At 37.9% G+C, this 144,179-nt stretch overlaps 2 protein-coding genes across 9 annotated transcripts; one reads left to right on the top strand and one right to left on the bottom strand.

Moving 5' to 3' along the window:
• The first annotated feature begins 6,011 nt into the window (after nucleotides 1-6,011).
• GALNT3 (polypeptide N-acetylgalactosaminyltransferase 3) lies at nucleotides 6,012-17,013 on the top strand. Of its 2 annotated transcripts, none has more exons than XM_074910407.1 (10): nucleotides 6,012-6,572; nucleotides 7,935-8,107; nucleotides 9,309-9,458; nucleotides 9,717-9,951; nucleotides 10,730-10,847; nucleotides 11,226-11,426; nucleotides 12,521-12,652; nucleotides 13,583-13,684; nucleotides 16,249-16,401; nucleotides 16,891-17,013. In XM_074910407.1, exons 1-10 carry the CDS (start codon nucleotides 6,061-6,063, stop codon nucleotides 17,011-17,013), a joined length of 1,899 nt encoding a protein of 632 aa, XP_074766508.1. In that variant the 5' UTR covers nucleotides 6,012-6,060. The 2 variants fall into 2 exon arrangements, with proteins under 2 accessions (XP_074766508.1, XP_074766509.1); XM_074910408.1 differs by lacking the exon at nucleotides 16,891-17,013 and adding an exon at nucleotides 14,039-14,141 and having other exon boundaries at nucleotides 16,249-16,320.
• An 11,626-nt stretch (nucleotides 17,014-28,639) lies between these two features.
• On the bottom strand, nucleotides 28,640-140,523 carry CSRNP3 (cysteine and serine rich nuclear protein 3). 7 transcript variants are annotated; one of them, XR_012633949.1, is made up of 7 exons: nucleotides 139,932-140,149; nucleotides 106,597-106,767; nucleotides 61,906-62,076; nucleotides 48,060-48,319; nucleotides 40,867-41,163; nucleotides 32,678-39,367; nucleotides 28,640-29,864 (listed from the first exon to the last, which is right to left on the bottom strand). XR_012633949.1 is itself a non-coding variant. In XM_074910633.1 (6 exons), the coding sequence occupies exons 2-6, from the start codon at nucleotides 106,742-106,744 to the stop codon at nucleotides 38,324-38,326; spliced, it is 1,920 nt and encodes a 639-aa protein (XP_074766734.1). In that variant the 5' UTR covers nucleotides 106,745-106,767; nucleotides 140,424-140,523; the 3' UTR covers nucleotides 28,640-38,323. The 7 variants fall into 7 exon arrangements, 6 of the variants coding, with proteins under 6 accessions (XP_074766734.1, XP_074766733.1, XP_074766738.1 ...); XM_074910633.1 differs by lacking the exon at nucleotides 139,932-140,149 and adding an exon at nucleotides 140,424-140,523 and having other exon boundaries at nucleotides 28,640-39,367; XM_074910632.1 differs by having other exon boundaries at nucleotides 28,640-39,367.
• Between the last annotated feature and the right edge of the window lie 3,656 nt (nucleotides 140,524-144,179).

Here is a 144,179-nt window from a genome sequence, read left to right as displayed (position 1 = left end):
AAAGAATTTGTGATGTCTTGGGTTATCTTGACATTTTAATTTTTTTAAAAAAATGATTGTCTAACAGTGTTATTCAGACCAAGCTAACAAAAAGTCAGAGTTGTCTACATGTTGGCTACTGTAGTGAGGCTTTCTTGTAAGCCAGTGTTTTTGCACAGTCTGACATTGGAGTTAGTGGGTGGCATAATGTAACATAGACTGTGTATTGAATTCACATGCTACCCATGTGATGTGGTTTGAAGTAGTGTGGCAGCTGTTTTTTGGCACTTTTGAAAGACTTTTGCAGTACATATTAGTTTCTGGTTATGTTCTTAAAAAAAAAAAAAAAAATAAAAGAAAAATCCCTAAAATCCAATTTCTGATGTTTAAAGCTAATTATTTCAAAGTGCTGTAAGAATCAGACTACTATTAGTGAAAATAACACTAATGAATAGAAGATTAACTACTTTGCTAAACAGTCACCTCAGGGAGTTTAATCATGCTACATATTTCATCAGCATATCCTGGAGGATGGAACAGTAGCTTGGTCTGTGCTTACTGACATTGCTATGCCATGAAAATGTGTGAGGCATTTGCAGGGAATAAAGATTGTATTTCTGACTACAAAATTATCCTGGTAAAAACCCTAAGGAAGACACAGCTTTTAAGGCAGAAGTTCTTTGGACAATGTAGTCTGTGTTCTGGAAATTGCTACTATTTTGTGTGACAAAGAGCTCTTCTCTTTTTGTAAGCAATATCCCTATCAGATATTTTGTCAATAAAACTACACGCAGCATTTGTCTCTATCAAAGAGTCTGCTGTATGTTTGTGGCAAACAAGCCTGTGTTTGTCCACTTCACCTCTACTGCACATACTATCCCAAGGCTATCAGTTGATCCTTTCTTTAAAAAAGAAACATCACTTGTTTCTGTGTGCAGCATGCTGCCATGTATGCTACTGGACTGTACCAATCCACACAGTTAAGTTGTGTTGCTCTGTTGCACCACACACTTACCTGGGGTGTGTTGTCTTTTCTAGGGACAGACACATTTCACCTGTGTGTTAGGGCAGCCTGCTGTAGTTAGACTTGAGCAGCCAAGACAGATGTATCCAATACAAGGTAATATGTTGTCAAAGAGAAGTCAAAGTGTATGCAAATAGAAGTGAATAGTTATGTAGGAAAACAAACGCTGAAAAAATTGTTCTGTTTTCTTGGTTGCTCGTTACTTCTGCTCATTATAGTCTTTAATGACTTATTTGTCTGAAGACAGATGTATGCAAAACATGGGTAGTGCTAGAAATATTCTGGATGGATTTTAGATTTTGGTTATTTTGATTATTTTGATTTACAGATATCTTGGCTATTGTGTTGTGTTGATCATGAGTATTCTAAGGGCTTGTGTATACTCAATTTGTGCAGGAAACATTTCCAAATAAAAACAAGACTAATTTAGATTATTTTTTTGGTAAAATATACGTATTATTCATGTTTTGTGAAGAATATCTTAGTGTGTCAACATCAAAGCCAGCAGCAGCAGAAGTCCAAATTATGTGATAAAAATCTATGGAAGAAATCTATGGTATTTTCTAGTCTGTTTTTTCTTGCTGGAGCCAATGAAGCCAAAGTTCATGTAGTAAACTTGAAACCAGAAAAAAAATAATTAAGAGGTAGTGAGCATAGTGTAAGTAAATATTGCAGTGTTAATTGAAATGCTGAAGATGTACAATGGAAATCTGATAACTTCAACTTTAACTATGTAAAGTAATTGTTAAATTAGTTAAAAGTTTTCTCTGGTACTAAAGAGATAACAGATATGTAGCCATACCATGTGATTTTTCTATCCTTTGAACATCATTAGAACAAAAAGAGATGGATGTAAATATTTGACTCAAATACTGGTTAAGTTCTTGAATTTAAGCATAATTTCACTGCTAAATGGTTAATGTTGCTATATAAAATTAACTTTAACCTCTCTTTTCTTGACATATCTTATACTATCATGTTCACTAAAGCTTAACCTTTCTCTTGTCCTGAACAAATTTAAGGCTCTTTACCAAAAGGAAGAGGCCTAGAAGAAAGTGGAGAACATTGTTTCATGTTTAGTGATTTTAAAAGAGATTTGAGGGCAACAATGTCTGAAAACAAATCAAGCAGCCAACCAACACTAAAGCCCCCCTCCCCAGGTGTTTGTCGACTGACTGCCTTATGGCGGCTTGTGAGATGAAGAAGTTGCCAGACGTCTCTTGAAATATCAAGTACTTCAAATGTTAAAAAAACCCTGTTTTCTTTTTTCTGTTTGGGGAAGATACATCTGTATTGCTTATTGACTCCTAAGCTTTAAAATTTATTAGTATCATATGGACTTGTGTATGCTGTGCTGAGAAACAGTAATCTGATTTTCTTTTTTATGGTGTTACATAAACATTCCTGGTTAACAGGTTGCAGAGGCTGTAGATGAAGGCAGAGCCCTTGCAGATTTAACAACAGTAGTTTTACAAGTTACAGTCTTATTGCTGGGTGCTGATCTGTACATATGCTTAGTGTTTTACATTGGGTATTGCATTTACATGGCAAGGTTGGGTGGCTTCTGTGTGAAGAGACCAGGGGCTGTGCCTGTGCTGGCCAGAGCCAGTTCCATTCAGCTCTAAAATGGACCCACTGCTGGCCAAAGCTGAGCCACCCAGTGTAGCAGGTGGTGCCTCTGTGAGAAGGTATTTAAGAAAGGTTAAAAAATGCCACACAGCAACTGTGAGAGAGAGGAGTGAGAGAAATAACCCTGCAGACACCAAGGTCAGTGAAGAAGGAGGGGAGGAGGTGTTTCAGGCGTTGGAGCAGATATTTGTTGGCAGCACATGGAGAAGGCTATGGTGAAGAAAGTATTTCTCTGCAACCCATGGACTGCCACACTGGATCCCATGCAGAATGCCATGCTGGACTAGGTGCATATGTCCTGAAGGAAGCTGCAGCCCATGGATGTCCCATGCTGGAGCAGTTCTTGCTGAAGTACTGTACTCCACAGAGAGGACCCATGTTAGAGCAGGGGAAAGGTGTGAAGAGGAAGGAGCATCAAGAGATGAAGTATTATAAGCTGACCACAATCTTCATTCCCCATTCCCTCTAGACCACTTGGGAGAAAGGAGATAAGTTGGGAATGAAGGAGTGAAGTTGAACCTGGGGAGGTGGTTTTAATTCTGTCTTTGTTTCTCACCATCCTACTCTATTCTTAATTGGCAACAAATTAAATTCATCATAGTCTGATTTCCTGAGACAGTAGTTGGTACATGACCACAGTGTCCTTATCTTGACCCATGTGCTTTTCCATCTTATTTTCTCTCTGCTGTTATGTTGAGGAGGGGGAGTCAACACATCAGACATTGAGAAAACAAGGCAATTTTTATCCAGCAGTTTGGTAAAACTGATTGCAGTCCTTTCATCAGAAAAGAAAGGTTTTATTCTTAGCCTTGCAGTATATAGCTATTGGTGTTGTAGTACCAATTTTTCAGCACTAAAGAAAAATGGGGAAATAATGTGTGAGACAGAAGTGGACTTGGGTTTTTTTTTTTAAAGGTTTTATTTGCAATTTTGTTAGCCTTGTGAAGCACATTTTTGGTACCTTTTAGTATCTATATAGCAATGCTGCAATGAGCTTCCTCTCTGCATTCTTATAACAATAGCTCTATGGTAAAACTACTGTGGTTTGAATGTATATGTTTATTTGAAAAGTTGACATAAGCTTTGAAATAAAGTATAATGTGAACAAGTCCGGATGCTTAACTTATCCTGCAAATTCTTGAAGAAAACCAGGTGAGGTTCCTTCTGTTTTGTACAAGTTATATCTCTTCCTGAGTACATGTTATTTCAATTAAGAAATGCAGAATCTATTTATATTTCAAAGGATGAAATAGAAAAGGAGTTTTTTTGCAATTCTGTGGTCAGTAGTTAGCAAGTGGGAATTAACCGTGGCTTTTATCTAGATGCGGCTTAATTATTTTCTTAGTTCACATACATGCAACTTACACAAAAATAAAGCTGTGCTTTGAATTCAGGCTGGTTTGTATTTTTCCCCTTCCTGTAAACTGCCATTTTTGCAGAGAGAATTTAATTCAAATCACTTGGATTCTGGTAGTCCTCAAATGTTTTTCATAGTTTCCCATCTTTGAAAGCTGATGAATAATTACTTCTCTGTGAAAAAAAAAAACAACCAAAAACCAACAGTGGCAGAGTTTCTGAAAGAGGAGAGCTTTTTGACATTTTCCCTTGATGAGTTGCAGCAGCACGTGCCAGAAAATGCACTACAAGTGAATGAAAAAATATACAGAATGATTACTTGATCCTCAGGCTAAATTAACCTATTCCAAATTACCTGTATTAAGTCTGCCTTGAACATGTATACTAGGCAGAGTTACATTCAAAGTTTTGCAGTCAATGGCTTGATGTCCAAGTGGAGCACAGTAACGAGTGGTGTTCCACAAGGGTCAGTGTTGGGGCCAGCGCTGTTTAACATCTTTGCTGGTGACATGGGCAGTGGGACTGAGTGCACCCTCAGCAAGCTTCCCAGTGACACCAAGCTGTGTGGTGTGGCCAGCATGCTGGAGGGAAGGGATGCCGTCCAGAAGGACCTTGACAGGCTGGAGAGGTGGGCCTATGCAAACCTCATGAAGTTCAACAAGGCCAAGTGCAAGGTCCTACACATGGGTCAGGGCAATCCCAAACACAAATACAGGCTGGGCGATGAGTGGATTAGAGCAGCCCTGAGGAGAAGGACTTGGGGGTTATAGTGGATGGAAAACTGAATACGACCCAGCAATGTGCACTTACAGCACAGAAAACCTTTGTCCTGGGCTGCATCAAGAGAAGTGTAGCCAGCAGGTCAAGGGAGGTGATTCTCCCCCTCTACTCAGCTCTCATAAGACCCTACCTGGAGCACTGTGTCCAGTTCTGGGGCCCCCAACATAAGAAGGACATGGACCTGCTCAAGTGAGTCCAGAGGAGGCCACAAAGATGATCAGGGGGCTGGAGCACCTCCCCTGTGAGGGCAGGCTGAGAGAGTTGGGGGTGTTCAGCCTGGAAAAGGCTCCAGGGAGACCTTATAGCGACCTTCCAGTACTTAAAGGGGGCTACAGGAAAGATGGGGAGGGACTCTTCATCAGGTAGTGTAGGGATAGGATGAGGGGTAATGATTTTAAACTGACAGGGGGAAGATTTAGATGAGATACAAGGAAGAAATTCTTCACTGAGAGGGTGGTGAGACACTGGCAGAGGTTTCCCAGAGCAGCTGTGGCTGCCCCCTCCCTGGCAGTGTTCAAGGCCAGGTTGGACGGGGCTTTGAGCAACCTGGGCTAGTGGAAGGTGTCCCTGCCCAGGGCAGGGGGTTGGAACTAGGTGATCTTGAAGGTCCCTTCCAACCAACCTATTCTGTGATTTGGTGATAACTAAATTCATCTAAACATTTCCCACTTGAAATCTGATTACTTAAGTCTTATCTTAAAAGCGGATGTTTGGTTTTTTTTAAAATAAAGTTGATTGAGAAGTCCTTCCTGGTTTTATAGTTCACTTTTTATGTGGATCTTTCTTCCATGCAACTTGAATTTCTTGATTCCATCTGTTTTCTTTCTATCCTGTCATTCAACTAAAATTCCGTTTCTAGAAGACATAAAACAACAATTTCCTCTAATTTTTAAATTACTTCATTTTCCAAGATTTGGAAGAAAATTTTCCTGTAGTGGTACTGTATACAAATAGTATTCTGTTCTTAGTGGAGTGCCTGATTTCTGGTTCTTCAATTTCAAGTGTGTTTAAAAAAAAAAAAAAAACCACAACAGGAAAGTGCATTTTGGGTGTCTTGTAGGTAGGTTTGAGGTATGTTTAGGTGATGGACACGTAATGTTTGACAGTTGAGAGTTGTGAATTAATTCCTACCCACTAATTTTTTGTGGGTTTACGTTGTCAAATGTACTAGATGTCTAAATTAATACTTTTTGTTTTAATTTACAGGTGTTATAATTTCAAGAAATGCTGTGACCTACTTGAAGAACATTATTCACAGAAACTTCTGGCTCGTGATAATTCTTAAAGCTAGAATGGCTTTGAAAAAAACACCTAAACTGTTCAAGAAATTATTTTTTCACTGGAAACTTTGGAAATTTAGCATTATTGTGTTTGTCTTTCTGGTATTTTTATTTTTATTGCAAAGAGAAGTAGGTGTTCAAGATTTTAAAGATGAAGCAGGGATTGAGCCAGTTGTTGGAAAGAAAAGTCATGTATTAGGTCTAGTGTTAAATGCTATGAACAATATCAAAGGTGCAAAGCCAAAAATGCAGATAAAAGCACCTGTTAGGCAAACTAAAATTCCTGAAGAGAGACACTGTTTGCCAGGACACTATACTGCAGTAGAACTAAAACCCTTTCTAGATCGACCCCTTCAAGATCCTAATGCTCCTGGAGCTTCTGGTAAAGCATTTAAAACCATCAACTTAAATTCAGAAGAACAGAAAGAAAAACGACGAGGAGAAGAAAAACACTGTTTTAATGCATTTGCAAGTGATAGGATTTCTTTACACCGAGATCTTGGACCAGACACTCGACCTCCTGAGTATGTTTAAATATGTATGTCCTGATAGTTGAAAAACTTGTCAGAAATGCAGACTGCAAAGTGATTTGAGTTCAGCATTAGGTGATAGTTTAAGAAAGTCTCCTGGCTGTACATAATGACTGGCTGTACATTATGATCCACAGTGCCAAAACCAAGACTGTTTAGAAAGGCTCACTTCTTTCATGGTTTTGAATTCAAAGTAACCATATTTAAATGAGGTTTTCTGCTTTTGCCTTGAAGTTTCAATTTTTGAGTGACTTTCTGGAAGCCTGCTAAATTTTATTTAGAAGAAAACTAGAAATGTGTTTAAACTTTTTCTTAGTCTAAATACCATTTCTTCCCCCTCCCCCCCCCCCCCCTTTTTTTATTTAGTATTCGGTGTTAATAAAACCACCAGCATAATTTAAGTAAATTAGGAATTTTAAACTGTTAAACAAGGCAATGGAAGAGCTCAGCAATATTGGAGTATTGAAAAATTTTTTTAACGAAGAGTGTTGGACTTGGGTAGAGTTGGTTTTGGTTCTGAGCAGTCTGTCAGTGTCAGATTATATGTTCTCTTCTATCTGTGTCAGAAGTGACTAACCTTACTGAGCTGCTGCTGGTAGTATGAATATCACATTACATGTGCATCTCACAATAACCTTTGCTAGAGTATAACTGGTGAGTTTTTTGCCTCTGTATTTTGTGAGGCAGTGGCTGTGATAATTACCTTGGGGAGTCTCTAAAAGTTGACAGGCAATAAACAGTAAGTATGCAGATTATGAATACAGAAGTGTTGTCATCTTGACTTGCAACTGGATTTAAAGTTATGTTCAGAATACATCAATCTTGAAAGACTGTGGGTTTAAAATTTTCACTTGAGTGGGATATGCTGCCCTAAGGATTATATGGTATTTCTACGAAATTTTGGAATTCTGAATTAGATCTGTTCTGTTTCTCCTTGCAAACTCTGCATTCTTCTAATAAATATTCTTCTTTGTAGTTTTGGGTTCCAACAGTAATGGTGACTTAAACTGATTTTGCAGCTCAGTATCTGCTGCTGTCAGTAGAATAATGTGTATTTTCCTGTGGAAGACTTGTCTGCTACATGAAATGTACTCAAATGTTTGAGAGACATAAGCAGAAGTGTCTGTTGTTCAACTGGAATTCTTATTCATCATATTTTTAAACAATATTTTCTACAGCTTCTCCAGTTGGAGCACCTGCCTTTGTGTTTCAAAAGTGGGATAGAAAGTGAAGAATCTGAAATATTTGATGTCCATACTTATAAAGCTTTGTGCTAGAAAGAGAAAGGTTTCTTTTAAGAGTTTGAGTCAAGCCTTTTTATCCATTTTGTAACATTTGATGCTTTCTAATCTGTAGATGTATTGAACAAAAGTTTAAGCGTTGCCCACCATTGCCAACCACAAGTATTATAATAGTTTTTCATAATGAAGCATGGTCTACTCTGCTCAGAACTGTTCACAGCGTGATGTATACGTCTCCTGCCATACTGCTAAAGGAGATTATTTTGGTGGACGATGCCAGTATGGATGGTAAGAAGTCTCTATTTTCTCTTGTTTATTTGTTGTTTGTTTGTTTTTTTAAGACATGTTAGGATTGCAAATAAATTGGTTAAAAGAGGTTATCTCTTTATTGCCATTAACATGTCTAACAGTATTCAAAGTGGTTTTGTTCCTTTCTTTTTCTATAAGGTAGTTCTTCCCCATCTTTTTTTTTCAAGGTTGTCAGATATGAAGTTCTCATCCTTTAAAAGCTTTTTAAAACCCACTTCTGATTATTCCAGTTCTAGTGCTGCTTAAACTGCGTAACTATTCGCATGACAAGTAGCTCTGTAATTTGTGCTTCAAACCAATTACAATTTATAGAACAAAGTATCCAAGGATAAATTGGCCAGTGCTTGTAGCAATTTGCATTTTATCATAGTGATTGTCTTTATGCAAATTAATTTCATTAATATGAAGGGAAATGTCTTCTAGAAAGTAAAATTATTTAATGGAAAAATAACCTTCAGTACTCAAGTTGACTGCCAAAAATAATTGGATGTATAATGAGTGTGATCACAAATGCAAGTTAAAAAAAATTTACATGCTTACCTTTAGATGAACATGTCTATACATTCATGCTTATATTAATGTATTTACACTTTTTGCAAGTCTGTATTTAGCATACTGACACACTTGGATGTGAAGTATATTTAGCAGTACAGTTTAATACTAAGGATGGGCAGAGGAAGGAAGATGATGTGGGATGTTTATTGAGGGATGTGGGGTTGTTTCTCAAATTGCATGTTTAAAGAGTTTTGTATGTAGATTCTGTTGCTGTTTTAAATATTGCAGCCTTTGAAAACTAAAATGTGCTGTCATTAAGGAAAAAAATTGCATGTTCTGCAGATAACTTGAGTAAATAGGTACATGAGCTGTTGCTCTGAAGATGGATTTTGCATTGATACTCAAAGTGTGAATACTGCAGAAGTGATGTACTAGTACATGTCCTTTCTGTTTTAGAATATTTTTAATGTTCCATCTCCTGTTGTTTGCCAGTCACCTCTTCCTACACCTCCATGTTCAACAAAACTCAGCTCCTAAAAATAATGTTGAGCAGTCAGGAATTGTTTACTGCTTTGATGCTGAGGTCATTCGTGGGATTAGTGTGAATCTTTAGTTTAATAATGTAAAATTTTAGGCAGTGGCATGTATGTACACTGAATATCCTGAAACTGATTTATCTTTCTAGAATACTTGCATGACAAACTAGATGAGTATGTGAAACAATTTCAAATAGTTAAAGTAGTCCGTCAAAAGGAGAGAAAAGGTCTAATCACTGCGCGGTTGTTGGGAGCTTCCGTAGCAACAGGAGAGACCCTGACCTTTCTGGATGCTCATTGTAAGTACAACCTGTAACTATGCCAGGTCTGGTTTATAATGCTGTTGTCTTTGATTTAACGTTGCAAGTTTTTTAATGAATGATGAACATTAGCAGTGTATCATCTTTTCTATTGCTGTTTTATATTCTTGAAAGTATAATTAGCAATGCTGTTTAAAAGCAGTGGATATTGGCTTGTTGCAGGCATGTTAAAATATTCCCTGTGTACTACTTTATAGCCAAGTAAAAATAAAGTGCTTCTTCCCATTTTCTCCATAGGTGAATGCTTTTATGGCTGGTTAGAGCCATTATTGGCAAGGATAGCTGAGAACCCTGTTGCTGTTGTGAGCCCTGATATTGCTTCTATAGATCTCAATACTTTTGAATTCAGTAAACCATCTCCTTATGGGCATAGCCACAACAGAGGAAATTTTGATTGGAGTTTATCATTTGGATGGGAGTCTCTTCCTAAACATGAAAATAAAAGAAGAAAAGATGAAACCTATCCTATTAGGTAAACATAATTTCAATAATATTTTAAATCCTTCAGTTTACATTTTTTTAATGAAGACCAGTTTGTAAATAACTAACTCTTCAAATGAGTATGATCAGAAGACTTTGCATCTTACTTGGTTTTTGTAATACTTTCTCTAAGAACCACACTGTGAATTTTAAAGTTTTCATAAAAACGTAATCTCTTCAAGATTAAGATGCTCTTCATTACCTGTTTTCTACATATACTTGGAACATAATAAACCATTTTTATATATGGTTTTTTTTTTGTCAGGAGGAGGGGTGAGAGGAGGATTATAAACAGTTCTTTTCAGAGATAGTACCACAGATTCTTGCTCCTCATTCATCATCCTTGAAAGGATGACAACAAAGGTTCAGAGTATCAAAATACTAGGCTGTTGCAGTGGTGCATTTGATGATAATTGTATGTGCTCTGGCCGCAGACAGATTACTGGTCTGGAGGAGTAATGACTTTGCCTGATATCCTCCATAGAGGGGAAAAAAAAAATATTTTTTCTGATGCTGTCTTTTATACCAGCAGTCATTAGTCTAACCCAGTTGTTAATAAATGACAATAAAACTGTCAAATGAGACTTGATAGGACAGATTTAATTGCTTGAGGTATTATCTATGCCAGGAAAATGTATCAATGCAGTGAAACACTGGTCAATGCATGAAACTTCCTAGATCAGTTATACCATGTTTTTACATCTATATTTAAAAAAACACAACCCACCTGTTTGAATCCTGTCTTCCTCAGTAAATTTCTCCTTTTGCAGAACACCTACTTTTGCTGGAGGTCTCTTTTCAATATCAAAAGACTACTTTGAACACATTGGAAGCTATGATGAAGAAATGGAAATATGGGGAGGTGAAAATATAGAAATGTCTTTCAGAGTAAGTTTGGCTATTTAATTAGCAGTGATCTCCATACTGACAGTGTACAGGATTTCTGAGGACAAATTAGTACTAGATGTTGACTTCTCTGCTGAATCAGCCAACATAGAAAACAAATTACTAATGACCAATAAAATACAAATGTGCCTACTGAACTGATTTTTTTTTTTTTTTTTTTTAAATAAAGTATTTCGGGTTGATAGCTGAAATGTACATTTCCAGGGTCTACCTGATTAGGAAATTCACTCATGGTATGCCTGATATATGTCCTCTTGCTAGTGGTTTGTTTTTTTTTTGTCTGGTGAATAATAACATTGCTATTTTTTCCACCCCCTTAATTCTAATTGCAGTACACTTACGTAAAAATGTTATTATTAGGTATGGCAATGTGGTGGACAGTTGGAGATCATGCCTTGCTCTGTTGTTGGCCATGTCTTTCGCAGCAAGAGTCCCCATACTTTCCCAAAAGGTACTCAAGTGATCACACGTAATCAAGTACGCCTTGCAGAAGTGTGGATGGATGAATATAAAGAAATATTTTACCGAAGAAACACAGAGGCAGCAAAAATTGTGAAACAAGTAGGTGGTGGTGGTGGTATTAGAAATCACACTTGCTGCGTTGAAAGTTTTGGTGAGCAAAAGTTATTTATTGATGAAGTATGTAAGGATTCTAGATATTTTAATGAAAAGAGAGTTCAGTTTGCTTAATTCTGAAGCCCCAACACACATGAAAAGAGTGCTCGGGTGGTGGTAGTGTTGGTTTGTGTGGTGGGTTTTTTTGATTATTAAGGGTTTTTCATATATTCTCTAAAATCCTGGGTTGTTTGTATTGAATGGCCACTGGAACTACCAGAAGAGCATGAGAAAAGCTACTGAGCATAGAAAATGGAAACTAACATTTTTTGGAGTGAGAAACATAATGTCTCATTAGTCTCAATTTATTTAGTATTTTTACTTTAAAAGCAGATTTTGCTGTTCTTTAGCTGCAGAATAAATTGCTTATTCAATGACACGTATCCATCCTGTCTCTATTTGCTTAAAAACTTAAGTTAAATCCAGGGTGTTTGAGTGTTGGTTTAGTTATTTTTGTAAATTTTCTGGAACTTTTGTCTTTTACCAGCTGGAATGTAGAGTTTTCTTCAAGAAGGTATCTCCCTTCGAATGATAATTTTTTGTGACCATGACTAATAGCATTAGATTTCCTAAGAGTGTTTAGTAGCTAGACAACTGAATTTTGTCCATAAGGTTCTTCATTGTACTGACTCTTATGCTAATTATTTAATCAATCCAATTCATTATTTCAGCTCACTCTTTTTCATGAGATGTTAACTCTATAGCTGTCATCGGTATGGTGGTGTTTGTACTTTCCCACTTCATGGCACTGTTAAAACTCTTGGGACTAAGGATACTTCTGTTTTTTCCATGTTGCAATGTATTTTTCTTGCATGTGCTTTGAAATACTTCAGGCAGGATGTCAGTGGTGTTATGACACTGAAAAACAAACAATAGATACTGTAGTAGTATCGTATTTAAAAAAAAAAAATCAACAAATGAAGCTTAAAACTTGTTTAATGCTACAATACAGAATACCGTAGATTTATACGTACAAAATTTATATTAGAGACATTAATATATTTCTCTTCCATTCTTCCTTACATCCCTTCCTCTAACAGAAAACATTTGGAGACATCTCAAAAAGGCTTGAGTTAAGACAGCGTCTGCAGTGTAGAAATTTTACTTGGTATCTCAGTAATGTTTATCCAGAAGCATATGTGCCAGACCTGAATCCTTTGTTTTCTGGATATGTGAGTTTAATTATTTCCTATAGTCTTCCATAATCTTCTGTGCTACCTTAGCCATAGCATTTACATTTTAGCTATCATTAACTGCTCTAGGGTTTTCTTGTCACTGCTCTAGGGTTTTCTTGTCACTACTCTGGACAAAGAATCTATTCTGCATACCTCGCTATCTGAATATTTTATAGCTTTCTCAATGGTGATATGAAATTTAAGCAAAGCTTCTTAACTAACAGCCTTGCTTAACAGGATCTTACAACCTGCTAAGATAAGCAACATTCTACCTATCACTAACAGTTAAGATAATACAAAAATACTAAGCCAGTGGTGAGAGATTTCCTGAATTATCAAGGTAAATTTATCATTATATAGTAAGAAGTAAGAGAATTTTTAGTTCATGGTAATAAGGAAAACTGGTGAGCTGTTTGCTTCTCAGAATTAGGTTTATGATGAGGCAAATATGTATTTATAGTTATATATATGTTTTTTAAGACCATTGCATTTTCTATGCCAAATAACTTCTTAGACATTGCATTACTAAAACCAAAAAACTTTTAACTACTAATAATTCTTAGTTTGAGATGAATGTGAATGTCTAGTATGTATTTACAAATAAAACTTCCTCTTTCTCCAATTTTGAGTATTTTATGTGTTTCTGTTCAAACTGTAATTTGAATAACAGTAACCTTGTAGCCTAATAATAACCCAGTAGCCTAAGAATTTACAGTGTCTGGTTGCAGACAACCATCATGACTACATCAGCTTTTAGTTAGAAAAGATTAACTGAGAGACTAGATTTTTTATTTGACCATAGCAGAAATTAAAAATGAACTAAAAGCTGTAAATTTTGTTAAGCCAAAAGTTTGGTTTGTGTACAGGTTTAATTTTTTGCCATCCTCAGTGATCTTTCTTTTTTTTCTGATAATACCCTTTCTTTAGTTAAAAAATATTGGTAACCGCATGTGTCTGGATGTTGGTGAAAATAACCATGGTGGCAAACCATTGATTATGTATTCTTGTCATGGACTTGGAGGAAATCAGGTAAAATATTTGGTACCTGATTTTTATGATCTATTCAGCTGTAACTTTGCATATTGAAGCTTTTCATTTGTTTCAGAGAATGAACTAATTTTTAATATGCAATTTTGCTCTTTTTTTTAAAATTATTTTGAGTTAATTCCTATACATATAGTTCAAGGAAAATTTCATACTGCTCTTCATGTTGTGTCCTGCTTCTAACATCTCATGTTCAGCATACAGATTCAGATACAGATTCACTTGATCTTTCTGTGCAAAACCTTTTCATCCTACCCTTACTACTTTCTTGTAAATGTTTGTCTTCTTAATCCTCCTTTTCCTTATGCTTCCTCCTATTGCTTCTTTCTCTGCCACTAGGACTTGCACTGTCAAGGAAGATGGTGGGAATCCAGCCAGTGGAAGACCAAGTGGCCAGGCCTGAGCCACCTTCCCTATCATGCTTGCAGCCTCATAGTCTGAGGTCAAAGTGGTCTGTCCTGTACTGCCTAACGCAAGTGAATAATATGATTTAATTTGTCCAAGAAGTGCTCTTTTTGATGCATAGCTCTTGGAGGCAGCAATGGTGTTCTGTTTCTTCTACAGTATGACTTGCAATAGCTATCAGACACTGAATCCTTCAGGCACTACTGTAATACTAATAAAAGTAGCATCTCCTTCTCTGCCCCTCTGTTGCTTTAAAGAGTTATTCCATGAATAAAATTTATTAACTGTAGATCCTTAATAACTAAAGGTCAACAAAGGTTTAAATGTTTTTGTTAGAATACAGTTGTAATTTTTCATTTTTTTTATGAAAAGCTACATTGATGACACTGTGAAAACTCAGACATGTGATCGTAGTTATTTGATGCTTTCCTAATCAATTTTTGTGGGAGATGGAATACTGTCTAGATTAGCAACTACCCTGTTACATTAGCTTCTTACAGTATTGAACTTTTTTTATTCTGTTGTGGATTAATACTGTATGAGCCTTTCCACATTGTCACAGTCATTAAGGTAGGAACACACCAAGACATTGTATTAAGAGATCTGCTGTATGCTTCTGTTGTCTCTAAGTTATCTTGGGCTGTACTAATACTCTATGCTTTCCTTCTGCCATAAAATAACAGTCTAAATCCCTTTAAATGCCAACCTTCAGAGAATTTTAATATAGGTTTTGCTGGTTATGAGATGTGGATATTTGCTTACTTAACCATTCTCATTACAATACTCCTATTTTAAGTTGGTTTATGTTCTTCATCAGACTTTAGCAGTGCAGGCTGAAATTTTCCCTGTTACCTGTTGTGTTTGTCCATATATTTGAGATGGGAGGCAGAAGAGAGAACCTAGTTTTCAAATTTGTACATAAACTGTTTATCATTCTTCCTTTTTAGAATATCCTGGGGCTGGGAACATGTCCATCTCAATATCCAAAATTAATGAAGTTTTAAACCTAGCTTTCAAGTTGTATTGTCAGGGTTTGCAGAGATTTTGGAATTCAAAAAAATATATCAAAACAGATTAAGTCAGATTAATAGATTTAGAATAATTTATTATGTCTGAGAGCTAAGTGACTAAGCAGGTCAGTCCCGTCAATACCTGTTTCAGGGAGTTATGTTGAATGCAGAAACTTAACAGTGAAATGCCCATTTGTTCCTCAGCGCTATTCCCATTGATGCCAAGGCAGTGGGGAGACAGAAGCTGATCCGTTGGACAGATGGTTGAAAGCCACAGGGAGCTAACAGAGCCTGGTCTCCATAGTCAAAGGAAAAATATGGTGGAAAAGGCTGACATACAGAGCCAAGAAACAGTGGTAGTGGGATGTAATTATAGGAACTCTGCTGTTTAATGAGGTAGAAAAGGAAGAGACCAGGATGGTAGGGTAGGACTAGAGGTAAAAAAAGGACAGCTGTATCTGTAACTGTTAGAATTAAATACCTGTTAAGACTGGAATTAATAGCCTAAAATTCCTGAGCCTTAAGAGAACTTTGCTGTCAGGAAATAATGGTAAAATTATAATAAAATACATGTTTATATTACTTTGCTAATGGCTAGCTCACAAGAGAACATAACAGCATCCTATTGTTAGCATTTATTGTTTAGATCAAGCAGTAAAAGTTGACATACATCAATTAATATTGTTCTGTGTGACAATTTGTTTTTTGGTTGCTCCAAGAAAAAAAAAAAATCCAGCAAGAAAAATTGAATACAGATTTTTAAAGTTTAAAAATGCCAAAATTTAAGTTATCCATACAACTATCTCCACTCTTCAGTTTGTCTCCTTGAATTATATATGATTCCTGGGGGAGCAAGTGATGAGATCTGGCATCATAATGTATATGTACCAAGTGTCATTTGCAGTTTATACATTTAAGTACTTCTAAATATATTGCATTAGTATTAAAAAATGCTTTTAGTTTTGTAAATACTTTTAAAGCATGTATGCTGAAAATCAGAGAATTGATTCTGTAGTCTCAAATTGTTGAATGACAAAAGAAATATATTTGTGTATTGTAATTTCAAATTATTAATTTAGTTTAATGCTCTTGTTTGTGTTTATTTACTGACATTTAAAAAAATTATTTAAATAGTACTTTGAATATTCTGCACACCATGAAATTCGACATAACATTCAGAAGGAGCTTTGTCTGCATGCTTCTAAAGGACCTGTGCAGCTTCGCGAATGTAACTACAAAGGCCAGAAAACCTTTGCCGTTGGAGAAGAGCAGTGGCTGCATCAAAAGGTATTTAGACTGTGCAGTGAATCAGCATTTTTATTGGTTGTCTTTTATAAGTTTAATTTTTGATTTCTAATAAAAGAGAAAACCCCAAGGAAACAGAATTCTGAAGCCAAAAAGGAGTAAGTTTATTTCTGCGAGGAAAATGTAGATAATTTCAGCTTTTCAGTTACCAAATAAAAATGTGATGATTTCACTATTTCAAATGTAAAGTCACTTAAAGCAGTTGATATCCTTTAGTGTGTTTGTGTGTCTGGGCATCCACCTGGAATTCAATCCATATGTTTTGTATCTTCTAAAATATTTTTAAAAATTTTCCTAACAGAACAAGCTGCCACTTGCATATACTACTCATATTTGCTTGCTACCCACCCTCTTCACTATCTTTATGGCCTTACTCTTTAACAACAAAGAACTTGAGAAAAACAAAGAGTGGGGGAAACAGCACACTTGTTGTTTGTTCACTTTTTCTTCCTCCTTTTTTACTCATTTTAGGATCAGACTCTGTACAATGCAGCACTACATATGTGCCTTACAGGAAACGGAGAACATCCGAGTTTGGCATCCTGTAATCCATCAGACAGCTTCCAGAAGTGGATTTTTGGCCAGAACAATTAAGATTTTCTATTTATGGGCCAGGAGCATTTTATTAAAAGATCCATTCTAAACTGTGATCATGTATGTATACTGCATTTTTAAGTGATGCATACTTTAAATGCAAAATGTTTCAAGTTTCTTTTCCTTCTTATTTAAGTTGGATATTAAATGTGTCATCAGAGATTCCTTAGGAGTCTGTTATACCAAAGATGATTGAGATGCTAATTAAGAAAAATGTTTACAATATTTCTATGGTAAGACTTTATATGTTGACCACTGATTCATGGATCCTTTTCACCTTGGGAACCACATGTATATTGTTTTTCCACGTTTTAAGTACTTCTGAAGAAGACCCATTTTCTCTGTAGAGTTATGAGAAATTGTGTACCGTCTAAAAACCAAGACACTTTATATGTATAGTTTTATGCTCAATTGGTTGATTTATTTTTTTTTAATCATTGCTTTGTGAACCTTTCTCAGTAATTTTTAAGTTCCTTCAGCTGAAAAATTAAATGTTTGACCTTCAGGTTGAAGCCAGATAGGCTACCACACTGTGCTCATCTTCTAGTAAGTGGATTCTTCTTTTGTAGAAAAAAAAATTTTTTTACCGAAATATATATTATAATTATTTCAATGGAAAATCTGCATATTCTGATATTAACCTTTGTTTAGCCAAAACTTATTGTATAGGTTTTTTTGTATTTCGTGAACTGTAAAATTTATGACAAAGTTATATTGTAATAGATTTCTGAGCTGTTTAACATTAACACATTTTGTTCATTAATGCCTTTAAATTACATTATCTGCTAAACCCACTTTTTTCCTATTTTTTAGTGATTTATGCTGTGTTTACGTAACAGGTTTCTAATGTTATCTGTACATAATTTCTTGTGCAAAAACTTGCATGTTGATTTTTTTTTTTTTCCTGCTGTTGCTGTTTCCCCTTTTACAAAGGACTGACCTCACTTTTATCAGTTTAAGTGAGACCTTGGCCTTCCTAACTATTCTGCTAGCTCTATTCATGAAATATTGTGTTCTTGTAAGCATCTATAAGTTTAGGTCCATAGATCATATACAGCTATGACTTCATAAATAGCCTTCCTTTGATTAACTATTTAAATATGTATATATTTCTTTGGTTTTTTTACTGGATGCATTGTTGTTAAACACTCTCCAGTTAGTCTTCCATTGCAATCACCAGTCATGCCCATTTTCTGACTGATTATCTCAGGCCTTCTTTAATGAAGGTAACTCTTCTGCACAAGAAATATGCTCTTTAGGAACTGAGAAGTGCACTTACTTCAAAATGTCTACTTCAGGGTATGAATGTGAGATTAATGACCGTCCCACCCTTAAAGCGGCTAAGGTCATATTAAAAATGCACTTTAATAAGGTAAACTGTATTTCATAATAAAATTTTATATTCTGATTTAGAGAATTCTTAACAGGTTTATGCAAATTATGGAGGTTTAAAATTAACCTTAAATTTACATGTGTTATGATATGGACAAAAACTGGCTATAAAATTTAAATAATAAACTTCTAGGAAGAGAAGGAAGCAGCAGAATAAAAACAAGGAAAAGACTCACTGTTGTCTAGAAGTGCCAGTGTTATTAAGTAGGGATGGGAAAGATGGAAGATAAAAGGTAGTTAGACTTTGCAGCTTGTCGAAAGAATTGTGTTGAACACCTATAGTATCTATTCAAATGGAATAGGAGGTGTAATAGCAACCATCTTAATTAACTCTTTAATGACTGAATCTCAAGAAACTTGAAATCTCAGCAGTGAAAACTTGAGCAATAAGATCAGGCCTAGTTAGATGCAGCTAGTAAAAGTGTATTAGGAAATGCTTGGTATGTCTTTTAAATACTGTACTCATAAGAGGAGGGGAACTAAAGAAAAAGTCATGGCTGCCAAAAGGAAAAAAATTACAATTTTTAAAGTGAAGATAAAAAAAGTGTTTGGCTGCATGATCAAATATAAAGCTGCGAATAAATTTTAAGGGGGTGGGTATTAAATATTGACTAGGACAAAACACGCCAATATCAAATTTGTCCTTTTGTCTTGGTAAATAAATAATATCATTACAGATAAATGCTAATTTATCTATAGAGTCTGGTGGATGGATGATGTTGTGGGGTTTCTTTATTTCTAATGGGTGGAAGGAGCCCATCTTTTGGTTAATTTAACAGTATCTGATTAAGTTCAGCTTCTGAATAAAAGCAAGAAGTAATCCTTCCAGTAGTTCTAAGTCATCTAAAAAACAACAAGTGAATAAGCAAGGATCAGCAAGAATTTGTCAGAAGCATTAACTTAAGGTAATTTATTTTCTGGCTTGATAATCATGCCTTGGCTTCTGTAAGGTTTTTGGTGACATCTTTGAGAATATCCTGTGAAATTAAAGTTGTATGACTTAAAATAACTTGCTACAGTGTGGGCATAAATTGTCAAAAAGACTGTACTGGGAAGGGTTATTAATGCCAATGAGAAACTGGAAGGCTGTATCAAATGGCATTGCACCAAGATCTGTCTGTGCCCTCTGATAAATATTACCATAATTCAGTAATGAAATACAAAGTATTATTATTACTTTCACAGATCAAACCAATACTGGAAGGGCAACAAATGCTCTTGGCAGACTGGAGAGGTTGAGGAAAAACAGGATGCAGGTCAATGAGAAAATTTTTCAACAAATATAAATAGATATATATATAATAAATAAATATCTATGTGAGATTACATAGATAGCACCTGTTCCATGTTACACCCCCAGGTATGAAATGGAAACTGAGTGTTCGAGGAATCTGTTCTAGGAGACAAGGTATTTATCATATCTGTTTAAAAGGACTGGACTGCTTTTAGTTCCTAGATTTTGTTATACAGCAAATTACATTATTTTTAATACCACTAAAGGGTTATTTCCTCATGCAACCTCCTCTTAAAAACTTGTCAGATTGGAATTTGCAGATATGAAACATCATTTATCTACTCATTACCAGTTTTTATTTTTAGAGGTAACATTCTAAACCAGGATAGAATTTAAACTGCAAGGAAACAAGTGTTCTGTAGGTAGGAATCTCTTCATAAGCAGTGCTAGAGGAGCTCCAATTCTTTGTTTTCTAGTTGGTAATCTAAGACCATATTATAGCAGTATATGTACTTGTCACTGTAGCAGGTCACTAGTTATTATATTTCATGTTCAGTTCCAGCTGTGGAAGGGAAAAACTTATTCTGTGATTTAAAATTATTTTTAACATTTTCCTTTCATTTTTTGAGACTTGGTTTCTGGCCTAACATAGGTCAAAAGTCTAAAATTTGTAATAAACTTTAACATAGTTTTTTGTAAGCATTGTTACTATTGCAAACACTCTAACCTTTTTTTTCATATGTTTACTACCTGTTCTTTAAACTATGAGTGACATTTTAGGCTGTATTTTTGCAGTATTTAGTACAACAGCAATTCAGTCTCTCTTGGACTCCCTACTACCTGCCAGAAAAGAGGGAAGATCTGTAGAGGAAGACACTAAGTGACTTTTTTTGTTCTATTCTATTCAAAGATCTGAAATTAACTTCTGGGTCTACACTGAGTATTGCACTTCCAAATATACATATATATGTGTGTGTATATAGAGAGATATCATACAATTTTAGAAGAGCAGTAAGAGATATGTAAATATGATTGGAGGTTTAGAAAATATTTTAAGTTAATTACATTTTTTTAAAAAATACTTTTGAAAAAGCGATAACAAAGCAGCAGTAAGAAATATTGCAAGCAGTTCAAGTGTTAGTTATTGTGGATCTTCTCTGTGCTTTTCTAGCATCAGTCTTGAGTCTTGAATCTTTCCTGAAAAGTAAACTGTTTTGCGGGTGTTTTTTAGAGGGCAGAAGCAGATGTTCTCCTTGGCACAGCTTATTCCTCCAGCATGATTCTCTTGATTAATTATAGTACATTCTACAAAGCCGTACTAACTTTTCTGTACTTTATATTTTGCTGTATACATCTCTTTATGTTGAATTACTCTTAACTAAGAAATAAATGAAACTGAAAGAACTTGTTGACACTATTTCCTTTTAAAGAATAATCTCCCACAGTTTGGGAATTAGCCTTTCAGAATTTTATGCATCTGATCAAATTTATAATATTAGATTGAAATGTAAGGGGCTTGATTTCAGTGTCTAAGTTGTCAGAACTGCAGCCAGTCCTTTGAACTTTTGTGCATGGATCTCTTTGAGGCTTGTACTTTCTATCAAACATTCCAAGGAAGTGACAATCTTTCTGTGTTTCAATGAATCTCCTGAATTCAAGTAGGGATTTCACTGCTAAAACATTCTGTCCAAAACTGCACTTGTGTCAATAAGCACAATATTTCAAGTAGTAGTTTAATATTATGATGTTTAAAAAATAATCATGGATTTCCGTTAAGAAGCTTTGCTGTATTATAAACATTAATCCTTCACTTCAGGTTGCCCTCTTTAAAAGTTTTTAAAAAGTATATTTTACAAGTTAAATCTACAATATCTGATTTTGTTCTTTTATAATGTAAATGTTAGCTTTACTTTACATGTTAAAATAGGTAGCAATAATAAATATCGCATGTCTTGTTCAGTTTCTCCCCAGTCTGAGGGAGAAATTAATACAAGATTACTATTCTTTAAAGGGAGAAAAAACTTTCAGAAGTAAAGCCTTATCAAAGGATTGGAAACCACAAGAAGAAAAGAAATTCAGAATAGAAAGCAGCTAGATGTACGAGGAAAGAGCTGTATTGGAAATATCACTATCTAGACAGGGTGTCCTTTGTTTTTTGGGGAGAATGGATACAATGATTTAAAACTGTACAGCATTCCATACAGAGACTAGAATTACACATTGGTGTTCCCAGGCTCAGCAAACAAAAGTAAAATCCCCTAAAAATTGAGTGTCATATTTCTGCTCAACCCTCTTCCTCGTGAAATAGTTTTACATGATGGAGGTTCTGGCTGATTTGGTTTATGATGGGATATTGCATTTAAGTTGTTTACAATCACGTCAACATTATATTCATACTGAAAAGCTAGGAAATGACAATTCATCTCTTTGTGCAAAGTAAAAAATAGACATGCTTTATTTTCTGACAGTGCTGCATCTGTTACATAGCATAGAGGAGTTTCAGGAGTAAAAAAGCTTGTGGGTAAGGAATAAGAATTGTTTAAGAAATGATGTTTATGTTGCTGAAGTGTCATTTACTACTAAAACCAGCAACCCTACAAAAAATTAAGCTTAAAGATAGACACGTCAAATAGTTCCCTTGTTTAATTTTTTTTTTTTGTAGGCGTTTTTACTGTTCCTAATTTAGTTGCCTCTGTTCTCATTTTAATCTATGATTTGCATGGTAAATAATCCATTTTTCTTCTCTGGGTTAACAGTGCAATAACAAAAACAAATTCTGAAGGGCTGTAAACTGGAATTAAAACTTCAAAATGTTAAGATATTTCATATTAAAAAAATTATTCTAATTTTGTATTGTTTCTGTCTGCAACTGAACTTGAAGATGGCTGATGTGAAGCATCAACATTTGTCACTACTACTGAAACTATATATCCTGTCTTCCCTTTTTAGAAAAATATTTGAACTACTTTTCACATGCTTAATTATCACATAATACTTCATTATACTATGCTTAAATGATGCACATTAAAAGGGCTAATTGTTACGGTTTATTTCTTAAAAATTCCTGTATTTTCTCCCTGATGTGTTTCTTATGCTGCTTTGTGCTAAAGTGCACAAAACACAAGGAAAACATTTTGATGAGTGGAGAATTTCCTGAGGATAATGACCTCAGAAAATATGCTACCCTAAAATATTACGTTCCCAGATATTGTATGTGAAGTTTTTTTTTATTCTTAGTTCAATTGGACTGGCTTGTCCTAAGATAAGGCTGACTAATTGTGGAAGATACCAACTGATGGCTGAGGTACTGTGATGTGACCTACTTGATTGAGGCAGGTTAGGCATCATCTTGGGAATATGAAATCCATTGTGATTTGGTATGTTTCAAAAGGATCCTCTCAGTCTCTCAGGTAGAATTAGTTATCAGATCAAAGTAAGAGGCTGACTGGAGAACTGTCTCACTTCATTAGATCGCTGAATTCTAGACTCTAATAGTTGACTCAGCACAAGTCAAAAGCTGTGATAGAAACTGCTGCTAGTAGTATGTTGTTACTGCTAGATGGCTCCAAAGTGTGTAGAGAGGGATGACAAACAAGTACTTACTCTTTTGAATGTGATTATCCCACTAGCTATTTCTTCTTCCCTCCTGACAGTCCCTTTAACCCCCAAACTGTCATTGTCAAAAAGTGGACATCACTGTCTCTGCCTTCTCTTTACCATGAGCAATCTTAATCATTCACTTATTTCAGGGCAAAAGGAAACCACTGCTGTAACCAGTATCACTTTCATGCTTGCTTATGTCAATTTAAATGCAAAGATAACCTGATTTCTAGATTTTCAATATCTGTTTTCTCCTTAAATCTGTTTAGGAAGTCAGCCAGAATGTTGATGTCACTGGACATATGCGGTAGCATAATTTCAAAGGCCTAAGTGCATTTTTTTTTTTTTTTTGAAAAAAAAAAAAAAAGGAGCCTATGGAAGGTAAGACAGCCAGACAACATTTGGGGGACTCTGAAGCTATAAGTTATTACATATGTGACACTGAAGTTTTTTCACTCATTAGAATTTACTTTCTTATGATGCTGCTTTCTAAATGACTTTCAAAAAATTTCTGCTGGAAATTACCATTTTTATTTTTAATCAATTTTGTTGCTTAACTGGGATCAATCAGACATCTGCTTTGCTTCTGATTCCCCAGGATTCCTTGACCTGATTTTTGCATTTGTAGCGGGTCTGGATCCTTTAAGGCCATCCACTGAAGTGGTGAAATGTACCAAGACCTCTATCTTTAGTTAGCATAGTTAATGGGATTGCTCTGCAAATCTTAAAAAATCTCAACTTCTAATAAACATATATGGTGAATTAGCAAGAAACACTCATTCTTTCTACTGATGTTTCACTGAATGTTCTCTGAAGCCAGTAGAATTTCTGTAAAAATGCTTTGGTTTTAACAGTTCATTATTCTTTCTCGTTTGTCCTTCTTGACTAACTCTAGCTAATTATGTCAAGTGAAAGCTTAAACACTAATTAATCATGGTTACTGTATTTTTTACAAGCCTACAGAATAGAACACTTTATGTACTAAGTTATAATTTTGTACCTAATATTGCTAGACTAAAGACAGCTAAAATCCTGTCTTGCCAGTAATGTCTTAAATAGTGTGATAAAGTTAGTAGATGTTGAACTTCCAAGAAGGAATATCTCATGCTTGGGTTCTCGATGGAGAAATAAATATAGTAGTGTCTGGTATAAGAAGGGAATGCCTGCAGTAGTATGAAGAGATTGGGTGACTGAACAACAAAGAGAACAGGATTTGTCCAGGAAAGAGGCTTAGGAACAGGACAGAAGTTAAATGGAAGAAAACTCAGGTCCTAAAGTGTGAGCCTGGGAGGCAGTCCTCCCAAGTCTTCTGTTATTTGTTTTTCTTAGTGCTTTTTTTTTTCTCTCAAAAGAAGCAGAAAGGCAGAAGTCTCTAGCAGTCTGAAATAGAGTATGAGACATAAAGCCTAATGTGTATGCATAGTATGGTTGGTAATGTCTTGGCAATGCAGTTACAGAACAGAGGATCTGCTTAGGTGAATTTGTGGTTTGTGAAACCTAGCAGTGCTGCAGCTGTATATAGTCAAATTTCCATCCAGATTCAGTCGCTATGACTGAGGCCTTAAACCACTAGCAGTAAGTCCAGGGAATGTGTAGGAGATGAGAAACATTTCAGACTAGTAAATTACAAAAGTGAAAAATAGTAACTTGTATGATGGAACATAAACAGTCTATGCTTGTGGAAATGGCTGGTGAGGACAGCTGCAGAAGAAAGGTTAAGTTACACCTAACATGTTAACTTGTGTATAAGGAAGAGAAAATAAATTTCTGGCACATTCAGATCTCAAGAAAAAGGGGCTTTCTGCTTGTCTGATAGAAGGAAAAATTGATGGACCCTAAAGGACAAGAACATAACACTGGAAAGGAGTGACTAAGGCAGAAAGCTGAATGGTTAAGTCAAGGACTGAGTGGACTTGGAAAAGTGATGATGAGAAATTCTAGGGAGAAAGAAGAGATGTGGGAGCAAAAGCAAGGAAAGTAGGGGGACAGGTTCTTCTAGGAGTGAGTGTGGGACAACAGTGCAAGTGAAGGGCAGTGAGTGAGGAAAAGCTGGAAAAGTGAAGTAGCAAGGAATCTAGAATCTACAGTGGGAAGAATGTCAGAAATGGTGTTCACACAGGAAATACATGGGGGCACTTCAAGGAAGAGCTCCAAGGTTAGAATTGTAAAGTGCTGCTGAGATTTCTTAATGACTTTTACCAAAGCTCACTGATTTAGTGATTCTTCTGGAGTGCCTCAGTGCCTCCTAGATTATATAGGTCTGAGAAGTCTAGTTGCTTCTCCACTCGGCTAAACCTTCTGTATTTCAAACATGCAATTCTGTCAGGAAGAAGAGAGGTGCTTGACAATAGGTATGCTATCAGAGAAATCCTCCCATGTGTTGTGATTGGTAATTGGTCAGTTGACAGGCTGCTAGCTACCTGGTCTGTTGCCAAGGAAGGTAATTTTATGTTTGTCACTTGTGTGGTATAATTGCTTCTAAAGGCTGCTCAGTAAATAACATTTGCCCACATAGATTACCTTGCATCTAAACAAAAATCTTTGCATTAGGATTAATGTTTGCTTTGATATTAAATAGTTTCTATGAAATAATAAGATTTGTAATTTAACAGGGGACAGTAGTTCACAATGAGACAGCATACTTACCTAAAACTTTGCTGCTCTAGGACCAGGAAACACTCACCTAATATACTTGCCTGACTGTTGATCCAAGAGCTCCTGTGTATGTTTTCAAAAGGGATTGGAATGTGTAATGAGGAAAAAGGAATAAGGGAAACCAAGCTAGTGAGCTCAGGGCGAGTCATGGCTACTACCTCTCTGTCTAGATAACTGGAAATTAAGAGCTGAAGGCCACCTATTGACTTATTCAAGGCCTGTGGTTAAAGTGTAGACTTGCAATGTTTTTGCTGGCTGTGGAACAGAAATTGGTTTCTGTGGGTTGGCTGGGCCTGCCTAAAAGCTGGGCTTCTGCTTTAGCTCTGCCATGAGCAGAGCCTAATTGTTGGCAGCAATTTGGTGCAAGAAAGGTGGGGTTTGGGGAAAAATGGAGCCATGCGAGGGCCAAGGGAGATGAGGGGCAGCCTGGGCCTTTGATGTGAAAGTGAAGGAAGAGGCATAGGTGTGGCCAGAATGGTAATGTGTGGCGCCAGTGTGCATTTCAAATACTTGCTTGGGACTGGAGTCAAAAGTCCATGGGATATACTAGAATAAACAGAACTAAAAATGCTTTTTACATGGTGATTTCCAGTATAAGTGGAAGATCTCTTCTGCAAAGGCTAGTCTGCCATTATCCCCAGCTTGTAGCACTCAAACCTGCTAAATAAAAATGTGGAAATCAAAATGACTTCTGCAGTCTGCCTATGTAGGTGCATTTTGTGGTGTGCATATAAAAATAAGCCATGTAAACAAAAGCTCATGCAAGCTAAATCCTATTTTTGTATCAGAAACCAAGACATAGTTGTTGCATAATCCAAAACACACTTTACTAAAGACATAATAAAGTAATAGTTATTTTATAGTCAAAGTAATCTAGGGTCCTTATATTACCATACCTTAACCAGCTTAAAATCAGTTAAATGTTCCCTTGGGCTACACTCCATTTTGTATCATGTCACCATCCTTACAGAATTCCTGTCTTGTTAACAGGAAATTTCTGCTGAAATGTCTATTGAAAGTATTCAGCTTTGCTCCTTCAGCAGCTCTCTCCATTTGTCCTGCGAATATCATGATCATAGTACACACTGAAACATGTAAATCATAAACTTTTCTTCTCCTCTAAGCTAAGAAATCAAATTGAAGAACTTTTTTTTAAAATTCTGGATTACATGTCTAAAAAAATGTTTTCAATTGCTTCATATTATCTACAGCTCTTCTGGATGTCATTGATGTTCACATAACTGCATGCTGAAAATCAGTTTATTGCAGGGGCTTCTCTCTCTTATTGCCTTTTTTAAAATTTAAAGCACTTTCAGAAATAGTATTAGAATCTTCTCTTTCCCCATGGAGGGGAAAAAAAAAGAAATACTATTACATATACAGCATGTAAAAATTAATACCTCAATACTACTGAAGTTTACCAGAAAATCTAGAGTCAGTGTTAGCCTCCATCTTACTAGGCTCTGTTATACATCTAGGAAAGTAATCACAAACACTGAAGAAACCTTTATTTCAGGCAAGGACAGCATAGCCTTACTCCAGCAGGACAAAGCAGGTCCTACATGTCCTGGGACTTTAGGGCCTGTGGCTCTGGACAGCTCTGGCCCATGAACAAGAGACCCCACTGGTCATTTGTGGCTCTACCTGGTTATGACTCACCATGAGCCAGCAATGTGCACTTGCAGTGCAGAAAACCAGCTGTGTCCTGGGCTGCATCAAGAGAAGTGTGGACAGCAGGTCAAGGGAGGGGATTCCCCCCCTCTACTCTGCTGAGACCCCCACCTGGAGCACTGTATCCAGCTGTGGGACCCCCAACATCAGCAGGACATGGACCTGCTCGAGTGAGTCCAGAGGAGGCCACAAAGGTGATCAGAGGCTGGAGCACCTCCCCTGTGAGGACAGGCTGAGAGAGTTGGGGGTGTTCAGCCTGGAAAAGGCTCCAAGGAGACCTTATAGTGACCTTCCAGTACTTAAAGGGGGCTACAGGAAAGATGGGGAGGGACTCTTCATCAGGGAGTGTAGGGATAGGATGAGGGGTAATGGTTTTAAACTGACAGAGGGAAGATTTAGATGAGATATAAGGAAGAAATTCTTTACTGTGAGGGTGGTGAGGCCCTGGCACAGGTTGCCCAGAGCAGCTGTGGTTGCCCCCTCCCTGGCAGTGTTCAAGGCCAGGTTGGATGGGGCTTTGAGCAACCTGGGCTAGTGGAAGGTGTCCCTGCCCATGGCAGGGAGTTGGAACTAGGTGATCTTGAAGGTCCCTTCCAACCCAAACCAGTCTATGGTTCTATGACACTGTTAACTGCAGTGGGACTTCACCAGCTCACCATACCTGAGGCTTTTGTTTCATCACCCTCAGGAGTAATTGCTGATTTACGCTAGCGTGAGTACAGAATTACGTCAGTACTATTAATAGATCAACTTACAACTGAACCTCAGTGTTAAGTCTTCTTACTTCTGAACTGGCATCCTGATATCTTGCATTAGAACACTAGTGCTAAAAGTTTTACAAAATTTTTTCTGTCAGTATGGCTTAGCAAGCCCTGGAGCAGCACTGTTAACCATAGTTCATGGCAATGCAGAAAAGCAGTCTGATAGCAGATGTTTATCTATTCCATTCTGTTTAACTCCTAACAAATTAAAACCAAATGCTACCTTAAAACCTGATTTATTTTTTTTTTTTTACAATCTAGAGCACAACATCTGATCTTTATCAGTTTTTATAAATACAATAATTTAGCCATATGTAATTTGTCATTAATGCACACTTAAGAACAACTTACCTTTTACAAATGTACAGCTCAATTTTAATAAATATCAGAATAAAAAGAGGGCACAGACCTGTGAGAAGCAACGTTGATTGGCAGTTTTCAAAATAATTAAGCAACTGTCCTGAAACTTGACACTATGCTTTATATGCCATTGTAGCCATTCGAATGGTTTGTTATATAAAATTACTTCAAATTGTCCACCAGAGAGAGCTGTTGCAAAATTTTTTCCAACAGCTGTTGAAAATGATTCTTTCATTAACTTACACTCAAATTATTAAATTCACCATGATAGGTGCAGATGAATCATGTAGTTTATTCCACTGGCCAGAGAAAAGTGTAGACAGTAGTATCATTAAATGGCAAACAGATATACCTAACAAGGCATTTCTGTTCATTTCTTAAATATTTATCTGCTGATTAAAATAAAAAGCAAAACAAAACAAATAAATAAACAAAATACAAAAAAAAACCCCGACAAAAAACCCCGAACGGAAACTGTTTCTCCTTAAGCTATCAGACAATGAGGAATGGGGGAAATGCTTGAAATTTCACAGATCATCTTATAGAGGCTCTGCAGGTCTGAGGGAGGAGGTGCAGTCCTAATTCTGGCTTTGTTAGATGAGAGAGGAATGTCTAGTGCCTGCATAGTAGAAATGAGATGCACAGTGCACTGGCAGCCATGATGTAACGTAGAAACCTGGTTTACTTCATTGCAAACAAATGGACAATATATATTGTACAATATATAATAAAAATACAGCAGATACAAGTGCCACTAATTAACAAAAAACCCTAATGTTAAGACTTAAAAATGCTCATTTTTGTAATATATACACTGCAGTAATAAGCCACAATAAATACATCAAATTCCATATCATTCATAATAAATACCGAAAATATAAATACAGAAGAATACAGTTAATTTGAATAAATTATTACAACATAAGGTCTAGGTTAAGTTCTGCTGAATATTATTGTAGCTTATATTACCCTTTGGCATCTTTGATGTTACAACTTGTTTAAAAAAAGAAAGGAAATTAAGGAAATGTGTAGTTCATGAAGCTTAAAATTATTTCCATGTACAGATTTTAAGATGAACTTTCTTTCCCTTTGCTTCTTCAAACAATTTAAAAGCAGCAGTCCAATTAAATATGTTGCTTTACTGCTGAGATCTCCATAATTTTAGTATGCAAGATCATCTGTAATGGAAAATGTTCAGTACTTAATTATTTTTCTCAAAAATTAGTAAAGTTAGAAGTAATGTACAAATTTTAAACAAACAGCTGCAATTACATCACAATTTTACTAGTCCCATTTGAGTTGATTACATGTCTGAAAGACCATCAACTTAAGTGCTTTTGAATCCATGCTGTGGTATTATTAACCACTTGCCAACAAAAATTTCAAAAGCAATTTTATATTCTTATGGGAAATATATATATACAGAGAGAGATGAACCTCCTAAAAGACTGGGCTGGACTAGACAGTGTAAATATTATGTAGTTTGTATTTGTTAAAACAATGAAAACACTTTAAACTTAAAAAATGTAGTAACTGTTGTTGGTGGTTGTGTTTTTTAAAAATTGCAATCTCTTAGCTGTAGATGGAAACAAATGAAAATAGCCAATTGCCGTGTCTTTATCTTAAACAGGTATTAACCAGTACATTTGTGGTGTTCATTTTATTTGTAAAAGGCTGTTACACCAGAATGCAATTTAACTTAAAAGATCAACTTTACTAAGACAACATTACAGGCTGAGGCTCTTAGGAATGGATTTGTAATCTACAGATTTTGACTAGTTTTGCACTGTTAAATGTCTAGCGCTTATTTTACATCAAACACTTTTTTAACATGTTTCACGAACTACACTTCAGACGTATTTCCATAGAAGTGCCTACAATCAGTCAATTAAAAGAAGGGCCCAGTTCTTAAGCACTGTTTACATGGGCATTGTTATGTGACAACTGAAGTGGTGGTATTTGTGTGAAATGGTTTGAAAAAACAGTGTGCTTGCTTCTGGTTTTGTTTTAAAAGAACCAGCTGCCAGTCGTAGATGCAATCTTTTCAAGAAGCTGCATACTCAACCTATGTATCCGAGACTCACAAATGGATGGCTGCTTGTTTACAGTGATCCCCCAGTACCCCAGCAAGGTTGACCTTCACCCATAATCCAAGACAAATTTCACTCTTAAGAACATCTTTGAAAGAATTAGCTGCCATATACCAAGACTCAGTTGAAAATCCCAAGCTAAAATGCTAATAAAAAAGGACATCTATTTCTTCTTTGCTTTTGGTGTCCCTTGTTATCTGAGAAACCTCTTACATTTGAACATGTGTCTGGGAGCAGAGTTAACTAAAACTATATTGAACATGACTCGGCAGTTGACATACATAGGCAAAGAAATGGCTGTGTTTCTAGGGTGTAGCTTTGCTTCGTAGTTTTTACCCCATGCTTTTGGATAAGTCCTTTATTTAATGTCTGCCAGTATACAACTGGTATAGAAAAATGGCATTTCCTGTTTGCACTGATTTCTTGTTTGTTTTAAAATATATTAAATAACAGAACTAATATTATGATCTAACATGGCCAAGCTTGTAGTGAGCATGCATATACTTTTCCATCCGTGCTCTGGGGATATCTTAATTTCCTTTTTCCTTCCTTTTTGTTTTTTTTTCCATACATAATGTTTTGTTTTGCCCTTTAGAAGAAAAAAAAAAATTGTCCTCATCATTCTACCTCTTGCCTTCATCCTTCTTTTCCTCTAAATTGCCCTTTCTATTCTCCCCGCACTCACTCCAGGGTGTGTCCACCCATACCTCAAGACAAAAGACTATCTTTGTGTTAGAACAGTGGTGTACATTTCTATCTTCCACCACTTTTCCTGTCCATTGAGGAAAGCTAATCTAGTTGGAAAAGTGCACAGTTAAAGAACATACACTGAAGCAAACTTCTTTTGACTTGGTTCTATTTGACATTAACTCATAAACTATCTAAAATGAAAGTGTCCTTGGTAAGATCTAAATCAAGAAAATTGAGTGAGTAAATGAGGTTTGCTTTCTGACTTTTGTTTTTACACCCACCCCACCAGCATTGGGTAAAGGACTATAATCTTCTCAACTGAGAAGCAGCAGTAGAGCACCACGAATGTGGTTCTCCTGTCAGTGGGGCCTTCTGTGTGGAGGTATCCTCCTAACCATAAAGACTATACAGCAGTAGAGCAATACATATTTTAACTTCTCCTTTCTAAGATCTAATTCACTTCTATTTTATAAAAGGGTGTTTTTAATTTATCATTTATTCCTTATATTAGAAAAAAAAAAATCCTAACAGTAGCTTGAAGGAAACTTTTTTGTTCCCCTAAATGATGGTTTTCTCCCTTCCCCAATCTTGGATTTTCATCCTGTACTGGGCTGTGCTTTATCAAGGATGACAGTCTTTCCCTGGATCTACACACCTCAGGAGACAACGAGGATCCCCTACCACACCTCTGGAGCCTGTGGGGTAGGTTTCCTTCCTGTTTGTTTGTCTGCATGCAAAGGGAGAGTCTACAGACCCCCACCAGGACTGCTCCCTCATGACTCATATTCAGAGCCAATGGGGGACTAGTTTCCATCACAGTTCCAATCTACCTAAATGATAATGTTAAGTGAAAAAACCCCCAACGACCTCTTTTAGCAAAATAAAGGATAGATAGCACAGAGGACACAAAAGTTGTCCTCATGCTCGATTTTAATGAAAAGCCTTACTGTACAACAGACCCTTCCCAGACACTAAGATGAAGGGAGGAAGCAATTAAAAAGACTAAGGCTGCAAAACAGATGTTTCATGAATTGGACGTTCTTATAAAATAAAATTCTTGGTATCAGCCATTAGGGTAGCAGAAAGTTCTCAAGGATGTTATAACTTTCCTCCTTAAGTGAAAATAATACTCTGACACATTTATTAGCAACAAAATTAAAAGCTGCCTCTGATTTAGGAGTGGGAAGAGACAGTGACCAGGAAGCACTTACGAAGAACTCAAGCATGTGTTCACTCGGACATCTTTGCAACTAAGTCGCACTTGTTTATCACTTCACAATGTTCGTGCGTTGGATTTCACACTTCTTGGAAAAAATGGACAATTAATCATTTGCACATGGACAGCAATTACAGAGAACAGCAAAATTAAGGAATCTTTTAAAAAAAATTTGAAAACATTGAAAAGGCAAATGTTGAGATTTCTCATACCAAGGAACATGTTAATGAACTAGACTCTGTTTTGAAAATAACAGTAGCTTTCTACCATTTTAAAAAAATAGTAATCAGATTTAATATTTTAGAAATAAATTCTATAGAATATAATCTCTGAGTTAATTCTAGTTTTTCTAAGTATTTTACATCACATGTTCTGCAATCATAATAAAGTAGATGATAGAATTACTCTTTAGCCTCACTGGGAAAGTGTAACACCCCTGAACACTTAAGGATTTCCCATATCATCCTCTTCTGTCCCTGCTCCTGACTGCTTCAGGAAATCAAACAACTGGCACAATGAACATGAGTTTATACAGCTGTATAGAGGAGTTCCTTATTTAGCAAATGCCTTTTAGAACAGTATCATGGGTCTCTTGCTTTAGCTCTGAGTAAGGGCACCTGCTCTGCTACAGGAGCAGCCTAGACAAGGAGTTTCAACTGAGAGAATTCAGCTGGCAAAAGACAGCAACATACAGGGGAATAAGACTGCCTGTTGCTGCCAAGTACGGTGGTGCAGGTGAACTAGAATCAATCTTGCTGCTCAAACGTTAAGCACCCAGTAGGTAAATGTTGTATATTCAACACAGCTTTTTATTCTGATTTTCACTGTGAAATTTATCATTAAACTTTTAATCATTAATCCAATCCATGGAAAGGAGAGCTTACTTTACTGTTTCACGTTAGTGATAAAATTTCTATTCACTTCTGAGCTGGACTGGGCTTTATTTGGAAAGTGACTTAGTTTGCAGTACAAAAATTTAGTTACAATGCCAAAAAAAAAGAGGGAAAAAATAGTATTTTGCCTGTTCTATAGAATTATTTTTTTTATCGTGGTATCTCCAAGTACCTTAGACCCCAGAGCATAAAGTGACACAGCAATACAAAGGCCAAGGCAACAGAACCCAGGTCTCCTCTGTCTGAGCCCAATACTCTCTATCGAAGAATCAGGAACACCCAAAATACTAAAAAACCATAATACATGTTCTGGTTTGCATACAAATATATGTTTACAATCTTTAACAAACTAGCTGTGTTTCATGAAGATATGCTCCTGACTGTGTGGCAGGGAATGCTATATGATCAGTTTGTTAGCACGTTTACTGAAATACAACACCCAGATAAGATCAGAAACTGGATCTGGATCAGTTACCAAACCAGTGAGTAACACCACCATGACTATTACATGCAGTTTCTGCAGAACGTAGACAAAAGGCAGGATCGCATTGTTAACGGACTCCGTTAGTAGAACCGTGAGCAGGCTGAGCCATATTTATAGCCAGTGATGGTTACTATAATATGGTGTAATCAATGGCCTTAAAATAAATAAATGTCAAATTATGATTTACTAGCAGGAACTTATGTAAATGAAAAGCAGTGAAACTTTACGAATCTAGAACTTTCTGATCTAAATGCCATACAGTTTATCAAATAATTTTTTTTTTTTTAAGAAAAAGGAAATGAATATTAGAAAATTTTACTGACCAGCTTTTAATTTTTTAAAGGATGTTCCAGTGGGCATGAATTATAGCTCTTAGGAAACAATTACAATTGCTGCAATTTTATGTTCGAATCAAGCTCTGATTTTATGTCTAACATCAGATAAAGCTTTATATATGAACTTTAATGATGTGTTTTTTTCTAAGAGAGGCAAAGTTCACATTCTAGGCAAAAAGGCATCCAGTTTTAGGTGCTGCTTCTGTGATCATCTGTGTGAAGACTCTGTTTTATTTTAACAAAGGGAAATGCTTTTGTTATGACTTATTTTTCTGAACTATGTAATTTAATCATAAACGATCTATCAATTTACTACCTGGCTTATTGGGAGTGATTATCAGTAGCCAGATATCTTGGAAATAAAGCTGATACAACTATCAGTAAACATTTCCACAAATTATATACTGTGTCGATACAGAAGCAAATACTGCCGTTTATCATTTAGTAACATAATACTTTTATTACACAGAAATAAGCTTACCCAAAAAGAAAGGGCTGGTTATCAACATGGGTATTAACCAACTGGGAAATGGGACACATCATATCTAATTATACGCTAGCTCAGAAAATAACATTTCCCACCACATAACTTTATTTTTCCTTATATGAAGAGTGCTTTTTTTTCTAAACAACACATCAAAATTTAATCAATTGGTAGGAATCCTGACTCTCACCTGATTTCGATAGCCTACTCTAGATGTCACAGTTCAATTTTTTTTTTAGATTTCACAGTTAAAATGTTCTGTATTTCACAGTTGAATCTGTTTTGGTCATGGCTGTGACTTTTATTGTTATTTGCTGTATGGAATTGTTTGGGGAACAGGTTTAGCCTATATCAAAAACAGAGTTTTCTGAGGGTTTTTTCCTCACAGTATGAGCTTATCTCTGTTAGAAGGCTTGTTGATATTAGTACAGCTACCAGGAAATCTCCATGAATTATAAACAGACTTGACTTTATAACTTCTTGCAAGAACTAAACAAGACTTGTTTACTTTGTATCCTGAGATAAAATCTTGATCATAAAACATCAGATTGAACCAAAAGGAAGGTATTACTATCTACATCATCACCAGGTAGTTAAGAATATTTTTTTCATCATAAATCTTCTTTTATTCTGCACATTTTAGTTTGAGTGTCCCAGGAATTAGCCATTTTAAACAAGAAAAAATAGTGTAGTTCACATTCGTTACACAGTCGCTGCCTTCTTTACCCTATTACAAGGTACTGCTTGTTATCCTACGCTGCAAGCTTTTGAGAATTTAGCTGTATTCACCCCTCATGCCCCAGTGGCATGGAACATACACATCCAAGTACTCAGAGGGTTATACAGATGCTAATACTAAGGAGGCCTGGGGTCTGAAGCCTGTGCCAATGGAAATATTATATAACCATAATCTCAGTATTTTAAAGCTAGCAGAGATATGTTTTATAAAGTTAATCACTTACTGGGTTTGCTAATATTATTAAAGGTATTTTTTGTGTGAAAGCACAGGGGCCAAGAAAATAATTTCTTATTGCTCAGTAAGGGGGTGAATACTGAAACAAATTGTTTCATTTAACTTTCCCCTGAGAGAAATACCCTGGTAAATTGTGCATGATCCTCCAACACATTCTGAGGTTAAAAAGCTGCTACTGATTCACAGCTGGTGTCCCAGCTCAAGTAGAAGGGATTTGTGCTTTTGGTGCTGGTGTCGAGTGGGAGTGCCAGATTTAAGCCTAGTATTAATGCAAGATGCCTATACACACAGAGACTTGTTACATTTGCCCATAAAATATCTTGAAGAGAATAATATTATTCTTAGATGCAGAACTTTATGAACATATTTCTCTTTAAAAATAAAGATGGGTATTTGCTGTATGGAATTGGAGAATACATGCGCTTACCTGGCTACTCAGCCTTTTGAGAAAGAGACTGGAGTGTTCTGTGACTAAGAGGAGCAGAGGCTAAGGAACTGCTGAGCCAGATAACCAGCATGACTGCACTTTCCCAGGAGATGGAATGCACTGCAAGTGTGGAATCCAATCCCTAGAGAACTAGGACTTTTCAATGCAGTTCATATAAAACATGTAGGACTTCTTGTGGAAATGAGTAAATAAAAAACCTTTCCAGCTACTACATGGAGTAAAAATATTTTGCTAATTTAGCATAAAAATGAGAAATCACTTTGCCCAGATTTCATATAAAAACAATTAAATCTTCTTATTTTTTTAAAAAGCATATTTTAAATCTGGCAGTTTTTCTACTGGAGTACTGTACATGATGTTTTCAAGAGCTCCTAACCAGAAGAGTCACTGTTACAGAGCTAAAATTTACACTGTGTTTACATGCATACCATCTAGATTTGACAGATAAAAACGAAGATGCTGATCCTTATTCTGACAAACAAGACAGGTCTACATTTCAACCCACTTCATGTATAATAAGTAAAATTTCAGTATTAGAAAAATTGTTAAAATAGATTTTTAAATCAAAGTAAGGCAGTGCAGAATAATCAGTGTAGAGAAAAGGAGGTTCCTTTCCTATACCTCTTTTTCTAAAAGAAAGCAAGGTTGGTTATAAATTAAAGGTTGAGATACAGCAGGTATTTTAATTCCCATTTCATTTAAAAACAAATGGAGTACAAGGGAACGGATATCCATACGATGCACGTGCTATTTTGCTTGCAGACTTCAGCAGATACGGAATTTCTGAAGTCATGTTTCCTCACTGAATAAACTGGTTCCTAATTAGGCCAAATGACTGTAAATTTGAGATACATTCACAGGTCCACAAAAGCCAGTCTTGTATTTCATAAAAACTGCTAAATATTTAGGAAATCTAGACACTTCCACATTTTTTCCATGCTTCATATAAACTCTGATCAGCAAGACTTTGCTTTTTTAAATTACCTACTGACATATTCATGAACTGGCTTGGGAAAAACGTACAGGTTTTGTTACAGTGAATTGTAAGATCTTACATATACCTCAGAGTCTGGAGCTATGGCATTTCTCCAAAATAGTTCACAGTTCCCGCAGTTAATACAGTACTGCAAAATGGCACTAAAGTGCATAAGTATCTGAATGTTTGTTGGGCTAAAAGGTGCTGTGCAAGCTTAAGCTACTGCTTTGTTATTATATACAAGATCATTTTTCTTTGGGGAGGGGGTACTAGTTCTGGAATGCCACTGGTTTTAATTTTAATGGAGGATTGTCTACCTTTCACCTTTCTAGAAGATGTAAATGGCCCCTTACTGACTCTTCCGTTTGTCAAGAACAGTAAAAGAGAAAACAGTACACTCTAAAAATGCATTTCAAGATAATTTACCAGAAATGGTATTTAAAATAAAAAAAGGAAGAACACAAGGTACTCCAGATGAAAAGTGGACATGCTCTTCGTAACTAGCTATGGATCTTCTGCTCAGATGAACATGCTGTTCATTTTTATCAAAATATGAGTACTAAACTACCATAAATAAAATACATACAGTACAGAACAATTAAAACTTTTTTGTACAGTAGTTACTTTTACATTAAACTTACCATCTTTTCAGATATGTTGAAAATTAGGACTCCAAACATGATTATTTCAAAGTATCATTATTTTTAACAATCTTGCACAGGCCCGACAATCAAAAACACGAAGCTTTGATTCAGATACCTTGGCAGGTTTCACATACTTCGATAGGTAGGCTACTCTGAAATATGTTGGGTGTATTTTTACTTACGTGTTTTATTTTTATCAAAAGACAGTTTGATTATTTTTATTTAAATCTTTACATGAACTGGTTTTGTGCAATACCACTGCCAGTGTAGCTTGAGAAAACAAAATGTGTCTGGAACACTGATGACAGTCCAAGTGTTGTCTACCTCTTAAAAAAGTAAGATTCCAGGAAATCCAGTGTGAGTGCATTTCAATACAGGAAGTCAGTCCTAGAATAATTTCAATATTAAACAGGTACCGTTTCTACCACTGGGGATTTGATGCACTCGTCGTGCAGTCTGCTTTTTTCTGGGAGGTTTAGCGAATTCTCAGCAGGGTGCTCTTGTACGTGACTGTCGCCATTCAACACTGAAACAAAGCCATCTTGAGAAGGACCTTTCAAGTATGAGGGAAATTCCACTTGAGGGTGGCTTGGCCTATGCTCAGTGTATAAACTGTTACATGGAGCACTGCTATCACCTTCAGAAGATGAGCAGCAAACAATCACTGAGGGGTTTGCAGAAGGGTAATGAGGGCTGCTAAAAGTTTCCTCTGATTGCCGTGTGTAGTCAACAAACTGTTCTGAAGTCATGTTGTAAGGCACCAGAGAAAGACTACCGTTCTTGACAGCATCCCTTTCTGAGTAAGTCTCACCTATCTGGTTAGCAGTGCCAGCAACGTGATTCTCTATTTGGTAATACAGACTTGAAGAGTTAGTATAGTATGAGGCATTTTTAGAGTGGTTTTCATGCACAGCACTTCCATCAGAGTAGCAAAGGACAGAAGGAAGAGGTACCATATCAGCATGGGAGCCCATGCTTTCTACAAAATCATCTGCTTTTTCTTCCTCATCATCTTCCTCCTCATCTTCCTCTTCCTCTTCATCATCATCTGATTCGCTAGGGGCTAAACTCTGTGTGCTAGAATCTGTAACTCCACTACAAAAGCTACTCCCATCTTCCTCTTCCTCCTCTTCCCCTGGACAGTCCAAGTCCTCGGCTGACTGGGAATGCATAACCGAAGCCGGAGGTTCAGTTTCAATCTCAAAATTTTCTGCAATGGAATATTCAACCGGATGGGGTCCCGGACTCATAGAACTAGCGTGTGCACTTATCTCATTGTGGCAGCCATTCAGTGCTGGAACTTGCTGCTCTCTATTTTTCTCCAATTCAAGTTTCATTATTGTGTGCAAAAAGTGAGTCCGTACACGGATAGGGTTAAATTCAATTCTACCTGCTGTATTGCTACACCCTTCTTTAGTGCAACCGCATGGAAAAGACATACGATCCACCTTTTAAAAAAAAGAATATAGATTAACAGCATGTAGCATAAACCTGGTGATATGACAGAACCTAGACAGCCTTGAGAAGTACAATAGCAAGGTGAGATTCACCTTGAGAAAGTACTTGTAAGAATAGTTTAGGCTAACAATAATTCAAAGAGTTAGGCCTGGAAGTTAGCGCACTGCTCCTATCAGTAAAGGGACCCACACATGTAACAATGTTGCACAGTAGGAAAAATCTGTTTCTGTTCCATAGGTGAAAGCACTACACATGGGAACCAAAAATAGGTAGTTTTTCTATTTATGGATCTGGTACAGCTTTATTTCATGTTATGCCCAAATCCAGGCAAAAGCACTACTAGAAAGAGTCTTAAAATCTGGTAAAAATCATGGAAGCTAGAAAACCAGTCAAACAAAAAATTATATATAAAAACCTTTATAAAGTTGCCAGTGACCACAGAAAGTAGGAATAAAAACTGAAATATGTTTTAAAAGATAGTCCAGTTGATTGTAAATGCAACATTTTAAGCTCAACAGACTGTGAGCAGAACTTATATATCTAATAATAGCCATCTTAAATTTCTAAAAATGTGACTGAATCCACATGGGATAATTCAATTAGATAGGTTAAGGTTTATGATTTTCATCTACGCTGTAATACCTAAACATCAAATATGATGCAGATGAGAACCATATAACACAATGTAATACAACCTCCCCACATGTGAAGATGAAAACAGGAACAGCAAAGAGAATATATTATTTAAAATAGCAGAGAAAGTTTAGCTTGGATTTAAGAGATGATGAAAAACGCATTCAGGAAGAAATTAACTCAGCTGCATAACAGCAACTCAGGACAATTAGTGGAAACATCTTTCAGGGAACATTTTGGGACATTTACAGCTGTACATAGGACACTCTGTAAACGTACAATACGAAACACCTTTTCAGTCTGTGGAGGAAAAACTGCCTGCTGTATTAGCTGATGAATTTTTTATTGCCTACATGCAAATTTATCATGCATGCATTTTAAGTATTTTGCACATTAAATAAAGGATGGTTCCACAGAGTGTCACTTATTGTTTATCCTTGAGGTTGGATTATAATTCACATTTGGACAATATGTGAATCGTTGCTAAAATAAAAGGTAATATCCCTTCTGAAATCTGCAGCCTACTGATTCTTCTGTTGTCTGCATCTAGATATTTAGATAAAGGCCAAAGAGCAATACGAGAAGCAGAATATTTGTATAAGGAAAAAAAAATTTAAACCATGTATGTGCCTAAACCAATCACAAAATAAAGATGTTTAAGGAGATTGTATTGCACACTATATGCTCTTAAATCTGGGCCTTAAAAAATGGTTTGAGAGCCACAAGTGTTATCATCTTAATAATTAATTTCCAGTAGTTGTAACTTTGACAACAAAAAAAAAAATGTGTGTGCATGCACACACACTCTTCCCCCTCCCCTTGATAGCTAAATAACGACAATAATATAGACATTTACCTGGCATTTTATGCCTGCAAGACTGCAAGTGCAAGTTTCTGGATCACAGAACACGCGGCAGTCACAGCCACAATCCTCTCTGGACAAGCGGATAGCTCGCAGCTCGTGTTTTTCTTCCACATCAATCTTCTTCACTCCAGAAGCTCGCAGCAATGCCCGTCGCTTTTTTGTCGGCAGGGGTTGTAGAAAGAAGTACTCATCTACTTCAGTGTTGTCTAGATCAATATCATCATCAGAAATGTCATCCAGAGTCAGCGTATTAGCTTCTTCAGATTCCACTGTACCGTTCTTTGTCATCTGTTGCATAGAACAATTAACAAAGTCCTTAAACTATACTTACACACATATATCTATGTGTTATAGATGTAAGCATGTGCAATGAATTATGGATGTGGAAGGCTGTATTTAAAAATGTTACACAACTGCCAGTAAATTCCAGAATATGACTACAGATGGGGTGAAAAGGCAGTTCTTTCACATTTAACATGTGAGTTCAATACACATTTTTAGCTTTATGTTTGTCATGAAGCTAATTCTTTTTCTGTTTCTGATTTCTTGTCTGCTCTTTATATCCTTTGTTGTTGCTTGCCAGATCTCATGGCTTTCTAAAATTCTAGTCTTTTCTCTATTTCATAAAATAATCTTTGAGCCCTTAATTGATTCTAGTTCCTGTCTCTGGGCTCCTTGAAATTCTTCAATATCCCTTTTGAGATAGTAATTACACCACCAACACTGTTTCAGATTATTCATCGCAGATTTGCAAAATGGTGTATTTATGTCCTATTCACAATCCTCTTCCTCTTTAGCTGACAAGTTGTTTGATGTGTGTACAGCTGAGGTCACAAAGCAGTATTTCCCCTTAATCACTTGGGCAGTATTTGCTTCTTGAGTTGACAATTTTAAGCCTGGAAGTCGCTTAATTTTTCCCCTTTACCTAAATTATTTCATGTTCATTTGCAATGCATTTCATGGCGCTGACGCATATAGCTCGTCTGAAGTTCTCTCTAGTCTTTGGTCCTGAAAATAACCTATTTAGCTTTATGTTGTCAGAGATTTTACTACTTCACTAACCAGTCCAGATTATTCTCAGGTAGTTAATGAATGAATAAATTTAGAAAAAAGGAAGTTGTGAACCTCTTGTGGAGGATCTTGAGAAAAGGGGATTTGTGCTCCTTTCCTAGGGGTATGAATTTTTGAACCTCTGCAGATACAAGTATCCTGGCACTATATTATTACATATGTATAGTCTAGCTCTCAAACCTTTCAATTGTGTTTCAAAATTAAATGGCCATGAGCATCAAGAACAAACATCCAGTGCCACTTTCATAACATAGCATACACTTCTGCACCATACTCCTGTAACTCACCTCATATAGAAAGGGGTGTATATATTCAAGGAGAAAAGAAAAAACAAATTTACTGCACTGAAGGAAGGTTACTTTTCCCACCCATGGTACAGCTCACTGGTTATATCTGCCAGATAACATAACTACTGGGTTTATAAACGTTCTACAGAGAAAATTACTTGAGAATCAAAAGAATATTAAATGTTAAAGTTCAGAGAGATGATGATGTTCACTACAAAAAATACATTTTCTCAAATTGATCAGATTGAGCACTGTGCTACATAGCAAACCTGAAGCAAGTGCAGTTACATGATTTGTCATATAGTAAATATTATTATTTTTCTATTAAATAATTTTGCTTAAAATGGAAAAACAAACAAACAAACTGATTCCAAATGTTCACCCTAATCTATGTAATGTTCTCAATTGATGAGGCCGCTGATATACACTAGCCAAGCACCTGGACTCATACTTTTATGAAAAAACCATGGTGCAACTATGTGATAATTATACACTGGTGAAGTCTCAAGTCTCATCTGCATTAACAGTTTCATCATGGGCACCACCATGACCTCATAAAAATGGCCTCCAGTGAATGTAATTTGAATGTCCTTACCTGTAGAAAAATAGCCATTGAAATTCTTTCTCTGTTTTGCCTTATTTACCTGCAGAAAATCTCAGCTTGGCCTGTTATCCCAAATGAATTTTTAGACACCAGTTTTAAATGCAGATAAAATACTGAAGTCATAACTACTGTTGCCTGTTTCTTGTACATTTCGGTGATTAGACATTTAACAACTATCACTGTAACTCTCCCCATTTTTCTGCTACTAAATCCTGTCATCTCTATCTAGCTATGCTTTTCATATGTAAGAAAGCAGTCCTGGCTCTTACCCATTCCACTATTTCTGCTTTTATTATATTCCCAACTGTTTCATTTTTCCATTTATATTAACAATGTCCTTTCCACAATCTTTTGGACTGTAACTGTCATTTATGGCATTACTGAATTACTCGATGGTGAACTCTTACTGTTTACTCTTTTTTGTAATTGCAGTTTTGTGTTTACAACAACTGTGTAAGACAATCACAGAAAAAAAGCACCCCAATTATTTCTGATCTGTAAAGTCAGGTTAAAAGAAATACTCCTCCCTTTGAAGCAGAAGAGCCTCAGTGTCATGACTGGTATCCTTACATAGAGCGTACATGTGCACGTTACACTGTACAAAGAAAAATTCTCCTGAGATCAGTAATCACCCCTTCTTAGCAATTCAGCACTATATTTAGTTCATGCAGAGGTGTTCTGCATTTCCACAAATTCACTTTACAGGCATTATTGTTTCCTCCTCTATTCAGTGTTTTCTGAATCTTGCTCCATAACTGCAGCCTTCTGAGTTTAGTGCCTTCAGTTTATTTCATGTTTCAGTTTCTTTACCATGTCTGTTATAACATTCAAATCCCTTTATCTGCATATACTTCTAGCTCTTTCTTCATTTTAAATGCAGACATTTTCAAAATGTCCTCTCAAACTTCCTTCAGATTGTTCTCTTACTCTATTTTCCATTACTCAGTTCACTTTACAGTGGGTAGGAAAAGAGGGTGTAATAGCTCCCTGATCAGTTCTGCCTGGCCCTGGGACAATGAAGAGATTATTTACACCGGGTATTTCAACTTATTAGTTAGGAAAATGAGTTAGAGAAGACAACATGAGAAGTCATCCTTTTTCTGTATAATCTGCAGCAAGACACAGGTAAATCCAGAGTAATTAAATGCATCTTGAATTCCTTGCCTGAAGCTAGTGGGAGGAATGGCTCCAATGCACATGCAACTCAGCCTGAATGTTCAAATCCAGAAGAACATCCTTGATTTTTTTTCCATTTTTCATTTTTTGTTAGCTAGGTACAACTAAGTACAGTGTATTTATGTTTCCTTGCTTTCTTGTATTTTATAGAATAGGAGAATGACCTACCTAAGAATTCTGATTTCTCTAGTTTTAAGTACACAAGGCTCAAACCACTCCTTTAGCAGATCACTGTTATTTAATTGCCTATCTGAGTTTAAATTTGAAACTGGTGAAGGGGAAGAATCTAATCCCTGCTTCCGTAATTATTTTAGTAATTATTACTATTTAATAAAAATTAAGTTCCAGGGCTCTTACTCATGAGGTGAATGCTGTAACTGCTCAGCTTACAAAGGCACCATAGAACCATGCCAAACCTGTCATGTATTTCTCCTCCTCCTGCAAATCTCAACTGCTTTGCTACATGGCAGTGGAGCAGCAAGGAATGGACTCCAGCCACCTGCTGAATACTGTATGCCATTCAAAAGCCTGGGCACCAAGTGGGATTAGACAGCAGTTTGCCCTGAGTCCTTTGCTGAATGACTTCCTTGTTGTCTCCTCTGATGTTTTTTCGCAATGTTGCCACACAAAGAGCAAATGAATTAATGAAATGAAAGATTCAAACATTCTTAAAGCAACTGGGTAATTACAGAGGGAGGAAGATTATCAAGAACCATCAAAGACATTTTCCAATACAGAACTTCAGGGGAATATTAAGTTCTCTTGATAGTCATAATATTGTTCATCTGAATTAAACCTGATATGGAGATGGGTAAAAGTTCTCTCATAAAGCTAAAGGTTAATGTCATAACAACAGAACGCGGCTAGGCCCATTGAATATATGAAGCCTTTGGGTGAAATTCACTTCAACTCTGTAAAACGTGAAAAATTTAGGTTAGACACCTTTGCCTGCCCTAGCTGGAAATTATTCCTTACAATTTCCCACAAAGGAAACCAACTGTGTCCACAGACCCAGAAGCCATAACATCACTAGGGTCATGCTAATCATTTTAATAGATCTTACTTAATTTGAGGAGACATTATGAGTAAGCAATAAGGACTGTTCCAGCTAATTTATGGTGCTTACTCATAATGTCTTCTCAAATGACAATGTATTAAAGTAAAGCCTACCTTGTACCTTTCATCTTGACAAGCTGGCTTTTATGTCCAGATTGCCATTAAAATTTTCACACTCTGCTGCTAACAAGTGTTTATGCCACTGTCAGCAGTGTTTACACCAAAGTGCTGCTGCTAAATAGCTCAAGTGACTTGAAGATGATTTTAAAGTCTTTATCTGCTTTTAATTAAGAAAAGTTTTTTATTTGGCTCTTCACTTTAGCAAGTAAAATAATAAACAGTACGTAATGTAATGGAGATTCAATTTCAATATATTCCTGTATTTGTACTTTTTAAACTAATTATACAAAAGAGAACACTTTCTACCTGCAGATTTGTATATTTTAATCCAATGCAAAAAATTTTAAAAAACAGGGAAACTTAAATTAAAAAACACATTGAAAATGTTACTTTCTGTTTGCATAATGGTTTTCAAACAGAAAAAACTTTTTGAGCAAGCTTTGCCCTACTTCATTTTTCCATTTTCCTCAGTTTTCTGTACAGATGTACAGTAATTTTGACACAAATCCTAATTAGTGCGTTTTCACTAAAGATCATAATAGCTGACATTGTCACCTAGGAACATTATGGCCTTTCCTTTTTGTGTTCATTTAGAAACTATGTGAATGACCAATCGGAAATTCTATAATGGGAAATCAGAAACGCCCAGTTATCTGAAGCAAATAAAACATGCTCAGTGCTTTACAGTGACTCTTCAGTAATTCAGTGAGTCCTGGATTTGCTTTTGGGAGAGAAAACAGGTTTTTGGGGTTTTTTGGTTTGTTTTGGTTTGTTTTTTTTTTACCCCAAGTGTATAATCAGGGATGCAACTAAGCTAATGGCCCAGTTAAAAAAATTGAAGTTTTCTGTTCCCTATGTTTTAATACTTGCTCTAGAGTAAAGCGAAATATTTTACTCTAGTAAAAGATTTAAAACTAGTAAGATGTCACCATTTTTATGCCACTCTCAGGATTCTGAAGACCTAACCACAATTTCCTAATATCTGGAGTCGGCTTACAAGTCTCATAACATGCTAGTAAACTATTCCCACATCAACTGCTGAGGATCTATGAAGAAAGAATCCCACCACTCCTGAATTAAATGTAAGGGAAGGACTTTTCTATTTGGTAAAAAGAAAATTAAAATTAGGACAGAGGGAAGAACGCAAATCAGGCTTTCCCTATTCACTGAATACTTACGAAGAGATTTTGCAGGAACTTAACAGTCAATAAACATTATCCACTCAAAACAAGTGACTGGGGAGATGGGAGAACACGTTGTATTTGGAAGAGCAGAAAGTAGAGTCTATGTCCCCTAAAAAGAGTGGGCTAGAGTGAAGTCAGTTAATGAAGAAAGGAGATCCATCCCAGCCAAGAGCAGAATTATGAAAGTACAAAGAGCCACACTCTACTCCATACAGATGAAGGCTAAACCGCCTCATCCAGTCTTTAGCGGTAAACACAATCCATGATTTTTCTTGATTTACTTTCTAGCTATAAAAAGAAAAGTGAAATATTTGCATGCCTTACTATTCTTTACTCACTCCACTGGGGATTCCTCTCTTTGAGCCAGTTCCTAGAAGTCAGCCAAGGGATCTACACAGAGTCATTGGTTACAGTGACACAGCTCAATTCACACTTGGTGCTCTGAAGCTCCTGTGATGTGAGATGTTTAGAGGTATAATCTCTACCTAGTGATAAATCACTAACACTCTAGCCTTTAATTTCCAACCTGTCCAAATATCTGTCTTTGATTTCCCTTTGTCCTGAGTGGTTTTATTTCATTATGTCAGTTTTATAAACCATTTAAGAATCTATTTAGCTATTCAAATAAAAAACAATTAGGAGACAAAAAAAAGTAATTATAATAGTATGGGTCATACACACTTCAGGAGTTCAGACATAGAACTCATGAACACAGTTTGTTCTGTGGAAAAATGCTGAAAGGCATTTCTTAAACTTGAAGGGTGCCAGTTTGCTCTGGACAACTATAGTAGTATCTGAAACAGAGATATAATATCACAAAAGAAGGGACTATGGAGCACAAGCAGTTCGGTCATTTTAATAACAAGATTCATCTGAAGAAGAGCACAAAATACTTATAATACAAGATACTACACAGGAAGTGTTTCATCCACTACAAAACCAGAAGTTTTGCCACCAGTTTTAAAGGGGCAGAAGGGACACTTCCAAGAATGCATTCCCTTTCTCCATTCTCCTCTACCCAAATACACAGCTTCTTTCCTCTCCTGTGCTATATTTAAAAAGACAGCTTCAAAACTGTAGCCAATATTTGATCTGACTAGTTAAACTGATACAGCTGGGTAATTTGTCTGACATTTCTTTAACACAGACATCCTCTGGTGAAATGTTAAAGACGCATGATTATATAAATTGGTACACTGAAAAAAGAAAACATTTTTAGTATTACTGTTTCTTACTTTTTTCCAAATTTGCTGAAGTTGGCCAAGAAAATAAGCTGTTCCACTTTGTATATTTAGGTTGTCACCATTTCCTTGTCTAACAGGGCACTGTGCAAGGGCTAAGACGACTCATCTTCTTCCTGGCACTTCCAGACTTCTGCTGGACACCCTATTCAAGGCTAACTTCCACCACTCCCTGCCTTTGTTTTACAGGGAGGTTGTTTACTCTCTGTTTTTTACAGAGAGGAAAACACTCTGAGGTACCCATCAATAAGAGCTACAACTGCACTTGGTAATATCAAACAAAAATCTGTCTTCAGTAAAATAAATTTAAAAAGAAGAAAAATGCCATTGGTTCAACTGAAAATAGAGTTGATACAAAGACACACACACATATTGGGCCCATATCGCTGTGACACTGCTCACTTAGGTAAATAAGACAGGAATCAAAATCTTGAAGAATTTTTACCTTTAATTTTAGAGAATTGAGTTTTTCCTCCCTTAGATGTTCTCTTAACATCTCTCGGTGAAGCCTCTCCTGCTCCATTGCAAACTCTCCAAGTGTGTACTGGCGCACACTGTTGTGGCGAGTAGACATTCCCAGCGTGCTTCCCCCCTGGCTGGGAACACTGGTGAAGCCTTGCCTTCTCGTGAAGTAATACACAGTAACACAGTTAAAATGGACATTTTTTGTTCTCTTCCGCTTCTCTCTCTTCAGGATTGAAGAAGCTGGAACAGATGCAGATTACAGTATGAATGATAACTTGCAGTCATATAGCAAATTCATCACATGTGTAGTTCCACTTTCCTTAACAATACCTGACCATGTACACATTAAAGTTCTGAGGTGTGCAGTCTAAATGAGGAGCTAACGTTAGAAACATTTACTGCATATTCAAATCTAGAACCCATTACAGACTGCTACAATAATGAATGCTATTGTCTACTTCAGAACAGAAATTCTTGGGAGGACAGTTCTGTTTTCCCATAGGATTATAAAAATGTTTAATCCTTTTACCAAGGAGCAAATAAATCCCAGCAAAAAGGACTTCTTTCACAGTGTCACCCCAAAGACAGTGATCCACCAACTTGCGAACAAAGCAATACACATGACAGCAGCGAGGAGAACAGCAGACCCAGTCTTTCACAGTTCTATACACACTGTTACTATCTGTCAGTAAGGCTCAGCCGTAGAGATCTGTAACTACATCTTTAAAGCATTGGATCACATTGGCAGAAAAGATTCCTATCTCTTATCATCTAAAATGTGAGAAATTAGTGTTAGAAAGACTATAAAGGCAGTATGTTAAGTGTTTCAGACTGTCTCAAATTCATACCATCATCATCATCATCACAGAATAATATAGGAATAATTCTGATTAACAATCAGATCCGCTTCCTTTTTATTTACTTTCATTCTTTTTCCTGCTGCCATCCACTGAATACATGTGTGTGTGTGCATATATATTCTAACATGTAGAATTTTAACAAAAATAAATCTAGTCTAATTCTTTTCTGAGTCCCCTCAAACTGGTGCTCGGATTTTCTTACACACATATGCAGTATCACATGGAATGGATTTGTTTAGAAAGAAATGCATAATTTTAACTGTCAAATATTATCCTTTTTTTCTACAGATGTTTAGTAACTCCTTTCAATGATACTGATCTATTGTTTCTCACTACTAACCGTGGTGAGCCTTTAGAGAAAAAAAAGACACACAAGCGTTAGAGAAAGATGAGACACTCCTTCATTTTTAAGACGAGCAGCCTGATTATTTGATTTATTGCAAAAAGGCAACAGGATGTTGAGAATGTAGATAATAAGTAATTGCTTTGCAGTTTACCAGCAACAATTGGGCAGGTGTGAATGAAGAGACCTAACTGGCAAAATTCAGGCAGTAAAATGATTTAAAAGGTGCCTGACCACTCTTGAAAGACTTGGAATCACTGTAAAAAAGCAGTAGGAGCAACAATGATGTACACTGCTTATCTAAAATTGCACCGTCTCTACAGATTGGAAGGATTTGGCCTTCAGCCTTGGTTTCATAACAGGTCTGGTTTACTGTCACAGTTAAAACACAAGTCATTCTCTAGTATTATTATGTAATGAAATGTTAATCACCACAAATGTAAGACCCCCAAACTTTTACATGAAGTAATTCAGTGCAAAAACCAGCATAATCTACCTAAATATATGAAAAACAAGTGTATTAGAAAATAGTCCTATGACCAAATTACAGACAGTATGCCCTACTGACATAATCATAAAACTATTGGGGGCTCAGTAAAACATTGGAATAGCATTATTTTTCCTAAATACTGATAAGCAGCTAAGATTATGGTTTATTATATATAAATAACATGCACTTCTTCAGATATGCCACAGGTATGTTAGATTATAAACATAAAACAGATAAATAAGCTCAGGTCCTATATTCACTTCCATGCTCTCAGTGAAGGGTGTTCCAAAAAAGGTGTAGGATGTACACAGAGAAATCAAAAGGCAAACTCTGTTACATTAAGCATGTTCACTCTTACATCCAACTTTAAGCAAATCTTGTCTCAACAGAGCCTGTGTAAAGTACTGAGAGGAAGCTTTTAGTGGGGGAAGAGGGTTATTTTGTTAGAAGAGGGTGTGTTAATTTTCTTTTGTTAGACAGGAGCGTGTCAGTTTTGAATTATATTCAATATTGTTGTAATGTACTGGGTTTTTTCATATATGTCACAGTTTCAAAACAAAACTATCTTTAATAAAATCAATTCTTTATAGTTTGGAAGATGGGGTAATTTAGATATTGTGACATTCTCTTTCAATTTAGCATGAAAGCAAATACTCTTTGAGTCAGAACCTTCACTGCCTATATGCTCTTACACATGGGAAAGTGTATTAAAAAATCCTGCTTCTGCTGAAGAAGGTATCTAAACCATTCTGGATGTATCCAATTTCTGATATAACAGTATTGATGTTATCTGGACCTCAACTGGATCTTGCCTCTAATTTGGAAGAAATATTGACAGCTACTGAAGGGCAAGCAGCTCTTTTATCAAGTAAAAGAAATGGTCACAAATGGGATGAAAGATAAAACTATAGCAAAACATTAAAAGAAAGGAAAGATTAGAAAGTTAATCTTAAAAATATATACATATGCTTCATGAGGAAATAGAAGGCAATTGTGCCTGTAATTTGCACAAGCTAGTGAATGTCTTTGAATCTTCATCTGTAAACGTCAGTATCTACCACGTAAGGTCTACGTTTCTAGTCATTTGTTTTAGACCTTAGCCACGGAATCCCTGACATTGCTGCTTACTGGCAGGAATAGCAAATACTGCGACAGATGTGCTTCCATTTTTTTTAAGTCTGTCAATCTCTTTATGGAAGAGACACTACTTTCAACACTACTTTCTATACATAAAGAAATCAACCTTAAGTTTTATTCACATGCTACACTCTAATATTAATAGTTAAACGAAGTTGAGCAGAAGACTGCAATCTAATTACTTCCAGCTGAAAAAACCCAATGTCATCTATGGTAAAAAATAGATTGCATGAACGAACTTTTCCACATGAATTACATGAAGGAGAGGGATGGGGGTGCCCATGTGTGTACTGTCAAGATTTAGAACATGAATTTCACACGTTGCTGTACATTTATGCCTAAATTTGGTCAGCAGTCTCTCTCAGTAAGACTGTAGTTGTCATGAGCTGTCTTAACCCATTAATGCATTTCTTCAAGTTTTTATAGTTCTTATTACTTTTATTAATTAAGTATCAATGCCACATCATTAAAGTTGTTTGTTTAGGGGTTTTGTAACATACCATTGTCAAAAACTGAGTTACAACAGAACTAACCTGAACTTCAAGAAAATGCTGGCATGCCATAACTGCAACAACCACCAGTACTCTAAATCCAGCCCTATACAACAGTTACTGAAGTCAGCATGAGAGCTGACAAGCACATTGGAAATGTCATTAAAGTTCATGGTTTTATTTATTAATGTTACAGTTCCAAGTCAGACAAATTATATGATAATCTGCGTAAGTAAACTAGCACATAAACATTCAGAGCCCTCAGATTACACATGATTTTTTTTTCAGAAACACTTCCTATCTTTTGGGTTTTCTCTGTCTCACCTAAGAGCTCATTAAAGGGAAGATCTAAGGCTCTGTAACTCTATAGTCATCTCTCGTATGTTACGGCTAGGAAATAGTCAGAATATATTCACATTTATGAGAATGTTGTTTACAAGAACAAATGAGGCAGGAACTGCAAAAGATTACAGGATTTTATTTGATTACTCAAAAGCACAGATTAGAGATGTCAGTGAGGTGACCGGAGAATTGCGCCCACCTCAGTAAGGACACGAAGGAAGCAGAGTCAGCACCGCAGAGGCACTATGCTCCCGCTACTATACTTCCTAAAATTGCTGAGCAGAGGGCTGCCTTAACGTGACCTCAAAACCCCTTATTATTAGAAGCTGAATGGAAATGTTGAACATTTTCCAACATCAGGGACAAAGTGCTCTATAACTCATTCAATGCTTTTGCTTCAAGCCAACAAGAACTCAGATTCTCAGATCATCTTACCAAGAGTCAGGGGCATATGTTATTCTGCATGCACTGTACCTCAAACGGTACGTTCAAATCAGTTGTAGTTACTGCTAAAGACACTGCTTAACTCAAGACAGAGCAGAAGGATGTACAAAATACCTATTTTATGATATATCGGAAAGCATGAACATACGCCCAGCCAAAAATTTACTTACATTAGTCAATTAATAAGTTCCTTTCAGAACAAGGGACACAGATTGTGCAAGGCTTGCATGCTTCTTGGGAGTCAGTTTCAAAGATTTTGTAGTGAAGCAAAAGCTCTTAACCTACAAATTTATCCACAGAGAATGTAAACACCACACTATTTCTGAAGACATGTAGTAACGGCTTCCTTGCCTGGCCATTCTCAAAACAAGTATTTACATGCCATCTGCCTGTGTAACAAGTGATAGCAGTGGATGCCACTATCATCTGTTCTGTGGAAAAAGGGTAATACTGACTCCAGGCAGAGTGTGTTAGGCAGAGATGTGTTTTTTTAGCAGATGCTGGACACACACTGCTAACAAGTGGTTTTTGGAAATGAATGCCACCAGCTTGGGTCTAGCAGTTCATGGCGAGTGAGGATGCCAGAAGGAACAGGAATATTCACCATCACCCAAAACTGTCCCATGGATCACACATGATCTTCAACACATTTATATACTACAAGTCTGATACATTCCATGGAAGGAAAAAAATACTCCCTTCTTATGTATTTAAACAATTCATATAATTTTTAGTTCCATATTTCAAGATTATATGGAATTAAGTATTTTTGACAGATACTAAGTACTGTAATGCATAAAATATATCAATTATCAGAGGGAAGGATGATACTGTTAAGAATATAATTGCCACTACAGAACTATCTCTCAGAGAAGGTCACTATATCAGAACAACGTCTTCAGACATAGGTATCTTCAAACAGGACTGTCATGATCCCTCATTTGAAAGAATATCAACTGCTGAAATTTTGATTTTTGGCTTGACATCTGAGTGACAGAGTTTCTGGGTTTAGCAGAACAGAGCCCAAGTTAATAACCTACTTGCAACCGGCCTGCCTCCTCATGGAGTCAGGTCAGGTCCTGTAGGCTTGTGTCAGCTCCTGCCCGTGCAAAAGCAGCTGCTGCAGATTCAGGGCTGTATCTGGACCTGTACAGCACAGCCCCATCCATGCAGCACTCGACCCAAGCTAACAGCCACAGCATAAGTCATCTGCACCACAGACCATTTATGGCAAAACTGGCAGTTTTGGGAGACTGAAGAATTTCATTACTAGATCATTTTCCGCAGCTTATTCAAAGCAATGTTATCAGCAGCTCTCTAACTTCTGAAATTGTATGCCCTTCTTTCTCTACCCCACACCAGGGTATTTTCAAAGCATGGAGTGGAAAGCTAGAAGCAGAGGAGGTTCCCACTGACCTCTGCGCATGGGGGTGAGCTGTTTATCTTCCCTTCCCACTCGTGGGAACCAACGGAGCCAGGAATTCCCCAGCCCAGAGGGGTGCAGGCAGAAGACACTGACGGGTGCCACCTGCATCCAACACCCCCAGCCACTGCCTCCTCTGACAACTGGTATAATGTTCTGAAGCTGCTTCTCGTGCCCCTTCCTTCTCTACCTCAAGCTGTATTTTCTGCTCTTTACCCTGAGAACAACCATTATTTATATATTTGTGAATTTGTGAAAAATGACAGACACAAACCCCCCAACTCTTTCCACATTTAAAAAAATTAAGTTTTATCATATTTATTCCTAATATATTTCTTATGTCTTGGTAACAGATGTCATCATGGGTCCATTCAACTACAAAATCCCAAGAAAGTAATTTTCCAAAGGGGAAAATCAATATTTACACTAGCAGTCCAGTGTGTGCTTATGAGAATCATCCAAGTCTCATTTGTATATGAATAAATTATAACTGATGAAATAGGTAAGCAACAATAATAATATGCTGGCAGATTTAAACACAGTTTTCCTGAATTGCTCTTACATACATATAATGCAGTATACAGCTGCACTTGTCATTCACCTTTGAACATCCTCATTTTCCTCTCTGGGCAGTACAGCTATAGCAGTGTGAAACCTGTGAAAGAGCGTTTCCTTCTGCACATTTAGCCGCCAAAACAGAATCCAAACTCCCCCACCTGGGAAGAGATCCTGCTGCGGCTGTATTCATCTATAAAATGCAAAGCCTGCTTCCTAATTTTACAAAATCCTGATAGGAATGACATTTTAAGCCCATCATGTTTTTCAAACATTTTTTACTGAGAAAACTGGTAGCTCTTTGATTACGAAACATAAATTATCTCAGTTCTGGCTGAACTCCAGGACATAAGCATTTTCTTCTGCTGTCTCAGCTATTCTCCTGATGTCAAAGACACATTAAAATAAATGTGAACCATATGGCTACCCAGCAGAATACTAGCACTCTTGCATCAATGAGGGCAAAGCAATTCATTGTCACCAGTGCAGAAATATCTTAAGACACATGAAAATTTCAAAAGGCTGGAAAAAACATGTATGAAGCAGCCTTTTGGATTAAAGCTCTATCTTAGACCAGGGGAAACGTTGCTTTTCTTATACTCTACTACCCTTTTGTCTGCTTTTTACATACTTAGTACTGTATGAACCACTATGGCAAGAAGGATTAACACGTTTCTCCACCTGCTCCATGACTTTCCCACACAGTGTTTCATCAAATCTAACACCGGAGAACAGCAAAGCCTCACCCATCACAGTAATCCAGGTCAGAACACCATCTATAAAAGCCAGCTCGCTTTGAAATTTTAGAAAACAAAAACTTGGGAGAAGGTTATATTCCAGAAATTGCTTCCACCTCTGTCTCCTACCTCTCCTTCTACTCCACTGTCTCCCAAAAAATATTTTTCTAAGAGTCTCCATACACTAGATTTATAAATTTTAAACCCTTAACAATGAAAAACTTTTCCAATGTGCTTGAAATCCACAATAAGAGGAAATGCTGTGACATACAATATACCCTCTCAAAGAAACATGTAGGCTTGAGAGTAGCGAAATAAATTTGAAGCTGGAAGTCCTGAAGGGAACTCCATACTCAGGCATAAATTGAATAGTGAAAATTGGGCAGGGCAGGGACAACACTGTGGAATGGCAACACCTATCCTAGTAGCATTTCACTGCTCCATCTTTCTGGTACTTTGCTCTTGGGTAAAACCAAAGCTAAATTCGCCTCACAGGAGAGGCTTGATGGGAATGCTTGCCTAAAGCTAAATTTATTTATGTCACATTTGAAAAGGTTTTTGAAAAATACTAGCTCACAGACAAGTTTGACTTGAGTAGGAGAGGTTTTGCATTTGTTCTTTAGTTAAATGTTTTACCTCAGTGTCAGAGTTCTGTCTAAAATCTCACAGAAATGTTAAATTCTTGGGATGCATGCTAAAAGCTGGAATTTTACTGCTAAAATTTCAGTGAAAACTTTAAGTTTACTTCCTCAACACCCTCTATCTCCAGAATGCTTTTCTATGACATTCATCATACTAGTCCAGTTTCTCCATTCTGCAAATATAATCAGCCTGCAGGGAGAAGTGGAGGCGGTTAACTGCTCTCTGCCTCACCATTTACTCTAAATGCCAGCTGCTGTTTTGTAGATGATTATTTCTGACCTTGGCCCCAGCTTTGAACAGTGTGAGGAAGAAAGCCGCTACCACGGATCCTTGCAGGAACACCCGTGCATGACAACTGTATTTGCTGAACTCTCTTAAGACACTTTGTCTCATCTTATGGGGAACTTCTATGAATAGCCATTTGATACAACTACAACTACCCATTCAGCCGTCTGTGACTTTGCATTTGCTAACATATTTTGTGTATGTCATGAACATCTTCAACAAAAAAATTTTGCTGTATGTAATCTAAGCCAACAAAAACATCATGTAATGCAAAAATTGTCCCTCTGTTTATATAGTATATGAAACACACTGATTTATAGGAGAGAACTTTTCAAAAATATAGAGTTAGTTGCACAAAACCTTCTAAAAAACAGTGGGAGCCTGCCTCCTAACCCCTCTTTACATTTTTTTAGAATTCCCTCTACAATCGTTGTTATCCCAGCTGAAAGTCAGCAGGCAAGATCCTGTCATGGCATACCCTGCCCTGTCATTCTGTATGAGCATTTAAGCAAAGACATTGCGCTACATGTCACTGAATTTCTTTGCATTTGTTGTTTTTTACTGCCCCAGTAAACTGACTTATTTTAAAGTGAAAAATGAGAAACTCTCAACCTGTTTGCATTTCATAATGTGAGTCACAAATTATGAGAAGAATGTATTCCTTATTAACAAGGAAATTCCAAGCCTGGATGCAGGCAACGTGAGTAATTGCAAGAGGCTGTAAAAAAAGAATGCCTGCATTTAGCTACACCTTCTAAGTGTTTTCCTATAATAAGCCAGCATCACCACTTCTAACTCATTAAGATTTCTATCATTAACCAGCAATTAAACACACAGCTTAAGCTCAAAGCTCAGGTAATGCCTTGTGCTGCTGACCTCACACCAACTAGTATGTTCTCCTTCACATAAAGATAATTTAAGAGAATCCAGATCTTCCTGAGGATTTCAAAGGGTATCTTCTTCCAATTTCTGCATGGCCACATAGATGAAGCAGTCTCAATACATTAGCAACTCTAATATTCAAACAGTATTTTTCAGGGCATATTCAAAGAAGTGCAATGGGGATTTATTTGTATTTTCAAATTCCTCTTTAATGGTAAAATCAAAAGATGGTGAGAGCATTTTAGAGAATGGTTTTCTCAGAACCATTACTGACCAGCTTCATTCATAATGAACCTAAGGCATCCAGTACTCTTAACAGTACCTGAATTAGCAGAATGACAGGAGCTATGATTACAGCTGGCTGCAGGATAACCTTGCTAATGATAGTGATAATGGTAATGGCAAGATACAGATAACTGATGGAGGATATCAACTAGACTGTGCGATGGTTCTACCTCCTGTTGGTAAAGATCACCTTACCAGATGAGCTGGTGTTGGAATATTTCACCTGCCTCTGAAGGTGAAGAAGAGAAGCCTCTGCAATAAAGGCATTACACTGGAAGTTCCAGCTACACTACACTTAAGTTGAAATGGCAGAAAAAAGCAGCAGCTCCTCAAAGCATGTTTCTTAAGAGATGCATCTGTGATTAATATGGTATGGTGAGTTTTTACCAGCACCAAATTTCAAAGACAGGACTCGATGAGGTCTTCTCAGGTCTTTCAGTTGCATGCAATTCTGCAACTTAAACTTGGATATATTTCTTTACCAGAAAAATAGATCGAGGCTTTAGGGGCAGGTACCTCCACAAAGCAGGAAGAATCCCCCAGAGCTAGAGCATGGAACCCAGCATCCCTCAGCATACACAATTGCTGCAGCTGTCAGGGCGTTGTACTGACATCCTGAACGGCAGTTCCAGAGACAACTTGCTGTGGGACTGATGAAACACAGCATCGAGGTGCCCTAGCTCAACAGGGCAATTTAAAGGAGCTGAAATGGCATTGGGTGTGCTCCCACCCTGTATTCCATGTACTTCTAAGGAAAAAGGGAACAAATACTCTCAGTCCTGATTAATACTCTATATGCTTGCTTGGACTGCTGCTTGAAGATGAACACCCCTCTTTCTGATATGGAGGAAGGGCAGTGAAATGGGACAAGTACATGGACTGGTTAGTAACATGCTTTCGCATCCATTAAGGTAATTCTGTGGTGTGACTAATGGTCTGCTGAATCAAACTGAAATGACCTCAATAGACTGAAAAAAGTAAGTAAAAAATATAGTAGGGATTGTATCTGCCAATGGTATTGAAGGCACTCTGTCAACATTTGGTAAGAGATTTTAAAATGTGCAGAGGTATATATACACATATTTGACCAAGAAAATACGAGGGGTTTTGGGTGGGGTGGGGGTGGTGTATGAACTTGGTAACAGCTGTCTATGCTTTATGACTGTAATTTAATTTCCTGACTCAGAAAAGATGTCTGTATCTTAGGATAGGGATTTTTTGTAGTTGCTGTCTTGATTTGTTTAAATGGATAAACTGTTAAAGAAACTCTGTACTTATCCCTGTGTAGTAGTCACAACGCATAGCACTGAGGGACATCTCTGTCATGTATTTTCTGCCATCACCCTACAGGGTTAATTACTGAGATCAAAGTCATCTCCCCCTGGCTCTGCCCCACCTGAATGATCCACAGCAGCTGCGTGCCTCATTTAGCTGGCATATTAAACTGACCTCAAGAGTAATGGAGCAGGATAGTCTTGTTTGTCTGACCCAATACATATTGTTTCAAGGGCTGTGTAAATACTGAGATGCATCAGCTATTCTAGATAGATTTATACACAAACTGCCTGCTTGCTGAAGCACCGAAAGAGTTGTAGCTACAAGTGATTAAAAAATTCTCTTTGTCAGGTCAATTAGAAAGAAAAAATAAGACTCAGGGGGCCACATCAGGCATTTTTTAAAAGTTCAGTTAAAGAACTAACTACAGGTCACCGACAACACCCACATTTCCAGTCAGTAAACAAGCGTTTATACTGAACTTCAGATTTACTTATATGAAAATGGACTGGAAGGAAGATGGTACACAGGATACACAAAATAGAAAACAAAATGGTACAAACTGTCAGGATACGGCTTAGAAGGATAACCCCCATCAAGGAGGTACTCAGGCATGTTAACAGAGGCAAGCAATGTGGCTCTTACCAGTCTGCTTACTTGTCTCGCAGAAATTTCCATATGCCCTTAAAGTACAGACTCAAATATTCAACACAGGAAAGCTCCTATCTTTTATTCTGGGAGATTTATGTGTTTTAAGAATGAACAAAACACCTTTTATTGTACACTGCTAACAGTTTTGTTATTGTACAACACATCTTCATGTAGTTTTCAAGTGAGCATCACTTAGTAGCTCTGTAAGTCACCCGTGTTCATGAGATATGAACATTGACAATTTCCACAAATTCTGCCTTGACAAGACAGGGCCAAATACTTCAGTAGGATCAGTTAATTTTTTATCACTTCCTAGAACTCAAAATGTGTTTTTCAAATAACACTGTTTAAAAAAAATCTAGAAGTTAAAAAAAAAATCTCAATACATACAAAGAAAAGTGCTCCTGCTCTGAAGGGCATCCAACATCAAATACACAACTAATGTCAACCTACTGATACAAACCAAAATGAAAACGGATCCTGTGCATGTAAAAATTTCACTGATTGTCCAATTAAAAACTTCTTTTCAGAATCAAAGCACACAAAGACTCAAGAAGATGTGAGAAGAATAAACAAAATAAGAATTTAATCTCAACTAAAACCTGTTTTTTCTAGAGGCAGACAGTTATCAAGTTAAAAACATCTTGCACCATTTGTCAAGTATCTTTACTCCTTTTAAATATAAACTGATTTAAATATAAAATGATTAATTTTTATTGCAAACACATATTAACATATATACTATTGTACATTATCACTAAGACCCAGCTTTTTAGTGCAGATTTGCTCTTCTATATAGCAGATGTGCCTGAGGCTAGCTAAGTGGTTTTTCTAACACTGTTCAACTGGTAGTTGTTGATTGTGTAAACATAAGTAACTGATATGCTTTAATAATAAAAAAGCAGGTGGTACAAAAATCTCACTTGCAGCACTTTAACAATAAATTAACAAAATCTGACTTCCCCATCAGGTGCAACATGGAGTGTCCTTAGTAAAGCTAAAAAATAATGATGTGCACCGGAAGAGAGGCGGGATGCAAGATGCAAGTAATTAGGTAGGGATAAAACCACCTTTCCGTTCTGTACTTCATCTGAGCATCAACATCCTCTGTTTTCTTACCAATAAAAGATTATCACCTTTATCAAGCTCCTGCAAGTACACTGCATTGCAGTAAGAGCAAAGCAGAATGTTAGACACTGAAAGATGCCATGTTCCAGTAGCATAGAAACTAGTCTCCTAAAGTCTTTTCCTTGAGGACCTTGCGATTTGCCTGTTCAAATGTAGCACCAAGCCCACTTGTTCAATTCTTCTCTTCCCAAACCAGCCTTATATAATACTGGGATTACTGTGTATTGATTTATTGGAATTTAGGCTGCTACATCTATATTAAAGACAATACTTTCTAAAAAATAGTATCAATGCACATGTAAACAATTTGCTTTTTCTATTTCCATATTGTCAACTATGTATGTATGTGTATTTAAAAATATATAGCATGTACAACTTCTATGTATGTGTGTGTGTGTGAGTGCACGCACAGATAAACATTTATTACTCTGGCCACAGATATCTCAGTTATATGGATCATTAATCATAACACTGAAATGCTATGGTTTCTCTCACAGACTATTAAAAAACTAAATTATTTATTGTGTCAACTACAATGAAAGCTTACTGTTACATGCATGTATTACAACTTCCAAGTTTCTCCTGTGATACAAGGCTTCTTTGTATTAGCTGTGTATTCACAGTAAAATTGCTGTCTTCTATGTAGGTGGCAATGACTGACGTAAAAGGACCGATTCAGGTCTGTGATGAATAATCACCTAAGTCCTTAAACAGATGCGAAAATTAGAAGATCAGCATGCAGACAATACTGTCATTTCTTAATACTAGCAGAGAGATTTACTGGGTCACTTACTCCTTTGTGGCATTTCAATAAAATAGGTCCCCTACTAGTACTGCAACTAAATTATAATACACCACATCAAGACTGTTACATGTAAATGTACTTGAAAAGTTGTGCCTGTGTAACCCTTTGCACAGGAGTGTTCCATACTGCAGCGGAGAAGATTCGGACCCTCAGATAGACAAATCAAAGAACATCCACATCACATGCTACAGACATGATTTCCAGGCACAACCTAAACCACACAGTTGCAAGGATGACATTGTATGTGGGTGGCGATGAGGAGCCTCACCTACCTCCTGGACCACAATTTTAAGAAAACAGCTTTATAGCCACTAACTCCAGTGGAGAGATCTACATGCAACAGAGTTGAAGGAGGCAAACCCCTGCTTTTTAAAACATGCAATTCACATTTAAAACAGTATAACCACCTAAGACAAATACCATAAACTACAAATATAAACTGTAAATTCATCCTTCCTATATATATATGCTGCACATGTAGCACTTTGCTTTCTTAAAACCAAATTCTTACCTACACACAAAACCATTGCCCAGTACAGAGATACCTTCCCCTATGTGAAGAATACAAACAACTGCCATAATGTGTCCCATACACAATGTTCCTTGATTCTAAATAAAGAAAGCTTATTATTTTCTTTGGAGAACTCTCACCAATACAATACTGGAGATAGCTAACAGCTGCACTACACTTATCTAAGAAAAATAAACAAATTTACCTAAAGTATCTTCCCTACAGTACCTTTTTGAAATATCTTAAGCACAACTCCCAACGTTAACTACAAACAGCTACACAATTCAAAAAGAAAACAGACAGGGGCTTCCAAGTGACTTCACATTTTTACAATGACAAAGAGTTTTATGCAGTTAAAAAGAAGGCAAAAGGGTGCAAGTTTGCCAAGTCATTTTGAGCAAGTCACAAACTGAATACCACAGAGACTCACTCCATTTTATCATCCGTTCAATTTAAAACCACCATATTTATCTAACCATAATATTTTTTTATTCTGAGGAACAAGAAGAATTCTTTAGACACACCAACTTTAGTACTTACGGGTAAAGTGATTAGAAGTGGATGGATTGACACTATCACCACTGTCAGCACTTTCACTGCTAGAAATGTCATCATCTGATTCCCGCACAGAGGAACAAGGTGAGGAGCCATCAACTTCTTCAAACTTCCTCTTTAAAATTCCACTCATTGCTGCAATGCTGTCACATGCACCTGTAACAGAACAGAGGCAATGAGGCACTGAAACATCCATCTGCAGAATATGCAGTCATAACCTCCAAAGTAATTTTTACTTAGACATATGAGTAAGTTGCCACTTCTATTCTTGAATAACCATTTAGTATGAAATTAAATATAATTAATTAGGAGACAGTGAAGCCATAGGAAAGAAAAAGCCATCATAAGTCACACTCTAACTTGACACGTATGAAGATGGTTATTTCACTACAGTAATGTGTAAGAGAGAGCTTTCTGGGAATATTTTTTCCCATTTCGATGTCAACAGCATCCTAAATTTTTAGGTTATGTTGTGAAATTTCAAACAAGGAAAAAATGGGATTTTCTCTTCAAATGCACTCACTCGGGCCGTCCCTTGGCTGCCACAGGAAGAAGGAATGTTCACAATCATAGATGAAATTAAATAAGAAGAAATCATCCTGAACACCACAGTTCCCTATGTTCAATGTGATCTAATCAGTGGTCACACCACACATATAAGAAATCCATCTGATAATTCTAGTATTATGGACAGACAAAAGACAATGAAGTCACAAAGACCATGTACCAATTTAGTGCTCAATAAATGCCTGGAATTCAGAAATTCCCCACTCCAGTCTGAGACATCAATTGCCTCCCAAGCTTTCTCCTTCACACATTAAGAAATTAGATGCCAAATATATTCCTGAGGTTGAGTAGAAGATTATAAAGCAAAGCATTCAAGCAGAAATTTAGCAGCAGAGGTAGAAATGTAACACGAATTGCACACAATTAAGGAGAAAGTGTACCCTTAACCAACTGAGGAGAGGTCAAGTACAGCTGGAACATGCTCAGAGGACACGCAGCTGCCACCAGGCCGCCTGCGGCACTGCAGAGGCAAGCAGTGCTGATGCTTATCCAGGGAAAGTTTGTCTAGGCTTGATGACATGCTAGACTTGCTGAGGACACACCACCTAGCACTATGGACTTACCACAGGGTTCTGCTAAATCCCACTCAGAGCATGAAAAAAAAAGAAATTTACATTCCTCACTGAAACAGAACCTTGTTAATCCCTGTTGCTACCTTTAGGACTCATTAATTCCAAGGCAGCTGCATTCTGCTCCATCCAGGAAGCTGGACTAGATAACCTTCAAAGCCCCCTTCCAAACAATGTTTATATGTTTAAAAAAACAACAAATCTGTCAGAAAGCTAACATATGCTGGGCTAAATGTACTACTACTAGTAAAGACGACAAGATTAAGGCACAGACTCCAGTACCGGCCATACTGTTTAACAATTAGCACATTTCAGAGTTTTGGCCCAGGTCACCTTGCACACTCCTGGGTAATGCAGGATGAAGCAGGTGCCAGAACCATTCCCAGCAGGCAGGCTGGATGAGAGCACCCAGGTTTTGGCAGAGGGCTGACAGCCACTGTGGACAAGAATCATACCCTGCCACTTGGCAGCAGAAGCCAGATTGCTGTCCTTAGACTGCATCTTTTTTATCTTTTTAATTAACACAGAGGCAGTCTCAGTGACGTATCTATGTTCTGAAGCTGTAAGCACTGCACTTCAGTAGATCCTCTGGTATCTTTGCTCACACTTAGTCTAGTACCAAGTAGATTCAATGTCTCCTATGCATCCTATAGCTCCCTTCAAGCCCCAACACCAGCTTCGTTCCTGAAAAACACAAAGTGACAGTGTGAAGAGGTTTGCAACCAACTTCTGGCCTGATATGAAGCTAGAACAGGATAATGGTGAGTATATAAAGCTGAGAGCTACCAAAAAAAAAAAAGTTAAAATCGATAGGTTTACCAAATTACAGAGTCTGTAGAACTAATTCAAATTGTAATTCAGGAAACACTGAAGTCTGTCTATAGGAAAGCCTGGGTCTGAGTTGGCAAGAATACCATGGTTCCATTCCAGTGCAGCAGAAAGTTAGTTCTAATTACTTGTTTTGCTTTGCTGACAAAGCATTTTATATTGTCTGCCAGTCCTAAGCACTGCAGGAGGGAGTTATGGACAGGTTTAAACTTGCCATTGTAAGTCAAAACTAGAAATTACGGATACACTATACAACATTTTTATGGTATTATTTAATTACAAGAACAGAAATTTTATAATAAGGGAGTTCATTCACCTCTCGGAAGCAAAAGCTCTGAGAAGCACATACATGATTGCACCAAGTTTAATATCCTGTCTCCAGCAGTAGTCAGTATTTAATGCTTCAGCGGAAAGCAATGGGATGAGAAATCCAGCCACAACCACTGCAGATACATGACTCTGCTTCCTCATCCTTGCAGTCAATTTCCCCTAAGCATAAGGCTGAAATGTTGCTATATGACAGTGCACAGCCTCTTATAAATTCATTTGACTTGCTCTCCTGAGGCAACAAGTTTCATATTAGTTTACTGGGGGGAAAGAAACCCAACAAAACACATCTCCCAAAACTATAGCCACAGACCCTTCAAAATCACAGCAGTTTCAATCTTTACAGTATTTTGGACAGTAAAGAGCAGCAGAAATGCATCAGTGTCTAGTAGCACGCTGTACTAGATAGAACTCCACATGTACAGGTGCTCCCCACAAAGAGGAAATAGCTGAAGAGAAGTCACTGAGGTCTTCTTGCTGTTTTATGGTGATATTTCCATTTCAATCACCAATAGCTATTATATTACAAGGGAGGTGCAGTGCATATGCTGATCCTGTACGGAATTAGGAAATGCCTTTATACTTGGGGGCGAGTGCCAAGGGAGAATGGCGATGGAGACACAAATGTAACAGCAGCATTGAGTTACTCACCCCAAAGCTGAGGAGTCTGTCTGACTGCTGCTGGAACACACCTGGCATGTTACTGCCTGTGCTCTCAATCTCACAGCTGTGCAACCTGCAACAGCCTGCCTGCTACTGGGGAACTCCCCAAAACAGCATAGCCCCTTGCTGACACTATTCCACTTTTAATGTGGTAACTAAAGTGTTCATTGGCCAGAACAGGATGAGAAAGTGAGCAAAAAAGTGGGCAGGTCTGAGAACACTTGTGCATTTGGTTACTATTTGAACAGATTCTTCCCAATTCTGAGTTAATGATTCCCAAAACAAGGCATGAATTCCCATCAGAAGGTATCCAGCTCTTGAGAGCAACATACAGGGAGCAGTGATCCCTGATACAGCCGTCTTGAACCTGCTCTGGGAACTGGTGCCAGATTCCCTAGGGGCAGAAAACAAAAGCAGGGGGAGCCATGTACAATCTTGACAGGTACACATTGCCACATCCCAGTTACACCTGCTCCATCTACCCCCTGCAAGGGCACAGGGGCATACAAATGCTTGATTACTGCCTGTTGACCGAGAAACAGCTGCTTTCAATTGAGAAACCAGCAACTTTTAAATGACTCCAATGCCCTTGTCTTTGACCAGTCCTCAGATCAAAACCCCTTTCCTAGAAGGCTCTGACCATCTGTCACCAAACTGTCTTCTTCAAAGGGAAGTGAGCTTTTTTAGGGTCTCACTTTGAAGTTCTCCTAGCATAAAGGCTGCTTCTGCATATACCCAGAAGTTAAGAGATTTGAGATGCCTGAATAACTTCATGTCCAGGTCTCCCTGGGAGCCTGAACTTTGTGTTCTTCCAAGCAAGGTGCCTAAGAACAAAAGGAAAACGGAATATGAATGCAGAACATGCTGAGAAGGAAGAGGGACAGAAAGGCAGGGCCAGGCCCAAACCCAGGAGTGACTGTTATGTACCCAAAGGCTGGTAAATACAGTACAGCACTTATCATGCTACCTGTGCACACTCTCTTTGGACTACGAATCTTGGCTTTAATTTCTATACAGAGAAATGGTCTCCACCTAAGTGAAGGCCTAGGGTGCCTCTGCTAAGCTATAGCTAAGAGACACCAATTACTGAACAACAGATTCAGGTCTCTAGCATGCTGGTGAGTTCCTTACCTATTAAACTACTGTGTAAATTACAGGAAACCCATTGAGCAGCAGATCTTTACAAGAAAGATGTTTTAAGAAGTGACCTAAGATCTGTTCTTGAGAGGGAAGGTTTATGCACCTGTCTCCAGGAGCGAGCACAGGGAGCCTTGATAGCAAAGAGCTGAACTGAGCTTCCACACTGAAGGGAAACCACCTGGATGTTAGGGATTAAAACATTTAACTCTCAAGCATCTAACCTCTAATTGCCTTGCTTCTCATTTCATTAAGGGGATGTGATTTAGGGACTAATCCCAAAACCTTACTCAGAAGGAAAAGACCTGCAGTTCTCAATGACCACAGCCTATCATTACTACAAGCAAAAAAGTATTTCTGATTAGAGAGACACTGGAAGGACAGGGTATTTTACAGCCATCTTGACACTGCTAGGAAACACATGCTTCTCCCTACAGTAAGTTACTGGACCTCTGCATCAGTAAACGACCTCTGCTGGCACTGTAATTTTGCTTTGTCTTCAAACACAATGGGATTCGGATCGATTCTAAAACACTTTAAAAGGAAATGTCTGAAAAACAAAGCAGATGTATTAAATAACAGGATCTCGGGGGGAATGATAGCTTGTCCTGTTCATTTTCAAAATTCTTTTGCTGAACATTAATCCCTCCCCCATTCAATAAAGGCAATTGGATTCCTTTAATTTATCTTTCGGCCACCTTAAAATCAACTTGTCTCTCTTAACACCCTTAATTACATCTTTAAAACATTAAGCTTGCATATGATAGCTAACAGTGTCACAATTACAACGTAAATATTTAGTCAGAACTTTCCTATGAGGAAATATACCTTACACTACACAATGCTTGCTTTAACCAAGAAAGTATTAACACTTGGAATTAGAGTGAGACACTATCTAGTTGTAGCCTACACACTTTCTTTCAAAAATATTTCCAGCCATTATGACTTCAAATGCAGAGGAAGTGAAGTGAAAGTGTCAACAATGAGACTGCCAAGGGGATGGTCAAAAGAAATGGCTACAACAATTTAAATGGCTAAATAAATATAGGCTAAAAGTCAAGTCAAGGGTAAAGATATAAATTCATACTGCCTCTGGCAGGAATCAATTATGCTGGCTCTTCTGACCTCTAAATACATTCTTCTGGAAAGGGGAACATGAAAAGCGCGCTCTTGTTCTCTCACTTTTTATGCATTTTCTCTCATCCATCTCCTTTGCAAGTTTCATATGTACCTTCATATATGTTTAAACTTGGCAAAAATATTTAAAAAGTGAAAAGACATAAACTGTTTTATCTGTGTTAAAAAATAATGATAATTTTAAAAAACCTTACAACTACAGTAGTTGAAAAGCACTCTCGCTCCCATGAACTTAAACAGAAAATACTTGAAACTTTTAGTAGAGGCATTTCTCAAATGTCAAAGATGTGCTTAAACACATTAAAATTTACCTAAATTAGTCAGTTTTTGAGAATGACAATACAGACTGAATAACAGCACAATGGATGATGTAGAACTGGAGAGAGGTAAAAAGATGAGAAGGGATTGAAGTGGAAGTTTGTAAAAAAATTCCTTTCCTACAGAAGTTGGACTCTAAGCCAAAAATACTGTTTCAAGTTTCCTTCACTGTTGGAAGAGAAATACAAATGAAATAGCAAAGCCAAGCACTGTTATGATCACTGGAGGCCAGTTATAAAGGAGAAGGTAAACAAAGCAGATATAAAAAAAATATGGGTATCCTCAAAGCTGAATGTTACCATGCATCAGATGTTCATCTATGCTACATATCTGAACATATAGCTAAGGATTTGCATAGCTCAGCTCACTTTGAACAAGCCAGTACAATCAGCAAAGCAGATCAGTTGTACTAATACACCCAGCTTCTCAGCAGAAGTAATTTGTGAAGCAGAATGCTGCCCTAATACAGTTACACCATTTGCAGTACCCCTGTGAAATACATTCTTAGCTTCAACGGGCATCTCAGAAGTAGATATACATTGCTTTGGATATCAAAACAAATAAAAGGTCATATGATAGCAAAACTTAAGCTATTTGCCACTTATTCATTGCTTAGCTCTGCAAATTTTGTTGCTCTTCTAACACAGGTTTTCTTTTGTCATACACTGGTAGAATTTAATTATGTATACACATTTAATATAGAAGTTTAATATGCCTTAAGAAATACTGTTAATAAAAATTCATCATATAGGCAGCATGAAAAATGGTCTCAGCTTATTATGCACCAAATCCTGAGATAGTAAAGAACTGCCTGTGCAGAGCCAGCAGCCATTTGCGTTTTAGTCTTGCTGCAGCGTTATACAATAGGCATGCTCAGCACGTTCCCTAATGGAGACTGCTTCAACTTTCCTCTCCTTAATTCAGCATTCAGATTCCAGCTTGGCAGATGATTTTGTCCAACCCGATGCCTTTGTCTTGTCACATCTACCCAAGAAAAGGCACAGCTGCAGAAACACCTTCTCCTATGCCTATGCAAGTAAAGACACAGACCTGGGAGCTCCAGGAGCCCCCAGGTTTTCAGTGAAGGAGGACACGGAAACTGGTGTGGAGCCCCTGGTACTATAGTAGTCAGATCATGTTCTTCCAACTTCAGTAACAAGTCATTTCAAACTTATGGTATGAGCTTGATTCTTTGCATCTGACAACTTAGAAGCAACCAATCAAAAGATTTTGGGTTGATGGGCTTTTTATTTTCTTTTTCTTTTTTTAAACACTGGAAGTATAAAAATCTCACATAACATCTTGTTTTTATCATTGTAATAAATGTTAAAATTAGAAAGACCATCATTAACCCAATTCTCTAATACCCTCACAGGGCTGTATGCATTTTTAAGACACTGAATAAATATTTAGCACAGCTATTAGTAGCAACTTAGTGACAGATTGGCATTGGTAACCCAAAAAACACTTCTTGGAGAGGTTACTCTGGCTTTTTTCTACTGGAAGCTGAAAGAAAATGGTAAAAACTGAAGAGCAGCTAAAAAATACCAGAAAACCTATTATTTTCTTTAGCAGAAGTATCTGAGGAAGAGTGTATGAAACAGGCCCCTATAAACAAAACCCATTTTGGTCTGCAGGAGCCAACATTCAATTGCTAGCAATGAAACAAATGTAGCTCCATGGCATGGGAGTAAAATCATGACTTCATTCAAGGCTTAGCCTCAATTGAAGCCAAAATTAGTAAAAAGATGTTTAAGTGCATCTTTCTCCCTGGAGAACAGTCAATAAAACTATTCGTACTGGGAAACATAAATTATTAATATCTACTGGAAGGCTGTGATGTTTTGAAACTACTATATTCAAAAATAGCTTTATGGCTATAATAATTCAATCTTTCTATCTAAATCAAGGACAATGCACAACCAGCATATAATGTTACAATCTGCAAGTTTAATGCACACCAAAGACAGCCCTAAATAGGCAATAAGGCCCATAAAAAATCACACTTAAAAATAAAAGAGGTAGAATTAATATTTGTTTCTATTATTTTCCTTTTTGACTTTTCACATACATGGTGTATCTATTCAACAAGGAAAACCAACATGTTTATTTAAAAAACCCTAGAGATTTCTAGCAATAATATTTCTTCAACAACACTGATAGGAGAAATCCACCAAAAAAACCCCCCATCCTAACATGCACAACGAATTACTGAATGCAGGAGACAGTGAATTTATACAATACAACAACTCGTAAGATTCATCCTGCTACTGACACGTATGTGGAGTGTTGACAATTCACCTCTTCTAAGAACAGCACAAGTTATAAATAAGCTACTTAATTATCAGCTTGAAAATACAAGTAGAATTTATATTCAAGTTTACAAAAAATAATTCTGAGAAACCAGTGGAACTTTATGGATTTGCCTCTTTTGGATGGATGACCGGATGGATGACCTGAGGCACAGTAGAGGGTCTGGTTCACTGATGCTCTTCCCCAGTGTCACAGTGTTTCAGCATTCCTCTATGTGGTTACTTTGATAATCAGGGCTTTAGCCCTTGTGCAAATTTTTTTTTCACTGGGGTGAAGTAACAATCTCTCTCTTTGCCATCCACCACCCAATTGCACAATACTTGAAGATATACTACTTCTCTTTCAAGCTCAGCTGAAATGAGGTAATGTTAACAAAATATAAGGAAAATTTGATAGACATATCAAACAATATGATAGACATATAGAAAGCATAACTGCATAAGCCTAATTTCCTTAAGAAATCACTCAAAAAGATTAGCTACACTAGGATTTCAAGTTCCCAAATTTTGTGACCAGAGCGTCATGGAATGAGATGGTTGATTTTTATGAAGAGAGACAAAACATGTGTAATCAATAAACTAAAACATTTCTCTGTAAGCCAATAGTCTTTCAGTAATTTCAATAACTGACAACCTCAGAAAGGTAGGATTTTTAAAGGTTATATTCAATTACAGCCAATCTTTCCACTGGTGACTTCATACTTTTGTCCAGCAAAAAGTACACATAGGTACTCACTTGTGTGTGTGTACCTTTGTATACTTGACACAAAAGCACATGAAGAAAGGGTGTTATCACAACATGAATGTGTAAAGCTACAGACCACAGTAAGACTGACCTAAAATTAGATCCTGACTATGTTCAAATTGAATGTTGCCTCTTTTCACTTTTTGTGTAAAATCTGGAGTTTATGGCTGTAGTGACTTGGCATCATAATAAGTATGTCTAAAAATCCATTTCAGTTCACTTTATAATTCAAAGCTGAAAATTCTTCCAGAAGGCTGACAGAAGAGCTGCAGGTCTAATAATAAGCATGTACCCATCCAATTCCCAAGGCACTCTTGTCACCGAGACAGTGATGAACAGCAACTAAGCAGCTAGTCCATTCCCATAGCACTGCCTGACTTGTGAGCACCTTATGACCATTCAATGACATCTCAGCCAGAGGATTCTGCTGGGACAAAATTAATTATCTGCCCTACGCTCTCCTGAAAAGCACTGCTGTGAAGGTACGTGGCTTACACTTTCAACCTGAGGTATTCTTTTTTATTTGATATATTTTATGACATTTTGCTTTATCAAATCTCTGATTCTCCTGTCGTTTCCAGGGGAGCTGAGATGAGAAGGTTAATACTCTGCAATTTTCACTTTCCCATTTTATCGTTAAAAGACGTTTGTTTAGAAATAAGAGTGGGTGAGGAGGGCATAATGGTAAACAGCTGAGCAACTTAATTGAAAGCTACAAAGTTAAACCTTGAGCTACTCTGAAAGTGAATGGTTCAATAAAGACTCTGGTACTACAAGACAGCAAACAATGGCAGCTCTGCAAGCACTCCATGTCCCTCCAGAGTCATGGGCTCTCCCTCCCCCCCATAATAAAATACTTGAATACAGAAACGTTTGCTTGAAAATAGCCTGCTCAGCTGCTACAGTTCATGTTGGAAGTAAGCAGTGCTATCATTTGTTGTCCACACTAAAAACAATGAATAAATACATTTTCTGGCTTTCAACATTTGTTTACCCTTTCACCCCCACACAAATGGCATTACTAGAGATTGCTATCACTTAGAAGTACAAGTGAAAACATCTGCAATCCATCTTACTTTTTTAACATATTAATGCTACATTATTAGGAGACTGTCCAATTATAATAGATTTTAAATCACTGAGAACTTCATTATCAAATTCAGATCCCTATTCAAAAAACCCAACCTCCTCCTGAATCCCCCGCAATGTCAGCCTATTTCATCCTCCCAGAAGTACCAGCCAGCTGCTCCTCAGGTGAGAGATGCCCACGGGCACTGGAGGAGCCCTGGCCAGCACACTCAGGCAGCCCAGGGAGATGGGTGTGAAAAAGCAGCCCTCTTCCCCAGCTGCGACCCCCAACACGGAAACATAAACCCCGGTGCTGCCTGTCTTCCACAGCTCCTCGTGTGGTCATGCGACAGCAGGTGCCGAGTTCCTGCGGCTCTAAGCAGACAGTGCTTTTAGGGCAGGGTGCTACAGATCCCCAGGCCAGCTTTGGACCAGCTAGCTCTGGTACTGACACCAGAATAGCTGCAGCAGCACAGAGCTCAATACAGACCAATTTCTCCCGATTTGCAGCACAGACAAAAAGCATGACTTATTTATAGGCATGCATAGAAATGATTTACCAGTATGAAATAAATAAAAGTAGCACGACCCCAAATTCCTCTCGCTATTCCTAGAAGGGGCAGCGTGTTAATGAAAGCTACAACCACCACAGAGGCTTATTTACCCCGAAGCCTGACCCTACATAACCGAATCACTCAATTGCATTTCCTCATCAAAATCCAAGGACTACATGGGATGGTGAAGTTACGATCAGTAAATGATGTTCTAGTTCCTGCCCACATCCCTCAGACTGATGAGGGTCAGGTTCCAAACCACATAGCCCATATTTCCTACTTCACCCTAGACAATAAAATAAATATGCAAATCCTTATTGCTTATAAAAGAGCAGGATACTAACCAGCCTCAAACTGAATCAGGACATCAAGTTCAGGACATCAAGTTAAATATTTAATGAAATTATTTATGAAGTAGTGCTTTTTCATCTGAAAGCCTAAATGCAAGTGGTCCAATGCATTTTGATGTTGTTTTAAGAAGTATCCTTACTTATATTTTTGCATTTAAACCTACAAAACCCTGAAAAACTCAGACATCTTATCTTCCTTTTACTCCTAATTTCACTTTTAGACAATTTAAAGCAGATTTTCCACCAAATTTTTACGGTGATACACATTTATGTTTCTTTTCCCTATTTCCTTGTGGAAAAAAAAAGATATAAAGTGATGGAGAACTGAAGCAGATGTTCTAGAAATGCAAACTTTTTTGGAGGGTGGGGGATAAGACTAGAGGCAGGGGAGTTGTTGAAGATAATTATATGTAAATCTGAAAGAGGAAAAAGCTCACAATTTTCCAGATCTTTTTGTTAGCAATTGCTCACAAGTCCCATGTCTCACAAGTTTCATTAAAATAATGCATGCATATTTGTGGAGAGATGGAGAAATTAAAGCCATGCTATCTCTCCCAGAGCTGTTTTAACCTAGTAAATATTTTTAGCTTGTGTGCATTTGTAGATGAGTCATATCTGTCTTTTATCTACATTCAATCCCTTTTTCAGGGTCACAAAAACCTACAAGAGAGCAATGAAGCAACAGTGATCAAAACTCACCAGTGGGACTTCAAATTACATTATTTGAAAGATGTGAGGGGATGGCACATTTATAATCCCATTTTTCTCAGCATCATAAATAGTTCAGAGCAAGGACAAAGAGATATTGACAGACTACACGTAAATTTCTCTTTCAGACAGCTTTACCAATCTTGCAACAGATTACACCTGCCTCACTTCAGCCTGACCTTCCATCTGCTTGTTCAGGGGGAAAAAAACCCTAAACTTCAAGGTTCAGTTACCAGAAGTACCTTTCTAAGAGTAAGTAAGAATTTTAAATGGCAGAATCATCTGTTGCTATTTCAGGGAAAATATTTAAGCTTTGGAAAGAATTTCCAAATATTTACCCTTACATACCCTAAACCATGGCTTATGTCTTCTATTAATGTTAAACTTACACTTTAGTATTTCACTATTGCATCTGTCCAAATCAACGTGTTTTTCAACAAAAGCAAATTCCTCTTTCCAATAAACAAGACTGAAACTCTAAGAAACACAATAAATGCTGTGGATGCTCAAACCAAAACATTACAAACCAGACTCGGGCTTCTCAGATCTAGAAGTAAATTAAACTAGTAGAATTCACACTGACCTTCAGTAATACAGGAGATCAGAATCATGCCTCTGTCTCCCAAACGTGTGACGCATGCAGAAAGATTCGGTTCTATTTATGATGCTTAAAGAAGCTCCACATACAGCATTTGAACTGCAGCACAAAATGTTTATATAAACCATAGTTTCAACAGAGTTTTGACGGGGGGTGGGGGAGTCTATTTCAGAATTACCATAACTTGGCAGCAACACAGAACACCTGTTTGCTTCACAAATTCTTCATACTTTTTTATTTAAAGTTCTTTAAATAACTTAATACAGGGAGCTCTTTAGAACGTTAAGTGTCTGATCTGCAAGAAAAAAGTTTGGTTATTTGTTTCCTGCGTGCCTATATGGAAAAGGCAGGTGCAGTGCAAAGTTGTGATTCCGCTGTAACGGTGGGAATGCTGTTCTGTAGGGATGTTCCTATTGTTATTTTAGTGCACATTGTTAATTGTATCTATGTATGTACTTACTGTAAGTAGCTAACTGCCTCATAAATCTAAATTTTAAATCTGCTGTACTCATTTTAGACAAACATGGTAATTATATGATAACTGCGTGACTCTAGGCTGCTTTATTTTCTCCATTTAAATGAGCGTGGAGTGACACGTTCCGTGTCTCTCATCCGATCTGGCGGTAAAGACTGTCGGTGTTACTATAATTTTACCAGTGTTCTCCGTTAAACAAATCGCAAGCTGCACACGAGAAGCGTGATGAAACAAATACTTTAACCCACGCTTTCAAATCTATTGTCTAAAACACGAACGAGCCCGCTTTCAGAGATGCCAAACGGTATCCGTTTTCTGATGGAGCGTTACTTTTTACAGGAGAAATGTTTTAACACGGCGACTGCGAAGCCCCTTCACCCCGGTGTTACCGGGATTTAGAACTGGGAAATTCCGCGCGTCGAGGCGCGCCGCGGCCCTGCACGCGGCAGGGCGCGGGCTCAGCAGCCCCCACCGAACAGGGGCCGCCCCAGGGATGTGCCAGGGCGGCTCCCGCCTCGCCCAGCGCCGCTGCCCGGAGAGCCCGAGCCGAGCGAGCCCTCCCGCCGCCCCGGCGCCGAGGAGCCGCCGCGCCGCCGCCCTCGGTCCCGCGCGCCCCCGTACCTGGAGGCAGCGCCGGCACCGGAACGGCCCCCGCCGCGCCCGCCCCGCCCCTTCAGCGACACGGTCCCGCCCCGCCGCACGGCACGCTGGGGCGGCCCCGGGGATGGCGGCCCGCCCGGGCGGCCGCGGTCGCGCCCCCGCCCCGCGCAGCCCCCGCCCGCCGCAGCGCGGCCGGGGCCGCGGACGCCCCCCACACCCCCCCGCCCCCGGCGGCGGCGCCCCCGCCCGAAAGCCGGCCCGGCCGCCGCGGCCGTTTCCAGGGAGGCCTCCCGGCTGCGCAGGCAGAGCCCGGACTTCCTTCTCCTTCCCTCCCCGTGCTTAAGGAAGGAGGGCAGGGCGGGCGGCGGCAAGCCAGGGCTCTCCTTTATGCCCGGCGCGGCTCAGCTCGCCCACGTGAATTAGCATCGCGCACAGACACAATAGTGGAAGGGTACGGGTATAAGGCGAGCGCAGCGCAGCGCCGCGGCGGGCGGGCGGGCGGGCAGTGCCCGCTCATCAGCATTCACAGCAGTCCCGGGCAAACCCCCAGCAGCTGCCCGGGGCCTGGGGCTCCACCGGCATCTCCCACCCACATTCGCACAGGAGCAAAATAAAGGTTCTGCAACTACTCAGATGGGTATTTATAACCATCATTTCTCAACTGAAATCAGAAGTTCGCATGAAAATGACATCTTGTTCTCTACATTTTGGTTTTCATTTCTTTATTTCCCCAATCTCTTTTCAAGGGACCAATCTCACTACCGCTGAAACATTCTCAAAAAAAAAAAAAAATCAACAGATCTATTTCTTTGAGGCATTGCCAGCTCATGATTTACTACTATAAAAAGATTTATGGATAAAAACTTTTACATGGTTGATTTCTCTGTGATTATAACAGAGAAATGTCTATCCTCTGCAAGACAAGCACAGGCCACTAAAATCTTGGGGGGGCAGTTTTTAAAAAATAATATGTATAATTAACTAAGAACTACTATGAGAAGCAAGTACTTGCTTGAAAAATAACATACTCTGCATTAATATCAGAGTGAAATAAATGCAACGGGTTATAATGTATCATTCCTGCCTGTATAAAATTGCATTAAAAATAACACAAAACACCACTTTCAAAATTATCCAAGAAAAACGTGGAGAAAAAAACCCAAATGTAAGTGCACTGTTAGGTATGCTCCCATGTTGCATTATTTTTAACCAAACACAGACACTACAAATCTCCTACTGAGAAAGAATTAGTCTCGAATATATAGCAGAATAATAGATTGTTGTTACTAAATATTTTATGATATTGGTAAATGATCCATCCAGCATAAATTTAATTTTACTTGCTATCCAGTTTTTCATGCACAATTGAAGTTTGAATTGTATAGGAATACTAATAAAAACATTTTTACAATGAATCTGATTACAGAACTTACACAATTTATTTAGTTTGGTATCACATTGATGTGCATCCTTACAAACCCACCTTACAAAACGCAAAAAAAACCCCTGGCTTTAGTAATAATAAGGAAATAGCAAAAACACCACTTATATTTAGAATACTGAAGTGTGTGAAGAATCTATAAAACAACTGACCTGTTCAAACTGTTGTTTTTCCAATCCATGCACTGTTTTTATTAATTAGGAACCAAACCAGATTGATCATCATTTTATAACGTTTGACATATTCACTGTCTTCCTAGTTCCCGGAGAATCTTCTTAAATTTCCCAGCACTGTGTTTTATTGCTGGTACCATATGCTTTATTGTTCAGCCACAAGAGCTTCGCTCTGCACAAAGACTCATTACCTACTGCTTGCTGAGCAGCTTCAGGCTCACTGAGCCTGCCTGGGTGATCACATGGGAGTTTTGTCTGAGAAAGCCAGGCATGCCACTGATTTCACCGGCTATGGATATTTTTATCAGCTGAGGTCTACTATGAGGAAGGAATAACAAATTCTAAAGCTTCTTTACCTCATTAAGACAGCAGTCGTTATAGAAAGCCCCTCAACTTTTAAAAAATTTTTATTACTTCCATTGTAACACCGGTTCAAGCAGAAATTCAAGAGAATTGTTAAAAGCAATTTTTTCTTGCGGGGAGTGGCAAAACCTGTGCATTGTCTGCATCGCTCCACACACAGAGCACACTGAAATTAATATTCTAAAGAGGTAATATTTTGCCAACACTTTTTCTGTCAGTGTTTATTCTTTACGTAGAGGACGAGCTTCTGAATGAAAAATTGTTCCTAAAAAGCAGCCCCTTCTTAAATTGGTCTCATCAGTTAAGGGCATTATCCTGCAATCTTTGGCCATAAAATTAGTTTTGCTGGTTTCAGTGAGACTACTTAGGTGAATAAGAATTGGCCATTTGAGCAAGGATTAGTCTCAAATCCAAATGACAAATTATATAGTACAATGATGTCTAATCTCTTGATAATAGTTGGTGATACTCAGGGAGGTTTTGTCTGTGGGGTTCTGTTTGTTTGGTCTGAGTTTTGGTTTTATAGGGTTTTTTAAACACAAAATTATAAATTTAAATCATATATTATATTCATTAATACCTAATATTTACCTAAGCATTTTTTACTGGAATAAGTGAATATCTAAATTCAAAATTACAAAAGAACTTACATAAAAAGATAAATATTTAATGATTTAACTGGTACATTAGCAGTATCAGGGACCCATTTTGGAATATTTGGAGATAATTTAACTCGTACTGCAGAGTGAATTCCCAGCTAGTGATGATAAATGGACATCTCTTCTCCAACCTAAAAACTGGTACTGAACACATAATTAGCCATAATATTAACATTGCAAAGATGCAGCTATTCTATGAAATAGTCAATTATCTCTGGAATAATTCATAGCATTTTGAATATATAAGACAGCAAAAAGAAACTGTTTTCTCATTAACATTCCACAAATGAAATACCTACTTATTCTATTTAAGATCTCCCTCGTTAGAATAAATAACAGCTTGTTGCTCATTGTTGGCATTCTTATGGTCATATGGAAGTCAGTGGAAGTTTTGCACTGATTTGCATGGAAGAAGGGACAAGCGTGACAAACACAGATTCACGCGCTTTATTGTGTCGTCATGCAAACCAATGACAAAACTCCCTGTTTCTTTATTGTTCTCGGCATCATGTATTATTAAGGTTTTCTAACAGTTGATACGCAGTCTCTGTGATTACACTGAATTATAAAAGATAGGTAGTAAAGGATCCAGAATTACCCACAACTAAATCCAGTGATGCGGATCTCATAGATTCTCACATTAATTTTGCTTATAAAAAATTCCATTACCAAGGATGAGTGTATTTTAAAGTGCCACCATTTTTGTCTACCCCAAGACACAGACCAAGCAGATGGTTTGTGCTGAGAACCTTCTACATCTCTTAAGCAGGAAACACTACTGCGTATACATTAATGAGAAGAAATGAAAGCAGACTAGATGGGTTGCTAACGAACAGCTGGTTTAGCTACAGTTATGCATATTTTTTTCCCCTGGCAATATCATTGATGATGTCATGATGCTAGTGTAGGAAGACATAAACAAAAGGCAGGCATTTTTGCTGCAGTAACACTAGGGGGAAAAGAAAAAACAAATGTTTGACAGATGGAAAGAACAAAAACTGATCAGAAAAAGAGTACTACTGTCACATTTTCTGGATGTCGTTGTATACACTGTGGAGCACTTCTCAAATCCTGAAAGGAGGTTAGAGGAAAACATGTTCAAGGACATGATATAGTTAAACCAGTTAGCAGTAAACTGTTGTTTCTGCAGGAGACAATAGAAGCAAGCAGTCTTCATACTGTAGGAAAGGCAGCCTCAGTTAATCAGTTCTTCAAGGTTGGGGGGAGGGCTTCAGTCCTCCACAGTGGAATCTGGGATTCCCTAATTCTAATTTGACATTTTTAGGTAGCTAAATTATATTCCACCCCATACTCTCTTCTTACAGGTTTACTAAATAGAAGGAAGTCTTTGTCAGAGCCATTTTGTTGAATTTCTGCCCAAACATAGTATCAAGGAAGTGCTTTTTTACCATCATGAAAGGAGTTAAAGATCACCCAAGAGTTTCACAGTAGCCAGAACCCAGACCTCGTCGCTCCATAGTAGGAAGAGCTCCAAATGACACCATACTTTCTGGTACCCCTCCTGTAAGAGACCAGACTTATTCGGGAGAATCCAAATTCAACTCTCTTTTAAACAATAGTGGGAGAATGATATGCAAATGCTTAGCAGTCTCTTCCACCCAAAGTCTCCCAAGGGGGTTGAGGTAAGCAAGGACTCTCTCTTCTCTAATAAAAGGTTCCTTGTGAATCCAAACAAAAGCAGAATCAAGAACCTGCTGACAAATTGTAGATAAGGGCAAACTGTCAGATCCCACATCTGCTTCGCAGGAAAAGCAATTCACGGTAACATTCTTATGCTTTCCCATCCCACAGAAGCAACGGTAAAAGGGAATTCTAAGGAAATTTGGACTCTGAATCATCCTCATCATTAGTAAAGAATAATTACATAAAGCCTGGTTTATTCTACCCTATATGAATTTAAACTTGAGTACTTTTACAAGGTTATATGCACTGAAATAAAGATCTTGCACAGAATTAAAAAACCCCAAACAAATGAAAACCAAACCCCAAAACCCACAACAACCACCCAAACCCAGCTATATTCCACAAAACAACCTATGATTTGAACTTCAAATCATTCCCACCTTACAGAACTACATTATTTTCTTAGGTATTGAGTTTAATCTGCTGTTCAGTATCCTGTATCATAGTTGGATGAATCAGATATGAATCAAAATAATTATTGGGACAGTACTGTTCAATTTCGCAAAATAAAAAGGGGCAACCTGCACTCAATGCCTTAAAGAGCTGAATCCTGTATCTTGCATTAAATCGCAAAAGCTCCTGTTTTTCCAAGTACACCAGAAATGAAACAGCTTCCACACCAGCTGAGAAAAAGAGGGTTCTGCAGTCTAGTGCCAAAAAAGATCCCAAGTCCAGGATTTATGAAATGTGTTCAGCAGACCATACATGCTCTACTCCAGCTCTTACAAAAACCATGGTTCGCAGGCCATGGTTTGCATTTTATGAGCTACAGCAGCAGCAACTCCAAATGTCTCAGCATTGGCTTTTAGGTTTGAAAGTAGATGGTTTGTGAACACTCCTTTGGTAAGATCTATAAACCTTGCCCATGCAAACTCCTCTAATTTGAGCTCAGGATGACGCATAGCTGCAAATTTCCCATAGAAGTCTGCCATTACTGAAGAATTTCTGCAGAATTAAAAATGCACATCTATGAGAGAAAACAGTGTAATACTAATTAAAGCTCTCCATCTTAAGTTACTGTCAGTAACACTGGGGTAGGATAATCTTAAGTATAAATTCTACATATTTCTTTTCAGATCAAATGTAATTTAATCAAATAAATTTCCTTACTCCGTCCCCAAATGTCCTGCTTTCTCTGGATACACCACAGTCACAGCTAAACTATCTTCAAGTAGTGCCAAATTAACTACTCGGTTTCAAATACTGGGGCTTGATGGATTTCAGTAGCCTGCCAGAAAGAATAACATACTTCGGGTTCCTGAATTACACAAATATGAAAAGCTTACTCATTCCTAAATGACATTTTCAACAAAGGTACAACCATATTTTGCAATAAGAGTCAGTGAAATGCAGGAAAACAGACAAAATCTATTTGAAAGGTAAGAAGACATCCTTGGCTCAACAGATGGACTGAGAAAGCAGCTTCTAACTGAAGGACAGGCCTGTGAGAAGCTGTTCTCATTTCTGGCACCTCAGCAATCTCCTCCAGACTTCATACAGTGACCCCTAGCATGTTAATGCAAGGTTGTCAGTGCCACCCTTCACTCCTATTTCTGGCACATTTGCCCTGTCATGTCAATTTGAAGGACACCATGTACAGTTTCCTTTCTTTCTGACTCTTAAAGTATCTCCATAACCAGAAGCAACTTCCTAGATCAAGTGGTGCAAAGCAAGCAGAGTAACAGTGAAATCTCTTTACACATACTATGAGGTATACAACAGCATATAATTTTTCTTCAAAACAACCTCGTTTTTAATGATACATTCCTGCTACATCTTAAAATACCTGCATTTTTCTAAGATAAAATAAACCTTCTCATCAGGGTGGTATCTCAGAGGAAAGTGCACTTCCTTTCAGAAAATACCTGAACGGTACTATGAATTAGAGGAGCTACTGTATGCAAACAAAAATACTTCTCTGTAGTAAACATATAGAGTTTCTTTCTCCTTTCACAACCTTTCTCAAAACTGCTAGTTAACTACCAAAATCAATGAGCATATTAACTTTAGCAGGCAAATTAAGATACTGAAATGTGTATAGCCAAGCAGCAAAAGAATATCTTGACTGCTGTTGCATTAGATGATGCATGTGACTGATGCATAATCAAAGCAATTAATTTTGGTTTGCTGTAATAGTTGATACAGCCATCATCCAAAACACCAGCAGAGCATGGAGTTTCTCAAATAAAACAAAGTTTTATTTTAAAGACCAAACTGCTTATTACCTTGTTTAAAAACAAACAAAAAAATACTTAGAAGGTGACAGATACTTTTGAGAGATTGCCTGTGCTGTCATGTATATGCTTCAACCAGCTTTGGTCCAGCCAGTTTCCATGACAGCTCAGACATAGCAACATGATCCATGCCGGGAGAAATTCAGAAGTACGCAGAGCAAGCTTGGTGTGGTTAGAAATTGCTGGACAAACAAATGAAACAAAGGTGCTTTTTCATTTTTAATTAACTGACATACTCTCTACTCCATCCTTTTTCTCTTGCTTGGTTACTAAGCACACCTTTTCTCATAGTATCATTTTCCAATTTACAAATTTCACTTGACTGATGACCAGCAAAAAGTTTAAAAATAAAGATATCTGAAGCAAGCATGATACCTAGTATTTTCTCTTTTTCTTAAACTACCTTGTTCTTCTAGTCCCCCTTTATACTACACTAAACCAAAAAGAAGTTTACTGAGTCAACGCAGTTGAAACGGGAGTAAAATCCAGTCAGGAGAAAACAGACCATCTTTCCTAACTGCACTTGTCATTAACAGAACTTCCTAAAGCACCACTGTTGCTAAACCAGCAACACTGCCTCATTCCTTGCTTTCACAATTTCCATAATGGAGCAGACAAGGTTTTTAGTTTTTATCTTCCACTGGAAGATGAATCTTTCATTGTCACAATCTTTGAAATTGTTCCTGTCTACCACAAACACAAGTATTTTAATTCAAGCAGAGACAAATAAAAATGTAATAGACACACAGATCTAAGCAGCAACATAATTTTTTACGTTTTATAGCAGTTAGTTTATGAAGCATCCCAACTTACAACACAATACATTTTCAACGCACTACTTAGAATAAAATACATGGTGGACTTTTAATCTTATAGGCAAGAAGATATCTAGATTCTAAAATAAGGTGTCTGTCTTTAATTGCTAAACATCAGTTTAGGATCTTATTCCACAGGAAGTGAATCCACTGCAACACTTCTTCCCACCTGTGTACATCCCACGTACCACCTTAGATCTGTCATTTAAAGCTTAAAGGGACACTAAATTCTAGGTTGTATGGTAACTTTTCACTGTTCCAAATAAGCTTTAAAGACTAGGAACTGATTCTCCTTTAATAATTCTGTACATTTTCATTTGGCCAGCATTGATTTCTTTCCCTTATGTGTATCCAGCAGAGCTTGAAAATAATTATTTACTTCTTTGTGTACCAGCATCACTGATAACGTCAGCACAGCACTGGGAATTTTATTGCTTATGTTGACTCTTCTCTACCAGCAGAACACAACACATTTTTCCCCCCATATGTTCCATGACAGCAGACTACATTAAGAACATAAAAGCATTTTGCAGAAGATTTCCCTCCCCATAACCCTGAAAACACAGTAATGATTTCACTTCCCTTGAAATCAGTGTTAAAGAAATTAAATGCAAAATTCTATCATGTATTTTAGCATCCCAAATAAGTTTCACAGCATATATACAAGACTCTCATTGTTAAAACCTGAACCACTATACTCTTAGAGCAAACTTTTTACTAATGTTCTAAAGCTTCAGAGAGTAAGCCCCTCCAATTCAGACATATGCTTTGTAAGGAACACTGCAATTTCTTTCACATAGGAAGATTAAATAACCACAGTGGAGAGTTCTAGGATGTACTGGTATAAATCCATGACTTCAACAATCAAAATGGACTGCTGATTTACAGCTTGATCACACAGTTTTCAACTTATGTTCAAAGACACACTGTGTTTTCAGTCTAAAACTTTCTGAGAGTACAAAGGATAACTGCAGTAGTCACATGCCCTGAAACTGTGCAAGCATCAACATTTCCACAACATGCTCAAGTTTGGAAGTTCTTTTGTAGAAGCAGTAATCAAGTGACTTTTTTATCTAAGAGTTCCACCTAAAAGGCATCAGGACTAAAGACTTCTATCAGAGCATTTTTATAGCCCAAATGTCTATCAAGATTTCAGCATTTCAGAAACCTTCATGGATTTTTTTTTTAATTAAACTGCTTGATACCTACCAGCTGCAGGACTTAATGTTCCAGTCAGATTTTTGCTCACAATATTAAGTGGATACATTTATCACCTCAACTGAAGTACAATAGCCAAGAGCGAGTATGTCAGGCTACAGTCCCTAATAACTGCAGTTTTTTCAGCCTCTTGTATTGGTGCACCTTCAGTGGACAGAAGTTGTTTGGGTTTTTTCTTTTTAAGTCATTATTTAACATCTTTACAGTAAATAGGTTAAAAAAACCAAAAAAGTAGTAAGACTTCCAACCAGAAATATATTCAAATACTTTGAATAAGGTTTACCAATTTATGGCACAGACAAAACCTGGACTATAGGGACCACTGGTATGAGCTGATAGAAGTTGCATCATCTGGCAGTTTCCGATGTTGCAAAAAAGAAGCAATTGCTACCTCAGTGTGATTTTTGGCATCCCTGCAATTAATGTCATTTCTCAATCAGATTTATTGCTTTGGCCTGGCATCTTTAAGCATTGAGGATAAAATTGTCTCCGTCACAGTATTTTTCCATTTAGGAACATGAGGACCCTGTTTATTTCTGATATAGTAAGTGGAGATACTACTAGTCTTGTCAGATATTTAGGAAGAGTGTAGTCAACGTGTCTGTTTTGACCTTCCAGGTTACAGCAAAGGTGCAAGCTGACAGCAGCAGCTGTCATTTGCTGTTAACAGACTTTTACCAGATCAACAGCTCCAAGCTCACAGAGGAACTCACCAGTTTTGTGACTGAAGAGCAAGAAGTCAAGGTCCTTGGCTGCCTTGTTCCATCTCCAGGGGTGGGCAGATTTCAGTGACCCTACCACTGCTCTAACCGCCTGCCTGGAACTGCTCTCCTTCTGCCCTACGTCTGCTGTCAGTAGCAGTCATATAAGTCTCCAGGATACAGGATCATAAATGCAGACTTCGGCCATTTAAGATTTCAAGAAGTATAAAGATTTCCCAGGGCCAACTGTTCTACTTTCCAGACCAAAAGATGTTCTCACTGCCCTGGACGTCTTGTATTGAGACACAGGAGTGGCTCCATTTACATGCAGAAAACATAATTCATGTGATTTACAATGTCAATGCCTTAATAACTGCATTGTGTATCCTGCAGTTTTCTTATTATCTCCAGGGCTATGAGAATTCCCGAAAAGTTGTCATATTTAGCTTGTAACATACTTAAAACAGCAAGTTGGTACATACTCTTGTGCTGATCATCTTATTCTTTTCCTGCAGTTGCAAACTCTTAAAAAAGTTACATTCATAATTATACTGGAACAGACCCAGGTCAACAACTGCTAGCCTTGTTGTGGCATTCAGTATGTCAAATGACACAGGCAAAGTCTGCAGAGAAAAGCAGGATCTTTAAGTAGACAAAATGAGATGACTAGGAAAATTGAACCCTTTGAGGACATAAGAAAGGGGTCATACACACAAGTCTGCCTAATTTTCCAACTGTAGAAGTTCACCTAATTAAAAAAATACTAATTTCCCCATAAATTTTGCCTGGTGGTTATCCTTAGAATACCATACCACAGTAATAACAGCATTAACAGCTGTCACTAACCTGATACATAGCCTTAAAAGGCTCTCTGATATATAACCTTAAAAGTTATATACCTTAAACGGCAAAAGAAAATAAAGGTGGATCCAAAAACTTAGGACTGCAGAGAAGAGAGAGGTTTCACTTGTCATCTCGTAATAGTTATTTTCACATGTCAACTGAAAATTTTATACACACAATGACAAAGGTGAGTTTTTAAAAAGAATTTAGAAACCAATAAAATACATTTGCAGGAACTGCTCAAAAATATTAGAAACAGCAAGGGAGTTTAAAATTTTAAAAGTTACCATTAATGAACCCTGATGTGGAGAGGAAAAGACCAAGAAGAATTTGCCTCTATTTCAAGTGTGATGCTAAAGGGGATACAAAAAGATGCACCAGCAGGTTAAAGTAACACACTTTTGAGGCAGTGTTAGATATACACGATTACAGTACTAATGCATTTTTTAAGGCCAGAATTGTGTCTTACTTGAGATGGAAAATACTAAAAAGTCTGCTTAAGATTTTTTTTTTTTTGCTTCACAGCTGAGTTCAGTTAATATCTTAAAGGACAGACAAACTGCTTACTGGAAAACAATCTTAACAGTAAAAGTCTGAGAGGGATACATCTATTGTTAGCATAGATATATCATAAATGAACTTTTTTTTTTTTAGATTAGCCAGGAAAAGTACAGATAGAAAAGAAAAGGCCACTGAAAATATAACCATATAGAAATTTGTAGGATAGGGAAGGCAAAAACAAAGTGCCCTTTCAAAAATAAACTGAGTAACAATTTGAGAAATAGAAGAATCAAGAGTGGAAAAAAAGCACAGGTAAGCCAACATTTCAGAAGATGAAATGTGGCAAACTCTTAGAGATGGGTTGTGGAAGGTAAGGCTGAAATGTCTATTCTGAGATCTAGGAAATACATTTGTATCTAACATATAGATGAAGAAAATATAGCACATGGGTCCTAAAATAACAGAATGACAGAGTAAAGTAAACATATGAGAATACCAGAAATACCACACCGTGACACTGACTGCCAACTTATGCTAGGAACACAGTTCTATTCATTAAAAAAGAAATAAAAAGCAATTCCCTTGCATTCAAACCCTCCAGCAAACTCAGAGGCAAAATTCACAAAGTGTAATGTGCACTGAGCAAAAAGTGGAATATATGAAAGCTATCCCTTGGATTTTGTGTAGTAGAGAATTAGATGAAAATATACCAATGACCTCAGACTACTACAGATGGGGGTGGGGAAAGCCAAAACCCAAAATACTAGACCCACACACAGCTGAGTCTCATCTAGCCTGAACCATAGCTGGAGTAAAAATTCTTGCCTGTCCACACATCCAGTGTTTGATTCAATCTAAGCATAGAAACAAGGTGACTCTGCTAGTGGTAGGAGCACTGGAACTCTCTGTCCAACACCCAGTCATCAGCCAAAGCCACATCTTCAAAAAACAAAGCCAAAAATTCAGAGGCCCACTTACACATTAAATGTCAAATACAATGTAGGGGAATAGTAAACAGTGGGTAACCAATGAGGACTCTCAAGCCATAGCCTGATTGTGTACAATTCAACAGCAGGAATAAAAACTAGCAACAAATAGCACGCATTCTTATTAGAGAAATATTACAAAGAAACTTCCAAGCACTTACTAATTGCTACACAACTGTTATTTTCATTATACAGGTGTTACTAATACTTTAACAAATGATATATTTCAGAACTTTTCTCTGAACTCTTAAAATGGATAACCTATCTAACTGCTAATACTGGAGTGGCATCAGAGACCTGAAATCAATTTCCATAAACAGTTAAACCCTCTCATTTTTAATGAGTAATTTTGTGAGACCTCAAGCAGTTCAACTATTTCATGCCTAGCTTCTCCATATTAACAAACAAAAAATAATTGGACAACATCTTACTGTTACTTATCCAACAAATGTGCTCTTAGTGATTAAAGTAAAAGATCTGCTTCGAGACCACCAGTTAGACAGAATCTGTCTCATTGAATAAGTCAAAATAATTATATAAAGAAAATCAATCAGGAGTTATTTTGCACTTTTATCAATAACAAAGTACAAAAAAAAAAGGAAAAATATAGTGGCAAGTCTGAAAATTTAAGCCTGATATGAACTCTACAATTCTATTTCTAAGTAACAGCAGTAAGCGATGGGAAATGACTGTTTCTTCTGATACAGGGTGATATCCTGTTACTTCAATTTACAAAAAAAAAAAAAAGAATTCCTCAGGAAAAATTTAAAGCATTACTTTAGTACACACAAAGCGGTTAAAAGACATTTATTTCTTTTCTCAAAGACAATCCCTACTAATTGCTGTAGTTGTGGAAATACATTTTGTGGGAAAGGATAATAAAGACTACTTGTCAAATTGGTCATGTCATTATTTCATTGCACAATCCAAACAGTAGAGCTGGACCCATTCCCAGCACACTGAATATCAGCCTACAGAAAAGGAGCCATGCATTCTGACCTTTCTTGCTAGTTTCTTCTGACCTTTCTGACCTCATTAGACTTCTATAAAGAAAATAAAGGAGCTGTTGGGTACTCTTGATGGATTAGAAAGAACAAGAATGTGTCTAGGACTTAAGTACTAAACTGGACCATTGAATTATAATGATTTTCAAACAATCAAAATTATAATAGGGATGATGAAGAGGAGGAAACAGAGGTAGTAAGAAATAGATTGGTAAAATATTTAAGTGCAAATATGCTTTTTTGAAATTGTTCATCAGCATCCTTAACCATTTATTCTGCTGTAATCTTAAATAGTTGGATTTTTAAGGCCCATTTGAGTGAGAACAGATTTTAAAAAACAATGGTCCCATCACAGTTATTCTCATTAAGCATGAATATAACTTAAGCACCTTTCCGAAAGGGGTCTTTAATCTCTCCTGGCCAGATTTATTTAATGAATTCTTCAAATTCCCAAAGGAAGGAAACTAGAGCCTAGAATACAAGTCTCTGAAGTCCTTGTGTCACATTTCAAACACTGCATCATATTATCAACAAAATCAGTATCTTTACAGACAAAAGGGTATAGATACTATGAAAGTGCTTATTCTTTAGATAATACAGAGCTTCTCCAGTGTAATTACTTTGTATTTTTAAACTGGTTACCAAAACGGACAACTTATAAATTTTTATAGCTTACATAATAAAAAGGACAAATTGTATAAATTAATTTTTCTCTCTAAATATTCAGGTTTGGCATCCCCAATAAATAATTTTTTTTTTGCCTAATACTGGTGTCTGAGCAAAACTCTCAGAAAGGAAGCCACAGCCCCACAAATTACAATAAAAAATTCTAGCACTATTAGAGAAATTTTGTAGCAGAGGTTGTCCAAGTTGGAACACGGGATACATGCCTTTTTATCTTTTTACTCTGTATTTCTAACTTCTAGAGAGAAAAGTGCTATAGCCACAAAAATCTTCCAAGGTGCCATATATTGTGATTTCTGAATAAAACTCTTGTACTGAACCACTGGAAAATGTTTAAAGGAAAAGAAGAATTTTTCTTTATGTGCTTAACTACTCCTAAAAGAAGACATTAGTAGATAGGCTGAACTCCGCCAAGGGTTCAGGCTTTATTATGCTATGCATTAAAATGCATGCACCATCACATAAAATTAAATTGTGTCCTTTTAAAAAATAAGACTATGCCATTTGCTCCTGAAATATCCTCTGTTCAGTTGTCTGGCAGTTTTATAGATCCTGGCATGGGAAAACCGTTGCATTTGTGATAGCAGGGATCATCCCCTTCAGAAAGTTATAGCCTTTGGTAAATCTCCACATGTCTCGCACCTCTCCTGCACCGAGTACACACGCTAGCACCAAGCCAGCACCACTGAAGAGGATGTATATACTGTATTTGTGCAGTAACCCTCACCTGGGTTTATCCCCACCAGCTAAAATGTCTTAAAGCAGCATCTGGATCCAGATACTGTAATAGAGCACACAGAGCTAAGTTAGATGACACAGCGGTTAAAAACCAACTTAATCAGGTTTCTGCTACAGATTTCACAGTTGCTGTGTCTGGGAAGCTGTTCCAGCACAATTAGATTAGTAATTTATGCAGTCTCTCTGCTCCCCCCCCTCCTTTAAAACAATGGATTAAGATTTGAATACAGACATTTTTCATCTCCATCACCATTCAGATCTTGTAAATGCAGAGTCATTTCAAGAGTTGTAGACGAGTTTTGGTTTGTTTTTTGTTTTGGAGTGAGTTTGTTTTGTTATGGGTTTTATTTTCCCCTTTGTTGTTAGCCAGAGACTGGGGCATGAAGACAAATGGTAGACAGGAACCTTGTGTTTAGACATTGCGGGGGTGGGGTGTGGAAGCAGAATTGTTATCTGGTAGCAATTGCTCCCTCTGTGTATGGTAGAGACACAACCCATTTCATCAAAATTGTATTTGTCATCTTCCAGGTATGCAGAAATTTCTATCATTTGTCTGCCCTATAATTGAAAGATAAATTCAAAACCAGTAAGATACAGACAGGGGAAACTACTCCAGAAATGGCAAAGTGGTTTTGCTTGATGCATCAAAGCAAATACCTTAATACGCTTGCTCTTTTGAGGCTGTGATGACTATTGACAATTCTGAGGAAGGCTGATCCACAGGGAGAAATTAAGTGGAGGCTGTTGTGACACTGTATGGGAAGGGAGTTATAGAGGGTGTCTGTAAACCGAGGAAAAGATAGGTTACTGCCTGAGGAAGAAGGCACAGAAGTGACATGATGCTTGAACCTGCAGACTGTAGCCTGTAACGAAACAACTGCAGAATAAGCACTTCTAAAGCTACTTTAAACTTAACTGGCTAACATAAAAGCCTTTGCAAAAAAGTTTCATTGTAATTCTGTGCAGATCCCACTTACCTGAGGTTAAATTATCAATTTTCCCAGCTTGTCCTTGTTTTGGAATTTGCTTATTCCTATGAATTAGCTAAACCTGTTAACTTGCCACTTAAAAAGCACATAGAACAAAACTGCACCTCACAAAAGGAAGGGCGGGCAGAAAAAAAATTTTAAACCCACTAACTGTTCTGTTACGTTGTTCATTTATGTTATTGTCTCACGTATTAGATAGATTACTTACGTTATTTACTAAATAAAGCCTGGAAAAGGAAACCCCTTTCAGCTATCTCTTACATAGTCCAGAAATCTAATTCTGAGTACCAAAAGGAGAAGCAGAGAGGAGATGGGAACCCTTATCCTTCCTTCACGTCCCAAATCAAAACAATATGACAAAATCTCGACTTCACACTGCAGGATTGCAATAGCGGATATACCCAGGAATTAGCAGTAGGCATTAAATGACTTCCAGTGTCTGATGACGACCTAGAATTTTAAGTGCAATTGTATCAAAAAGTTTTGCAACTGCAGTAACATTTAAGCACCTAAGAAATTGTCCAGAAATCTGACACGTTTTCATGCTTACTGAAATAAAGCATTTTGTTGATTAAAAAGGACATTTTTAAACAAGTCTAAGATTCTTATCAAATCACATGGTAAGCGAAGAATCACATGCTCTCCTCTTACATGCATTATTGTAAGAATTAGAAAAACGGGAGGGAGAAAGCTGTCGTTTTATCTAAACGGCAATGAATGAGGACACAAACTCCTATACCCAGTGGCTGTGTGTTACCAGCAGGCAGGAGGACTAGGAGTCCAGACTGTTACAAGAATCGGGGGCTCCTCTATGAGGGCTACTTTTCTTTATCCACAGATTTGGCAGTGAGTGAAAGACTCTCCTGTATATTACCTGTACAAAAGCAGATAACAATCTTCTTTTGAAGTCACTTGCAAAACATTCACAAGTTTAACTCATTGAGTCTGCAACAGATTTTGCAAGTAAAATGGTAGCATGGAGCCTACTTATCATGTGCAACTGCATTTCACAAACAATTTTAATTTGCATTTGGTCTTTGCAGGTTGCTTTGCAGAATTTTTTTTTTTAATTTCCATTTTTAACAAAACAACAAATGCTAAAATATAAGCAGCAAGATCAGGGCAAGCAAAAAGGTTATGTTAGACACTGGTCCCTTTACAGTACCTTTGAGCTCTGAAGTACTACTTTTAGCAAGACAAGAATGAACAATGTGACACAACATTATTTTACAGAAATTTGATAAAAGTACATAACTGAATTACAAGCCTTCATTCTATTAAAAATAAGGCTGATTCCTAAATTATGTACTTTTAAGAAATCCTAATGTATTTTTCCTTTTATGTAAATATTAAAAGATTTGAATTAAGATTAATTTTAATAGAAAATTGTGTTAGTTTGTTGACAAAAACTTAGTGCATTGGTTTTGGTGATTGCCGGTGTTACAGAATCCTTTGTATTGTTCCTCCAGAGCATATGTTTGCATATCTATTAAATGCCAAACCTCTTTACAGATTTGTTATTGCTAGTGAGTCCTGGCAAAGCCTCCTCTGATCTCTAAAACCTATTAAGAGTTAATGAAGTCAAGGGGAAAAAAAAAAAAAGATAAGGGAAAACAAAAAAAAAAAACCAGCAGAACCCTGAAAAGGAAGTTACACATACAGCATTATCATGTAGATACTAAGTCTTTTTTTCAAAAGTTTTTCTTCAATAATGACTGTATGGTTAAGCCTTATGTTGCAAGATTTATTTATATACCATAATTCAAAACCAGTTAAAATTATTGTTAAACTACAACACAAACATAACACACTTCTGAAGATTTTCCCAAAATTTTACATACATATCCTATCTGTCTAGAGAAGGGCACAAATTAACAGTAAACTATTCAGCTGCCCTAATATAAATTACTTGGTACTTGAAAATTCCTCACAACCCCCCTCTCTAATGCAGCCACTGAAGGAATATTGGTCTATTACCTTTCTAAATCACATTTTTAATTACACCCAGCAGTGGAACAACAGTAACACCAAGGATCATTTGGAAAGTTTTCCTATAGCATTTACCGATCTAACTTAATGGAGCACCTCAAGTCAGCATTACTGTTTTCTGGTTTGTTTGTTTGGTTTTTTTTAATTATAGTTCCACTTTACTGTATGGTAAGCACACAATTAAGAGGAACACACTTCACATCACTTGAGAAGAGCAAATGAAAAAAATTTCAATATTGAAAGTGTTACTCTTTCTCAAATTAATATTATGTGAAAATTCTAATGAATTGACCTTCACTTTTGCACTAAACATGAGGGAAGTTGGGCCAAGTGAGCCTTCGTTAAGCAGCATGTGTCCTCTTCACTGTAGAAACTCATCAGATAATCAGACACAACATAATATATGGCTTAAAGCAGTGGAAGAGAATCAACTGACATCTACCTTCAGTAATGTGTAATAAGGATAATCGAAAGAAGATAAAAAGATATCACATAAAAAGTTCATTTGAGTCAGGCTGTAAAAACATTCAAGAAGGTAAACAGGAAAAGGAGATCAGTAAATCTGTGGTCATGGACTATTGCCCTACATGTGCATGTCCACATGATGCTGTGTATAAGCAGCATAGTACTATATTTAGACCCACAGTCATTCATGAAAAGCAAAGTTTAATGTCATGCTAAACCCATAATCCAAACAGACCCTTCAGGATAAATTAACTACACTTGTGCTTGCTGATTCTTCCTTCATTAGTATATGGAGCATTTAAAAATAACATTCTAATATCAAACGTCAAAAGGTAACAATTATACACATTTTTCAGTATCTGAGCAAAGCTTACAACAAATTATGAACACGTTATCCAAGAGAAGATGCCCTTATAATTTTCTTGCTATTTTTCAAGCATTTTAAATTACTTTGTGACATTATTAAAATATTACACTGATTACACACAGTTCTCTGAACACATTTCCTACTTGAGATGAGTTGGCTAGCTCTTTGTGACTGAATAAATCATGTCTATTACTTCCAGTCTTTGGAAAAGTAAATTACATCATGATGTGACAAATTAAAATACAAGATTTAAAAGTACTTTTTCAGATAACTTTGAAATTCCTTTTCCAAAATATTAAACAGCTTATACTTTTGTAAGCAAGTGAATAAAGATGCAATATGCAATAATTCATTCATTTACAAACACAGGCAACAAGTTAGGAACATTTTTCCTATATAAATCTAATTACATTGAAAGCTGCTGATGATGCTGACGTATACTAATGCAGTAGCTTTTAGCATGAATTTTAAGCCTTTTTAAACAGAAAGTTGCAGCTGGAAAGTGGAATTTTTTACTAATGTTGCTCCAAAATTGCTAATAAAATCTCTGCAGAGATGTAAAATACAACATCATGTTTTGTACCATCAAATGGTACAAATTTGAAATTGGGCCTGCATGATTGTACAGATATATGCACGTGAATAACTGCTACTGTACTACTGACCTTGTGATCTCAAAGAACGCCAGTTTCTCTCAGGAGATTTTTAGACCTCTGAAATCATGTTTTCAGTCTGTAGACATTTCCTTAATCTGTCCTTAAAAAAATGAAATTCATGTCTCATTACTGTTAAAATGATACCACAAACTTTTAGAATTTCTATCAAAGTATTAGTAATGCCTTATGCACACTCACAGAATAAACAGAAAATTCAGTTTGTTTGCAATGAAATCAATTACCATATTAGGAAAAAAAAGTCAGAACAGCATGTGAGTCACATGTATGAGTAAGCCACAGAAGTTATTTTAACAAAATATTTAATTACCGCAAACAAGTATTGACTAACTTACAAAATATTTTATATTTCTGAAGATCAGACCTGTCTTTTTAGCATAAATGATCATACAACCTTTGAGCACATAGCCAGTGCGCACATTTGGTTTCTGGTACACGTGAGCTACTTTGCTCTGACACAACAGGGATTCTGAAAATGTCCCTGTATTTCACTGAACAGAACAAAATTCAGTAACTGCAAGGACAATTAAACATTAATCCTGCTCACCAAGGCAGGTGACAGACTTGCCATCTGTTGGAAGTCCTTAAAGCAAGGTTTGCTATCTTCCTAAAAGGCATTTTTGGATATAGTTTTTGAAAAAGAAAAAAAAAAAGAAATAACATTTGGTCCATACTGCACACTTGTGGACATAGCTGTGGTAAACAGATAAGGGACTGGTGGCAGAAACCAGCAACAGGTCTGGATTTGCCATTACAGATGCTTGTTTGTGTCACTTTCCATTCTGGCCCCTGACACTTGTGATCCTCCTTTAAAAACACGTCAGAATCTTATCTTAGTTCAGTATTTCAGCTCAATTTGCAGAGAATCAGAAAGGAATATTAATTTCAACATTTCTGAATGTATAATCTGGTTTCTATGGTTTGACTGATCATTTTTCATCTTCTTCTGTGGCACTGAAAGCTGAGCACAGCTGGAGACAGGCTTATGGCCAGAAGCAGTAGAGAGACACTTCAAATGTGCCTGGAAGGTATTCTGTGCTCACAGCTAGTTCCTAATGACATGATTACAAAATAGCTTTGGTACAGACTCCAGTTATACCTCTAGCGATTTTCATATCCTCCTTCAGCACAGGCCATGACTCTCTGGGCATACAACTCCTACACCGTGTCTTTGCTACGATCCTGAACATCCGTAGCGCAACGCTTGCTACTGCACCATTCTCTATTTAAGGCACGCTTAAGATTTTTAGGATCAAAATAATGTGGGAAATCAAAAGGTTTTGATCATGATACAGGAAGTTTAGGTGATAATTAAAGTCTGCATCATAAAGGCAAACTAGATCAACTCCCAAAAGCATTTAGTACTGTCTGTATCGCACAATTAATTAGTATTTCTTGCCAGTACTACTGCTGCTGTTTGCATGTATCACAGTGTAGGCAGATGGACACAGTGCATACAATTCGAGCTTTCTGGAGCAAGAAAGAGGATAAAAACCAAAAAGTGTTTTATTTTTTGAGGTATGCAAACAAATGAGTTGCTAGCTAATCTAATGACACATGACTGAAGTGATGGAGCATAGCATGCGACATAGTATAGATCAAACTGAGCAGGCTGTGTCAACTTAAGAGCAATAGACAGGGCTACAAAAGATGGGTGGACAGAGAAGAGAAAGTGGGAAATATAGGAGAAATCAGGAGGTGGTTCCATTATCAACTGCAGGATGTATTTGATCTTGTACATGTGAAGAGCAAGGAAGGACTGTAAAATACATGCAGTGGTCCATAAAGTAATGAGGGAAGATACATTTGTCCCAAACAAGTCTATATTTTAGCTTTTCTCTGTGCTTAATTTCTGTGAAACTAAAGATTCCTTCACATTACAAAATATAATAAACAACTGAAAGTAGAACAGGGTTTTTACCTAAATATCAAAGTCACCCAAACAAAAAGCATTTAATGTAAACCCTTTCTCTGAGAGCCTGTTTTAACAAAACTTTCTGAAAATCCAGACCTAGCTCATCTGCAAGGACAAATCACAACATTTAATGACTTCATTAGGCATGTACTCTAGTCCAACACTTACCCTTCTGTGTTAATCTTATTATGAGAAATGTATATTTTAAATGCCAACTCAAGCTTTAATTCAAATGTCACACATTGTCCTCTCTTTTGGCTGCTCTTTTCTCTAACAATGTCTGCAGTATATTCTCATTTTTTGAGAAAATTCTTACTTCCTTAAAGGCAACGACAAGCTGAATTTACTAATGCCAAAAGCATTTTTGAAGCTTACTCGAAGTCCCATAGTTTGAATAACTTTATTCATACAGAAGCCTACTGACTTGTCATGTTACTAAAATAGATAAATTCACAAGAATGAGCCTTTCCACTGCAAGCCATTATAGACCATACACTGGTAGCTATATAAATAATACATTATTATAATGTAATTAATTAATAACTGTTATCTTATTCCTAAGAACATACAATTAGACATGACAGCAAAGGTAACGATTTCTACTAATTTTAAATAATAGTGTACCAATGAAATGATATCTCTGCTCCAAGATTTTTCTGTCCATTCCACACTAATCATTCAAAACTAAGAATACCACTTAAGTAGAAGTGTGTAGAAAACAAAAAACGGTAGTAGAAATCAATGGATATGCTTCATTTAAAAAAAAAAAACAAACAAAAAAAACACACCAAAAAAAACCCCAAAACACAGAAACTTCATCACTTTTTGGTAAAATGTAGGTCACCTACGGTTTCCATAGTAACCAGTGCTGAACTATAGCTCTACAGATGACCAGTGCCTATGGCTGCTTTCTTTGCTAGCAGGTGACATATAAATACAACTATGCCTCAGTTAAAATAAGGACGAGCTAAAGAAGTGCTTGGAATTGTCATTAGTTTAGTTCCAAACATAACTCCAGATTTAACATTTTCAAAAATATCCCCTAATAGCCTTGTGTAGGAAACACACAAAACCTAATTTTCAGCACTAAACATCTACTCTTTGCCTGGAGTCTCCAAAATGAAGACAATCAACTTCATAAGAAGTTGCAAATAATAAAAATATTTATACAGAGCAACCCACGAAACATCAGTAATACAGAAGTTCAGAAAGCACTCAGGTTAAGCCGTCTTTGATAAGCACACATCAAGTTGTGCAATGGTGTATTCAATACATTCACTGCAAGTGGGAGTTAATGGTTGGTATATTATTATTTTTCACACAAGCACACAGTGAAACCTAGTCATGTAACAAGGCTGGAGCCACAGATAACAACAGTTAAAGCCTCACTTGGGAGGAAGTGGTATAGCCTTCAGTCAGTCTGATGGTGAAAATCCTTTTCTCACCACTACTCTGGGGCATAAATAGTTGATGATGAATTCATTAAAATACAAAAGACTCCACATTGCAAAAAGACTCTAATTGGCTTTGATAGTGAACTGGGAAATAATAAGACAAGTCAACGTCCTTGACAACTGCTAAATGGTTTTCCCCTTTAGAAGAGTCATTTCACTATTATGTGAGTTCAGAATAAACGAGCTACTTATCTTTTTCTTTTTTTTTTTTAACAGGTTTTATGAAACTCTGAAATATAAGCTTTGAGGTCTAGATACCATCCCACACACCTTAATGCTATTAGTGCTACAAATACATTGTGGCAGGGTAGCATCAGTGTTCACATACACAATCAAAACACCAAAAATGCTACATATTTAGTGAACAGGAGAACGATAATCAATGGTGTTGAATAACATCAATGAAGAATCACATCCCTCACTTGCTATAACTCTTGCAAGCTCAAAACCACTGGTAGATGAACACCAGACAACACAGCAAGATTGCTGGGAAGTCAAACAGACAAGCTGTCATGGAACACAGAAGTTGAGAAAGATCTCTGGTTTCCATCAGAACTTTAGCATAAAAAATATCAAACAATCCATGTAACTTTTTACTTCAAAGAACTGGCGAATTCTAAAGAAAGAATACTTTTTATACATTCTCCTAACTGGAGCTGCTGAAACTGTGGTATTTGGGGAAGGGAACTGACCCTCAGTTTCTTTATATATCTGTAAGGATCAGGATCTTCAATACACTTCGTGCTTGATGCACACCAGTGGACTGCCATGAGCACCAGGACATCTTGGCAAAAAGCAAGACCATAATAGACCAGATAAGGCTGGTCTACAGAGGAAGAAAACAAGAAGCCAATTCAGCCTCCAGCAGGCAGAATACTTTTCTTTTTCCTAATGTTTCAGTTATTTAATTTTTCGTTCACAAGTCAGTAATTTCCATGGAACCATTCCTCCCTACAGTCCTACCTTTACTTTATGTTTGCTGTCTTGTAAGACTGTAAAGTATGTGACGAAGTCTGTATTTTCTGTATGCAGACACAGACCTTCATCTTGTGCAGGTCCAAGTCTAGGCCCAATAGGGTGAAAAAGCCCTAGTACGATACAAATAACATAATAAAAATCAGAATATAAAACTCTTGATCACAGAAGGCTGATAATACTGAAAACAAAGATGAGAAGATACAGTTGCATCTCTCTTGTAAGCATTAGAACAGAGTTTCATCATGAAGCACCAAGAAAAGCTAAAATTTTTCAGTTCATCTGCTTGTTAATTCTGCTTTGCAAGCATAACTGCTTCTATTAAAAAAGCCTAACCAAACAAAACAACCACAGAAGGCTGTTCCTAGCTCACTGCTAGGGACTTAAGATCTCTTACAGCATGGTCACACCAACAACAGACTTGAAGCTGTATCAATTGATAGGGAAAAAAAAATCCCTTTGAGCGGAAACAAGCCACTGGATAGAAATAACCTGTAAAGATCCACTACCAGTGGAAACTGCCTTTATGTTTCTGTCCTTCTGGTATTAACTCTCTGCATTCAACCTACTGCTAAATCAATTGCTTGTGTGAGCAGCAGAGGAGCATTCAGCAAGGAGAAAACATTACCCAATGGTTCATGTATTGTGGGTGGTACATACTGAAATTAGTTAGAAATACAGTAATGGACAATAAGACAATATAATTTGTTAAAAGCACTAATTCTAACGCCTTTAAATTTCAAAGCATCTTTAAAGCTGCCTTTAAAGACTGGTAGTAAAAGCTGTAAACCAGTATAAAATCCAGAATATGTACTAAACATGAAACAAAACATGGCACTAGAGAAGAAGAGAGAATATTGCAATAATCTTTGTGAAGCTTCATTTGCTTTTCATTTGCTTCATTGCAAATTTGAAGAAAGCTGCTGAAGGGCTACTGGGACTCTCACTAGGAATAAAAGCTGCTGTTAGGATAGATCAGTCTTGAGAAAGCAAGCATGAAGCAAATTTTTCAGACAAAAATTAAGCTATTAGAAGTTATAAACTGGTAACAGAAAAATCAATTTTTCCCCCCTTTGTGATCTGATCCATCAATGATTTCCCTACAGAAGCTAATGCAATGTTATCAGGCCACCCACAGCTTTCACTGGTATCCAAACGCTGTCATAATGTCTCTTCATGTCTGAAGAGCAGGACAGCTACTTTTAGTACCCAAGACATCTTAAGGTTTTTACCCTTAGAAACACATTTTTAAATTCTGATTATTATTTGCCAAAGACCATGGAGCAAATCTTCACTAAAATAAAGCCCATCTACCTTCCAACCTTATGGTTTCTCCAGAAAAGGGTGTTGGGTAAGACTAGCTCAAACCCAAGCTAGAAGTTAGCTGAAAATAAGACCTGAAAGGATTTTAAAGACTGTGGGCTTAGGCTCATTCCTCTTTGTTAAGAAAGTCATGGTCAGCATGATTTTGTGTTTCTAAAATTGCATGCACGTCACATGTGAGAAAAAAGAAACTTCATGTTCTATGTCGATAAATTAGACTGTAAAGTTATTAAAATTATTTTGCATATTGTAATAGCATCTAGAGACATCAACTGCTATAAAAAATCTAGTGGCTAAGACTCAATCTCGTATACTACTGCAATTGTTCATCTAACTTTTATTTTGCACCACACATCAAGGACAAAATCCAACCATCATGTTTAATTTTTAGCAAATATCACAGAAAAGAGCCAATCAGCAAATATTATTTCATACATCATGTTAGCATCATTCTGAACTAGGAAATTCAGATCTGCCTGCAAAAGATGGTTCCAGATCCACTGACATACTCCTGAGTATTGACCAGGATTTATACACACATTCTTAGTGCAAGGTGCTTTTCTCTAACTAATAAAAGCAGAACAGATGCGGAAGTGCCACAGAATCCCAATCAACGTTTCCCAGTAATTTTCTAATGTGTTTTTGAAATAGGTTCCACACACATCAATGTAGTGAAAGAGGATGAGTCACTCTAAGAATTTGCAAACTGCTGGAGCCTTAAATTCCTTTGATCTTGATAAGCTGGCTCATTTTCATTCTGTTCATTAGCCCTCCCTCTTTTCCCAGTTATGAGCCAGCCAATCTGTAGCCCTTTCTGCAAACTGACATATTTACCAAGTAAAATCTGTTACCACTGCTTTCTTGCTCTTACTGAAAAACACCCTGTTGCTTGTCAAGTTCTTGTCTCAGGGAACCTCCTTCTCTCTTTTCCTTCATACATGACATAGTCAAGAAGCAATCTCCCCACTGTGATCAGCTCTTTATTAGCTCCTCTCTATTTCCCCAGTAACTACTAATTGTTCACCTGTGCATTCCAACACTCTCTCTGTTCTCTGACAGTCCAGCAAGTCATTTCTTGTCCCTCCCTCTCTCTTTTTCTCTTTTTTTTGACTCCGACCTTATGAAATTCCATCATCAATTGCCAAGTACCATTTTGCAGTTGACTTGCAAAAATTGCTAGAGAATCTCCGAAAACAATCCGGTGTATTACTTTGAGCCATGTATTGATAAGTACATTTCTTTAAGGGTTAACATGAGAATGTAAATATCTGCATGACCTGAAAAATAAGAATGTTTTAAGTTGTAAGTATAAGTTCCGGTTAATTTTCCAGAAAGTTATTTCGCAACTGTAATAGAGCTATTTTCTCATCTGTTTTATCTGAGAAATTAGCGCATGTGGAGTCTGCCACAAACAGGTATCCACATTCAGGCAGCAATTAAATTACAAAACTGATTAGCAAAAAGCATCTCGATGTTTTCACTCTACTCTTTTGATAGAAAAATACTGTACGCTCAAAAAAAAAAATCTTCTAGCAATTTATTCTTTACCAATCAAAAATCATGGTTGTCATAGAAACTGTAAAAACTGAAGTCAGTCATGACATAACAACAGGATAATGGAAAATGTCTGCTGGCTCTGGTTCTCATGCTGGAAGTGCTTCAGTGAATTCAACTAGGAAGTCAAACAGTTCCCTAAATCCAACAAAGAATCTTGTAACAGCAGATATGATTATTGGTTTTAATAATCTGGTCAGAGTCTGAAAAGTAATAGTATTTACTACTCTTGCTCTATACACTGGCTACATTAACAGCAGACAGACTCTTCCCAGAACATTCAGTACAAGCTTCCACTTAAGGAGACTGAATTTCTTTCATCATACATCTGAGATATCCTGCAAGGGACTTTTGGTCAGTATTCTCAGCATTCCTGAGATCCCATTTTCAGCATTTTAAACTGAGGCAAATCACTTTAAAAATCTGTATTGTCATTACTTTCTGTCTCCTACATATGCTGTTCAGAAAAATAATTCTAATCTGCAGGCTTCTGTCCCACTGCACGGTGGTCCAGCTCCAGGCCACATGTTATTTCAGGTTCTTTCCCTATGACACAAAACTCAGTAAAATAAAACTCTACTCTGGACTAACACAGGCTACATGCGTCTTTCACCCTCCATCTCCCAGAGACAAATTACAGACCAGCTCCACACAGCAGAGTTCTTCCTGCCTTTTACTGGAACCACTTCATAATTGCTAACTGACAGGACTGGCTTACTGCAACCATTTGCCCCTTAAACAGAGACCATCCTGCTGAAAAGAAGATAATCATAATACACAGGAATACTACTGGGCTGGCCTCACTGTGGGTGAGCAAACCAAGTACTTTAACCGTGAATAATATGAAAAGCAGCCATGTGAATGTCGAAGCATTCAGATCTTTAAAAAAAAAAAAAAAAAATCTCGGACACCTTCAGTTGAGTTTTACAAGGAAATTTAAGGGACTCTCTTTCTTGTTTTCAGATAGTGTCCTTAAAACATATTTTTACTTTGTAGCTTTAATTTATTCTTTCAAATAACTAGGTACACATATTTTGACAAGAGATCAAACATGTACTGTTGTTCCCTATGTTTTCCTAGAATGATCTTAAATATAAAACTCTGTTTTATCATGACTGCACTTAGCAGTTTCCAGACCTGTTAAACAACTTCACTGTCAAACCACCACTACCCCCGCCCCCGCTTAAGAATTATATTTAATGGCAGGGCTGATCATAGTTGGTCTGTAACATGCTTCAGCAATCCACAGAATGTTAACTGACATAAATGAAAGGGAACTTTCCAGTTGCACCTGAGATAAAGTTTGAGCCAGCACAAATTCATCTGTCAACTTCCCTAAGCATGAGTTTAGAAAAGAGTTCTGATTTAAAACAAAGTGAAATCCAGATTCCAGTAAAACGACTAGCGAACAATCCATGAGTGAAATAGTAAACTTTCCTCAAGAAACAAAGAAACAACCATAAATCACAACTCCTTAACAAGAATGGCATGAATTAATTGTTTCCTGCACATATTGTGCAGGCTTCTTACTAGAAAATGAGTGCCTGATTCACTCAAATTTCTGAAGCTTAGCAGGAGAGAAACAGATATATTTCTTCAGTTACCATGATTGGGACCCTAGTAAACAGTACGTATAAAACCCCGTAGCTTCTCACTCTTCAATTCTGTGGTATTCTGCCACAAGCTTTACCTTTAAAATATCACTCAACATTTCTGTATGCCATTACCACATTTATTGCACTTGTACATATATATGTACACTAACACATATATATGCTTTTACAAATTACATATATAGTTATGCTTTGTTCAAGCTATAAACATATGCACACACATGTAAACACACGCACAGACCTGTATCTATATTGAAAATGGCACACTTGTTTCCATGGATGCCATTGAGGAAATAAAAAACAATATAATGCTACTGTAATCATTTAACTGATTTGGATATGGCCAACATTTATTTTTGAATAAAACATGCTACCACAGGAAAAGGAATATAAAGATTAATGTAATATGTTAAGTATTAATTATTAACAACAGTCTTAATCTACATGCAGCTTATAAAATACTGTTATAATATTACATTCCGCTATCACAAAGAAGTATTGTTACTGACAGGGATTACTGAAGCTCAGGGCATAATAGAGGATTTTTTAGATTGCTGTTGTGTGCCTCAGCAGTCCCTTGGAAAAGCAATGAATCTGAACATGTATTGATAAAGAGGAGTGAGAAGAATTTCTACTAATCTTTTCAGATTTTTCTGAACAGCAGAGTGGCTTTGAGCACACAGTAAGAACCCAGACTTCAGGGAACATGTGTACAGAATAAACACATTACTGCATAGAGTGGGCTGAGGAAGAACGAATTTTACACTGATCTCAGATGAGGCTAGAGCAAACATGTCTTACATATTCCAAAAGCCTGCTGTTACTTGTATAACATATGCTAGCGAGGACAGAGGTGTCTGCAACAGAGGGGCATGCTTTCTTGTTTTGCCCTGTATTCAAACATTATGAAACCCAATCCTGCAACTTTCTCATACAAATAATCTTTATTTGCAAATATTCTTGCTGATTTCCATTTTACACCTAGAGATTTTGGACTGCTAATGTGTCATCTGGGTTTTGTAGAAGCTGATGACTAACAAAACAACAGGAATCTGAAAACCACTACTAACAGAATCTGACTGAAAATAACAAGTTCCGATACAAAATATGCAATTTTAGATACTCTGAAAAAATGTTAGTAAGTAGTAATCTGTTGCAGTAATGACTCTGATAAACCCATTCTCCCCAGAAAAATATAATACTTCCAAAAAACAACGGATGCTAGTAAAATTAGGGAAATAAAACTGTCTTATAGGAATTGCCAAACAGACAGGAACATGGCCAGAAGTTCCTCAGCTAATTTACATTACATATTACATTTTCTTGGGCTACAGGTCTGATTCTTCACCACCCTATATACACCATTGTAAAAAGAATTACATGTGGCTTCTATTCTGATGCTGCTAAATTGTACAAGATTCCACCATAGAGAGTCAAGCTTCTTAAATTCAAACTTTATTGTGTATTTCTGCTTTATGAAAACACGAACTGATTTATTTACTTTTTGATTTATAAAAGTCTACTGTTGCAGCAGTCAGGGACATTCGGGTGGGGTTTTTCCACAAAAATCTTACAAAGTACTTACCTAGACAGCTGCATTAGAAAAGTACTGCCATTGCCTAGAGAAACATGAGCAAATAGGTTGCGGCACTGTCAAGAACGAAACAATGAAAATAAAGGGGGAAAAAACCCACATAAAAACTGAAAACAAAGAAAAGCAAAATAAATGTATCTGCATCATGCCCTGAAGCCTATTCAGTAGACAAAAACACTGGCAGACTGCCAAATGGAAAAAACTCCAGGCTGAAAATCACATCACTAAATTTGGAGAGTTCAAGTTCCAAGAGCCAACAGTAAGAGCATGAAACACAATCAAAGCAGTGTAATGAGTTGAGGAGGAGGAGAAAGTGGGACATCTCACATCTACCTGTGTCTAAAGTCATCCCAGTCTTTGTTCTTCCCACTAGCACTCTAAATTCTGTAAGAAGCCTAGAGAAAACCTGGGCTTTTCAAAACCACTCAGTACTGGCTGCTGACTGCAGTCAGATGAGGCAGCAAAACTCAAAGTATCAAACGAGAACACAGGATGTACACACACATTTGGCAGTGGAAAGTGGCAAACAACCCCTAGCAAAGACTTGAGCTAGTAAACTGATGAAGCGAAACACAGTTCCCTACAGACTTATCAGAACAGGCCCCGAAGCAGTGTAGTCGAGGTTTCACAGCACTGTACAAACTGCTTCTGGACACGTGCTTGCTGCTACCACTCTGCTTACCAGTTAGCTTGGTTCTGTCACAAGAAAAAGCAGTGCTACTTCATCTCTCTCTGAACCTCTAATTCACACATACCAGAAAACCACAAAATAACTCAGGTTAGAAAGGACTTCAGCAGGTCTGTAGTCCAACCTCCTACTCCAAGCAAGGTCAACTAAGATATCAGTCCAGGTTGCTTACAGCTTTAGCCAGTCATGTCTTGAGAATTTGCAAGGACAGAGACTATACAGCCTCTATGGGCAACCTGTTCCAGTGCCTGGCTGTCCTCATGGTGAAAAGTTTCTCCTTACATTCAGTCAGAACATAATCTTGTTTCAGTCTACATCCATTGTCTCTCACCCTCCCATCACACACCACTAGGAAGAGCCTGACTACATTCTGAGTAACCTCCTCCCAGGTCCTGCACTGTTTCTACTAGGTCCCCCCCAACCTTCCTTTCTCCAGGCTGAAGAAGGCCAGGTCTCTCAGCCTCTCCTCACAGGGTGAATGTTCCCGGCCCCTCATGACCTTGGTGACCCTCTGCTGAACTTGCTCAACTTTATCAATGTCTTTCTTGGGGAGGGTGGGGGGGGCAAACCTGGACACAATATTCTAGGTACAGTCTCATGAGCAGTGAGCCAAGGGGGATAGTCACCTCCCTCACTCTGCTAGCTGTGCCTCTGTTCATGCAGCCCAGGAGGCTGCTGCCCTTAGTGGCTGCCAGGGCACACTGCTGGCTTGCACCTGGCTGCCAGGGCACACTTCAGCTTGCTGTCTGTCTGCCAAGAGCCCTGGGCCTTTTCTGCAGAGCTACTCCCCAGCCATTCAGCTCCCAGCTCACTGCAAGGGGCTCTTCCTTCCCAGGTACACAGCTCTGCATGTGTCTGTGATGAAATTTATGTGTCTCCTGTCAGACCATTCCTTCAGCCTGCCTAAATCTCTCTGAATGGGGGCTTTCCCTTAAGGGCATCAACTGTTCCCCTCAATATAGTTCTCTGCAAACTTGATGCAAGTCACTCTGTCACCTTCTTCAGGCAGTCGATAAGGATGGATCAAAAAAGCAGGACGGGTTTCAGGACAGACTCATGTGGTGCCCCTTGAGGTAGAGTACAACCCCTCACCACCACCCTCAGCTGAACATCCATGTCCTCACTGTGCTTTTAAAAAGTCCACTCAAAGAGAAGGCTGTATGAGGAGCTTTTTTCATTTTCAGATAAGGAACTTCACTAACCCTATTGCCAGCTGTAATTCTTAAATAGCTCTAGCCTAGCTTTATTAGGCATACAATTAAAAAAAAAAAAATCTAGCTGCTACATATGAATTGTTAAAAAGTCTAGATGACTTACTGCTACTAACTTACACACATGGTTTACTGCAGATATGAGGCTTTATGTAGATTTCACAAATTATACAAGTTTAGTAACTGATAAACTCAACCTGAGAAGTTAAAAGAAAAATATGTTCTAGATTAACTATTCATGTTCAGCCGGTTAAGTGGGAACAAGAAAAGGATTTCTGTTCTTCAAGTGTCTCATGGAGACATCAAATATGAATCTAACATCTTCTCAGGAAGAATTACAAATTTCTTCCTCTGTTTACTCCTGTATTGAGTGGAAGAAAAAGACTGAGGGCTGTGTGGTTGCACTGGCTCAGGTGGCAAGATGATCAAAGGTATCAGTTATTCTGTCACAGATCATGTACACTTTAACTCTGAAAAGACAGGGTCAAGCAGAAGCTCTAGCCTTCAAGCTTTGTTTCTGCCCATTTCCCTCTTCCCCCAAATCATCACACAAAATGGAAGATTTTCTCCTGTATATTTAAAACATTTCACACTATCTAGATTTATACTATATTGTTTACAAGTGAAGTTTCCTCTGAAATTTTTTTACATAAACAACTACCAGAAGAAACAGTTCTTTTTCAAAAGGAAGCACTTCCTCACAGTGTCAACATTTAAATGTAATAAAACAGAAAAATGCTTCAAAGTAAAAGATAGCCCACACTGTATTTCTTCCAAGTAAGATAAACCTTTCTGAGCTTTTATAAAAAGGAGTATCATGCCTTACACACAACTTTAGTACTTACGAGAAAAATGATTAGAAGTGGATGGATGGACATTTCTTCCACTGTCAACACTTTCACTGCTAGAAATGTCATCATCTGATTCCCACACACAGGAACAAGGTGAGGTGCCATCAACTTCTTCAAACTTCCTCTTTAAAATTCCACTCATCACTGCAATGCTGTCACATGCACCTGTAACAGGAACAGAGGCAATGAGGCACTGAAACATCTGCCTGTTGTCCAGCTCTTCAAATTCATTTATCATGGAGAAGTTCATATATCAATCAGATACTACAACCTGTAGTTAAATGGCTTTTTATCAAGAGTTTTAAACTACTTTTCCAGGCAGGAGTCAAAAATAATTATCATCAATACATTCATCATCTTACTGACTTTCTTACAGACAGTTTTAAGACGGAAGGTAGATCCTACCTGTATTCTATCAGCAAAGACAAAATTCTATAACCAATCTGATGCATTAAAAAAAAAAAAAAAAAAAAAAAAAAAAGTATTTCAGTTACGCAGCAAGTTTGGGCCAAGCATAAAGTATATATAATCCAATACAGTTCCACAGAAATGCACCTTCATACAACACTTAAAAACTTACTTGGCACCATGAAACATTACATGCCAAAAATCAGTGTTCAGTAATAAATACAGTTCAGACAGAAAACGTTCTCTCTTTTGATTTATTTTAGAAGTTTGATTTATGTAACAGTACTATCAAATGCCCACATTCTCAATTAGATCTGAGAGCATGAGATACTTAGCATCTTTTCAGGCCAGGTCCTGCAAACACAGTTCTGGCTCATTTTGTAATTTTAAAATGCAGAAGTTTCTTGCAGTGTTTTTGTGAAATTCAGATAAGACTATTTCCATTCATACAAGTAAAGTATCAAGGGATTTAATCCATGCTTACAAACCTGGCTTCCTAATAAACCTGCCCCACAAAAACAGAGTCATGTTGAACATTCCTTATTGTTTGCCTTTCATATATAACAGCTATTCTATCTCCATTTATGGAATATCAAGCAGAAAAAGATCAAAATATTTTTAAAAGCAATTCCTAGATCATTTTAATGTATCTGATAGGCTGAAACAATTTTTTCTCTATCTTTAATTAAAAAAAGATCTTAAAAGTTTACTGTCACCATCGTTACTGATTACATCCTACTGAAGACTGAAAATTCATTCAAAGATCTTAATTTAAAAGTTACAGATAATATCTATTCTCCGACTACAATAATCAGTGGAATGTTGCTTTAAATAGCTGGGGAAAAAAGGCTGCTGTTTTGTGCTTTCAAACATATAGTATAAAAAATTCTAATTCTTCTGAATGCCACTTGCCTTCAGCTTGTTAAGCTGCCAATTCAATTCATTTTATAACAAAGTTGATTTCCTCCAGTAAGTTTCATTCTACCTTTATGAGTCCATATTTAGAGAAAAGATTTCAGTATAGATGTGGAATCACAACATAATGCTAAGAACAGATGCTGCATAAGTGGATCTTCAGCATCAAACTTGTTCGTATGCAGAGCACACTAAAAATTAAATAACGAATATATTAGGTTTTAATACTATCAGTCACACAGACAGCTTTAAATGTGTATGCCTGTCATGATGTTCTCAGCTTGTTTTACTATTTATCAAGAAAACGTTTTCCTGAAAGGGATTTCTTCAGGCTAAAGACATGACTTAAACAGAATGCGCTTAGATGTCAACCTTTGCCCTTTTGTGCAAAAATGCATTACTATAAGCATCAAAGAAAGCACTGCATTTTTATTCTGAGGACAAGGAAAGGATCATTTAGCATCACTTTGGAATAACCCTTGAAAAAAAATGTAAGAACATGTGAAACTGTTAGGCATCAACCTTTAATAAAATCACATTTACAAAAAAAAAAAAAAAAAAAAAGAGAGAGGAGAGAAAAGAACACCATACACACACACTGAAAACCCACAATAATAGAGAGAGAGGAGGCAGAACCCCCCCAAAAAACAGGTTCAGAAACAACTCCTCTGAACTGTCCCCCACGTCCTCACTATATCTTTTGCCAACCACCTTTTCCATTGCCTCCTGCAGTGCTTACAGCACTGAAATTGTGAAATCACCATTATTTCCATGGCAACAGCCTGCAATATCAAAACCACAGGATTATAGCTTGACTGCAGAAGAGAGTAAAGAAGCAGCTGGAGTGTGAGAAAGAAAATGCTTACACTCAAGCATCTCAGTAAAGAGAGTGAGAAACAGGCTGACAAAGGGTTTATCATACAAGGGAGCCCTAATCCACAGCTACAGGCAGGAGTCATGAAGTTCCAGGTCCAAAGAACCTCAGTCATAACTGCACTGCAAGGCAAACCCAACAGCTGCAATCATCACTAGTGTGCAGACTGTTAGAGAGCAAGAACTAATTTCATAGCCCAAGATGATTTTCAGACAAAAGCTCTTTTGTCAGACATCTTCTGCAAGTATACTACACAGCAACTGGATGACTAACATGCATCTCTGCACATCAATAGAGTTGTTGCAGACAGTGAGAGTCTCAATAGCCAGAACTGTTTATAGCTAGTAGCAGAAACAAGTAACTTTCACACCAAAGGGTTTAAAATTTGCTTGCACTTAGCATAGCCTAGATTTGCACCAAGTGTCACAACCTGCCAGCAGCAAAGTCATTTCATTAAGATTTCTGTAGCAAACCATAACGAATGATTCCTAGGATCCTTGGAAGTGGCATACACGTTAGCTCTACACCCAGCTAGCTGATAAAGATAAACCAGGAGGTATGGGAATACTGCAGAACCTAAGAATCATCACAAAACATAAAGAGGGGTTAGATATCCATAATATATATTTAGTATCACTGTTGCCCAATTTTTGTTCTCAACTTCCTCCTCCAAGATTATCAAGAAGGTTCTTTATTCAGGTGTTGCCACTTGCCTGTTGATTCTAGTCTCTCTGCTATCAAGTCTCCCCAGGAAAATGCTATGCAGGAGAAAGGAGAGACGTCCCTTATTCAAGAGCCTGGCTATCAGAGAAATAGATTAAAGAGCATCTAAAACTGTTTGTACACAGTATGTACCAGCAGGAGATCCCCTTAGAATAACATCTGTATAAACAGCTGCTGCTCCATAAGCCAATATTCTTCAGAAAGAAGCACATCTGCACAGTAGCACAAGGCATGTGATATCTGATACATTTAACCTATGCCTTGTTTACATAAATATCCTGTGGTACCTGAGTGAGATCCACATCTCCAGGAACTCAGAGATAATAAGCATGGTGACACACAACCCAGTACTGTTTATGAAAGCATTATTTTGCACTCTCTGTTGATGATGTGATATATCCCAGTGCAAGACAAGAGACGAACAGCAATAAGCAACAATCAAACTTCTAACAGCAATGAGGCCATGAAGTTTGTGGTACTCGAAAGGTTTCCTAAATCCAGAGTCAGGGAACCAGGACAGGCAACTCAAATTGAATTGTTGTACTTTCTCCTGCACCATAGCTATGACTGAATCAGTAATTTCAGATTTTGGGGGATCAACCTGAAGCAACTGCAGTCACAAAGAAATCCACCAAATCCAACCTCATCTGAGCTGAAGACTCTACAGGTTCAGGGGACAAGGTACCAAAGGCTTATACAAGTCAAATTTTCAATATGTGAATGGAAAGTTAAACTATAAATAAACCCTGTATCTGATAACAGAAATCATAATGGTAATAAACTACACAGCGGTTCAATTTTGCTCACACAGATGTCACATGGCATGTAAAACAGTACATCATGTAGGATGGGAATAATCTCAAACACACAGAAGTACCATAGCAGTATGTACATTCTGAAGAAAAATGAGCAAATGTGAGTACTTCTGCATAGAATCCAGTACACAAAAGTCCACAACTGGCTACAGGAACCAAACAGCATCACGTAATTAAGAAAAACAAATGCACAGAATGGTTAAGTCAATATTCTTGGACTTCCAGTAAGACACCAGTAGGATCCAGCATTCAGAAGCAAACACTGAAAACCAACCACCAGCTACAGTTAGACATCTGCTACATCAAACTTGTCAGTTTATGTAAAAAAGGGAGAAAGTTGGCTTGAAAAGTTCAATGAGAAACAGACCTTTCTGAATAATTATTAAATAGCTGTCTAGTAGCTAAGATTGATTTGGAGCAGCATCCTGCTGATTCACACAACTGAGTAACAAGCAGACACTGGAAGCTTTCCTGGTTGTTTATGTATCTTTCACAACAAAAAATCCTCACACAGCAATGTGATACATCATCCTCTGCCATGCTCCTCACTGTGCTAAGATAGCAGTAATCCACAGCAAAGCAAAACAAAAAGTTGAAACACGGGGAACAGTATTAAAACAAAGAAAATTAGCTACACACATTGTTGTGAGCTCTAGGTCAAATACCAATTGCCTGATACAGGTAAGGATTCTTCAAGAAAATGGCAACTTGACACAGCAGAAGCATATGATGGATGTAGGCTGCAAGAAGGATGTACCTTTCTTAAAGACCCCCCCATTCATTTTTTCCTCCTTTCTTCCCAGTTTTCCTTCACCCTGAAGAAACCACTACAAAGAGATCATTTAACCAGTTCTCTAACTACAAGTATGCTGACTGGTGAAGCAAGTCCACAAAGCTCCATGGCAACAGGCTTTGCCGTGCTACAATACCAGATAATTGGCAGGCACCATACATTTAAAAAGTTCAGAGGCAACATGCTATTGCTAGAAGATAAAAATCCCATGTAAATGTGGGGAATATATTTATAACAGTCACAATACTGCCTGGAACCTACAAAGGAAAATAATGTTAAAGCCTGGCTGCATTTTCTCTTGTACCTGAAAAGGCTGGAAAACTATGGTAACAATCTCATTGCAGTGGTCCTTTAGAAAGCAGGTATCTCCATCTCCTAACTTGCACTTCAGCCTTTGCTTTGAAATCTGCTAAAAAATACTAAGAAAGTAGCAAAATGGAAATATGGAATTTACAAAATCTCTGTGCAGTGACAAAGACAAATCCAAAGACATTTCCATCTTAGTCAAAATCTTCAAATAAATGTCTGGTTTTCAAAATTCAGTGCTATAGTATATAGCTCATACAACACCACACAGGAAATTGAACAAGTATGGACCATACCTGTGAAGACATAAACCTCATGTGTGTACCATATGCTGTAAACATACCAAACAGATATGAAATAATAAAATATGACCCTGCCTCAGATTATATACCCTCACGATTTAGAGAGAAGCCTCACTACAGCAATCAGTTACTGACTAAAGCTCAGGAAAAAAAAAAGACAAAAAGTCTAAGAACTCACTGGCATTGGGGGGGGGGGGGGGATCCTATTAATTGCTTCTGTCGTTCATTTATGAAACCTTATTTTGTACTAATTCCTTCTTGACAGCTGATCACATACCATGATGAAATCTACCTGGATAAAAAGTCTTGCCTGAAAATAAAAACAAAAATAAAAATAAAAATAAAAGGCAGGTGTCAAAGATGACCTATGACTCACACTGCATTTTGCTTCATCTCAAATGTATCAACTGAAAGTACAGAAAAATTTAGACAAAGTCTGTAGTAGCAATAAAGATTTGCTTCCGAACAAAACACACTTCTAGGCAAATGACTGCAAACTGAACAGGAGGATGCAGAAAACAGATGTTACACATAAAACATTACTGCAAAGTACTCATCACAAACAACTCCCACCCACTGGCCAGTCAGCATGTACTATAACATGCTAGGGAGACTTGGCAAATAATTTCACAGTGAAATCATGAATATTGATGCTCACAAGCAGAGATGTTTGGGTTATTTGTTGTGATTAATATTCTCTTTGAATTTAGATCTTTTTCTTAGCTTGAAAACAAAGCTTGATTTTTTAAAAGACATTTTTCTTACCTGCTGAATAAATGTCAGCAGCAGAAATGGTCATGAACTAATCAAGGTGTTTATTTGGTTCCACATACTGCACTTAATTATTTTGCTCTTTGTGTAACTGACAGTTTTAAAGGGGGTGGGAAGAGTCAAAACCAAAAGCATCTAGAGAGACATCACCACTCACACAAAGAATATTATTTGCTTGCAAAAATTACTATTCATGTAAAGGACTGCATTAATGCAGACAAAAATCCATTTGCATGAATGCTTGCAAACAGTGAACAACAGAGGTACATGAACATGAATCAAACAGCTGTTCAGAATTCAAATTAATGTTTGCAATACATGTTTTGCTGCTGTATTTGGCAGCTTTAATCACAAGCACCAGTTGCCAGAGGTAAGCTCTGATAGTTTCACTACTACAATCTGTAAAAATTAAAAACACATAGCAAGCTAATTCCACTAAAGAGACTGCTTTGTATAGGCACAGAGAATACCATTAGTATAATCTTACTCATAAATTTATGCTTACAGCAGTGGTCACGTTACACAGATGTAAGATAGGAAAAGTCTTTCTCTGCTCGTTTGCTTCAGTCTAGCTAAATCCATAGCACTAAGTCAGTCCTGCAGGATAAGGCTGCATAATTCAACCTGAGGAATCTGTTCTGGCATTGCAAGCCAAATCCTGCCAAGTCTGCGCTTTGCACGGTTTCTATACCATCACTTTACAGCACTCCTGATTTCACACTTGAGTACTAATCCACTAATCTTCTAGACTGCCTACACATTGTTGTACACTCTAACACACGCCAACTAACTCCACTGGCAATGAATTTAGAACGCAGAAAGGATGCTGGCATATGCTCACCGCCTGTCTCTACAAGCGGTACAGATGCAGCAGTGGTAGATCTGGCTCCCATAGTCCTCCAGAAGCATCTCTTAAGGTCCTACATGCACCAAGCATGTAAATATTCCCCTTTCCATCATCCAAATATAAAAATCCTGCACACAGCAGCAGTGAAATGGCCTTCTGATGCCTGAGTTCAGTTCGTAGGTACATCAACCAATGTCAACAGTAAATGAAACGCTTGTGTAATTCAGCCAAGAGAAGAAAATTCTAGGCTAGTTCTCCTAAATCTTCTCTCAGCATGCTCCCCAGAGAACAAAATGAGATGAGTAAGAGGCAGTGATAATTCAACCAGGCATCTGTGAGTTTAGCATTCAGGTCTCCAATGACAAAAGCACAACCTGGTAGAAGGGAATTCAGGTACATTCAGCAAGAGGACCTTCCTGTCAAGATGAGATTTGCCCACTAAAGCTGTTTAATTTGAGCTTGTGTTTCTTTTATAACAATTTTCTAAGCTTGCTGCAGAAAGAACTGCTTCTTCAAGAATGAAAGATGCACAAATGACACTGAGTCCTAAAGGCAAACAGGAGATTCAGGAGAAAGTCATGCTAAAGCTGGGTCACAAACTCAGGTTCATAATGGCTACCCTCCATCCAAGTCATCTAAGAGGGGCCTGCTATGAAGTCCTTTCCAAAGTGTTCAGGTAACACTGCTGAAGACTTGCCAACTGTACATTTTAAACTTTGATGGTAAAATTTCATCAATTAATATTTCTTCACGCAAAAATCTGTGGGCATGCAGGTGATGCAAAGAACTGGTTCATCTTCTATACAAAAATCACGGAATGGTTTGGGATGAAAGAGGCCTTAAAGATCTACTTCCAACCCCCTGCCCTGGGCAGGGACACCTTCCACTAGCCCAGGTTGCTCAAAGCCCCGTCCAACCTGGCCTTGAACACTGCCAGGGAGGGGGCAGCCACAGCTGCTCTGGGCAACCTGTGCCAGAGTCTCACCACCCCCGCAGTAAAGAATTTATTCCCTGTATCTCATCTAAAGCTTCTCTCCTTCAGCTTAAAACTGTTACCCCTCATCCTATCCCTACATTCCCTGATGAAGAGTCCCTCCCCATCTTTCCTGTAGCTCCCTTTAAGTACTGGAAGGCTGCTATAAGGTCTTCCTGGAGACGACCTCCTTTTCCAGGCTCAACAACCCCAACTCTCTCAGCCTGTCCTCACAGGGGAGGTGTCCAGCCCCCTGATCATCTTTGTGGCCTCCTCTGCACCCACTTAAGCAGGTCCATGTCCTGCTGATGCTGGGGGTCCCAGAGCTGGACACAGTGCTCCAGGTGGAGTCTCACAAGAGCAGAGTAGAGGGGGAGAATCCCCTCCCTTGACCTGCTGGTCACACTTCTCTTGATAAGCCCAGGACCCAGGTTGGCTTTCTGGGCTGTGAGCGCACATTGCTGGCTTGCAGTCAAGTTTTCTATCCATTAATGCCTCCAAGTCCTCCTCCACAGGCCTGCCCTCAATCCACCCATCACCCAGCCTGTACTCACGTTTGGGATTGCCTCAACCCATGTGCTGGACCCTGTACTAGGTCTTGTTGAACTTCATGAGGTTTGCCCAGGCCCACCTCTCCAGTCTGTCCAGCTCCTTCTGGATGGCACCCCTTCCCTCCAGCATGTCAGCTGCACCACACAGCTAGGTGTCACTGGCAAACCTGCCGAGGGTGCACTTAATCCCATGTCACCAAAAATGATGGGAGACAGCATACTAACAACACATCTTTATTCCACCTCTTTGCAAAAGGACAGATAACATTCAGCATGCTTAGCCCCTCCTCAGTGACTGGAGTGAAGCTCTGAGACTGGCAGTAGTGTTTTCAGCATGTTTTTGGCACAGCAGCATTACATCATGCTGCTCGCAGCTACAAGAATGGCAGTAGGGTCCAGCTCCATAGCAGAGATTGGAAATGTCATCAACTTTGAGTGCTGGAAATGAGGGGTCTTTACTAATATAAATTTTGCCCACATTAGCCCAGGTAGTAATACTAATTGGCACACTGTGATATGTCTTCATACTATTTTAGTACTGATCTTCCACACTGTTCTTTCATGAACACCAGTCTTGTGCACTGCTGTTACATCTCGGACTAGGAGCCCAGGGAGTTGTAAAGGTTTCATGATCTCTTCAGGTTAAATTAAGGTGAAAGACACCAAATGACTGTTTAAAATTTTTTACTTGCAGCAGAAACAAACTTAGAAAAGGATAGTAAGCAAAGTGGTCTCATCTTGATAAATCTGTAAGAAAGAAAGGAAAGGAGGGAAAAGAAAATAAAGGGAGAGAAAGAGAAATCAAAGAATCTAGAACACCACGCCAGGTTCCAGCATTGTCTCAGGTCCAGTAATCTTGGGTGGTGGGTGCACACCCAGCAAAGTTTTTTGTCACCTTTTTAAGTTTGTCTTATCAGCTGATTTGCATACTAGACGATGAGAGGCAGGTTTTCCATGAACTCATCAGCATGAGACATGAGGAAAGGTGGAGCATGGGTTCTGTGCATGCGTTGAGTGGGGATGGGGTGCAATCAACCCTTTCATCCAATTGAGACAGTGGTCATGATCTCTCCCTGCCACCTTTACCTTTACCCCAGTTACCACAGGTTTTCACTGACTTCACACTTCTCAGCCAACCATCCAGCCTCTGGCTTCTTCTGGGGCAGATGTTCCCTTATTATCGGTCTTTTAGCCTTCTCTTCAAGGCACAGTCCAAGGTCTGCATTGTCTATACAAAGTATCAAACTAGAGCCAGTGTTTAGCTTTCCTCCTTAGAAGATCAGTACAGCAAACAGTTGGATGAATATTTGAGGCATTAACTCCTTCAGTTCCTCACAACTGCCTGCAGAGGAACTGCACAACATGGTAGGATATCTTGTATATCTCAGTATGTTCCTGACAAAGTACAGCATGGTCAAGATCAGTATATGCCAAAGGGGCCTTCACACCTCTACAGCCTTGATATGTGCTACTTAGCTCCTTGTTGCACGCTATTTTAACACACAGCCTGGCTGCTCATTCACCACTGCCACCAAAGCCAGCAGAGAGAGCACCAATTCAGCAGTCCTCCCCTTCTGTGCCATGATCTCTGCATCTTGACACAGGGTTAGTCATTCTCTCCTTTGAAATCTGTAGTGATGAACAGTTTCAAAAAAAAAAAAACAACCAAAAAAAAACCCTCAGAAAATCCCAACACCCCCAAACCCAGAATATCTGAACTCCAAGAAACACAGTATGAACTTGTGACAGAAAAATGTACTGGAATATACTTGCAAAAGTAACTCTGAACTATGTTTTCCTCTTATCTGAAAGGACATGAGGAAATTCTTCCAGCTTAATGGTTTATGTATAGAGGGAGAGATGTGTGGTTCTGACAGGGGACAGGAGAGTGTAGATGCAAATTGTATGTAACAAAAGACCAAATCCTTCATAACTTGCTCTTGCCATAATTACTGACAATAATGGCACTACTTGTATGCAACAATATAAAAAATGTCTAATTTTAAGAGATTAGCGTTTAGAAACAAGATGAACAGAGAGTTCAGGTTTTTTTTTTCGAGAGTGACAAGTGTGTTAAGATAGTCTGAATTCACCTATGTGGTCTAGCTGTATAGCACAGAACTCTCTTCAGGCATGAACAAACAACAATGAAAATTGCTGGAAAAACCTAGACTGGCAGAAGCCTCAGCTCATCTGCCTGCAACTTTTTATTTAAAAACAAAACAACACAGAAACCACAAAACAGCAGTACTTTCTGTGTTATCAACACTATCTTCCACAACCTAGACATAATGACAGGCAATGTGCAACAAACTTTCTCATTACTGTTTTCAGCAGATGAGAACTTCTGCTTCTATATCCAGTAATCAAAGGATTCATGTCAAATTGGCACAACTTGACTACCACCATAAAACACACAAATGCTACTGCCAGCAACTTATCATACTTTAATGTCCTCAAATAATGTTTAGATTTACTTACTATCTCCACTGAATCTTAAATTATACACTATAGGAAAGGGGGTTTTAAAATTAAAGCAACTCACTTTCACTCATATAAATACAAAACAAATTATTCTCAATAAGAAGGCCTGCTATGATTAGATTTTATTGTCCTCATAGAAAAGTTTCTATAATTCATTTAATAATCTGCCTTATTAATATGTTAATAGTCTCTTATAGAAGGAAAAATACCAGCTCCTATCCTCTTATTCATTTCAATTAATCAAAACTACATTTTCAACTTTTATTTCAAATGACCTTTGGTACTTGTGTTGCCAGCTAAAAATAGATTTTAGTATTAATTTGTAGAGGATTAATTATTTATACATGTAACGATACCTTGTAATACTTTAATGTTGTCTTTAAGACACTGCACAACAGGAAAATGCCTCATTCAATAATGGAAAATTAACCAGCAATTTTGATCTATGCTGCAACAAAACATGCAAATACTAACAAAATAAAAGAAAAGGTCTATTTAGCCCACCATGCAGCACTGAGGAAATGTTTGTCACTTGTTCTGTTTTCTGGACACAAGCAGGAAGTAATCCAATGAACATGAAGGAGAGATCAAAAAAAATGTAAGTATTTTCCATGTATACTGACTATCAGCTAACAACAAAAGAAGGTGTGATATGTGGAGGGAATAAATAATAAAGAACTGGATTTTTTAAAAAAATAGTGGCTATGCCTTCCTAACTGAAAATAATTCTTTAAAGGATGAAATTTCTTCGTAATGCTAAGTAATGTAATACTATTTCTTGCTCACACCAGGTGCTTTAGCAATTTAAGTTTTGGAGTTTAAGGTAATTTAATATTTGACTTAAAATAGTTTGTGTGATATTTCAATGACCTACACATACAACTGATAAGGAAGCATTCACGAAAGATTCTGTAATTAATAATAAGACATTCTTTTATATACAAATGTTAACTTACAAAGGCAGGGCTTAAGCATACTCTTCTTCCCATTGACTTTCTTAGAAGTATCCCCAAATATTACACCACACATACTCGCACCACCACCATGAACTTCTTTTTCCAAATTTCTACCTGCTTTCAAACTTTGTCTAGCCTACCTCCCACTCACACACCTCCTTCTCAGTAGGGTCTCCAACCAAGGCTAATGAGCTTATCTCATTTCCACTGAGCTGGTGAGTGGCTGGCAGCAGCTGATAGGGAATACTGGACAGAAAATGCAAATCTGTAGTTCATGTAGCGTACCTGAATCATTAGGGAACTTTAAAACTAGTGACAACACAGTAGTTTTATTCAGTATCTTTCATGCTGTCATTATTAAGCAGTAGGTATTTTTAGCCACCAAAAGCCAAATCCATCTGCAGCAGCAGTGTTTCCAAGGAGACAGAATAATTTAAATACATGTGGAACTTGATCTCTGTTTTCATCATCTCCTCTCTGTTACTGGAGCTGCTTTGAACCAGATTTCTCATTTGAGGGGAGAAAAAAGTGATTGTAATACACAGATTTGAGATTTTAATTTAACAGTTGTGCTTATGCTTTCAGATATATCCCCTAATAAGAAACGTTAGAATGCAACTCAGGTATTTTTCCATCAGTATTATTTACCAATGTTCACGTTCCAGGATTAAAAAAAAACCAACAAACCAGTTCATCAGTCTTTTAGAATAATTTTGTAAATGGCTGACATTTGCTGTAAGTTATTAATTTTTTATTGTTTCTTTAGCAAACATATCAGGCTCCTTTCTCTGAAAAAACAGCTAAGAGAAAGGGACACTGCTCCAGATGCTTACAGCTGGTAAGGTGTATAAACAAGTGGACAGAGGACAAAGCTTCTTCCAGTTGTCTTTAGTATTCAGTAAGAGTTCTATTGACTTTGTCCGGTTTTTCTTTAATAATTTTTAGGTCTGCTCTAAAGGAATTCACTCAATGAATTCAACAAAAATGGATACACACGTTTACTGATTTCAGAGACTAAAATCTATTAAAACTTAATTCCAGCATTTTAGCTTTATAATTATTTTTTATGACTATATATTCTCAAACAATTCATTTATTTCAATTAAGATTTCTGCTTCAAACCAACAAAACAGAGTCATATAACAATTTCTACACGTAAAGTGTAAAAAAAAGTCAATAGAGAACTGACATGTTGAAATCCTTGCCCCAGTGAGGTCAATATAAAAATCTCCAATTCTTTCAGTAGGGCCAGGACTTCTGCCTGTAGTCCTATATCCTCAAATAATGTGGCTTGATAAACAAATCTATTTTCTGTACCAAGTTATTTGCTACTTGCCATCTGTGAACTAACAGCTACTAATAACATGTAAACTCGGCAGAACAGGTTTCATACAAGCTATTTCAACAGTTTATTAAAACTGGTATGTAAGTACTACAAGATCTATCTGTCTTGTACACATTATTTAATTATATGCATCATGTTTTTTCTTTATGACAAAGATAATTTTATGACTGAATTATAAACCACATTCATTCCAAACCTAAAAATAATGCAAAAATCCACAGAACCCTTTAAGAGTTGCTCTGAGAAGCCATTCTACTGTATATTCAACACTAAATAAAACACATACAGTTTTAGAAGCAGTTAATTTGTAAATCCTTTTTCTATCCAAACTCAAAGAAAACATTTTTATATTTTACAGCACTATTTTCCTGCTGGCAGCATACAGTGTATTTTCAACAGCGAGTATTTCTATCACACAAAAAACCTCTCTTCCTACAGCTTACTGAACAGCTTCAGCATCAACGAAATGCAATGCCTATATTGTCACATGAGAAAGTTGTCAGATAGTATCAGGCATGTTTATGATTTCACTGTCTATGGATCTCACATCAGTTGAAACCTCCTAGGCAGGAGAAATAACAACATGAAAAGCTGCTTCGAAGTCATTAATGAGGAACAAACAAGATGCTTCACATGCATTTTTTTATACCCAAGAAATGTTGTGGCAAGGATCAAGAATAGATATTCAGAACAGGTTTGGGGTTTTTTTCACCCTTACCTGTAAATCGGGTTTCTGTGTTTCAGCTCCGTCAGCGCAGACTGGAAGGTTTACTCCTCCTTTTTCCATCCATCAGACAGCAGTCATCCAATAACTGAAGTCATCCTGGCATCCTCTGGAACATGCTCTCTCCCTTATTTCCCACTCCCCACCCCCATCTGCACACTAGCAAAATGGGAAAATAGCAAGAAGAAAACAAAACAAAAAAATACATCTAAAAAACAGCTTTAATTAGCTACTTAGTGAGGATGCTCTGTACTGGAAGGTAATGACTAAATTTAAAGACAAGAAAAAAATTAAGTCTCTCTATTGATAACCTTCAGCTTCACTAGTGAATATCACTTCTCCCTTTCAGCTTCTTTCTGTAAGGTAAAAGCAAGCAAACAGCCATAGGAACAGAGTTATTGCTTGTATACATTCTTTGAGACTGACTCGGCTATCCAGATCTTCAGTGAAGAGTGCTGCTGTGTATTTAGGAAATTTTGTGATAATCAAAATAACAGTGGTGCTTTTATACAAAGCAAGGATCTAAAATTTCAATGCAAATCAGGATAGTTCAGAGATGGATGCCAGTAATTTCCTACTAAATACCTTTTCTTTCTGGTTGACACAGTATTTATAAAATACCTGAAAGAGAATAATTGCTCCTCATTTTTTCTTGAAGTTCTACCTATATAACCACTGCATGTGCATTTATTTTACTGTATTTATAATATAGTAGCCAAAATCCAATGTGCTACATGCACTCTAACCACGCAAAACTTTCTACCTAAATAAGAACCCAAATGCAAAAACTGACTGGGTGAACAATTCGTGTTTTTCAATTCATGTGCCTCAAACATACTATTAAGACTATTTATAGCCTCTTAAATTTAGTTGAAAAAACATTTTGCAAGATCAGGGAATTTTTATTTTCTTTATATCCATATAAGTCCCACATCAGTTCAGCTGAAGACAACAGCATCAGATTTATGACAGTTAAATTAAAATTAAAATCAAAAATCAAGAAGGAGTCTCCAGCCTTAGCTATGGTAACGTTTACTACCACATCGAAGCATCTGTACTCCAGGATTTCCCCTTGAAAGAAAATGTTAAGCAGCAGGAGCTGACAAACACCTCTGTGTTTAGAAATTTCAACCTTCGGCTATGGCTTTCCAATAAAATAACTATGAATTCCTTTAAATAAGAGCATCTATTCTCTTCACTGAATTATTGATCTTTAACCACAGCAAGACTATACCAATTAGCATACTTTCACTATAAAGTAATAGCTGTTTTAGCTTCTGAAAAAATTAGTTGTCAGTCTTATCATAATGAACTGCCAGTGGATCCTGTGTGTAATATTCAGATTCTGTCTTAACAAATAAAGTAGGTGTCTTTTTAACCAAATTACCTCGGTTTAACATGAAACCTCTTCCTAGATGCCTAGAAAAATGGAAATCCATTCCTGCAAGCATTAAAAACTAAAATAACTATGAGGTTTCAAACCCAGACAATCAATACAATTTTCTTTAGTGGGAAGGAACTGTGGGAAACACCGAGGAAGACCTAAACAGACATTTTGCCCTGGTAAACAACTGGCTGGAAGACATCTTCACCTCCAAATTTAGTTCTGCACATAAAAAAGAAAACAGGCTTAAGCACCAAAGTTTCACCTTTCAACCAACCTTACTGCTGAGGGAAACACATGGACATACAGAATTGTCATATCATAACTGGATTTAATAAAAGTCTTTTCAATACAGATGCAAGGTGCAACACCATTCGAGCCCTAAAGCACTATTAGAATAACTAATCACAGAGAAACAAGCAGTACAAACAAGTAAATAGGAATGCCTTGCAAAATCTACTATGAAAAAAGGTCATTAACAAAGAAAAACCCAGCACTTCTAAAATAGTCCCAGAATGAAGCAACTCCAATACAGTCAGTGTTTCTAAAATAAAACACAAATACCTTGCTACAAAAAAATTATCATTAAGTAGGCTGATGTTTCCCCTGCACTTTATAAGTGCTGCACACACAAGCATCCCCAATAGTGGTGTCTGTGCAATCTGTAACCTACACTTGCCAGTTTCTTCAGAATTCTACATAACATCAAACAGTCCTTGTGAAATTTGTCCCGATTTTCACATCAAAAATTAAGTGATTTACTTGATCAATGCATTTTAAATCTATGAAATTCACTTCTGCTAGTATATCAGAGTGCTGAGGACATTCCCCTGTGCAGCTCGTGTGCTCAAAAGAGCAAGGGAGCTACAGCCCCGCTCTGGGCCTGCCCACGCTTTGCCAGGACAGTGCTTTTAAATTCAGCCTCTTGTCCTTGGCCCCTGCCCAAGCTCTGCTACCTCTCTGCTGCAGACATGCCTGAACTTGGCTAGGTACCCAGTCAATCCAGATTCTGGGATGCTGACCACAGACCTGCCTACCTGCCTCACAGTGATCTCAGGCCTCCCTCTCCACTACAGACCTGACCGCCAGGCTCCTGCCAGCCTGGCGGCCATCCCCAGGCCTGACCCCCTCCATACTTGCTGCACCACCCTCAGCTTCTGCCTCACCTGTCCTTTCCAAGCCACCTGCTGCCCTGGCTGCCCCCCAGCATGGCACCCAAACCCAACTGTCCCTTACTGGAGCCAGCACCTGCAAAGTCCTAATGCTCTCTGGCTCCAAGTGCTATGACTGGACTAATTAACCACATATACACAGAGATGGAGAAGGGGAAATTGGGTCTTTTTTTAATACAGGTTTGTACTTAGTCCCTGCTGTGACTCAAGTGATTTGTGGGTGTGCTTACATGTGTTTGGCTATTTCAGCTTTTTTTTTTTTTTTTTTTTTACACTTCTCTATAATACTCCTTACAACATACATTTTAATTTTCTTCTCCAGAACTATTACACTGGACAAAAAGAAGGCTTCACCAGGAAGCAGATTCCTTCAACAACTTCACAGAAACACAGATTACCATGCTAGAAGAGACCTCAGTGATCATGTGGTCCAACGTTTCTTGGCAAAAGCCTGGTCTAGACAAGATGGCCCAGCACCCTGTCCAGCTGAGTCTTAAAAGTGTCCAGTGTTGGGGAATCCAACGCTTCCCTGAGGCTTCCCTTCAGCCATTCCAGTGGCTGAATGTTCTCACTGTGAAAAATTTCCCTCTTGTGTCCAGTGGGAATCTCCCCAGGAGTAACTTGTACTCATTATAACTCATCTTTTCCATGTGACTCCTTGTAAAAAGGGAGTCTCCATCTTTTTTGTAGCCACCCTTTAAATGCTGGAACAGGGTGATAAGGTCTCCCCTAAGCCTTCTTTTCTCAAGGCTGAACAAACCCAATTCTCTCAGCCTTTCCTCGTATGTCAGGCTTCCCAGCCCTTTGATCGTATTTGCAGCCCTTGTCTGGACCCTCTCCAGCCTGTCCACGTCTTTTTTGTATAGCAGGGACCAAAACTGAACACAGTATCCCAGGTGTGGCCTGACAAGAGCTGAGTAGAGTGGGATAATGATTTCTCCATCTCTGCTGGCGATGCCCTTGTTGACGCAACCCAGCATCCTGTTGGCTTTCTTTGCCGCTGCAGCACAGTGGTCACTCCTATTGAGCTCGTTGTCTGCCAACACCCCCAGGTCCCTTTCCACAGAGCTGCTCTCCAGCCGGGTAGATCCCAGTGTGTGCTGCACTCCTGGGTTATGTCTTCCCAGGTGCAAGACCTTACACTTGGTTCTTGTTGAACTTCATAAGGTTCTTGTTAGTCCACTCTTCCAGCCTATCCAGGTCTTCCTGCAGGGTGACTCCCCCTTCCAAAGTGTCTACTTCCCCACTCACTTTGGTATATCAGCAAACTTCATTGGGGCACACTTGATCCCATCATCCAGATCACTTATTAAGAGATTAAACAGTGTTGGACCCAATATCGATCCCTGGGGCACCCCACTTGTGACAGGTTGCCAGTTTGAAAAAAAGCGCTGTTCACCACCACCCTCTGGGTGCGGGCTGGCAGCCAGTTCCCCACCCACCACACAGACCACTTGTCTAGACCGTAACGTATCAGTTTCTCTAGGAGGAGGCTGTGGGGTACTGTATCAAAAGCCTTGAGAAATCCAGGTAGCCAATGTCCACCTCTCACTCCACATCAACCAAGCAGGTTACTTTGTTGTAGAAGGTGATCAGGTTTGTCAAGCATGATTTGCCCTTGGTGAGCCCATGCTGACTTTCCCAATCACAAACTTCATTTAATTTGTGATAGTCCCCAGGAGGATTCATTCTATAACTTTATCAGGGATTGAATTAAGACTTTCTTCACTTCTCCTTTCCCTGATTATGTCTGTTTCTACTGAAATATTTGCTTCCATTTTCTCTACAAAGAATGAAGCTTCTTCTGGCAATCCCTTTATGGAAAAATAACAACACTATGGAATCACCTCCTTCCTGAAAAAAGCTTCAGAGAAAAAATTTAGGAAGCATATATAAATTACATCTCAGTAACCTACTCTGCCTTACCATATAATGGTACTGATCAAGTAAATTAAAATAAGTAAATACAAATCAGAAACTGCAGGGCTGCCAGTGTCCTTTAGCTAAAGCTATATAGCTATGCCATCAGGGCTGAAGGCAGTTCCTGACTTGGATTGGTTCATTGTAAGCCATTCATGGATCTAGGTTCCGGTTTCACTTGCAACTCACAGTTCTTTAACATCCAGACTTGTCAGTCAAGATTTTTACTTCCCACTCCAGAGTTAATGATAAGATGCTGCACAGGCCCACTGGAGACAAACAAAATGACACTCACATAGTACAACTTATTTGTGATTAAGATTAAACCATACACACTTCCACACTCAGATATAATGGAAAAAAAAACACCCTCATGTTTATCTTAACACTTTAGACAATACTGACTGTAAAGATGAACGGACACAGGTCAGTAAATAATTAGAAACTCAAACAAATCTTTTGTATTTCATAACATACACTGCTAAAACTAAACACAATCCTTCCCACGGTATCCACTTTCAGCCTTTTCCTTTAGCAGAGCTAATGGTTTCACTCTCCTCCTTGGTCATCTCTACAGTAGTCCAGTTATCTTTCTCTTTAGGCCATATGCTTTTTCTACTTTTTTTTTTTTTAAATAAAAAGCATTTCAAGCTATTCTATTTTAACAGATTACTTTCCTCTCTCTCTACTTTATTCTATCCCATAGCTGGTCCATACTTGTTTCTTTAGTGCACATACCAGCTTCCTTCCTAGAACCATGAAGGATTTACTTGGACAAGTAGTTGAAATTCTTTAAAGCTAAATCAATACCAAAAACTGTTTGCAACAGGGTTTGATATCAAAGAGGATCTCTGATTTATTTAGTTCTGCATCCAGTTTTCTGTTAGTGGCCTTTATTTCAAATTTTGAAAAAAAAAAAAAAAAAAGAGGTATATAGTGAGATGAGCATGAGAGCTCATCAGTTAACTCTACTCCCCTACGGTCCACATATACATTCACTTCAAGACTAGACCACTTTTTCTGGACCAGCTTCCTTATGAAGGCAGGCTGAGAGAGTCGGGGTTGTTCAGCTTGGAGAAGAGAAGGCTCCAGGGAGACCTTATAGTGACCTTCCAGTCAAAGGGGGCTACAGGAAAGATGGGGAAGGACTCTTCATCAGGGACTGTAGCGATAGGTTTTAAACTGACAGAGGGTAGATTTAGATGAGAGATTAGGAAGAAATTCCTACCACTACGAGGGTGGTAAAACACTGGCAGAGGTTGCCCAGAGAAGCTGTGGCTGCCCCCTCCCTGGCAGTGTTCAAGGCCAGGTTGGACAGGGCTTTCAGCAACCTGGGCTAGTGGAAGGTGTCCCTGCCCAGGGCAGGGGATTGGAACTAGATGATCTTCAAGGTCCCTTTCAACTCAAACCATTCTATGGTTATTTCTAAAATCTAGTATAGGATGTGCTGCCTTCCTGCCCATTCTCATGTTTAGGATACCGGGTAGCACCTTCTACACCATTTTAGTTTCTTCTGAAATGCAAATATTTGCAGGTAGGAGAGAAGGAAAGGGAAACAATGGCTGGAGGCAAAAGGTACTTGTAGATTTACATATCTCAAAGGACTCCAATTACTGGTAACATCTCTCTATCTCCACTTGAAAATCCACACAGGCATTCATACAGCATGTGACTCCCAGCAGCTATGCTGTGGTTATGTAACTGTGTGGTAGTTGATCACACTGTCCTTCATTATAAACCAATTACTGTAGATCTCTTCTGCCAAGTGTGAGATGAGCTTTAACATACTCATTAATAAAGACAGAGGCAGAGCTTGATATTTAGAGAAGGATAAGGACAGACATTGAGACTGTTACCACTTTGTTCACCAGCCTACTGACTGAAGGATCAAGCATTTGCCTAAGAAAAACAGCAGTCACTGTCCAGCTCAGGAGCCAAAGACCTATCACCCCATCTACTAATGCTAGAAGAGGTCAGATCCCCTCTAGCACAATCACTCTCCTTAAAGATTGTTACTAGGACATCAGAACAAAATTCTCACACACATGGTCTAGAAATAAGGATCTTCAGTGTTCTGCTAGCAAGATCCCAGGAAGGTATGTCATGTTCCCCACATCAGACCTACTATATCTCCTGAATGGAGAAACACTGGAACACCCTATTTCTCAGCATCCTACACGTCTGCAGAAAAATCCTTGAAGAGGGAAGAACCAAGCTTGTAAGGCAGAAACAAGACTATCTGAATTTCACAGTCACTGCCAATTCCACACAGCAACTCAGCATCAGCAACTCCAGTGTCAAGAAATACATCAGCATGGTTCCCAAGCAGAATAAACACTGATAGAGAAAAAAGAAGAAAGCGACAAATGAACTATGTATGACATATTGATGTGCATTCAGAGCTGCTGCCTAGAAAAATCCCACATGGTCAAAAGAACTGAAACCCAGTGATGTTTGATTGTGAAATCCAGGCCAACGCTTCCTTAATTTAAAGCGGCTGCCATTGTAAGGAAATCACAATTTATGACTGAAAAAAAATGGAGAATTGAGGTTTCTTTCTCACAAGTGGTGGACAGACACCATCATCTACTAGTCTTAGAAATCTCTCAAGGATTGTCAGATTCCAGTAGTCTGAAGTTTAAGTAGTAAGATGCTATCAAATAAGATGTGTGTGATACAGTTTCCACAAGTCTCTGAAAAAGACAGAACTCTGCAGTCAGAAATAGCAACATATTAAAATGCAGAAGCCATACAACAAGCTATATTGGCTTCAATGCCCTACTGACTGCATTTAATGAAGCCTGAAGGGATGACTGTTCAGGTTGGAGAAGAAGCTGGATAATTACAGACAATACCCAGTGAAAACACATCACCCTACAGTTTGAAAACCAAAACCTATTCAGGAAAGAATAGGATTACTTTAGCATAGTATCATACATTTTTACTTTTTAATAGAACCTAAAAGACTGCTGTCTCTGAAGCCACTGTGCTGAACAGTGTTTGTTCCAGTTCAAAACAGTAACAAGCCAAGCCGTTTTCAAACAGCATGTGAGGATGCTATAGAGTGACCATACTGGTGGGGATCTGACACTTGAATAAACATTACTTTAGGAAGAATTATCTATCAGGGAGCTGTAAAAACTATTCTAAGATGGGGGGGGGGGGGGGGGGGGGGGAACACGGACGGATGACACACACAAAAAAAACAAACAACAAAACTACACTGCTTGTTGTGCAGCTGAAGGCCAAAAGCAGAGTGCATTAGTTCCTTCCTTAGTTTTAAGAGGAACACTACTGCACTACCTCTGTTATAATAGGTAAGTTTTGTTTTGCTCCTTGATAGACAAAACCAGGCAAAACCAACACAAATTCTCCTTTCCTCTTAAGAAAAAATAAATACATGTAGCTTGTGTAAAAAAACCACGAACACCAAACAAACAATAATAAGTTTTAAAAAAACCCAAACCAGAAACCTCCTGAAAACAGTGCCAAGTGCCAGGTAGAAACAAATCTCAGGGCAAAATTGAGAAACATATTCAAAGCAGACCGATTTTCACCTCTTAGAAATGCAAGTTATGTAACTTTCAACTTCCTCAGACTCCCACCCCCTTACCAACATCCATTTATATTCCCTCAATCAACTCAAGAGTACAGTCATCTGCCTTCAGTGAAATCAAGTGAGAAAAGGTAAGCAATGAACTTCTGCACTATGTTAAAAAGCAGCTTTCTAGCATGGAAATTACTTCCAAATTTGCTTATTTACATACCAACAACTAAGTCAGCTAAGTTCTTCCCAAAATCAGGAATCAACTTCTCATAACTAAATAACATTACACAAGCCTAAAACATCAGACTTTAAGAGCAAGGTTTTTTTGAACCATTATCTAGATTTTACTACTGAAAGGCAAAATTAAGCAAAATCTGAACAAGTTTACTAACACAATTATATTAGCTGTAAATAAATTCTTGGGTTTCAGCCATATCTGCTCCAGTGAGGATCATAAAGCTGACACAGCACGGTAAGAAAAAAAAATGAGGTGCTACCCCTTTTGGAAGGAACCGACACAGCCTGACAGCTAGGTCAGGGAGGAATACCACATTTCACTGCTATGACAGGCACCTTATGAGATTTTACTTAGTCACCACAGCTGAGTACCTGAAAGATTAATAATGGTTCTTTTTCTTTCTGCTTATTTTGCAGATTAGACACTTTTCTTCTTTTATTTATATTCCTTCTTCCTCTACTAAAGCACTGACTTGATCAAACCTTTAAACTGATTTTGAGTCAATCCAGTTATGACCAAGCTTGCAATTACACATAAAGATGTCTGAAAAAAAAAAATGCTATTGGAAAGTATATTTCCCCCTGCCCTCTCTCTTTTAGGACCATGAATAAGGGATTTTATTGATGAAGGAACTACATCAGTTTTAATACCTATATTTCTGTCATGGGATCAAAGTTCCTATTCAAAAGCAAGCATGATTTACACTGAATACTCATGGTAATTGCTTCCCACAGATGTTGCTACTGAACCTTCCCTTAGAGAAAATGCTTGAAATTTTATTTGGGAGATCATATGTGCCTGTGTATGTATACAAATGTTCTTGGAAGTTTATTACATAACAAACAGAAACCATAAATATTTTTCCTTTTTTGACAGCCTTTAGTAGTTCTTTCAGAAATCTTCAGTGCAGAGTAGTACACAACATAATAGTCCAAAAACATAAACATGTAAAGCTGAATACTCTGAGCCTAAGCAGTTACACTGAAGTTAGTTACAAACATCTAATTCAGACAGGAAAGGTGGAAAAACATTAAGAACAGGGATAATACCAAAAGACACTTCCTCCCCCAACATTTGATGCCAATCCCAAGTTAGTATTGTGGGCATCTCTCATTTTTCAAAGAATAAAATTAAAAATCAATTTATATTTGATAAGTTATGCACTGTGTGCTACCATCATGGTTTCAACCATATACACATTGTCCTAGCCATCTTAATTTGGTTTACTCTACAACATTCTGCTCTCTCCACATTGCCCAGCTTCATGTACACACCTGCCCTGTCCTCAGCCACACATATTGGTCACATCCCACATAAAAGCAACCTTAGACACAGTTAATATTGGAGGATTGCCCTCAATCAGTCGACATACATTACTAGAGAGCTCATGAGGCTACCCCAATATCTGAAAGTCTCCCTCTGTATCAGATTTTGGAGAATTGCACATTCATATGCCAACCAGCAAAGAGAAGGGACCAAATGGTGAACCTGGTTCTCAAGTACATTCATTATACAAGCAAAAACTATAATTGGCTCTTTAATGTAAAATTCACCATCGTACATGCAACAAACATAAGAACTTATGGATCACACAAGCACTGGGTAAAGATCTTTAATCTTAACAGAGGATTGATACAGAATTAAATTAAGCTATTTTAAGTAAACAAATATAAAGCTTGTAAGCAGCAGAGCTGTTAAAAAAAAAAAAAGGAGAAAAAAACCTTAAAGACATTATATAAAAGATCAGTTGCCTTTTCAGAAATTCAGCAGGTGCCTGACTTGTCATGCTCCTTGCAGCAAGGTCATTATTTAGCCTTTTGCTCTGTCATAGCTAAGGTAGAGTTCAAAACACTGGTGCATAGTTTTGCTGATAAATTAAAACATACTTGTTCCCAATTGAAATAAACTTCAGTCACACACAAAAAAAAAAGTGTTCTGCAAACAATATACCTGTGTCTTCACATACATATTTGCAAAAATCTGTAGAAGAGAAACACTCGCATGGGAGGGAACAGTAGTCTAGTCCCTATTTCCAAAACAACCTTCTGAACAAGAAAGCCCAGATATCCCTCCACACGACTGAATGGCCCAATATTGGGTTAGAGTGTCATGCCTTTTTTCATCCAATATCACCCAAAAGAAAAGACAGACCCCTGCTTAACACTACCTTCCCTAAATTATTATATTGCTTGTCAATTATGGTACATTTATGGAAGATGCAGGTGTGTATTTGAACACTTTCAGGCTGAGGAAAGAACAGTAACCAAGTTCCTCACATTCTTAGGAAATGCTCTCTACTGTAAAAACAAGTACATGATCTATCACTGATCAGAGAAAATCCCATTATGTTAAGAGTCCACCCACAGAGGAAGGGTCAGTGCTTTGGATTCTCAGTGCATGCAGCTACCTATACCCTAAAGCTCAGAAATTCAGACACCCTACTGTGCCAGCATGTCCCTTTCAGCAAGAGGGAAACCCCAGTGACATGCAGGATGACCAAATTTCTCTTTGCTTATTTTACAGAGATACAAGCTCTATTTTCTATGCTAAAAACACAGTATGTACTACTTTAAAAGTTGCAGCTGCAAAGAACCATCAAATTGATTTCCTGAGTTGCAAATGCCTTTTTAATCACCTTTGGTGCAGCAGTATGCCTGCAAGAAAATGCTTAGCAGAATCACGGACTTCAAAGGAACCACACCAACAGAATGTCACGGTTGGCAATGAAAAGCAGGACAGTAGAAAGCAAGCACCAGGAATTATTTTAAACAGATTTCTCGAGACATGTCAAACACGGAAAGATAAAAATTTTGTCACTGGGGAGAGATCTCTTTTCAGACAGACCAACTTCTGAAGCAAGGTCCTGGAAGAATCCCAACATTGTCATTAAAACCAAAAATCAGGATTTCTTATACATACATTGTTAAGCCTTAGTTAGGAACAATTTTTAAGGCAGTGATGGAATCTGCTTTTATTTTGCATCCTTGTGATTATACAATAATTTGGTGAAGTTAATAAGCAACTGAAGCTGGAGAATGGGCCTTCAATGTTCAGACACAAAGTCTGAATCATGCAATGAGAAGTCTCTCAATCACTCCTTTATTTAGAACTTGTTATATGTGTTTACATTCAGTACGTTTATGTAAGGGAAAGGTGTATGTTAGACAATGGTCTATTTTAATGCCTACAGTCTTCCTATGGTATCTCTTACGGACCTTCTTATACGAGCTCAAAGGGAATTTGTCTTAAAATCTGGCCAGGCAGGTAGTTGTGTCCCACAATGACAGATGCAGTGCTTAAATGTCATTGCATGATGTCAGCAGAGGGATACCAGGGTCGAAGAAATATGCCTTTGACTGATAATCATACAGTTTCTATCCAACAGTTAAGTGGGATAAATAAACAAAGATGGCACCAAAGACGGTCCTCTTATACAGCTAGAACTGTATAACTGTAGAACAGGGAAAACACTGATGGTCAGCTATCGAACAATCACATCAGTATTTCTGCTACATACTGAATAAGCATGAGTCAAAAAATGTGTATTTCTAACCAAAGTAACTTCTCTTATTTATTAGCATGAGTATTAACACTTCCCATAGGGTACCAGGGAACAGTGCTAAAAAAGGCCTCACTTGTAAACAGATTAGATACAAAAGGATAACATGTAAATGTTTTTACCAATCCCTAAGTGCCATGGATTACAATACAATAGGAAAAGTTTGGTACAAACCAGAAGGTACAGGCAAGCCATTTCAAATATTTGCATTTATCCAGTGAATGACTATTTTTGCTATTTTAACCTGCTAATGTACAGCTCTCACCAAATACTTTTGCATACAAGACAAAGAAACCATTTTGCAACAATTCACAATTCTATATAAATGCTGATTACTGCATACAGATTGAAAACATACATTCCTTAATCATCTATCACTAAAACCAGGCTAAATATTATCTGCTTTAAAATTTTTAAAAAATCTAATACTGAGCTGCAAGTAATATAAGATATTTTAATAAACATGATATTTCATCCTTGTGACATGATATGGCAGAGAACAAGATGTTTTTACAGAAACCCAGGCAATTTTAGCTATATTCATGGGCTTTTCCTCCCCTTCAACTGACATTTACAGACTCGATCTTTTACACTCCTTATGGAAAACAATAGCTTTGCAAGTAATGAAGAGAATGTGTTTCTATTAAAGGTAATGTATCATTATGAAAAACTATAATTTTTACTCATCTTAATAGGGATTTTAGTCACAGCCAGGATCGTCATCAGTCCCACACAGAGTGTTTTATCAGTGACATACCAGATAATGATAAGAAAGCTAGATAATGATCAAGATGGGGGCTTTTCTAAGTCTTTAAATTACCTTTATTAAGCACAAAACATGTTGGGTTTTTTTAAAATCAGCATTTTTACCAGACTGCTCCTAAAAATGAGACTGCATTCATTACTTTCAATCATTAATTATTCTGAAGTTTAATCCACACTTCATTCTGGAGACAAAAGTAGGAATTTTCGTTAAAACCCCTATTCATAAGGGAGGTACCACAATCATCAAAGAACTTCTCAGCGAGAACATCAGTTCAGCGTGATCACGCACTGACACCTAGTGAATACTTGCAGTTAAGAAACCCTGTTGCTTCACTTGTCGTTGCCCTTACAGGACAACTGTTACAATATATTCATGCTGACAAGATGTTTCAGGTATGGACCATGATTCCCTTCTAATTAGGAAGATACTAGGATGTGCACTACTTCTTGCACACAAGCATATACAGTATGCAGTATCTGACCTGCTCGAAAAACACATATGTCCCTGTAAATGAGTTGTTACCTCATTTTATTTTTCATCCATAATGACAGCCTGGTGACTAGCGCACAGTACGTCAACAAGACCAACCAGACAAACAAGTCCTTAGAAAAAAAGATGTATTTTGCAAACCTCCATCTCCACTCAGGGAGTCAGCTGGCTCCACACACGCTACAATTGTTTTGTTTCCATTATGTAGCAGATGGTGATGGAGATGATCTGAAAAGCCCCGAAACACGTACAGCACATGCTGAGGAACAGTAGAGACCGCAACCAGAGGATTTATAGCCGAGAACAATGTGGGGTCAGTGATTATGTCATCGCATTGTCACTCCTCCTAATGCGTCCCAACAGAGATGCAGAAGCCAGCTGTTGGACCTATTCATCCAGCTTCACGCGAATCACCAGCCCCACGTCCTATCCATACACAAGGGGAAACATCTGACATTGCAACACACAACTCTTATTAATTGCATTTAAGGGATCCCCTATCCTAATCTTTGCACACTTTTCAAGCATAAAGCCCAAGCTAGCAACTATCATTTTCTCTTGAATTCTCAGGGAGCACTGGATATACTATTCAGTGAAAAACTGTACCGCCTAGTATTACAAGCAAAACCAGAAGAAAAAAATATCAGAATAAACCTTCAAGCTCTTACTAACGGGTTGAGGTTGTTTTGGGAGGTAGGGGAGGAGATGATATGAAACACACTGCCAGATGCTATCAGTTACCGTAAATTTTTGCAGACCCATGTTCAAAATTTCAGTTTTCATACCTTGATTTAATTCCCAAACATAAGGATGCTCCAGAATCACATAGAGCATTCTGAAAGATACACTACTGCAGGCTATAACCTTTTTTCAGCATCGGCACTGAACTGACTTGAAAGTTGTTCTTCATGAGAACAGTCACACACAGGTCTAAACTACATGCACATGTTCAATCCATCTCCTAGAAGGCCAGTGGTGTGAGGGTGGAAAAAAAATTTAAAATTAGTCATTTCAGAACTTCTAGCTCCACTTGAAAAAAACCTGATAGGCATCCAGGATATTCAGGCCTAGGTACGCACATTAAGTTCAATTTCTCTCTCACATATATTTCAGTTACTTTGTCACAGCTATGACACACACAGGTGACAGAAAGTACTAGTGAAAAGTCTTTTACAAATGGATATTTAGATGAAGTTATGACCTAAATACTAGGTTGCCCTACTCCTGTACAATACTTCTCCAGTAGAACTACATGTCTTTGGACAAGCAACTTCAGTTGCAGAGATCAGTACAGTGTTTTTTCGTTTTCATGATTCCATTACAATCCTACATGTATGTGTGATGACGGTTGCAGGGGGGAGACAGAGGTCTCCCAGCCCAAACCACACAAAGACCAGCAGACCACTGGCAGCAGGCTTGACTTTACAAATTTGTTTTTAATGCATTTTTAAATTGTCTTTCAGATGTCATGGAGATATCTTTCTTAATTATACTATTCAGAGGCTTTTACAACATAAACAGTAATTGCCTAGTTTACCCACGCTGTCCATTTCACTAACTATATCAGTCCCTACCAGTTACAAACCCCATCCCCATCCTGTCTCATCCCACCTGCAGAAAAAAAACAACCCAAAACTAAACTAACCCGGTTGGGGGGAAACTCAACAAATCTCGATTGGCTTTTTTTGGAACAAGTGCTCAAAAAGAAAAACAACACAAAAAACCCCTATCTAATTAGGAAAAAATACCCATGCCCTAAGCATAGTTACTCTATCAAGGCTTCTCCTGTAACTATTTGGTTCAGGATACATCCCAAACATCCCACACCACCCACGTATTCATCTAAGAAGGTGAGGGATAGGCACACAACAGAACCACACAAGATTATCGCCACTGTTACCAGATTTTAGTTTGTGAATCAGGTATGATATTTTGAGATTCTTTACTAAAATGTGTAAGTCCATTTTAAAAGTATTTTACGAATGCATCTTGGAAACAAGTCCAAGCCAAAGTAAACATTAGCAGAAGCCAATGCAAATCCTGAGCATCTTTAACTCTCATTACTTTTTATACACATATACAATGCTCACAAATATATACACATACAAATTTATATGCATATACAATGCCCTCCTGTTTGTCAAAACGCCACCTGGAAGACGACATGTTTCCATGCTATCACTACAATAACGCTTTACAAATCTTCCACCGTCTTTTATACTGTATCAAAAATTAGAACAGGTAACTATTCTTGTCAAATAGGAATTCGGATTTACATGTAATCATACAGTCAAAACACAGATTATTAAGTAGAGGGACAGGACAGGGGGACAGCAGGGTGCCTGAGCAGTTTTCATGGATCAAAATTCCTCTGTAATAAAGAAAATTTATTCCCCCCTCAAACCATACACAGTATTCTGCTTTGCAGATCAAAAATCCTTGTTGCCATGGGAACTACAAAGAAAGCCAGTCATGACATTGCAAAGCCGTAACAGAAATATGTCTGCTGGGAAATTACCAGTAGTCAAGGTTTCTGTATCAAAAATGCATGGCTATTTTCAACCTGAAAACACAACTCTTCCTCAAATCTTACTTCCAAACTCTTCTTCCACAAATATTTTGCAAATTTTCACTAAAACCTGCTCATATATAGGTATTGTTTATACAAAATAAGTTAAGTAAATTACTGTTGAAGATGTACTTTATACAATGCCAGAATACCAACTTGTATATGTCTTCTCCAGATATACTTGGGACCAAGTGTGCACTAATGATTTACATTGTTCAGTCCATCTACACATAAGACAAAAAAAAGACTAAAGAACTCTAGAAGCATATAAAAATAATACTGCATAAGACAGACTACATAAAGTAAGATTTATAATGCAACTGTTTAAAACAATATTTCAAGGTGCAATTTGCCCTTTGTATCTGTGTTCTCAGCAGGTAACAAATATTAACATTTGATTACTAAAATAGAGTATCATGTCTTTTGAGAAGGCTGTTGGCACTTCAAAGAAAAGTGAAAAATCAGTGTTAAACCTAGAGTCATGCAATTCCCACTTGAACACAAACAGTTCCCAGAAGTGTGAATAAAAAACCAACACATTGATCAAAGGATCTATGTAATAACATGGAATTCATACTATCAAACACACCCTTTTCAGCACCCCATTATAATCTTAGAGGTGCTAGATTTATTTTCCTGTCAAATATGTGTATGACACAAAACACCTCAAGAGCACCACATGAAAAGTACTGCACAGAAATGCTGTTAACATAATGTGACTTCTAGGCCATATGCTGATTTGTAACAACAATGAAGTTGGGAAGAACCCTGGAGAAAACAGTTTTGCAGAACAGTATCTGCAAAAATTGCTTCTGCACACAGAAACAGTGTCAATATATATTTTAAATACATTTTTCTTTTAACATTATAACTACATAAGTATTAGATGATGACAAGCTACTTTAAAAAGAAACCTTGAAAACCAAGAACAAGTCTTACCCGCAGACTGGTTCATGGTTGCAGAATTAGGTTCATGGTTTCGCTAATTAGGAAATATATATTTTTAAGCTGTTCTTAAATACATACTTTTCTGTCTGTTCTAACAACACTTGCTTATCAGAGAGCACGATATCCGGAACATAGTACCACTGAAACCAATTAGTTTTGATCAACTCTTCACTTCATCCCCCTCCCCAGAGCTCAGATGAGGGCAGCTACCTACAATTCAGCCGTGCCCGCTTTCCTTTTTGACCTAGCCTGCATACCCTTGCACAGGTCTTGTGAAATGCTTGGACAGATCATCAAGTAACTGGTAATATTCAGAGTAATGGAAGGCACTTTCAATGGAGAGTGCATTCACCTAGGAAATGCAGCAGGGGTTTGTTTTTTTTTACCTGTCAAAGCCATACAGTAAACAGGATGATGGGGGGGGGGGGGGGGGGGGGAAGCAGGCAGGTGATACCTGTATCTTTATCACTACTTGCAAAAGTTGCAGGTGTATTTACATTGGGCTTAAGAAGTCAAGCAATTTACAACAAAGTGAAAGTGTGCAACACTTTTAAACATAAAATCTTATATTCAGAATAATGTGGCATTATTCCTTTGACAAGATTTTAGAAGTAACAAAAATACAAGTGTCTTTTCTCAGCAGTGACTGGTGAGAAAAAAGGGTGGTGGAGTAAGAAAGTAACTAATATAACACAACAAAGTATAATACAAATAGTAAAAAACACAGGAAAATATTTAATCTTCTAGATAGTTTTATCTGCATATATCAGTCCATCTCTTAACACTGCATGTATGTCATGAGTCATTATTTCAGAAATACAGATGCTCTGCATTTCTCAGATTCATACAAACTAGCTTCACTGTCAGGGTCATCCAACTCTCCTTGTCCTCTGGTTCGCTGTTTCTCTACATTAGGCACCATCAACAACCTGTGGAAGATTCCCCTATGTATATTTAGCTATTTAGAAGAGAAACCACAGTTCAGCCTCACTCACCCTGCTCTCCACTTCTGAACAAATAGATCGATGTATTTATTACATCAGTGCTGTAACGTCTGTCCATGGTTAAAGTGAGCTGCTACTTCTGCTGCTGTACTATCAGTGTGACAAATACCAAACCAGGCTGTATTCTGATCTGTAGCCTCTCTACAAGGCCATTTGTTTCCAAAGTAGAACAATTTACAATAGAGTGTGTTGTAACAACACAATTACAATCTCCTGCAGTTGCTTATTGCTTGTTTCCCCCGCAGCTGTCACTATGCAACCACAAAGGCAGGAAATAATTTTAAATTGTCATTAGATTGTGGATTCTGTCCACAGGTCATTCTAAACAGTAAGGCAAAGACATATAACAACAATAAATTCACCGTAAGATAACATCGCATGCTGCAAACACTTCTCAGTCTACTACACAAGGGTCCCCACAGAGTGAAGAAGCCAGCCTACATTCAAGTGCTTTATATTCCAGAAATCTGAGACTACCCAACTCAAATTACAAACAGATTTCTCTACATTCAACCAAATTCACACCACGTACTGCAGACAGTTCTGTTTATTTCATGATAAAAGCTAGATAAATCTAAAGAGCTCCATCTAAGGTATCTAAGCACATTTTAAAACAAAGGATGCTCACACACAAAAAAAAAAAAAAAAATCTGAATTGTCTGGTCTTCCTGCTCTTTACTTCATTCTCAAACAAATTATAGATGAGATTTTAGTGACTCACCCTCAACTAGCAAGGTATGTTGCTGGGCTAACCTGAACTATGCTTCATAAAATAAACACAGAAATAACATATTAAACCAAAAACCACATATAACAACAGGCATACAAAAAGGGAAGATGTTTCCTTACAGTCAATTTTTAAAAGTGGTATTTTGGGGATTACTCTAGCTCGTTTTCCTCTGAAAAGGCTAAACGGCACAGAAGTTGTTCTGGAGTCACCCTAGAGTATGCCACTCTATCAGCTTCGCCCTTGTGTCTTTACTTACTTTACACCACTTCCCCGAGCAAATATATTAAAAGTTACAAATATTTTAGAGCATTTTTCCACACATACTATGTAGAAAGTCCATTCTCCAATCTCCACGGTAAAAAAAGAAAGGCGACAAACATGAATGTCTAATCATTTATGGTGGAACTTTAGTTTACAAATCTTCCCCCAGTAAAACACATCCTCATTGAGAACACAGCAAAATCAGACGGGTACAATTCACGGGTATGAGTGAAAGAACATGGGAATGTGAACGTGTCTTTCAACCTGAAGCAACCTGTTTACTTTTTAGCTGTAGTAGTCCGTGTCAGCCAGTGCCCCTACCCAACGGCTTCGTGTCTCCTGACTAATTAGACCCGAAGGTGTTTCAGGCAAAGAAAGAACTGGTGGTATCTTGATCCAGAGTTTGCTGCACTACACAGCTCTGGAACACAGTTTCTCACACAGGACTAGCGCAGTCTCACAGCAGAGCAGGATTTATCCAGAACCACAGAGTACACAGAAACCCAAGAAACATTTCCCTTTTATTGCACTATCCCAGTGCCACCACCAGCCACCCTCAGGCCGCTGTGCCCGAGCGCTGCGGCGGGCGGGCCGGTGCCCACCGCAGGCCGCTGCGGCCCCTGCCCCGCCTGGCACAGGTCGGCAGACCCGCGGCCACCGCGGCGCGCCCGGCCACCTGCAGTGCCTGCGGACGGCTGAAACCCGGGGAGCCCCGGACGGTGCCACGGGCCACCTCGCCTCGCCCCGCACGCCTCAGGGGCCAGAAGCGCCAGCTGGTTTTACAGGCGAGGGTCCAGGAAATCTCCGGCTGGCAGACAACCGCTCTCTCCGGGCAACTTGCAAACCCACGGGCTAGCGGAGTTGTTCTCTCCCCGACTAAGAATCCGCCAGCTCCTGGGCTAACGCAGGTGCCCCTCTGCGCTTACAAACACCCAACGCCCTCACGGCTCCTCACCTGAACAACTGGTACTTCCGCTAGTCCTGGCGCCGACCAGGTTAACCGGCCCCACGCCGGCAGCCGGTAGGGAACGGGCCCGCCGGACCTCCTGCCCTCCGCCGCCAGCGGCGCTCCCCCAGCGCCGGGGCTGGCTGACACCGAGCGGCTCCCGAAGGCCGCTGCCTCCCCCGCGCCGCCCGCACCTGCCGCCGGGCCGGGGCCGCCGCTAGCCACCTCCGCGGGCCCTTGGGCCGGGGCCGCCGCTCGCCACCTCCGCGGGCCCTTGGGCCGGGGCCGCCGCTCGCCACCTCCGCGGGCCCTTGGGCCGGGGCCGCCGCTCGCCACCTCCCGCCCGCCTCGGGCCCGGGGCCGCCGCGCGCCCTTCCCGGGCCGCTCGCAGACGACGCGACGCGCGGCCGCCACCTCGCGCCCGGCACTGCCCGCCTCCGCCGGGGCACGCGCAGCCCTCGCCGCGCGCCCCCGCCCCGCGCCGCCGCACGCGCCGCTCACCTGCCCCCGGCGGCTGCAGAGGCGGGCGGGCCCCGCGCGCTGGCCAAGGGCGCCCGCCCCGCACACGGCGCCCGCCCGCCCCGCACACGGCGCCCGCCGCTCCCCGCCGACGCCGTCTGGCGCGGCCGCGGCGTCCCAGCAGGCGGGAGGGGCCCTCGGGAGAGGCGGCGGCCCCGCGGCCGGCAGCAGCGGCCGGGCTGACCGGGCCGCCGAGCGACCGCTGCGGGCGGGCCCCCCCGCGGCCGCCCCGGGGAGCCGGTGCCTGCCGTAACCCGCGGGAGATCGCTGCGCTGGGTGAACCTGCGCGTAACGGGTGTTCAACGGCTTGGCAGGGGTTTTAGTCAGCCTACAGACAGGGGGGGGGGAAAAAAAAAAGGTGGTGGGGAGGGGGGAACCACAAGCAAAACCATACCTGCTTTTTAGCTTTGAGGTATTTAATTATGTTTTACATTTCCACTAGTCTTCTGTTAAGTATAAATCTCTGCAAGAAGCATACTGATTATCTTATGAATGGCCCAATTCATACAAATAAATGTTTCTGCATTTTCCTCACTAGCTTTCCCTTCACAAAACCAACCAACCAGCTTTAACTTTGGTCCTTAAATGACAGAAGTTAAGATCCTCTCATCTCTTCATATCTTAGACCCTACCATGACAACTGTTTTTTCATAGACAGAGGTAAAAACTCTAATTGCAACACTGCAGCCGAAGAGCTTGCTCCATTAGTACAGCAATAGTCATTTTTGGAGTAAACAATCTCAACAAACCATTGGTGGTTAAAAAATGAGGGGAGAAGAGATGAAGGGCACCATCCTACTGCTCCATGGGGCAGCATTTCTCCTGGTGTCCCCACCCAGAGCTAGGACTTACACATCACGTACATGATGGGGTAAGTTTGGTTTTCCTGATACTCTAGCGAGATGTGTGTCTGCACATCTGTGATGATTATTAGAGTTCGTGAATTTTTTCCTTAGCTCTTAATTTGTTCCACACGGAACAAATCCCACCATCAATACAACAATGAACATTTTTTTTAGAAATAGCATTCAAATGTGATTGCTACCTAAAAATTTGGTTCTACTGCTTTCAGCATCACAAATGCTATTTTATTTAGAACCAATCTCAGCATGTTTTACAGGATCGCAGATTATTTTGCAACAATGTAAATGAAATCTCATTTTAATGCATTAAGAAAATAGTCATAGTCAAAAAAAAAAAAAAGTGTAATGGCATTTTCTTGTTCTTCATTTTTTCAGGAACTGCTTTGTGTCTCAGTCTACAGGAAACTCTGCTAGGGGAAAAAGAAATACTTTGATACCAGGCATTTTTCAAACATACTTCCATTCCTGTCATGAGGGATTCTCTAAAGTGGAGATAGATTAGGTAATTTGCATGACAAGACTGACACAATGGATACTTATATTTCCCTGAAAATTCTTCTCAGTTCCACTGCCACCACACTTGCAATGCCTGTTCTACACCTACCTTTGCATTCTGGTAGCAGCCCTTCCATGGGCATCACTCGATGTGTATGCCAGCTCCCTGACAGTGAAAAGTACTGTCTGTAAATTCACTATAGAAGTTTAAAATTATAGTATTTTGCACATTATAATTGCATTCAGCATCCTAAGATTTAAAAAAAAACATACGAATTTGATGCTTTACCAAAATTTCCAGCAAAGTTTATGCTGACTTCTAGCCCTTGTCTTAAAGGAAGTAATTACAGCTTTCTTACAAATTAAGTAGCAAACAAAATTTTTCTTATAACACAAAGATAATTCTTCGCTTCAAATGTAAAATATCACTGTAATTATACACACTGGTTTGCAGCCTTGATAGCTAGTTTCTTTAACATCTGTTTTTCTAGTTGTGTCAGAATACCTGACATGAAAAAGGGGTTTAAGCATCATGTCACATAAACATTATCCTACTATATAATAGTTTTAAATAGGATTATTTAAATTTAGGATTAAAAACCTGAAGAGTGTAAGTGCAAATCATATCAAAGATCGTTCTGAAAGTATTTTCTACTTCTTGCAAACCTATTATTATAGATTTTTAATCACTATTCCCTATTTCTAACACTTTATATATTCATATATGACTTTCATAGCAGCTCTTGATAGCCAGTAGTTTTTAGTGATGAAAACAAAGACAGAACAATTAAGTACAATAAAAAATGAAGTCTTTATTCTTTTGGCTCAACTGTAATGTGGTTTACTGTTCTTTATGGTAATAGCATTTTCCTGCATGCAGTTCACCGACACACAAGTCAATATTTTTGTAAAAGGAGGAGTCAACATCAAATTTTTGCTTGTGTAAGAAACACAAAATGTCCTGATGTGATCAATTATACAAGTTTGCTATTTAATTCCTGTGGAAAAGAAAAACATTGTGGATCCCATATTATATTTAGAACAGTTCTAGTGCAGCATGAATCAACAAGAATAAGAATAGTCTATGTAAACAAACACTGGTAAAGATTTCATGAATAAAAAGACTACCTTGAAACTTCTGATGCAGGCAGTGCTAGAATTTTAAACAAATCTTCCCCACCACATTTCAATTACAAGATATATCTATTTGGAAGCAAGTGCATTTTGGACTCAGTTTGAAACTTATTTCACATTAAAATGTGTGCAAAAATACAGTACTAATAAAAAAGCAGAAACCTAAAGCTACCCCATTCTTTCCTTTGTTTCTTATTTTGTGAAGTTCTTGAATTAAAAAGTGCTATGGATAGAAAGTAACAAAAGTGACAGTGACATCAACCTGAAGATAATTCTCATTTCTTATTTTATGTACAAAACGCTGAAAAATAAAATAAAATGGTATTTTTTACAATATTTATATTTTCTTAGAAAATTCTATCCATGTATTTTTCAACAGATTAAGCAGTTTGCGACATATCCTGTACAGTCTGACTATACACCGTACAGTAGTCACTTGAAATTTTAGAATGCAAAGCAAGAAGCTCTTAAATAGCTGCAAACTATTGCTTGATGCCATGAAAGAATGATGACCAATTGAACAATTTGTTTCACTTAACCACTGAGATATGGCTTCCCATATTAGACTTTGAACAGTGGAAGGAGTAAAATTACAGCAGCAAGGGCAAGATAAACATGCATCAGTGATAGCTTCCAAACTATCTATAATGGTACAGAATACTTCATATTAGCTGTTGAAAGCTTGCAAACTACACTTATTGTGGTACATATTTGATGCAATAAATATTGTGCACAGGTCATTATTTGTTTGCTCAAACATGCACCACGGGATAAAATAACTATTTACATAGACGGTACTTTTTTAATTAACACATACGATGTCAACCTTGCTGAGAGCAGAAGATGGCTAAATGATACTGCAGGGTGAAGCAGAACAACTTCATAATCCTTAAATTTTGTGGGTTTTTGGTAAATTCAATTTCCCAAGTTCAGGTAAGCTGTTTTCTACAGAAGAATACTTAAAAATGGACTCTCTGTCCCTCAGTAAATTTTTATGCAGAGTTTATTCAACTACAATAAAATGACTTATGAAAAAATAAAACATCTGTTCTATTATTGTAGACTCTATGGGACTTTACAGGCACATTAAGATTTGTCGGGATGAGATACTAGATGGATACTGTTATTAAGCACCTCAAAATATAGAGCCACCCTGAAACATGGAAGTAGTCAGACTCTGCTGCTTTGTGCGACGTCATGTTTTTCCATGCATGAACTACAAGTGCAGCATGCCTTCATGCAAATC

Source organism: Athene noctua, chromosome 7 (assembly GCF_965140245.1).
Source record: "Athene noctua chromosome 7, bAthNoc1.hap1.1, whole genome shotgun sequence".
In the NCBI taxonomy this organism is placed as follows: domain Eukaryota; kingdom Metazoa; phylum Chordata; class Aves; order Strigiformes; family Strigidae; genus Athene; species Athene noctua.
This window is presented reverse-complemented; position numbering and strand designations above follow the sequence as displayed.

What these genes read in the sequence shown, in the direction of transcription:
- CSRNP3 (XM_074910633.1), bottom strand. Translation starts at nt 106,744, where the DNA reads ATGAGTGGAATTTTAAAGAGGAAGTTTGAAGAAGTTGATGGCACCTCA. An exon ending in CACTTCTAATCACTTTACCC is followed by an intron (nt 48,320 to 61,905) that starts GTAAGTACTAAA and finishes CATCTGTTCCAG; the next exon opens with CTTCTTCAATCCTGAAGAGA. An exon ending in TCAATTCTCTAAAATTAAAG is followed by an intron (nt 41,164 to 48,059) that starts GTAAAAATTCTT and finishes TCTATGCAACAG; the next exon opens with ATGACAAAGAACGGTACAGT.
- GALNT3 (XM_074910407.1), top strand. Translation starts at nt 6,061, where the DNA reads ATGGCTTTGAAAAAAACACCTAAACTGTTCAAGAAATTATTTTTTCAC. An exon ending in ATATAGAAATGTCTTTCAGA is followed by an intron (nt 10,848 to 11,225) that starts GTAAGTTTGGCT and finishes TGTTATTATTAG; the next exon opens with GTATGGCAATGTGGTGGACA. An exon ending in AGCAGTGGCTGCATCAAAAG is followed by an intron (nt 16,402 to 16,890) that starts GTATTTAGACTG and finishes TACTCATTTTAG; the next exon opens with GATCAGACTCTGTACAATGC.